General features: G+C 39.1%; 6 protein-coding genes and 2 long non-coding RNA genes across 12 annotated transcripts in view; 2 read left to right on the top strand and 6 right to left on the bottom strand.

Moving 5' to 3' along the window:
- The window catches only part of mtm1 (myotubularin 1), a 14,288-nt gene extending 2,201 nt beyond the window's left edge, over positions 1 to 12,087 (bottom strand). The window contains exons 1-13 of the mRNA XM_037758342.1: positions 11,951 to 12,087; positions 6,595 to 6,677; positions 5,962 to 6,034; positions 4,487 to 4,581; positions 4,197 to 4,307; positions 3,336 to 3,437; positions 1,886 to 1,969; positions 1,601 to 1,750; positions 1,252 to 1,437; positions 892 to 1,074; positions 624 to 779; positions 443 to 490; positions 109 to 201 (exon numbers count right to left, since the gene is read on the bottom strand). Coding sequence (XP_037614270.1) covers positions 109 to 201; positions 443 to 490; positions 624 to 779; positions 892 to 1,074; positions 1,252 to 1,437; positions 1,601 to 1,750; positions 1,886 to 1,969; positions 3,336 to 3,437; positions 4,197 to 4,307; positions 4,487 to 4,581; positions 5,962 to 6,034; positions 6,595 to 6,651 — 1,338 coding nt within the window. The 5' untranslated portion in view covers positions 6,652 to 6,677; positions 11,951 to 12,087. The remainder of the gene's footprint in view (positions 1 to 108; positions 202 to 442; positions 491 to 623; positions 780 to 891; positions 1,075 to 1,251; positions 1,438 to 1,600; positions 1,751 to 1,885; positions 1,970 to 3,335; positions 3,438 to 4,196; positions 4,308 to 4,486; positions 4,582 to 5,961; positions 6,035 to 6,594; positions 6,678 to 11,950) is intronic.
- A 3,874-nt stretch (positions 12,088 to 15,961) lies between these two features.
- On the top strand, positions 15,962 to 41,924 carry nat16 (N-acetyltransferase 16). Of its 2 annotated transcripts, XM_037758015.1 has the most exons (6): positions 16,295 to 16,423; positions 33,121 to 33,306; positions 40,070 to 40,295; positions 40,677 to 40,901; positions 41,021 to 41,361; positions 41,614 to 41,924. In XM_037758015.1, the coding sequence occupies exons 2-6, from the start codon at positions 33,266 to 33,268 to the stop codon at positions 41,840 to 41,842; spliced, it is 1,062 nt and encodes a 353-aa protein (XP_037613943.1). In that variant the 5' UTR covers positions 16,295 to 16,423; positions 33,121 to 33,265; the 3' UTR covers positions 41,843 to 41,924. The 2 variants fall into 2 exon arrangements, with proteins under 2 accessions (XP_037613942.1, XP_037613943.1); XM_037758014.1 differs by lacking the exon at positions 33,121 to 33,306 and having other exon boundaries at positions 15,962 to 16,423.
- Positions 41,453 to 55,335, bottom strand: LOC119481251. Its single transcript, XR_005205148.1, has 2 exons — positions 55,226 to 55,335; positions 41,453 to 41,838 (listed from the first exon to the last, which is right to left on the bottom strand). It is a non-coding gene; the product is annotated as an uncharacterized LOC119481251 (long non-coding RNA).
- Positions 55,336 to 69,990: 14,655 nt separating this feature from the next.
- Positions 69,991 to 86,795, bottom strand: LOC119481250. The gene is made up of 3 exons (XR_005205146.1): positions 86,328 to 86,795; positions 72,073 to 72,184; positions 69,991 to 70,120 (listed from the first exon to the last, which is right to left on the bottom strand). It is a non-coding gene; the product is annotated as an uncharacterized LOC119481250 (long non-coding RNA).
- Positions 72,122 to 85,236, top strand: acox3 (acyl-CoA oxidase 3, pristanoyl). Of its 3 annotated transcripts, none has more exons than XM_037758010.1 (19): positions 72,125 to 72,243; positions 73,521 to 73,655; positions 73,949 to 74,046; positions 74,581 to 74,716; positions 75,784 to 75,858; positions 75,981 to 76,070; positions 76,369 to 76,512; positions 76,881 to 76,969; positions 77,406 to 77,502; positions 78,226 to 78,408; positions 78,527 to 78,649; positions 78,747 to 78,867; positions 78,961 to 79,083; positions 79,791 to 79,904; positions 80,004 to 80,119; positions 80,829 to 81,003; positions 81,097 to 81,164; positions 81,369 to 81,455; positions 84,399 to 85,236. In XM_037758010.1, exons 2-19 carry the CDS (start codon positions 73,536 to 73,538, stop codon positions 84,516 to 84,518), a joined length of 2,079 nt encoding a protein of 692 aa, XP_037613938.1. In that variant the 5' UTR covers positions 72,125 to 72,243; positions 73,521 to 73,535; the 3' UTR covers positions 84,519 to 85,236. The 3 variants fall into 3 exon arrangements, with proteins under 3 accessions (XP_037613940.1, XP_037613938.1, XP_037613939.1); XM_037758011.1 differs by having other exon boundaries at positions 72,128 to 72,243; positions 73,484 to 73,655; XM_037758012.1 differs by lacking the exons at positions 80,829 to 81,003; positions 81,097 to 81,164; positions 81,369 to 81,455; positions 84,399 to 85,236 and adding an exon at positions 80,280 to 80,321 and having other exon boundaries at positions 72,122 to 72,243.
- Positions 86,796 to 91,303: 4,508 nt separating the features above from the next.
- LOC119481247 (serine protease HTRA3-like) lies at positions 91,304 to 108,610 on the bottom strand. Its single transcript, XM_037758013.1, has 10 exons — positions 107,694 to 108,610; positions 100,781 to 100,880; positions 100,506 to 100,638; positions 100,266 to 100,355; positions 95,820 to 96,014; positions 95,665 to 95,697; positions 95,425 to 95,539; positions 95,277 to 95,334; positions 94,061 to 94,156; positions 91,304 to 93,963 (listed from the first exon to the last, which is right to left on the bottom strand). Exons 1-10 carry the CDS (start codon positions 108,091 to 108,093, stop codon positions 93,795 to 93,797), a joined length of 1,389 nt encoding a protein of 462 aa, XP_037613941.1. The 5' UTR covers positions 108,094 to 108,610; the 3' UTR covers positions 91,304 to 93,794.
- Positions 108,611 to 113,010: 4,400 nt separating this feature from the next.
- Positions 113,011 to 120,767, bottom strand: mus81 (MUS81 structure-specific endonuclease subunit). 2 transcript variants are annotated; one of them, XM_037757873.1, is made up of 17 exons: positions 120,652 to 120,767; positions 120,301 to 120,461; positions 118,843 to 118,972; positions 118,493 to 118,578; positions 117,242 to 117,373; positions 117,075 to 117,155; positions 116,837 to 116,925; positions 116,507 to 116,710; positions 116,139 to 116,309; positions 115,926 to 116,053; positions 115,713 to 115,825; positions 115,323 to 115,442; positions 114,921 to 115,016; positions 114,017 to 114,148; positions 113,791 to 113,894; positions 113,560 to 113,643; positions 113,011 to 113,340 (listed from the first exon to the last, which is right to left on the bottom strand). In XM_037757873.1, the coding sequence occupies exons 2-17, from the start codon at positions 120,448 to 120,450 to the stop codon at positions 113,274 to 113,276; spliced, it is 1,887 nt and encodes a 628-aa protein (XP_037613801.1). In that variant the 5' UTR covers positions 120,451 to 120,461; positions 120,652 to 120,767; the 3' UTR covers positions 113,011 to 113,273. The 2 variants fall into 2 exon arrangements, with proteins under 2 accessions (XP_037613801.1, XP_037613802.1); XM_037757874.1 differs by having other exon boundaries at positions 117,242 to 117,370.
- A 3,546-nt stretch (positions 120,768 to 124,313) lies between these two features.
- ovol1a (ovo-like zinc finger 1a) lies at positions 124,314 to 134,022 on the bottom strand. The gene is made up of 5 exons (XM_037757851.1): positions 133,440 to 134,022; positions 126,156 to 126,388; positions 125,426 to 125,629; positions 125,081 to 125,225; positions 124,314 to 124,997 (listed from the first exon to the last, which is right to left on the bottom strand). Exons 1-5 carry the CDS (start codon positions 133,537 to 133,539, stop codon positions 124,678 to 124,680), a joined length of 1,002 nt encoding a protein of 333 aa, XP_037613779.1. The 5' UTR covers positions 133,540 to 134,022; the 3' UTR covers positions 124,314 to 124,677.
- Positions 134,023 to 144,179: the final 10,157 nt, after the last annotated feature.

Below are 144,179 nucleotides of genomic sequence, written 5' to 3'. Positions count from 1 at the left end.
TACCACATTAAGACACCAAGACCTTGAGGAATACCATAGAAAAAGCCATGCTGTGATTTGGTATCAAAAACTTGATGATCATGGATGATTCAGATGAGTTCAACATACCTGTTTAGTCATCTGCCACACGCAGTCGATGAACTGAACAAAGATGGGCGATCTGTCCTGATCTGCGTGGTTCTTGTCACCGTGACCTATCCTCTACACACACACACACACACACACACACACACACACACACACACACACACACACACACACACACACACACACACACACACACACACACACACACACACACACACACACACACACACACACACACACACACACACACAACAGTTTCAATATTGCTTTAAAATATCTGACAGTATTGCATATGGATTCCTATTAAAAACACACACAGCTGAAGTAGATCATCCGAAAGACAGCAGTTACTCACTGAGGCAAACTTGTGCCCAAAGCTGATCCATTCCTTCTCAATCAGCACCTGAAACGACACAAATTTTCACTTTTCTGTCCACTCGTTTCACTAAAGCTGACATTCAATTACAGTTAAAAACCACTGAACGGGTGCATTTAGAGCTCACTGTGCTGCTTTGCTGGTTGTGCGGTTTACTGACCTGGAAGCCTCTGAGAGTGCGGTAGTGGCTGTCCAGCATCAGCATGGCCAGAGAGGTGAGCTGAGCGGTCCGGTCCCAGCCGTCGCTGCAGTGAACCAACACCGAGTTCCCGCTGGACACCTTGTCTGCTACTTGGATGGCTCCTGACAACACCAGCTGCACACACACAAACACGCTATTTAGACTACGAGTGACGACAGCCCATAGAGGCACAATACCTCAAATTAAAATCATAATGTACCCCTAGATGATGGAATGTTTTCCTCACCTTAACATGTTCTAGCCAGTGTGTCGACTCTAGACTGGACAGCCAGTGAGAATCCTCCACATTGGGGTAGACGATGTCCTTGAGTTTCTTCAGGGACTCCCTCATGACGTGGATATTCTGGATGTCCAGGAAGACGAGCTCTGCGTTGAGGTACTCGTCACCCTCGTAGCCTCCTCCTGTGGCCTGAGGAGAGCAAAGACGTTAAGATCAACTAGAATTAAAAAGTAAATTGGATTGGCTGGGGGATTCTCAGCTGATCGGCTGCATGAAACTGCCGTTATATAAGCCCTAGTCAAACCAGCCCTTTAACCCCCTTGAGAGTACTTCCTCTCCCTGAGAGTACTTCCTCTCCCTTCTGACCTTGTTGGCCACGGCGTTGACGCTGGGCCGAGCGTCGTAGATGGTGAGCTTGGTGGTGTCGTTCGCCTCCCTGATCACGTCCAGGTAGCGCTCGTCGTCCTTGTTTCTCTTACCGGACATGCCGACCAGAGGCTGACTGCAGCGGACAATCACCGCCTGGTTCTCCCGGTGGATCCACGATAGAACCTGAAGCACAAAGCCCAGTCAGTACCGGAGGACACAGACTCACCAATTCAAGTACTGTCTGTGTATCTAAACATGAATATCTGATTTCTCCATGCTACAGAAGGTCTTGTAAATGCCAGTAAGTGGACCCCTTTAGTTTTCTATAGAGGAGTTTTGTGCTCACCGGTATGCGTCCTCTTGACCTGAAGGCAGCCACTCTCCTGAGGTCCTCCTCTTTACTTTTAAAGGGTACAGCCAGCACAGTGGGGTAGGTGTCACACAGCTCGTAGTTCTTATTGATGAATGTAATACGCCACTTGGTATTAGGTAAGCCCTTTAAAAAGACAAGGATCATCAGCAGTTACTCACTGGAACAGGATTCTACTGTTTTTAACTTGTAGTTCACACAACAAAATGATGTACAGTAGAAGCAGTACGGTGATAGTAAAGTCCTAAAGCTGTGACTTACCTGCCGTCTGAACTCCTCTATGGGTTTGTAGATGTCCCAGCCGTTCTCTCCGTACTTCTCCTGAGTCACGTACGCAAACAGTGGCTGGATGGAGGGGAGAGAAGAGAAGGACACTTTACACACTACAATAGTACAACAACAGCAGCACAGTGGCCCTGAGAGTGACCAAGAGTGACTTAAAAGGGTAGTTCAAGCAGGGTTGTGTAATTAAGTCTTCAAATGTCTTGTTCCATCCGACCGACAGTCAAAAACTCAAAGATGTTCAGTTTACAATGATAGAAAACAGAAAAATCTGAGACATTAAAAGAAGTTTGATGCATTACGATACGTTTTCTGTTAACTGATTAGTCGCCTAATTGTTTAAAGTACTAATAAATACTACAAAAACATGCTTTGTTGTCACAATCAGACCCTGAATCTGCTGACTGTTTTATTTGGTTCTTACATATCAACATATTCAGCTTCCACTAGCTGATAGCAGAGCATTGCAAACACATTTTTAAGCTCTGTGACTGGACGGCTCCTTTGGGTGTCAAGGTCACGTTGGCTAGGTTATCAGATATCATATGAAACTAGAAAAAAACCTAAGGAATCCATTGGTACCAACCATGTCGGGAAGGAGGTTAAATAACGCTCCAAAGTTGGGCTAAATTTTAGCGAGAAAAAGGGGTCCCTTGACCTCTGACCTCAAGATATGTGAATGAAAATTAGCTCTATGGGTACCCCCACAATCTTAAATTAATCTTCAGGTTCCCAGCTTTCAGATGATGTTCACCACTTCTATGTGACATCTACTGTTGACCTGCTATCTCCACCTAAATACCCCCTACACCCCCCCCTAAAAAAGACAAAAACAGGTCTATTGTGGGTCTCACTGTCTATACAGGGAATGAAGAGTGAACGTCTGAGATATAAACACTCTTAAAAGATAAACCTGATGAATTGTTATCCAGTGCAGCCAGCAGGAGGTTGTTAGCAGTATACGTGTGAGGCCCAAACCAGAGACGGTAGCCCCGTCAGGCTAGCTCTGACACATATTTTAGCATTAGCCGAGCAGCTGTAGCCGTGGTGTGGGCGGTGTAGCTCTGTGTGGCACACGAAGGGGGCTGCATTTCGTGCACACTGAATGAATACTGGGCATTGAAACAAATGGAGGAAGGCTGTCAGCAGGGAAATGTCAGCCAATACTGGGTAGACTTGAATGCTCTGCTGCTTTAAATACACTCAAAGACTGGACTGATAGTCACAACAAAGGCAGCGGAGCCTTCTGTTTAGAGTGACCTCTACATACAGGACATAGTGTCCCACCAATATGAGGCCGTATCATCTTTTAAATGAATTCCCCCGGCTGGCCCAGCAAATAATCAGGTCCCCTTTATTTCCAGATACAAGAAACAACCCTCTGTCTGTTCGTCAGTAGGTGGCAGTAGAAGTTAGAAGGCTGTCTTACCAGACCATGTGAGAGGGGGAAGGCGTATTTGAAGAGGAGCTCGAAGATATCTCTTCTGCTGTGACCTTCCTGCTTCAAGGCGAACCTCAGGTTCCTCATGTCCTGAGGAGGACGGAGGAGAAGATCAGCACACACACAGCAGATAAAAGCATTTCATTAAGAAAGTATGTGTGATTACTGTGAGCATTGCTGCTGACGTTTCATGATTTTAAAAGCTTATTCCACAAATTTAGCACTGCACTGCAATAACAGACTTTAAAAAAAACGGAGCGTTTCAGACAGAGGGTGAAAAGACGAGAAAATAATGTGTTTTTTTTAACATTAAAGCATGTAAACATGTTCTAGTAGACACACAAATTACAAATATGAACCTGAAAATAAGCATAATAATAGGTCCTCTTTAATATCATTTTCTATTTTTGATAAGTTGGATCTTTTAACCAACTTCAGTCCTGATCATAACTACCAAATATTCAGTCATTTTCAGTATTTTAAGCCTTTATTTTGGATACACAGTTTATTACAGACTTATTAGAGGAGCTGAGGTTCAACTTTTTATAAAATAAAATGCCTGTCATATGCAGTAACACAGCCAAAATGATTGAAGAATTAAGAATTAAAATGTCCCTAGTGAAGCACAAGGGTTAAAGGTTCCCTTTGGGCAGGGTTTTGTTTGTTGTAAACAACTAAAGGATAGACACACAACGAGTTTTGGTGAGTAACGCTGAATGTGAGCTGAATTTCTGTCTGTTTAGAAAACTCCACTTTTGAGGTGGTACAAGCACAAATTATAGACATTCCTTATGTTGTACGTACCTCTCTCTCTCTCTCTCTCTCCTACTCACACACACATACGCTTACCTTGCAGGTGATCTCCAGGCCGTAGGAGTTTTCTCCTCTGCTGGACGCCCCGCCCATCTTCTCCACCCGACTGATGGCGCCAAGAGGAACGTCCAGCGTCACCACCACATCCTTCAACAAACAGAGTCAGCATGTCGTTACACATGCCAACAACTACATTAACCAACAAAGTCCTCTCTGCCATCAGTAGAAAATACTATTACAATACTCACAAGAAATATTCTCTTTGAAGGAGACTAAGTATACAACTTTGGGAAACCTTGTGACCATGTGAGTTTAACGGGACTTACAGCATCTGAGCTCTTGAAGTACAGTCTGTAGTTGGTGATCAACACTTTGCCTTTCACGGCGCTGTTGTACGGACAGATGTAGATGATTTCTTTATCTGAAAACACACGAATACAAACATTTAAGCAGTGACAAGCAGCACTGAAAGGGAAGAAATCAGCTCACATACAGAGAAGAGGAAGCAGAAAAAGAGAAGAGAGCCGCGCAGCAAAGGTAGTCTATAAATACCGTCTACTCCGAGTGTTCAATAAGAGACTAATAAGGACAGACCCGCTCAGTAACTGGCATCTACATCACATGTCACTGCCACTGTGGCGGGAAAGCATTTTTATTTATCTGCCACTTTTGAAATCTCCCTGCTAAATGAAGGAATAACATTTTAGATCTGATGTTATTAAATGTTTGATATATTTTACATAAAAAACATTATATACACGGTAAATTAAAGTGTTTGAATTATACCGTAGCTTCTGGGGGAGCCCGGGAGGGTAGTGTACACAGTACTGTACTTTGTTATCATCATCTATAGTGGTTATTTGTGATGTGAAAATATCTCCTTCAAACAACTGGATTTATTCAAGTTTCTCACCATAAAACTTAATTTTACGATATTACATTTGAACACATCATGATGACGTTGTAATTTAACTTCACCCAATGGTCATTTTTCCTGAGCAGACTTTGAACGCCTCATAATAATAACTCAATGGCACCTCCGTTAACGTTAGTAGCTCCGTTATTTAGCCAAGCAGGACTGTGCTGATAAAGCGACACCGTGAACAACAAATCTGTGTTGAAATCAACAGGAGGAGAGCTAGTAACGATGGTTGTTAGCAGCCGGTGGGCAGCACAGTCCTGCTTGGCTAATTGACGGAGCTACAAACGTTAACGGAGGTGCCATTGAGTTATTATTATGAGGCGTTCAAGCTCTGCTCAGCAAAAATGACCATTGGGTGAAGATAAATTACAACGTCATCATGATGTGTTCAAATGTAATCTCGTAAAATTACGTTTTTGGCGAGAAACTTGAATAAATCCAGTTGTTTGATGGAGATGCTTTCACATCAATATAAAATAGATATTAGAGAGAGATTTATGACCTTTTTAACTTCATAACAACTTACCAAGATTTATTTTAAATCAGAGCAAATATTTAAATAATCATAATAATTTGAATTGTTTTATGCAAATAACCACTATAGATGACAAAAGCAAAGTACAGTACAGTACTGTAATAATGTTTTTTATGTGAAATATATCGAACATTGAATGACATCAGATCTAAAATGTTATTTCTTCATTTAGCGAATAGATTTCAAAAGTGGCAGAAAAAAAAAATACTTGTGTAGAAAGTTAATTTCTGACCCTGGTCCTGACGAATTTACCCGCCACTGCCAACGATTTACCCACATTTGGCGGGTGGCGGGTGCTAATTTCAGACCCTGAGTTCACCTGACAGTAAAGTGTGAGTACTCACCTATAATTCTCTCCTCCCCCGGCAGCAGAGACACATCAGATAACAACTCCATCTTCAGAGACTCTCTGGAGGTCTACAAACAAACACACAAAACACAAGTCATGAAAACTAAATAATAGAATGAATCACAGTAACACATTTATTCAAAGGACTGCTGATGAGGCTGTATAAAAGAGTTTCACACATTATTTAGTTGTTTTTTTTGATTTTCAGTGGAAGTACCACGAAAGGGAAAAATGGGTAGAAAGAGCCGGTTTGATGGAGCCAGTTTCCAGTGTGGTCAGATCCAGTAGCCAGTGAGATGAGACACCATAAACACGCCACTTTTCCCTTTTTAAGATGTTGAACTAACGGACTGTGACATGGAAGAATTAGGGGCTTAGCGACTAAATTAGACACCGCTGCTCTTCATCCTTATTTGGAATTTTAGTTTATTAATTTTTTTATTTTTTTATTGTTTTACTTCAGAGTCATATTATAGGTATTTGGATTCTTCTTCTGTACGGTTCCACTCAGTGAGCCCTTTTTTGCTAACGGCTGATTGGACGAACAGACGGACACGTCGTTTAACTAGCTGGGACAGGTACACAGTCCGTTGCGGATACACCACATAAAAGCAAACAAGACACTTACACTGGAGATGTGTGTGTCCAAGGGATTGGAGTTGTAGACTGAGACTGGTGAGGCCATCGCTCAGGGAGGGGGGCTTCCACAGGCTGAGAAAGAGACACATAGACACTGTTAGTGGTGTCAGCAGCAACGTCCTACTCTCGGTCAGTATAATACCAGACTATAAGCACAGATCCATCAGCACAAAACATGAGAGATACTAGAACACTTTCATTACAGCCCCAGGGCCACAATACACCATGTCAGATAAGACATCAGTAATACTGCTGCTGTCAGCACCCAAACAAAGCATATTGAGTCTTAACATAGTCCAAGACAGCAGTGTTTTTTTCATGCAGCCTAAATGTGTTATTTCCTCCTATTTTAAAATGGTGTGTTTGAATATTTCTGCATACTGGGGTCCCTAAACAGTCTTAGAATTACATAAATTGGGTATCACTGTAAAGCTGAGACTCTTGTGGATCCAATGAGCCCAACTGTATTCATGTGTGATGATGTTAGTCCCCATAGGATACATTTTATTGTAGTGAGACCATTTAAAAAAAACTAAAAAACTTGACCTCACTGTATAAAATGACCTGTGGTGACCTCTAGGATAATCACAGCCTCATGAAACTTTACAGCAACAAACTAGAGATCTAGAGCATTCAGAGGATGGATGGCTTTCTTAGCTATAGATTGACAATAACAGGGTTTCTGAGCAGTTCACACAACAGAAGTGCTCACCATTCAATCGCTGAAAAATGCAATTCTTGCGGAAATCTTAAAAAATGTCAAAAAGTTTTTTAAACCAAATCACAGCATGTCTTTTTCTATGGTGTTGCTCAAGGTCTTGGTGTCTTAATGTGGTATTTTGGAGGGATTATTGATCATTTTTGTTAATTCTCGAGTGGTAAAAAATGGGTAAATTTAGCACCAAATCTGTGTAACAAATGGCATCAACCCAAAAAATACTTATGAAACATAATAGAGCATGGGGATGACCATCATATACTTCGATCATAACGTTCTAAACCCCTATACACTTTCTCAATGTATTTTAATTAATTAATGCATGTTTATTTCTGATTTATGACTAGAACAACTAGACACACAGTGCTGATCTGCATCTCAAATTAATCTTCCGGTTCTCAGCTTTCAGATGATGTTCACCACTTCTATGTGACATCTACTGTTGACCTGCTATCTCCCCCTAAAGACCTCCTGTACCCCCCTAAAGAAAAGACAAAAACAGGTCTATTGTGGGTCTCAGAGGGTTAAGAGATGTCCGTCGAGCATCAGACAATATTGTTGAAACATCACTGAAGATGTAGTAGAAGCATTTTCACCAGAGTGATCAATATCACCACGTTGACTCCGGTTGAGCACCAATGAGCCCATTACCACCTTATGTATCATCAATAATTAACCAGCTAGCCTTCTTCTAATATTGAATTACTGCGTCCACGATTACACACAATAGTTGGGTAAAGGTAAGGTGAGTAATAGGTGTTCAGTGTACTGGGGGGGGGGACGGAAACATCTCCACGCTGTGCTGGATCCCAGCTGTCACTCAACTGTAGTCATGGCAACACCTCTAAAAAAACAACAACATGGTAATGCATTGTAGGGCGCTACCAGAGGGATCCAGACAGTATACACTGTAAAAAAAAACATTTTTTTAAACATTTTTTTTCAAGAAATTTTACATTTTTTGTCTGTATTTTCAAAATGACGGAAAAAAAATGTAAAATGTACATGTTTCATTTGTGATTTATATGTAAATGGTCTTAAATTTACGATATTTTTTGTAATCACAATCGGAATTATCTGTATTTAAGCTTTTCTTGATAATTTTTAAAGATAATTATTCAGTTTTTTAGAGGTTTATGACTTTATTTTAACAATTAATTTATGTTAGAAGAAAAGGATTTCAGGGAATTATAAAAATATTTCTTGTAAAAATACAGATTTCTTTTGCAAAACTTCAGAGTTAATCTAAATTTGGGCTTTTGCAATGTGAAATTACATGTTTCATTTGTGATTTATATATAAATGGTTTTAGATTTACGGTGTATGACTATTCTAACAATAAATATGTTAAAAGTAAAATATTTCTTGTAAAATTACAGTAATAAAGGCTAATTATATAAAGATAATTACCGTTTTTTTTATAGTTTATTTATGTTAATTAATTGACAGTTATTTTACTCTTTTTTTTTTTACAGTGTATACTGTTAGACAAATACAAATGTCAGCCATCAGAGAGTTTGCCTTACTGCTTATACTGTGGAAACTATCCCATTATTAAAGAAACAAGTTCATACAAGGAGCTTATTCCTGGTAGAGATACAATCACAATGAACCTGTCTGACTATGAAAACTTCAGGAGAGGAGGGTGGGAAGGAGGAAAGGAAGGAGGAAGTGAGAAAGTGATGCAGAATATTCGTTGGTGAGTCAGAGAGGGTGTGAGTTATGGATGGAGGGAAAGTGTGAAAGAAGTGAAACTGAAAGTTTATTTAGAAATCATGGCATGTGATGAAGAGATTGCATCAAGTTTAACCCACCTAAAAACAATATTAAAGAGAGAAAACCAGACTCATCAGTCAGAGCGTGGAGTGACTGAGGTGTGTTGTGGTATATTTTGTGGCTGACTGTGGTTTAACCACCATCAGAGGTTTGTGGTTGGGAACAGTAGAAGGTTTTCACTAACAGACAGAGAGTGGATGATGAGAGAGAGGTCGATGAACTGAGTGAATGTTTAAACATTGTTAACGTCAAATAATCTGGTCTTGTTGCATCAACACTCACTTTTAAGCACGTGAAACTACAAGCTGTGAATGCTTCCTCATTCTGGGAAATATTGTGGCAGCTAATTATAGTCTGGTTAACCCGCTAACACCCACAATAGACCTGCTTTTGTCCTTTTTTTTTTTAATGGGGTACAGGGGGTCTTTAGGGAGAGATAGCAGGTCAACAGTAGATGTCACATAGAAGTGGTGTACATCATCTGAAAGCTGAGAACCTGAAGATTAATTTGAGATGCAGCTCAGCACTGTGTGTCAAGCTGTTCTAGACATGAATGAACATGAAACATGAATTAATTATCTAAAATGAATTGTGAAAGTGTGTAAGGGTTTAGAACATTATGATAGAAGTGTATGATTTCCATTCTCATGCTCATTTATGTCTCATAAGTTGTTGCAGCAATTTTTAGGTTGATACCATTTGTTACACAGATTTTGGTGCTAAATTTAACTATTTTTTACCACTCGAGAATAAACAAAAATGACCAATAATCCCTCCAAAATACCACATTAAGGCACAAAGACCTTGAGGAACACCATAGAAAAAGCCATGCTGTGATTTGGTATCAAAAACTTTTGACATCTTTTAAGATTTCTGCAAGAATTGCATTTTTCAACGATTGGATGGCGAGCACTTCTGTTGTGTAAACTGCTCAGAAACCCCCTTATCATCAATCTATAGCTAGGAAAGCCATCCATCCTCTGAATGCTCTAGGTCTCTAGTTTGTGGCTGTAAAGTTTCATGAGGCTGTGATTATCCTAGAGGTCACCACAGGTCATAGCCAGTACCCATAGAACCCATTTTCAGTCACATATCTTGAGGTCAGAGGTCAAGGGGACCCCTTTTGAAATTGGCCATGACAAGTTTTTCCTCGCCAAAATGTAGCCCAAATTTTGGAGCGTTATTTAACCTCCTTCCTGACTTGCTTTAGCAGACGAAGATGACGCTTAAATGTATTTAGTTTTAGTTGTATGTAATGTAATGTATATGTAATTAATGTATCCAACATATGCAGTAGATCCATACTGATATATATATGTGGCCAACTAAAAGCCGTCAATAATAATAATAATATATACCATGCTGATGCATCGATTTGGCTCCAGTATACAGAAGCTGGTGCAGAAAAGCTGAGTCTGCACATGCTCACACTGACAGCCTTCTATTATTATAACTATTCATGCATATTACAGGTATATTTCCCCCCTCAATTATATATAACACAAGGCTGTTAATTCCATATTTAATTCACCAACTTCAGCACTGGAGCTGTTTCTGACCTGGTGACCTGAACATACAGTAGCTGATATATGATGATATAAACCACATTACAACAACTTTCACCTCGACAACACACACTATATCAGCACATACTTGACCTTATCTGTGTTCACAAAGAGATAAAATGATAATAACAAGCTAGGAGTTGAAGTATATTGCATGTGCATATATATGCATATTTGAGGTCTGCTTTTTATTTTGCAATTATCTTATAATAAAATAATTGATATTTAAGGTTTGCTTTTTTATTTTGTAATTAACTATTTTTTTATTAATAATAATAATAATAATAATATATATTTATTTAAGGTCTGATTTTTATTTTGCAATTATCTTACAATAAAATAATCCATATATAAGGTTTGCATTTTTATTTCTGATTAACTAATTAATAATAATAATAATAATAAATATTTGAGGTCTGCTTTTTATTTTGCAATTATCTTACAATAAAATAATACATATTTAAGGTTTGCTTTTTTATTTTGTAATTAACTAATGATAGATAATATAAATACTACTACTACTACTAATAGTAATAATAATAATATATTTGAGGTCTGATTTTTATTTTGCAATTTTCTTAAAATAAAATAATTCGAATTTAAGGTTTGCTTTATTATTTTTTTTGCTTTATTTGTAATTAACTAATTAATAATAATAATAATAATAATAATAATAATAATGATGTTAATAATAATAAGCTACAGCTCAGGTCAACATGTGTCATCCATGAAATCATAAACTGAATTATTTCCTGCAATCAAATCTAATTCTCTCTTTATCTTGTTTGTTTGACTATTTAATAATAATAATAATAATAATAATAATAATAATAATAATAACAATAATAATAATAATACATATTTATGGTCTGCTTTTTATTTTGCAAGTATCTAATAAATAATAATAATAATAATAATAATAATACATATTTAAGGTTTGCTTTTATTTTGTAATTAACTATCTAATAATAATAATAATAATAATAATAATATTAATAATAAAAAGAAGAAGCAGAGTGGAGAAGAACAAAGCTAACTATAATAAACCCCTCTATTAAAAGTGAACTTTTCCAACTCTGTCATTCCTGCAGACTCTCAGCAGCTGAGCAGAGTTACACCAGGAAATAGACGGAGGGCCTACTGTAGTGCGAGTACGAAGAGCTTCTTAACGGCCGAAATACAGGCTATTTCTCCTCCACAGTGGGTCGAAACCTTCAGTAAACCTTTCCGAAGAACTCTTATAATGAACCCGGGTGGTCTAGTTGAGGTTAAATGTCTGAACTTACCCAGTAAAGTCGCGTTTCTCCCCGCTGAGAGTCTGAATGTCGGATCTGTTTCTCTCACAGCCTCCAGCAGGAACTTACCACTACGTCACATCACGTGCTGGGCTGTCATGACGACGATTGGCTGGTTGTCAAAATTTGGGGAGCTCGCAAGGGATGCTGGGAAAGGTAGTTTTTCCCTCATGATATTCCTGTTTTTGTCTGTTGAATGTGTATAATATTTTATGAATAAAATCAAACAAACAAAAGAGAGAATTAGATTTGATTGCAGGAAATAATTCAGTTTATGATTTCATGGATGACATATGTTGACCTGAGCTGTAGCCTTTTATTATTATTATTATTAAATAGTTAATTACAAAATAAAAAAGCAAACCTTAATATGAATTATTTTATTATAAGATAATTTCAAAATAAACAGCAGACCTCAAATATGTATTATTATTATTATTAATTAATTAATTATTATTATTATTATTATCATTATTATTATTAATAATAATAATGATAATAATAACAATAATAATTAGTTAATTACAAAATAAAAAATCAAACTTTAAATATGAATAATTTTATTATAAAATAATTACAAAATAAAAATCGGACCTCAATTATGTATTAATATTATTATTATTATTATTATAGAGTTAATCAGAAAATAAAAAAGCAAACCTTATATATGGATTATTTTATTATAAGATAATTGCCACCAGCAGGAATTTACCCCTACGTCACGTGCCGGGCTGTCATGGCGCGGATTGGTTGGTTGTCAAAATTTGGGAGCTCGCAAGGAATGCTGGGAAAGGTAGTTTTTCCCACATGATATTCCTGTTTTTGTCTGTTGAATGAGTGTTCTGTGTATATTATATGAATAAAATATAATAATGATAATAATTTTATGAATAAAATATAATAATACAAATAATACAAATAATAATCAGTTAATTACAAAATAAAAAAGCAAACCTTAATATTAATTATTTTATTATAAGATAATTGCAAAATAAAAAGACCTCAAATATGTATTATTATTATTAATAATTATAATAATAATAATTAGTTAATCACAAAATAAAAATGCGAACCTTATATATGGATTATCTTATTATAAGATAATTGCAACAAAAAAAAATCAGACCTCAAATACATATATATTATTATTATTATTATCGCTATTATTATTATTATTATTATTATTATCATTAGTAGTAGTAGTAGTAGTATTTAGTATTTTTAGTATTTTTCCCTCTTACATTTTAATGTAATTCTACTAATTGGAATCAGCACCAGCATTATTATCCCTCTATTTACTGTGTGTATTTGTGTAATGCCATCATTTTAATTTGTAAAGTATAAATTGATACACATTTGAGTTTCCAAGGTCTTGGCCCTGCTGTCTCTTTAAGGTTAGTTGTATCATCGTAGCCTTGGAGATGCCACAGAGATCACATGCCGGACTTTCACCCCGACCTGGAAATTGCTTATGAAACTGCTTTGACCCACCAATAAAGATAAGTCGGACCTGGACCCGAGCAGCAACCGGAAAAACCTGATCATACTGTAGTATAGCAGCATCAGCAAGTGCAGAGATGTGAAGCCTTTAAACTCCCAAACTGCAGTTCTCACTTCTAACAATAGAGGACAACAGAGCACAGACGGTGTATGAATAGTGGTGCAGGCTTTTTACATTTTAGTAAGTGACTCCAAGTAGAACTCAAACAATAATAAGCAGTGAAAAATAATAAACTAGACCAGGGGTCAGCAACCTTTACTATCAGAAGAGCCATTTCAGGCAAAAAGATGAAAATAAAAATCTGTGTGGAGCAGCAAAACATCTGATCATTGTGATGAAGGTAACACAGTTTATAGTCTAAGTATATAGTATATAAGTCTAATGCAGTGAGGGCCAAAGAGACAATGTACTACAGAGTATTAGGGCCACATTGAGGGAAAAATATCTGAGATTTCGAGAATAAAGTCATAATATTACGAGTAAAAAAGTCGGAATATAACGAGAATAAAGTCGTAATGTTTCGAGAATAAATTCATAACTTTACGAGAAAAAAAGTCGCAACTTTATGAGAAAAAAATCAAAATATTACGAGATAAAGGCATTACTTTACGAGAAAAAAGTTGTAATATTACGAGAAAAAAGTCGTAATGTTACGAGAATAAAGTCGGAACTTTACGAGAAAAAACTCATATTACGAGAATAAAGTCAATAATATTATGACTTTATTCTCGAAATTTCAGATTTATTTTTTTCCTCAATGTGGCCCTAATACCGCATCGTACCGTCGTACCATAGACCTACAACAATGATAAATAAAAATGAAAATGTACACAAAAAAACAATTATTCATTTCCACTCATTTTTTTAAAAATCCACAGGGAGCCACTGGAGAGGAGCTAAAAAGCCGCAGGTTGCGGACCCCTGAACTAGACTAACTAGTAGAAAGGCATCTCTCTTTTGTTCCCTTTGGAGATCTTAAAGCTTTATTAACTGGTGTTTATATAATAATTAAAGAAGAAAATGAGGTCTCCTCCTGTGGCCTACTGGTTATCTCTGTCATACCGAAATGTCCACAACAAATAATATGCATTAAAGCAGCATAAAAAGGAAAGAGCACATAGAGGAATAATGAGGGCATGATGTCAGTATGAGGCACATTACTGTTTATGACCCAGGCGGATGAACTAAATTACTTTTTTAATCAATGTGACAGCGGTCCTATCAGCAGCGTGGACCTGAGCCGAGGCATTGATTACACCGACGGGGACATATCTCCCTGTCAATACATCACCTCACACAAGGTCCCACTGGTGGACGCCCAAGGCTCCGTTATTAAAAGCATTGGAGAGGGAGCTGTAGTGCATTGAAATGATGTTATACATTCACCTGCACATCATGATATAATATAATTACAACACAGAACATATACTGACATATAGGAGGCATTTTTTTGACAGATAACATATAGTAAGCTGCTGTTATTCCTCACTTCCTAATGGGAAACATGACAGATGCAAATCCAAAAACAGTGTTATAAATATGTTATTATATATATGTTATAAAGTTGGAAGGAAGTTAAAATGCTCTACTGTAATATGATTTTTGGGGGATTGTAATATGAAGATGATAGTAGTAGTAGTGACAGGCTGGATGTTATTTATAGTTCACTGTTTTATCCTTTAGTTTATTTCAGTATGTCTGATGGCATTTTTATCCACTTCCAAAAAAAAAGCATGTATATGTATCTTTTCCTAGGCGAAATGTTAAATGAATTAATCTGTATTTATGTTTTGTTTTATTAAGTTTGTGTTTGCTGTTTTTTTTAATTGTATTCATTTTTATTTATTTATTTTGTTATTTACATTTTTTTTTTTTTTAACCATTATTCCCTGTTTAGATATTATTTGTCATCCACAATTTGTTTATATATTAAAGCGTGTATATGTATCTTTTCCTGTATGCGAAATGTTAAATTAATTAATCTGTATTTATGTTTTATTTTATTAAGTTTGTGTTTGCTGGCTTTATTTATTTATTTTATTGTTGTTTACAATTAAAAAAAATAATTTACAACCTAATTTTGAACCATCATACCCCATGTAGATCTGTTATTATACCTTAGTTTGTAATGTGATTTTGGGGGATTGTAATGTGAAGATGATAGTAGTAGTTGGATGTTATTTATAGTTCAGTGTTTTATCCTTAAGTTTATTTTAGTAGGTCTGATGGCATTTTTATCCACTTACAAAAAAAAAACATGTATATATGTATATGCAAAATGTTAAATTGTATGCATGTTTTATTTTATTAATTTTTGTGTTTGCTGCCTTTTTTAAATTTTTTATTTATTTATTCACAATATTTTTTTAAATCTTACTACTCAATTTGGAACCATGGCAGATATTTTATTACACATTATTTTGACTAGCCAGTTGGTAGAAAGTGAAAACTCTTGTTATATGATTTAATATGAAGATGATAGTAGTAGTAGTGACAAGCTGGATGTTATTTATAGTACAAGTTTTATCCTTTAGTTTATTTTAGTAGGTCTGATGGCATTTTTATCCACTTCCCCAAAAAAAAAAAAAAAAAAAGCCAGAGATGCTCCTTGGAAGTCTGTGCACGTCCCTTTGATACTGACACACACATGCACACGCACATACACACATGCACGGATGCATGTGGAGGGGGAGGGCTGCAGTGATGAGCTCCAGTGACTCCAGTACTGGAGGACTTGACGTAGAGGACTGGGAGGAGGAGGAGGAGGAGGAGGAAGAGGAGGAGGTGCTTAGACCGGTTCGTGTCGAGCAGCCAGTGCATCACCGACAGAAGAGAGCCGGTGCTTTCCGTCTGTCTCTCATTCATCACCGGAACTGTGCAGCTTCATCCTCCTCCTGCAGCCTGCTATCCTCCAGCCTGTCTCCTCCGAGCACCAAGGACTCCAGCACCGGCCCTCATCCGCGGTAAGACCCGCAGAGCAGCCTGGCTGGCCGGTTAGATAACACGGATCCTATAGAGAGAGGTTGTGTATCTGTGAAGGAAAATTACCAGCCTGCAGCAGCATCATCCTCTCTGCATGGTGCATGGGGGGCTCTGTGTGCACACTAGGCCCAGCTGGGTACATGGTGACGTATAGAGGTTTATTATGGTATTGTTTGGTGTGTTTTTAATCTGCAACATGTTTGTTATGTAATAATGTTTAAAATGTGTTTTTTTTTCATCTAATGTTTGATGACAGCTGTAGTGACCTTGTGGGATTATTTCACATCTTCCTGTGTGCTCGGGTTTATTATCACGGTGATGACGACACAACACTGCTCAATGTGGAGCTGTAATATCCTCAGAGAGCATCGTTATGTTGCTATAGGAGGCTGAGCATCAGCTGAGCAGCTTCTCCACTACATTTAGTTGCTTTATTTACATGCTGAATGACTTATGTCCAAGCACATCATCTGGTAAACACAACATATTTTGTGGAGAAACTCAGTTTTTACAGATCTGTAGATTAAATCAACTGATCGATTAGTCGACTAATGAGAATTTCTTCCCCAGATTTTACACTATTTTCATATAATGTTTGGGTTTTTGGATTGTTGGCTGCACGATTATGGGCAAATCAATGTTGTGATCATGAATATTCATTGATTTTAGGGACAACATATTTTGTATTGCTTTGACTTCCAGGTTGTGCAACATTCCTGCTAAATTTGTACTAATCTTTTTGTCGTTTTGGTCTCAGTCGACTAAAATCTCTTTTGTCAATTAGTCGACTAATCGGTTGTTTTGGTCCTAGTCGACTAAGATATGTTTAGTCAACTAATCGGTCGTTTTGGTCTTATTATAGATAGTCTATAGTGACCTTGTGGGATTATTTAAACTCTTTCACATCTTCCTGTGTGTGTGCTCGGGTTTCCTCAGAGAGCATCATTATGTTGCTATAGGAGGCCAGCTGAGCAGCTTCTTTACTACATTTAGTCGGGTTTTATTTCAAGCAGAATGACTTATTTCCAAGCACATCATCTCTGGTAAAAACACAAAGATTTTACAGATCTGTAGATTAAATCAACTGATCGATTAGTCGACTATACTGAGAATTTCTTCCCTAGATTTTACTATTTTTATATATAATTGGAAATGTTTGGGTTTTTGGCTTGTTTGGCTGCACAATTATGGGCTAAATGATAATCAGGATTATTTTGATCAATGTTGTGATCACGAATATTCATTGATTTTAGGGACGAAATATTTTTTATTGATTTGACGTCCATGTTGTGCAACATTCCTGCTAAATTTGTACAAATATTTCTGTTGTTTTGGTCTCAGTAAACTAAGATTTCTTTAGTCGACGAAGATTTCTTTAGTCGTATAGTCGACCAGTCGGTCGTTTTGGTCGTAGTCGACTAAGATTTCTTGAGTCAATTAGTCGACTAACAGGTTGTTTTGGTCTTAGTCGACTAAGATTTCTTTAGTCGACTAAGAGTTTCTTTGGTCGAGGACAGTCCTGAAAATAAGACTGGTCCTTCTCATTCACAGTACATCTCATCTTTCTTTTCCCCAAAACTAAATCAACACAGCACTGCTTTCACTTTCACTTTGTTCTACATTCCTGCTAATTAACAAATCTTTGCATCAAAATAGGACATTGGAGCGCATTTTAAACATCACAATCAATCATGTTCATTTAAGCCAGAGGAAGCCAGAATCACGATTAATATTCAATTAAACCTAACTAAGTAGGTTGTTGGCTAATCCTAATCAAGTCCAATTCGTGTCTATGTACACGAATCAAATAGATTAAATTTTGTCATTTATTTCCCACTGTTAAACTGTCAATACAGTCAGACACTAAATAGAACAACAGGATGTCTACAGCAGCAGCATTGGTATTGGCACTTATATTTTAGTGTCATTGATCCTTACGGGCTCTGACCTCCAGGGATTTATTATAATGTACTCTGCTTCTTTGCTGTAATTTGGAATAAAGACAAGTTTAGAAAGCGGTCTATATATATTTTTAGGCACTGCTGACCGTTGAGTGCTGCTGATCAGAGGCAGACCGGGTGGAAAACAAGGTCATCTTTGTGTAGCAGATCTCTATTGATGATAACACCCAATGCCATCCTCGATAAGACAAAATGAAAAGTCTATGGCCCAGTGGGGCTCATTACACATCATAAATGAAATGTAACTGGAAGGATGACAAATGGAAAGACAATTTATCTTTTGTTAGATCTGCAGGCTTCCACTAGCAGAGCCATAAATGCCAGGATGTGTTGCCAAATATAGAGTCAAACTGTCCTTCTTTAGGATATCTAAAACTCTCTAAGGTGTGCATCGTCACCCTGAGCTAAATTTAATTTAGACAACAAGGTGAAGATGAGGATGCATTCTGCAGCCAGCTACAGACACCAGGGTTTCAATTCTGCTAGTTACTACTAGTGCTGGGAAGATACTCCTATCTCCTGATTCGATACTATCACGATACTTGGGTGCCGATTCGATATGTATTGCAGTTTTTGTAAAATGTTTTAACACTAGACCATGAGAAAAAGTTAAATCATACACTTCTAAGGACTTTTACTTTGAAAAATATCTAACTCAATACATTCAAATGTTTGATTTTCAGCATGTATGTAGTCAGAGATGTCCTGAAGTCTAATATATCAGTCATTATCAGGCATTATTTATTAAAAAAAATTACAGTAACCCCAAAATCAAAGACATTTCCTCACAGATTAGTGGTATTTTCTTTTTAATTTATAAGGGACATGTCATGTTTTATACTTCTGGTGAATATAATCCAATCAATCTAATTTCTTTTCTTATTCTGTTCTTACTAAGGATGTCAATCAATTAAAATAGTTAATCGCAATTAATTGCACATTTCTTTATCTGTTCAAAATGTACCTTAAAGGGAGATTTATCAAGTATTTAATACTCTTATCAACATGGGAGTGGATAAATATGCTGCTTTATGTAAATGTATGTATATATTTATTATTGTAAATCAATTAACAACACAAAACAATGACAGATATTGTCCAGAAACCCTCACAGGTACTGCATTTAGCATAAAACAATATGCTCCAATCATAACATGGCAAACTGCAGCCCAACAGACAACAACAGCTGTCAGTGTGTCAGTGTGCTGACTTGACTATGACTTGCCCCAAACTGCATGTGATTATCATAAAGTGGACATGTCTATAAAGTGGAGACTCGTGGGTACCCATAGAACCATTTTCATTCATTGAAATGGCCATGACAGCAACATTTTTGGAGCGTTATTTAACCTCCTTCTTGACAAGCTAGTATGACATGGTTGGTACCAATGGATTCTTTAGGTTTTCTAGTTTCATATGATACCAGTATCTTCACTATAACTTTAAAGCTGAGCCCGCTACAACCTAAAAATCACAAGTTGTATTAATGTGTTAAAGAAATTAATGGTTTTAAAATTAATTTACATCTTCGCGTTGACTTAGACAGCCCTAGTTCTGACAGCATAATTCTTGCATCATAAGCTAGACAGCTTTTTCAAGTCACTAGTGAGGATATTCACAATTATCTCGATAATGGAAATTCACCACATATCAATTTATTGTGTTTTTTATTGCGATCCGCGATAAAATCTTTCGTGTCCTGTCCCAATTTACATCCGTAACTTAAATAACGTAACAAACATAGTAATTTTACATCAAACCATGATGTTTTTTACTAAACCTAACCAAGTTTGCGTTTTTTGTAGGGCTGTCAAAGTTAGCGCGATAATAAAGCGTTAATGCAAATTAATTTTGCTGGACTGCTGGACTCCGATTATCTTGGAGCAGATCTTAACGAAACTATTGAGACTATTCCTGTCTTTCACAGACAACCCATTAAACCAACAAATAAAGGCAAAAGTTAAAAGACTTTTATTAAATAGCTGATAAAAATACTTAAGATAGTGTTACAAAGGAGTGTTTGTCAGTTTCTCTCCACTCAAAGTGATTAGACGCAGGAATGTTTCGCCCGTGCAGCTTTACCACTTGTACTAAGTAGATATTTAAGACTCGTGTTTAAGTGACAGGCATATGGCCTATCCCATTACCTTTACTGCAACACTATCACTCGCGTCAAAGAGCTCTTGCTTGGGTAATGGAGCTACGAGAAGCTAGAGGTCAACAGGTCAACTATTGTAGGTGTCAGAGCTCTGAAGAGGCTGTAGTCCAGCGCATCCATGGTATCTTCTATTGACATAACACGTAGGGATGCACCGATCCAACTTTTTCAGTCCCGATAGTGATACCTGGGCTTCGGATATCGGCCGATATCGAGTATCGATCTGATACCAGTGTTTAATTAATAATCTGTATACCTCACTGTGTGGAAGTGACTGGGATCATTCTTTAATGTGTAAGGCAACACCACTGCTTTACTAATAAATAAATACATAGGTATACATTTCAGGGCTGTCCCGAATACCTTTTTTAGGCTTTGAAGCGTCGGTGAGAAATATTCGAAGGTATTCGAAGCTTTGGAATAATAACAATTATTGTTGAATATATTCCTTATTTCATGGGTTATTTTGGGATTTAGACATTATTATTACATACTTATTTATATTATTAATTATATAATATATATATATAATATAAAAACTGAAATATTTTAATACAAAAACTGAAATATTCAGCTTCAGTCCATATTTGTTGGCATTTAGCCTTTCAAAAACAACATTTTCACTGCGGTCAAAACACAGTTTGCTCTCCCCCGCTTGACGCACACAAAGGGAGGCATGAACTGACGAGTTATCTGCATTAAAGAAAGTTGATTTAATAAAAAGAAATACTTAAAGGTGCGGTGTGTAGGATTTGGCGGCATCTAGTGGTGAAGTTGCAGATTGCAACCAAAGGAAAATTCTCCTGTGCGCCAAGCGTGTAGGAGAACTAAGGTTAATTCTAAGGAAACACAATGATTATTATTTTCAGGTACATTAAACAAAACATACTTATAAATATAATATCCAGAAATTGATCCCGCTAAATGCGACCATTTGGAGGTCGTTTAACACGGCAATGGCCAAAGCTTTGAAGCATTCGGGTCACCCCTAATAAATTCACTAAAATCGTTATTTATTATTAAAATAATAAATCGTGCACCAGCAACTTATTCAAAAAATCTTCAAAATTAAAATTCAAGTGTTAATTTAATGCAGCAACAAATTTCTCAAAACTTAAACAGGAATTAAAATTTCAGTATATAATGTATATATATACATATATGTATATATATCGGTATCGATGTATCCCTAATGACACACAGCAATTGTCAGATACTCATCGGAAGAATAAGTACGCTGCATGTACATACAACATCCCCTCTGATTTAGCATTTCTTAAATAATATTTAGACTATATTTGTGCATATTTTAGCCATTTCTCAGCATCAGTTGCTATGCATTCCGGGAAAAATTCTTCCCTTCTCACTTGATTTGACTATGCATGTGGAAATGCTCCATTTGGCGGGCCATCTGGACTGTAGATAACCACTACCCCATCATCCCGAACAGAAATGGGACACACCACCCACACTACATGAGAGAGCACAAAATGGAGGGATAGAGGGGCCGATCGCTTGTGATGGATCATTCTTAGTGGACATGACATGTTGTGACATTCATGCACAGGTATTATTAGGAGCCCTTTGTTGCACGAATGCTTGGTTTTTGTTTGCATTTAGGTCTTTAGATGCAATGGCAGCAATCATGCACAAGCTCTAGACTTAAAGCTGCATTCACTGATTGTTTGGCCACTTAGAGGCAGCATCTGACATATTATTGCCTTCTAAAGTTGATATGGTAAATGTGTTAGACATTTTTCTATTAATTAGGGCTGTAACAAATGTCATTAGGGTTCGAGAACCGACAACATCGGGCGGCGAAGGTTTGTTATTTTATAATTTTTTTGTTATTTTAAGGGTCTCTGTGGAAAAATGGTTCGCTAGCGCCCCCTACAAAGTTGGAAAAATTGAGCCCCTCGTTCAGGTTTGACCTACATGTATGAAATTTGGTATGCAGATGTAACATGTGGAGACGCACAAAAAAGCCTCTTGGAGGTATACCCAAAACCCAACAGGAAGTCAGCCATTTTGAATTCAATGTGCCATTTTCGTCCAATTTTAGCGTTTCACAGGCCGTGTACTTTAACAAACACCTCCTGGAGAATTCATTTGATTGACTTCAAATTTGGTCAGGACCATCTGAAGACCTTTGTGATCAAAATTTTTCAAGCATTTGCGTTTTAATGCAACAGTGGTGACGTGGCTTAACGGCGAAAAAGCGCCTTTCGCCATAAAACAGGAAGTTGTTGTAACTTCAGCGTACTTTTGTCAAATCTGCTCCAAATTTCCCATCCGTGATGGCGGTCCAGGCCTGAGGGTATTTACATGCCAATATAGACTCATAGCCCTACCCCTAAACTTGAGCCGCGCCCTCTTTCATAACTCATGAACCGTTTGTCGCAGACTCTCGTGGGAGGCGTAATTACACTCAGCAGAATTCCTGTTTTATTGTGCCGGTCGCGTCAGCCTTTAGCTCCTGTTTTATTGTGCCGGTCGCATCGGCCTTAATCCCACCAGTACTCCCGATGTGCGTGGATGTGCGAGGGATCATTGCAGCTTGCAGCTTTAATTTTTTTTTTACATTTGAAGGTTCGGTTGAGGTTTTCGAGTGAAGCTTTGAATGTGTGTTGTCATATTTTATGACGTCATCACCCCAAAAAAACAATCCTCGACCAAAATCCTGAATCTGAATGAAGTGATTCATCTGATTAAATGAGTTAAAGGAACAGTGTGTAGCATTTAGGGGGATCTATTTCCTAATATTATATTTATAAGTATGTTTTGTTTAATGTATAATCACCTGAAAATAATAATCATTGTGTTTTCGTTACTTTAGAATTAACCTTTTATATTTATATACGGAGCGGGTCCTCTTAAATAGTGATGGGATTGAGGTGTTGTTTTCAAAGTCATCATCATCATCATCATACTCGTACTATCTAATCCCTCTGTCCTTTGCACAGTGACTCATGAATGAAATGCTTTCTGTTGTCATGCAATGCATACAGCTGCTGGAGGGATGGAGATGGAGAGAGATGAGAGAGAGAGAGAAAGAGAGAGAGAGAGAGAGAGAGAGAGAGAGAGAGAGAGAAAGAGAGAGGATGTGATCTGATGTCTTCTGACAGTTTGGTATTTGGAATTGAAAGCGTTGAGGCATTATTGTCTTAATCATGGAAGGGAGAGAAAAAATAGGAAAGCACAACATGGCCATCCTATTATTTCCACTTTTGTCAACACATTTACTCACCCGGTCCGGTCCCTCTGTCTCCCCCTCTCCCCGTGCAAACAGGGGCAGGACGGCGAGCAGTGGACGTCCACTCAGACAGGGGACAAGGGGGGATGCGGTTCTGTACATTTCCATGCCGGGGGTTTCGTTTGTTTCGTGTGTTGTCATGCAAGATCTAAAGTCTGGTGTTTTTGAGCTTGTTGAAATTTGACAATCTGATTTCCATGATCCCGTCGTGGTCATGTGACCCCTTGCATGGCAGCTCCTGTGTGTGTTCAGGTTTCCGCTACCTTGGTGTGACTATTGCTTAGCTGTGATGTCTTGCTGCAAACGGTCTCCTGATAAACTCAGGATATATAGTTTAACATTTCGCACTTACAGTAGGTGATGAAAATGATAAATCCCTGCTGATCTACTAAGCATGTCATTTTATCTATTTTTAAATCTATTAATTTTAATGGTACTAGTTTGATTTAAGAATAAATGGCTGTAGATTTTCACCTACAGACCCTACTGTAGTAAATCCTTTGACAAGACCTGGAAGCCCTTTATTGAATATCTCAATAAGGCTGACAACTACATGCCCCCTCCTTTATTTATTTATTTATTAGTATTTTTTTCTGCTCTCCACTAATGTCTAATGATGAATACTTTATTTTGTTTTACTTTATTTTTTTATTTACTTATTTATCTATTTTTATTAGTATTTTTTCTGCTCTCCACTAGTGTCTGATGAATGTACCTATTTTCCTCTCACTTGATTTTTTATTTTTACAAGATACCGCCCCCCCTTCCTAATTTTATTTTATTTACATTATTTTAAAAGATGCCGCCCCCTCCGTATTTTATTTATTTATTTATTTATTTATTTATTTACTTACTTACTTACTTACTTACTTATTTATATTAGTATATTTTCTGTCTGATGAATGTACTTATTTTCCTCTCGCTTGATTTTAATTTTTGTAACCCCTCCTAATTTAATTTTATTTATTAAATTTATTTTTTTAAAAGATTTGGGAAAGAAAGAAATAGTTGACTAGAGAAAGAAGCAGTACAGGAAGTAAACAGAGCTACGTTGTTGCGGTAAATCACAGGAAAGGTGTTTGCTCCCAGTTTTGAACTCATGAAGATGTCGAAAACACACTTTCAATGTCTTAAGGCGCCAGATTTTAACTCGTCAAGACGCAATCACCTTGTTGGTTTGCAAAGACAATCTTGCGTGATAACACACAACAACCCTGTTTTGGCCAGTTGACTATAAGGTTGTGCCTCTCGTTTGTCATGTGACTAACTGTGGACATCCATTTTGAGGTGTTGCATTGTGGGTTGTCTGTAGCCTAATATTGTTGTCAGGGTAGTGAGTTTCTTCAAGTCTGTTTACGGTGCGTCTTTCCGACTTTGTCAGCCCTAAAAGTGTTGACTTAGCCCAGTTTAACGTGCAGGTTTCTGATGGCCCTTTCATCAAACTGCCAAGAACTGTTTAGAAAACCACTGACCGTCATGATGACACAGTCTGACAGATGCTGACAAATGCTAACTGCCAGAGAAAATCACTTTAAGAGCCTGACAGCAGAGTCTGTTAGTACGTGACTGATGGACCAGTTACACAAATGAGTGATTTATGTGCTGCTTTATTGGGAAAGGAAGAGAAGAGGCTCCAAGGATGAGGACCTCTGTGATGGAGGAACCTGCCAAAATCAAAAATAAATTAATACATTAATAAATGACCCAATAAATAAATAAATAAGTCATTAAATGTTGCAAAAATAATATTAAAAATAAATGTAGCCATTAATTAATTGATAAAATGTGACATAAATTGATATTTTTAGTTTTAATTTGCTTCTTTATTTATTTATACATTCCCTTATTTATTTAGTCTTAAATTTAATTTAATTTAATTTTCCCTTTCATTTATTTATGTATTTGTTTATTATTTTTGCAATACATTTTGATTTATTTTTGTATTTATTTTGATTTATTTTATATTTATTTTTAAATGTGTGCATTTATTTATGTATTTTATTTATTTCTGCATGGTTTTCCCTTTGCATTTCACCCCATATTCATTTCCCCAAACTTATTTATTTATGTATTATTTTCTTTATACATTTCTTTATACATTTGTTTTATGTACTTTATTTATTTATCAAGTTATTTTTAAATTTTTTTATTTTGGCAGATTCTATCCTCCATATGTGAGGGATCACATCGCAAAATCATGACAGCGTCATGTCTCACAAATGATGGTGAGATTGCGGATGTACGAGTCTTTCAAGGCTCTCACATGCTCATGCATGGGTTGCTGTAAGAGCGTGGCGTTTGATCAGTGACGCACTGATCAAAGTACCCCCCCCCCTGCAGAGCAACTTAGGAAATAATACAAATCTTCTTTTTTTATTGCACAGAATTTCACCAGCTAACAAAACTGTACGTCACGCGGACCGTTGAAGTATAAATCTGCCTTTTGATAGTACATGTGGCCTTTCAGCGAGTGTGACATTGCGTTGCACATACACACCCGTACGTGCACATAACGCACACATTGTGTGTCGCACTACGGGGACCTTGGAGATTAATGAGCGTATAGGTGCTGCAGTGCAGAGGGGAGGCCAGGGGAAGAGGACAAGAGGAGGGAGGGATAGATTTAGGAGAGGAGGAGGAGGAGGAGGGGGATGGTAGGGAGGCTGGGAAGAAGAGGAAGAGTTAGGGGGGTGGTGAAGAGGAGCTGAAGGGATGGAAGTGTGAATGAAGCGAGGAGGAAGTTAGGGGATGAGGAGGAGGGTTAGGAGTAAAAAAGAAGGAAGCAAAGAAGGGGTGAAAGGCCAAGAGGAGACCAGAAGGAGACCAGGAGGAGGTGGAGAAGAATGTTGTCTGCCTGAGCAGTTTTATTGTTTGCAGATAGGCCCGACTCGTGATGAACTGCTGCAAAGTCAAACAGGGCTTAGTGAGTGTGCAGAGTGATGCGTCGCCTCGTTCGCTCTCCCGCCCTGAAATTGGACGGAGCGGACACAAAAAAACACAAAGCCCTCATCTCTGCTGTCCCCTCATCTGTCCCCTTCTAACTCTTTCATCATATTTATTACACCCGCAGCTGTCTGTGGGTGTAATGACACACACGTAATCCCCACCCATCCCCCCACGCACCCTCCTCCTCCCCATGACCCTCATTTTACAGCAGCAGCAGTTTGGGCCGCCGGCATTCACTGCGTTTACATGCATTTGTCTTAATCCAGATATCTGCAGCGTCATTTTGCCTCGTCAAAACTCTAATTCAAGATATCCGTAATTACATTTTGACTAGTACGACACATAACCTTCAATAAAGAAACAAATGTGTTAATAAGTGAGCTTTAGAGGTCCATTTATGATGCAATGAAGACTGTTTGTGCAGATTGACATGTTTACTAAGATCAACTGGGCTCGGGGAACGCCTCAGACAATGAAATAGTGAGCAAATTTCCACTTTAACTGTATTAAACACTGGATGCCAAAAATCCAATAATGGTCCCAAAACATGCAGTGGAAGCTGCTCACCCAGTGCATATGCCAAAAATATGTGTCTCTACTTTCTACTTTCTGTTTTCTTAGCCCATGACACATCTCTGTCCTGGCTGAGCTGGGCCCACATACCCACCCACCCACAGGAGTGGGACAAAAATAATATATTGAGACATAATATAAAGTTTTAGCTCAGTTGTAATAGATGAGTATAGCAAAAAGACAGTTACACTTAGGAATGCTCTAATGTTCCAGTCCTGACAGATGATTGTGTAGACAGGACAATAACTTTAGATGGATATACGCTGTACGATTTTAGCCCGTTTCTGGCCCGAATTTTGAGTGGGGACGAGAACCGATTATCTGCTCCCGACTGGCCGTCGGACAGTCATATGAATTTCTGACATGCCAGAAATTTTGGTCGGCCACCCACAGGCTCTCCTCTTTTTAGGAGTAGGTAGTACACGACAACATTTCTAAAAATCGTACAGTGTATGCCCAGCTTTAGTTAAAAAGTAAAAATAAAAGAGAGCACAGGTTATGTGATTTACAGAACTGACCTGTAAACTCTAGCAGAACCACCCAGCTATTATCCAGCCACTGGGATTAAACAGTAACAAAACACTTGTTAAATTTTTCTTTCTTTTGTGTGTTTGCATCTGTCTTTAAGGCAACTGAATCGCCAACTGGCTCACCTCTCTACCTCCTATTCAAGAGGTGAAAATGTGTGCACTAAAGCCCCTTTTCCCACTGGACAAAAAAGCCACAAACACCCACTAACATCTGGCTTTTGTCTTCAGTGGGAAAGTTTACAATCTGCATTCATTCCCGGGACAAATGACTGCAGTAGTTGCCGGCAGCGATGGAAACATGCACACGCAAATTTTCGCCCCTTTTCTGGTGCGATGCTGTGTTACATGTGTTGAAAGTGAATGTATAATAAACAAAATCAACAGGGATTTGGACTTATTAACGTACAAAATATACAATTAATATGCTCTCTTCAAAGCCACCGGACTCCAGTCATTTTACCTTGCTGATCGTCAATACACACTTCATTCAAACTCGACAGAAACCAAATAAAACTCACCAAAACCGACTTTGTTAGTCTTTCCACTGTTACAACAACAATCACCAACTCTGGTTTGAGAGTTTGAAAGAGAGACTGAATAAGTAACAGATATATAAAAATAAGTAACAACCTTAATACTTTCACTGTTTACTAAGAAAAGTCTACTGGCACAGGCTTCGATGACTGGTGACGTATCCCAGTCACTTCCACACAGCGAGGCATACAGCTTATTAACTAAACACTGGTATCGGATCGGTACTCTGTATCGTCCGATACACAAAGCCCAGGTATCGGTATCGGGACTGAAAAAGTCGGATCGGTGCATCCCTTGTTTGCATCCCAAACACATTTTCTACTGTTCCCGGGATGATGGGAAACCATTAGTCTCGAGTCCTGACGGTACCTACGGTAGGCATACCGTAGAAAAACGAGTACCGTCACGGTTCACGTGAGACACATTACACCAATTTTGTGACATTTAAATAAAAAACATTGCATGGGCATAATCTAAACTGTATGTTACCTGCCAAGAGAAGCAAGCAGATGTTTGGGAACACACTGTTTGTTTGTCTGCCGTCAAATATGTCACAGTTTAACAAATACAGTAAACAGTAACTGCAATATACTCCTTTGGTTGGGAGAAAGTCCACAAGACTCCCTTAAAAACAAAAGCGCAATTTTGTGTGTTGTTGAGTTCTTTGTGAAACGCCGCCTACGACATTTTAGTCGTGCTTCTCGCCATAAAATGTAATTCATTAAGCTTTAAATTCCTTTCCTTGTGTAAAAAACATTGTGAGAGTTTGTGGGCTACTTGTTAACAGCAGGTAAAGTCGGATGAGCATACTGTTCTTTTCTTACTGTATATCATTCATTTCCCAATCGTATTGCTTTCATTTTTCACAGTTCTTTTGAATAACGCATCTCTTGGCACAGACTAGACGGTATAATCAGTAAACAGAGATGTACCTCTTTTCAGTCTTTCTTGCTCGAGAGAATGAAAGGCTTTACAGAGATGTTATAATTTAAATGTAAACTGAGTGTCCAAGTCACTAGGGATGGGCGGAGCGATACTTTACGATCGATTACTTATATATGCTTTGTAATAAATTTGTTAATAACGGCCCGTATGTGCCATGTGAAAAATCACATACCAATTTAAGAAATGATCGGTATCAGTATCGGTAAAATTGTAACAAAAAGTATAGGTATCGTATCGAATTAAAAAGTTTGGTGTCGCCCATCCCTACAAGTCACATTCATTTTGATGATTTCATGTTTTTTTTATGATACGAAACTTGTAAAAATGGAAATAAATTACAGGTAATATTATTGCTAGCTTCACTGCTGTGGTTTGCTAAAAGTGGTATAACATCTTGTCAAAAGCTCATCAGGGGATTGCAGCTTTCAAGAAAAAGCTACTGCAGCAACCGGTAAGCTTATACTACCCCATTCTGAATTATGCATAGTGCCTCAGATAACGCATTATTAATGACCGATGCTACGTTGTATACAGGTGGGGGTCTTAAACCATTAAGCACATTTGCTGAAGCGGTTCAGTGAATGCTTGGAGAAAGCAATGCTTCAAATAGTGGGGTAATGCTTCCTCTGGTGCTGGTTGACGGACTCTTGAGTTCTTGCCAAGGTAAGGGCAACATGAACAAATTGCGTTTTTTTTTTTTTCTTCTCATTTGGTAGTTAATTACGCACAAAGATCAAAATTTCTATCTTTCTTATCTTTATCTCTAGGGAAAAAAAACCTTCCCCCATCTACTGGGCCCCTGGCCGGTCCGTTACCAGCCAAAGGCACAGATGAATGGACCCATGGATGATGTTGCATTGCGAGAAGAAGAATTGTGACTGAATATTAACACTTTGTACATAAAAGAGCAATGCTATGCTCAAGATAGAACATTAAAAACTGTAAACACTAAATGTTTTTTGACTCTTTTATTTGCTATTTAGTTCAACCAGTTATTTTGGAAAAAAATTCTATCTATCTAGTCGTTATCATTCGGGGTGCGGGGATGTGCATGTACTATACACTGCACAGGCAGTAATGATCTTGTTGCATGTTTTGAATGCTAGGCTACACAACTATCAGTGTAATTCGTTCTCTGTAAATTCATCGGCTTCACAGCTTATAATTGGGCTCCCATGCAGCTGTTGTCCTGGGAATGGTGTAAGAGACCATTGCAATTGGGAATATCCTGGAATAGCCACAATTAATGGATTCACTCGTTGGGATGCAAGTTCATCACCTCAAGTTCAACTTTGGTGAACTTCGGGCTGCGTATTTGCGCCGTTCACCATTAGCAAGCAATACTCGATAACTCTTGTCTTGAATGAAACGAATGAACAAAAATACCAGGAGGGAGTAAAACAGCACTGCAGAGAAAATAGAAATAAGCTCGGCGGGGCAACTCTTGACTGAGGCCGGTTGTGGTTGAATTCAGGTCTTCTAGCTACCACCACATTTGATGTTCTGCATCAAATACCGCTCGTGTTGTTGATATCTTTTGCCGTTTACCGAAGCTTTCTCGCTTGAAGTTGTGATGAGCACGTTTGCCTTCCATAACTCCAACCATCCAAGGGAAACATTTTGTGTAATTTCAGCTTTTCTCCCCCCGATGACTCGAGGGGAATTTGAAATTCTACAAACCGTACTACAATATTTGGAGGGAGAATAATTGTTGCACGCTCACTTCCCCCGTTGCTGCAGTCATCTAATGCTGGGACCGGAACCACGCAACAAACTTTCCCTATGGTCACGACCATGGGCCTTGTGCAAAGGTGATCCTGCAGAGGCCAAAGACCGACTTCTGGGATCTGCAATGTCAACTACCATTGTCAACTACTCAAGAGAAGATACAAATATTTGGACATCTTCCCCCTCGGCTTCTTCGGCGTCCTAAATCCAGAATTGGTTGTCTTTCATTACGACCCGCGCATGTCGGATAGTGTCATTTTTGTAGTCAGATGACTACTAATCAACTTCAACGACAATTGGAGCTCTCGTAAAAGTTACGACATCTTGATTTTTTATGTTTGTGTGTGCATGTGTGTGTGTGTGTGTGTGTGTGTGTGTGTGTGTGTGTGTTTGTGTTTGTGTGTGTGGGGGGGTGTGGGGTTGGGGGTTGGGGGTGGCAGGGATCGGGATGGGAGGGGTTGGCAGGGTTGATGCAGGGGGTAGTGGGTAGCAGCTTGAGACTACCAGATGGCACCAAATTTAAAAAAAAGGGTCAAAAGAAATATGATAAAGAACTTCTTTCATTCTTAAATTTGACAGTAGGAAAACAGATTATTCATTTTATGTTTAAATCAAGCCCCAAAAATGTCCAGTTCCATTAATACAATCTGTGGTTTCCTGTACATGTCAACACAGTTACTGATGAGAGCAGTGCAAGTTATTTCAGTGCCATGGACTCTCCACACTATGACCTATTAAACAAGCCTGCTGCAGAAAGAGACCCAGTATCGGTTGGCATGCCTCTCTCAACAGGAAAGGTATTGATTTTTAGATTGTACATTAAGGTCATCTTCATTGGGATTTCAATGGGATTTAAATTTGTACTGCATATTATTGCATCTACACTAGGTTTCTTAAAAATATTTGAACTAAGACTTGGCTGTCAATCGATTAAAATATTTAATCGCGATTAATCATATGATTGTCCATAGTTGTTTTTTTTATCTGTTCATGTTTATCTGGTTGGTACCAATGGGTTCCTTAGGTTTTCTAGTTTCATATGATAACCAGTATCTTCACTCTAGTTTTAAAACTGAGCCCGCTACAACCTAAAAATCGCAAGTTGCGTTAATGTGTTAAAAGAAATTAGTGGCGTTAAAAAAACGAATTTGCGTTAACGCGGTATTATGGCGTTAACTTTGACAGCCCTAATTTGAACATTTGGATGCAACCCCATGAGGGAAGCCAAATTATTTAAGTAGAGGGCCACTGTTGTCTATTTGTGGTCCCTATGCTAAAAATAATGTGTGTACATAGGTCTTGTAGTGTATTGCCAAAGAATTAAATACAATTTTAGACTTAATTGGTGACCTAAAACTAATCCACATCTTGTAATACAGGTATAATCCCCTTATTGTATTTGAAAACATCGTAGGACTGTCAATTCACAATTTGTGAATCAGTCATTCAATGCGGGCCAAACGTTTTGATAAAATATCTAATTAAGTAATTCATTTAGACTGTGGAGTTTCATGCTATTTTATTAAAATTATATAAGCTTCCCTTTTGTTGAAATCTATTTACAAGGGGGGGGTCACCTCTAGGAGTCTCTTTCAATACCAATGACTCTAAACGATGCCATTAACCATGACCTCTTTCTTTATAATGTCCGGCTATAGAGTCATCCATTTCACCATAATGGATGGCCACCAAGTACATCACTCCACAAGGTCATTTTAGAAGGCAGACCTTGAGTCACATGTTTTTTTTTTTTTTTTTTTTTACAATCACATGCTAACATAACAGCATGTGAGGACCTGTAGGTTAGCGGTCAATGATTTTATGTCAAAATACACACTCTATATACAGTATGATGTATAGAAACAGTTAGATTTGCCATGCATTTTCTTAAAGCATAACTACTCCTACACAATCAACCAGTGTTAGGTGACAATATTGAAGTATATATCGCACAGCTGTCTTATTTTCATGGCAACAGAGTGATGATGACAGATTCACCCAACTAATCATTTTCTGGTGCCTTTGTGTCAATGGTTTGTTTCATGTATAGGCGGGGCAGCATGGGAAAAATGACATGGAGCCTGCTATCGCGCAACAGAGTGGTTTGCTTAGGTGTTTGCGTCAGCATGGAGCCTACTGGCATGAAGCACTGGAGCCAAGGATCTGCCCAGGAGACATGACTGATTTTGGTGTCCATGTTCTCATCACACCAACAGGATAATCTACTGAAGACATGGTGTGTTCCTTTGAGTTTTGTATTATTCAGGTGCTCAAGAGACCTTTTCAGTATCTATTCTGTGGGGGAGGTGTGGGAAGACAAAGAGGAGAGCTGGCAGAATACTCCAAGTAAATAAAAATCTGGTGCCACATTTGACTTTGATCGCCAGTGTGCAGTGGCTGTAATACCACTCGACCTCTCTCTCTCTTTTTTTGATAAACTACCAAATGGACAATCTCTTCGGAGTTCTTTGGATTCCTGTAATGCGACCTCTTTGGATTTGAGCTTTTTTAGCAATCATAGATAGCTATTGGCAGATTCTTAGCTATTCGTTGTAGTCATTGTTGGTACCATTTGGGGTCAATTCACCAACAAAGTCATGTGATGGAATGTGCTTATTTGTGTGCATCCTTTGGATTACGAATTTCTCATTTCCATTGTGTCTTCACAACAAAAATTTACAAAGCTCCCCCCGATCTGGCACAGGCTTCACCAAATGACCGGACCCCAATCTGCAGCGAGCTTACTGGCAATTGCCCTGCGGTATTTGATGGCAGTTCAACAGTCTTTTGCAAATGTGCCAAATTCCATTTTGTTTGGAGTACACTGCCAGCCAAAGAGAGGGAGGAAGTAAGAGCATGAGAGAGTGAATAGGAGAAGAATGAATCAATGTGTGTGTGTGTGTGTGTGTGAGAGAGAGAGAGAGAGAAAGAGAGAGAGAGAGAGAGCGGGAGAGAGAAACACAAAAACAAAACAGCATCGCTCTCATTGGCAGGACTAGACTACCCAGCCAAGCCTGACACCTCATCTCAAAGCATCAAAGCATGATGGAAAAATACCAGTGTTCACAGTGTGTATGTGAGTGTCCGCTGTGACTAGACAGTGTTTTCACTACAAATGCCCTTACAGCTCACATGGCCCATTGATAGATTATTGGAACATGTCTAGCATTTCTGTTTTAGCCTCTACAAACCAACAACTCCCCTAAGGGGAAAGACTGGCCACCCCCCTCTCCAATCCCCTCTCTTAATGGTGTCAAAAGCTAACAGGTAATAAAAAGGTCCCATAATAACCAAGTACAGCCCCAACAACAGACTAAGAAGACAGAATGATGTCCCAGAAGTTGGGCTGAACAAATGTGTCCACATTTTTACAAAGTTTTAAAGAAATGGTCATCCATTGTTTATACAGAGATGACTCCCTGTGTTGGGTAGAGTTTTGGACATGGATACAGCAACTTCTATAGTGCCCCTTTAGATGAGCCTCTTTTCCGTAGACACCATGTTTATCCAGGAATATCAAATACAGATGAAGCACCGAGCATTTCTGTACTAGAAGTCTGACAGTTACACCTCGTCTACACCAGCAACATGCCCTCACTCCCAACTCGTCAAATACAGAAGCTTGGTCATTGGCCTTACGCCTTAAACTATGACGCTCTAGGTAACCCCCCTAGCGTCACTTTTGCATGCCCGCTCGTTACATGCATTCGCAATTACGTTTTGAGGGAAACATATTTTCGCTCAGATTACGGTAGCAGTTTTAAACACGTGGTTAACGTTGTAAATTGAAACTAAACAAAACAAAATGCAACAAAACTACTTGGTTAGGTTTAGTACAAAACATCGTGATTTAGCTTAAAATGACCTTCATTTGTTACGATGTTTTGAAATAAGTGAATGTTGACTTTTGGTTTCACAAGGAACACAAATAGTCCTGTGTTTTTAGTTAACAAAACTACTTGGTTAAGTTTAGGAAATGATCGTGGTTTGGGTTTAAATAAGTATGTTTGTTACGTAGTTAAGTCGGCTACATTACGTACATGATGTTACGCTATGTTAAACTTAAAATAAGCCAACACTGACTTTTTGTTTCACACGGGACACAAACAAAGATGAAAGTCCTCTGTTTTTGGACCTAGCCATCCACCCCGACCTCCTCCCTATGCAGACTTTATCGCTCTTTATACTACGTAACCGGACCTTTACTCCCGCCATAACTACGGCCACGTAGAGCGTCATTGTTTGACGCGTAGGTCCACTGACTAGGGCGCTGTATTTGACGAGTTGGGAGTGAGAACGGGCTGACACCAGACATGTTTCGTTCTAAAGATTTAGTTGTCCTTCTCCTGCAAGTCTTCCATTTTAAAATGTTTCTATCTCAATTGCTAAATAAAGGCATGCACTTTTGTGGCAGTTGTAGGCTAAAATTTAATAAAAGTTTAAGCTTTCCGTTAGATGTGTGTGAGACAGATGACGACTGAAACGTGTCCTGTGTGTTAGACTTGGCTAGCCACAGTGGTATTATTGTCATTATTGTTTTTTTATCTTAGCAGCATGACCTGTAGACGTGTCTCATGTATTCACAAATAGGAGGTAAAAGCTGTGTTTTAAAATGTCATGGATGCTAGATCTTGAAATAAATTATATTTTCAAAACTTTCATCATTTTGTCACTTTTTTGACAAATTGGTATCAATATATAAGCAGGATTTTACTCAAAGCTTGTAACATATCCTCTCTCACGACCCTTCTCCAAATTCCGCTCTTGCCTTTTCAGTGCTCTAGCATTCTCAACATGATTCTTTCTCTACTCTACATGATGATTTCTTGAACTTGGTCATGCCACTGTATGCTGAGTGAAGTATGCAGTTTCCACCTTGAGTCCTACCGAGCTGCTGGACTCTGTGCCTGCTCTTCTGCTTTCATTTTTTAGTGACATGGTACTATCCTGAGTCCAGCCTTCTCCTCTTATCATCATCGAGCTGCTCAATGGAACACATATTTATCTTGTCCCTTCCATAGCTTCTACCTGCTGCACTTTGGGATAATTCATCCCTGGCAGGCACGTTACAGATGTACTCATAGGTGGTTCTCAGGAAACTGGCCTTGATAGCCCTTCTCTTTCCTGGGGTTGAGTCTCTGTGTGCTGGACTTCAGTTGGAATCCTTCTTTTTTGCTCTGTTGGGAGCTTTCAGGACTTGATGTTTGCAGTGGTCTCACCGTTACTACACAGATATGAGGACTGGTATGTCTGGCTTGAATCTTCTGTTGATGTGGTACTTCAGTACAGTCCAACTCTTTCTCTTTGTCTTCCTTGCATCAGGGGCCCATTGTGATTGTGAAAGCCTTAAGTATAAAGCTGCCCTGTGTGGCCATCTGTTAGTTCAAGCCATTCACTCCCAGTAATCCTCTCTCTCTCTTTGCAACCATGCGTCTACAATTGGGCAAATGTGGTCCATGCGGAAGAGGAGGCTAATAGTAGTCCCATTCTTGAAACCTGTATTCATAATTGCTACTCAAAATAACCAACCGGGAAGGTTGAAGCGAATGCAGAAAAGCAGCAGGATAGTGTACTGTCTCAGTATCAGCCACACTTGAAAGTCCCTTTGGAAAATAAGTGTTGTTTTTCACTTTCCTTGATGCTTCGTAGATAGATAGAGAGAGAGGCTTTATTGTCTCCAAGGGGGAAATTTGTTTCCATGGTGTGTGCCTGATGTCCTGTATCTGTGTCTGGTTGGGAGTAGTATAAAATATTGGATGAGGGGTGACCATGGCCGTGTTCTATGGTGAGTGCTATGCGTGTGATGGCTCTGGTATTGAAATCCAGTTAAGATCATGTCTTAAGCCATTAACTCCGGAGAATCATGTATGGACATTGTCCAGAGTTACCCTTTCACACATGTAGCACACAAAAGGAGAATATCCGTGTCAGATGCGATCTCACCTCTTGGAAATAATCCATTTGGTTTCGGCGAGGGGTGGTACCGCGCCTGGGTAGAGCGTGCAGGAGGCAGGACATGACGCAGATTACACCACGGTCACATAATCGGTTCATAATTTGGTCATAAACAACCAAGTGTCTTTCCGTTTCTTGATTTGGTCTGGTGATTTCTGCGTTGGCCCTTACCGACAGAAGTTCTCGAATCTCGTCGTCTCTCCAGTTTGACATTTTTATTGACGTCTTTGTGTAAATGATCCTTCTTCCTCACCCTCAGATGTTTGCATGATAGAAACGTCATCAACATGCCCACTCGCTCGCTGTGAAATATCTGGACAATGACTTGCTCTATTCCCAAATGGGCTCAATCGGACATTACTCAGACTTTGTACTAGGTAGCTGGCAGGGTAAAGTCCGTTTAAAGTCCAGTTCAACTGATTCGGACATTTGTGTTCTTCAATACAGCTCCTCCTGGGAATGTCTAAAAAAGTTCAGGATTGAAGTGCATGTGTGAAAGGGACTCTATTGACCTTCTCGAGAGCCAGGTATTCAGAAATGGAGGTCTGTTGCATTGAAGCTTTCTTGTTATCATTTCAGGCAGTACATCAGACTTCCTGTATTGGCACATACTCAGTGTCCATCAGCTTGGTTGCTATGGCACCAAACAAGTCCATGCTCCGGAGAGGCAGGTTATAGATCAGTAGTTGGGTAGTTTGATGGTGGTCTTTCCTTGCCATCGTCTTTTGTGACTTTGGCTTCTGCTTCTATGGTGTGTTGTTTTAGTCTGGCTAGCAACATTGAAGCCCCTGTTCAGCAGTCTCAGAAGCCTCAGTTATGGACATTCAACTACATGGCTTCAGTAGCCAGGACCTGTCTTTGAGCTAGCATACTAGACTCTATGTTGGACTTCCAGTACAATTTGCAGTCTCCTGCTCATTATACTTGTACTTGACATCTTTCTTAGCTAGGGCTGGGTATCATTTGAAATTGTCATCAGTGCCAATGCAAAACCTCAATTGTTGCAGCCAATATCAAAACATTTCTGTTTATGTGCATGGGTGGCACAGGGGTCAAGTTTTTGTCCAAAGACCTCTGGTTCCATTGGAGGTCACCGTAAGTCCAGCTTGGTTTCGAGTTCCAATGAACACAATTTTCTATTTCACAGATGTCCAAGGCAGTGCACTTCCTCTGGTTGGTTGAGGCACCTTGCACACTGGGGGTCAGAACTGGAGGGGGATAATGTGAATCCATGCGTAACTCCCTTCCATGTGAAACGAAGAAATGCATGTTATCCAATCTCGGAACCCATCGGCTATCGGTCTGACGATTTAGCCACTGCAGGCAACGGCCAATATTTCCGGGGTTCCGGTGTAGTCCGCGGATATCTGGGCCAAGACTTCCTCTTCCATGCGCCGGACATTGTTTACAGTCCAATTAACAACTTGAGACTCGAGAATGGAGTTGGAGTTGAGAGACGACGTCTACGACCGGATTGTTTCAGAAGTAGCTAGTTCACAAGCTAATAAAAAGCTAAATCATCGTGATAGAAGATGGGTTCCAAGATTGCATTTCGGCCAATGCGTTACGTCTCTTTTGCTCTCCACACAGACTGTTTACCTGCAGGCAACCAAACCCCGCTCAAATGTGATTGGTCAATACTACTCGGACTACAAACGGAAACCAGAACGCTTCTGATACCAAAATCTTGTCCCTGTTGCCTACAGCATTCATATGCAGAATCTGTTTATGGAGATTACATGTTATCTTAACACAAACAGATGTTAATCAATGTTATGCCTACATGAACTATGGAATCACATTTACCAAAATTTGTTTTATTCAAAATGTCCGATCAATGACAGCTTTTGAAATTCATGTCAACAAGTTGTGCTCAATATTCAAAATTGAGATATCATACCCAGCCCTACCTATATGTTATTGTATGTTATCATATTTTGTTGTATCTTATCGTATTGTATAACTTCTCTTTTGTATGGCTTCTTATGTTATGTTGCATGTTTCCTTTTTGCACAAGCTTGTTTTATTTGATTTGATCACACTGTACTGCATCATGTTTTAATGCATTGTATCTCAACTTAATTAAATGCAAAAATCTTCGTAAGAGCAAGCATCTTGTTTTTGTTTTCCTCAGTGCAGAGCCCTAACACCTGGCACCTGTACACTCTTGTTCAATACCATTCGATATTAGTTTGATTTGGTTAGCAGCACTTTGCTGCCAGAACAGTTGCAGAATCTTGTGCACCCACTCCAATGACCCTCACCCCATTGGAGTACACACAAAGAGTATTTTACTGTATGTACCCTAATGTAGCTCATCTGGATGAAGTAACAGTATTGTGGTCTTTTAGGGCATATGAAACAAATGTGTTTACAGCTTTCTCCATTTTATCTTGTCTATTTAATTCTGTGAATTCTTTAGCCAAGTTCTGGACAAATACCAGTGTTTGTAATGTGGAGTGGGTATCAGAGGGTATTAGTGTACGGATTAGGGGGTTGAGGGTATGGATTTACAGGATTTATGGGAAAAGACATAGGGATTAAGATAGGTGCCAGTCTTCCACTTCCTGTGTCTGTTGTCATTTATCTGTTTTGGCCCATTTTTCGGTCTGTTTTTGCCTCTTCAGCCTGTTTCAGCTGTGGTTTGTTTCCCTCTGTCTTGCGTTTTTTTTTTTTTTGTCCCTATGGTCCATTCATCCACCTTCCCCTGCATATGTCTCTATACTGCTCTCTTCTTACATATTCCTTTATCTAATTCAGCTACGTGGCACGAATCTCTCCTGGCAGACATCTGTGTTTTGGTCAGTACTTTGGGATTGATTCAAAATGTGGTTTCTTTCTCTTCCTGTTCTGCTAATTTTTGATTCATGTACCAATCTCGTCCCTTTCACTCCTATTTCTTTTTCAGTTCCAAGTTAATGTTGACTATTACAAATCTGTCAGGAACTCCATGGTTAGGACAGCCATTGAGCTCTCCTGAATCCTGGTTTAAGAAAAATAAATACAATCGACAATAATCTCTCCCCCACTTTGTATCTCATCAGTTATTTCAAGATGAAGATTGATACCAGCCTGACTATGCTGCAGCTCCCAGAGGCCCTGTCCCAGGCAGGCTTGCAGTTCTCTGTGGCCACTGAAGAGGACTTTGATGACATCATGGCTATGAGCCAGGACATCTATGGAGGTCTTGACTACCTGCCCACTAGATACACCAGCTGGCTGCAGGAGACCAACCGCACAGTCATATTGGCTCGCAAACAGACGAAAGTGGTAAGTTCAATGAATAGTATGAAAACATTCGGGTTTAAGAAAAGGCAGAATTCTTGTATTCCATAAGTCAGAAACAAGTATAATAACATATAGACTGGATTTTCCCTCAACAAGTAAGGAATTTCATGACTTCCAGCTTGAAAGTCTACGAGGAAGTCAGGAAATTTAGCGTATGAAGCTGAAATTATACTTTCTGTATCCACTTAGCCACGATAGTCCACATGACGTACACATCTTCTCATGTCTGCAGACCAGAGTTACTTTACTGTTGTTACTCAGCCCAGCTCCGTCAAAAGGTGCCTTCAAACAACTCCACACCCACACATCCAACCTTTTGTATTTAACATTTCTTTTGTCTTCTTCCTCTGCAATACTCGACAGATTGCTCTGGAGTCAGTGGTTGTGATTGATGATGGGGAGACTATGCTGGTGGAAGGTCTACGTGTCGCCCCTCAGGAAAGGGGCAAGGGCGTGGCCGGAGTTCTGCTGCGTTTTTGCTGCGAGCTGGTCAAATCCAAGTTCCCTGATGTCAAAGTGACCCGCTTGACCCGCGATGACCAGCTTGGACCCAAGGATTTTCTGAAGTATCGCCTCATAACCAAGCAGGTACCAGCAACAAAAGAGGACTTTCTCTTTCGTGCAAAATGCATTAAGCCTTGCATTCAGTCAGTGTGTTTACTGTTGCTGTTCTTCGTCAGCTCATTCATTGGCTTTCTTCTCTACAGGGTATTCTGCTGGTACGCTTCAGTGCCGAAGACCTCAAGCTTCGTCTGTCTGAGCTTGGTCTGAGTGGAGACATTCAATCCTCTTTGTCCACTTCCTCCAAGCCTCCTCCAGTGCGTCTCGACCATACAACTGTCCATCGGCTGTATCTGACCACTGACGTGATGCGGGGGGTCCTTCCTAATGCCACCATCATTCAAGACTGGCAGCCATTCAAGCCTTTGCCCAGTAACATGGCCATCCTACTGAAGAAGGACATTGACTGGATGGTGGATGACGTGTCCAACCCTAATGTGGCCAGCCTCTGTACCTTCCCTTTCAGGGTGCCCATTGGAGATGACTGGTAACTGTCCTTTCTTTATTGATTCATAATTAATTCATATTAGTGGTTAAGTCAGGGACAAATACTGTCCACAAGAAAGTGTACAATAATGTAGTGGTGTGCTGGTACATCTTTTGATTGTACCAGTGTGGGTACCAGAGATGTACATTTATTAGATACTACACATAGTGACTTTAAGATACTCATAACATTTAAGAGTGTTAACTTTCAAAATAAGATATTCTTTTCACTGGTACACTTTTGTTTAACCAGGTATTACCTGAATATTGACATGTTCGGGAAAGACCTGGACCTGGCTCGGCAGCAGTTCTTGTGCCACCTGCAGCGCCATACCGCCACCCTGAAGGGTCACGTGATGTGCCAGATGTTCCTGGACCCGCCGCTCTGGAAGCCCATGGCCGAATTCTGCCTCAACACCTTGGGCGTGGAGCTGGTGAAGGAGTACACCGAGCAATGCGTGGTGGAGTCAGACGTCATCTAGTTATGAAGAAGGTGGATGGAAAAGGAGAAGAAGATGAAGGAGCCGGAAAGGAATGAAGACAAAGGTCTAGACAACAAAGGAATGGACACAACTCAATTACACTTAACAGAAATACACAACCCTCTGTTACTGAGGAGTTAGAAACCAAGCCAACAAAATGTAGTTTCTACAAAACAAAATAACTTCTAAGAGTGCAGTAAGTTAGATTCAACAATACGCAAACGAATATAGGGAGTGGACATAAAACCATGAACACATCATGTAATCAGCTACAATAGGTCTGTTACAAATACTTTTGTAAAAATTATAATATTCATTTGGCGTCAGAGGTGTCAATACAACTTTACAGTCATTTTTGAGTACCATTTTTAAGGCTGTAGTTTTGAGGTGTACTTAGTATGTTGTGCCCCAATGTACATAAACAGGGGCCACTAAATAACACCCTTTAGTAGAGGTTGTCACGGGTCAAAACTTTGGAAAATATAACCAAACCCAAAGTTTATATTTTGTTTTTCTTTTTAAAGAGACCCAATCTGAAAGTGTTTCCTAAAGCAGTCAGATCCAATTTGAATATACAAAGGATAATTGGGTCAGCACTATCAAAATGGTTTACAATTTGTCAACGAATTTGTGCAAATTTTGGTGCGTTTTTGGTCCAAAACATTGCTGTTATACATGCTGATGTGACTGGACCCTAATGCAATCCAACACTACAAACTATAGCCTCAAAAGTGACTACAGAGTTGAATCATCACTAGCTTATCTTGAGTTCTATTACAATGATTACCATGTGTTTTTCTCATTATGTCCACGTTCTGTATGTCGTATGACATGGAAAGGTGTAATAAGAGTGATGAGCTTGGGGAGGCTTTCTCACACCGGTAGCAGTGATGTAACCTAAAACCTAAAAACAGTCAACATGCAAATGCTATTCTTTGAAGAAAAAGGAAATTAAGTACCCTTAGGGCATCTCAAACCTTTTATCTCTGTTCTTTCTGTAAATATGAACCTTCTAAATATGTACACAAGCTGAGTTGGGTTACTAAATCTGCACAACTCTGAAGGCACTTTATTAAAACTACAGACAGGTTGTGTCTACGTTAGAGTGAAAAGGAATAGTTCAGGATCAAATAGGGATAATTTACAGATCCCATCACTCTAATGTTGATGGATGCATCTATTGACTAGTATTACCTTAGGTACATCAACAACAAATCTCTGCGGAAACAACAAAACCTGTTATTGTAATGAATATGCTCAGCTACAAAATGGCTGACAATTTATCCTTCGTTATGGTCAAGCTTATGTCTTAGCTTTTGTCTTTTTATTGTTTCAAATCTTTTACTGTATATATATGTTACTAATTTAATATTTTCACATAAATGCTGCAATAAGATTTTAACAGAAATTATTAACTTCTGAAGCTGTAAGGGAAATCTAGGCTTAGGCTACTTTTTTAGATTGCTAGCATAATGCCAAACAAAATGCTAATGCTTGAAAATGTTTAACAGACTACTGTGCAGTTTACTACTGACTTCAGCTAACGCAGAGAGAGGAGTAGAATGAAGTGTTAGAATTAACAGAAATATACTGATATGTTTTAACCATCACTAATATTAGGTGGAAACGCCTTTTGAAAAATAGTGTTCCCTGTGACTATACAATACCAGTGTTAAGAGAAGCTGATGATGTCAGACCAAACTACTTTCTAGTTTATTGTCGAAACATGAACAGAATATTGTGGATTATACCATGGACAAATTGGACATGTCCATTAAAATGCTAACTGCAAGGCTATAGCAGCCCTGTCTCCTAAAAATTTAAACTGCATTGTGAATTACGTTTGTTTTTGACGTATCACAAATACGTTTCTAATGATAGTACGCGGAAGTCTGCGTAGGGAGGAGGTCGGGGATTTTCACCCAGGAGGCCGCTGTTAGTGTCCCACGCGAAACCAAAAGTCAACATTCACAAATTTTAATTTACGTCCGTAGCTTAAATATCGCAACAAATGTAGTCATTTTAAGCTAAACCATGATGTTTTGTACTAAACCTAACCAAGTAGTGTTGTTGCGTTTTTTGTTTCAATTTGTTTAAAACTGCTACCGTAATCTGGGAGAAAATATGTTTCCCTCGAAACGTAATTAAGAATGCAGTTTAATTGTATGGAAACATATTTTTGTAGGAGACAGGGTTGGCTATAGGGATGTCGGCTGGTATGTTGATCCAACACTTTTGTCCAGATCGAAATATATTGACAACTACTGGATGGATTACCATGAAATGTGTTACAGACATTAATGGTCCCCAGATGATGAATCATGTATTAACGACTGTTAATCCCCTGATTTTTCATGTTACCGGTAGGTTTACGATTTACTTATCCAGTGAAATACCACAACATCTATGGATCTATGGATTGGCCCACATTTTGTCCAAAATTTAGGACACACATTCCCTCAGGATAAATTGTAATAACTCTGACTTTTAATATATAGCACCATCATCAGGTCTACATTTCCATTTGTCCAATACTTAAGTATTGTACCAAATACATGCAAAACTAATGACATCCCCATCGGCCTCAGCTCTTATTTTTATTTATTAGCAAATCTTAATTTAGCATGCTAACATGTTAAACTAAGATGGCAAACACGGTACACATTATACCTGCTTGGCGTCATCATGTTAACTGCCATTGTGAGCATGTTAGCATGCTGACATTAGCATTTAGTTCAAAGTATTGCTTTGTAGTGCGCAAGTATCCTCACAGAGCTGCTAGCATGGCAGTAGACTTGTTTCTTTGATAAGTGGCCATGTGTCGCCATATGGAAAATAATGAACTTGGTGGTGGAAACGACACTGTACTTCATATTCTTTGGCCTCCACCTACATGTAGTCCATTACCACCTACATATTTAAGTAAGTTAAGTTTTCTCTTGTGATTAATTGCCGCTGCAGCATTAAAATGACATCATATAGAGCATCCATAGCACACACTCATTATACTCTCTAAACCCTTTAAATGCCCATATAGAGGGTGTGACACAGGACCAACATCTCAGTTTGTATCGAACTATTTTACCTCCCCGTTGCCTTGACCAGCTTTTATCTTGACTTTGACCCCCTTCTTCTTCTGGTATGCAATTTTCGTGTGAGAAGTAGGTGTAGGTGTGAGAATGACTGGGCCTATTTTCTGAGGAAAGATAAATTATGAGTCAACTCCTTAAAAGGTTTTTATAAAAGAAACTAAATGATTAAACAGACATCCTTTTTTCAATTATTAATATTTTAGGAAGGACCTAGATTAGAGTGGCCATAATCCTCAACATAATACAGGGAGCATAACAAAATAGGAGGACACCTATCTTTTCACCCTATTGTTTGTAACCAAAGAAAGTCACCACTCATCTAAACTGATGCCCTATCATTTGCTGCCAGGAGTGAAGTGAAGATATGAAAGATTAGAAGCCCATGGTGTGATTATTTTTACAATTAGTTTTTTTTTTCTCCATGATCACAGAATATTTTCTGCAATCTATTTATAAAAATCTCTGTTTTAAGTGAGATCACCGAGTCCTTATTTTGTGATCTTGGCATAACATAACCAAACTGTGTTCTCATGATTCTGATTCGGATGATAATCATGTAAGAACTGCCACAAACTTTTGACACTAGCAGATAACACCATTAGTTATAAGTCCACTCATGGCAGGGTTTACCTCCTAGGAAACCCTGGGTCTAAAATGAGCAGCTGAGCCCCCAAAAAGTTGCAATTACTGAAATTACCCATATAATATATCCCAATAATATCTGTATAATATTAATTTTATAGTATGCCCTTGGTAGTGGATAAGTAGATAGGTAGTTTCATAAAACATTTGCTCCTATAATATTGTTAATAGTATTACTAGTGGTAGAGATAGTTTTCCAGTGGTAGGAAACGTTGGTTTACAGTATAGTGACCTTGTGCGAGCTCGTCATAGATCGTCCCCATCTATCCATCCTGGTCGCAGTGGCAGCAGGCTAAGCAAGGTAGCCCAAACATACTAGCCACATCACCCTAGCTTGTCCTGGGGAATCCCAAGGCATTCCCTGGTCTGATGGCATTTGTATTCCCATCAGCATTTTCTTCTGTCTGCCCTGGAGGTGTCCAGGAGGCATCCTGATCAGTTGCCTGAACCACCTCAACTGGCACCTTCTGATATGAACGAGCAGTGGGTCTACTGCGAGTTTCTTCCAGATGTCTGAGTTCCTCACCCTTTTCGTCAAGGGTGAGAATGGACATCCATCCTGATTGTAGTGGCAGCAGGCTAAGCAAGGTAGCCCAAACATACTTCTCATTAGCCACATCCCCCAGCTAGTCCTGGGGGATCCCTTCGGCATTCCCTGGTCTGATGGCATTTGTATTCCCATCAGCATGTTCTTCTGTCTGCCCTGGAGTTGCCTCCCAGTTGGACATGCCGGATACCCGCTAAAGGAAGGTGTCAATGGGGCATCCTGATCAGATGCCTGAACCACCTTAAATGGCTCCTTCTGATATGGACGAGCAGTGGCTCTACTGCGAGTTTCTTCCAGATGTCTGAGTTCCTCACCCTTTCTTCAAGGGTAAGAATGGACATCCATCCTGATTGCAGTGGTAGTAGGCTAAGCAAGGTAGCCCAAACATACTAACCACATCCCCCAGCTAGTCCTGGGGGATCCCAAGGCATTCCCTGGTCTGATGGCATTTGTATACCCATCAGCATGTTCTTTGTATGTTCTTGGAGTTTCCTCCCAGTTAGACATGCCGGATACCATCAAAAGGAAGGTGTCCATGGGCCATCCTGATCAGATGCCTGAACCACCTTAAATGTCTCCTTCTGATATGGACGAGCAGTGTGTCTACTGCTAGTTTCTTCCAGATGTCTGAGTTCCTCACCCTTTCTTCAAGGGTGAGAATGGACATCCATACTGATTGCAGTAGCAGCAGGTTAAGCAAGGTAGCCCAAACATACTAGCCACATCCCCCAGCTAGTCCTGGGGGATACCAAGGCATTCCCCGGTCTGATGGCATGTATATTCCCATCAGCATGTTCTTTGTCTACCCTGGAGTCTCCTCCCAGTTGGACATGCCCTGTTAGGAAGGTGTCCAGGAGGCATCCTGATCAGATGCCTGAACCATCTTAAATGGCTCCTTCTGATATGGACGAGCAGTGGCTCTACTACGAGTTTCTTCCAGATGTCTGAGTTCCTCACCCTTTCTTTAAGGGTGAGAACGGACCCCCTGTAGAGAACATTTTGGACGCTTGTAACGCGATTTTATCCCTTCGGTCATTGCCGATCATTGAGGGTTGGGAAGTAGATCAACTGGTAAATCAAGAGCTTTGTCTCAACCATGACAGTCCGGTACAGTGTCGATATTACAGTGGATGCAGCACCAATTTTGACTGTCGGTCTTGTGTTCCATCTTATCTTGACATAGCCAAGCCAAGAGAATTCCTTGACTTAGGGCAGTAACTCTCTCTCAACCCAAAGTGGCCAATGACCATTACGACTGTAGGTGAAGGCTGGAATGTAGACCGACCGGTAGATCCGGTGCTTGGCTTTCAGGCTCACGTCCCTCATCACCAAGACAGTTTGGTAAATCCATCTTACCCTCACTTGTAAACAAGCCCCAAGATACTTGATACTCAAAGTTAGCAATCCACCATTTTCTGGTAGAGTACCATGACTCCATTGGAGTTGGAGGTGCTAATCATAGTTGAATTGCCACACATGAATTTCCCCCATTATTGTTTAAATGATCATGAGAAGTCAGTCTGGTAGGTTTTGTTAATTTTGTTATCACGAAAAAAACAAAGCTTGTTCATCTTGTTTCTTGTAATTTCAAGAAAATAACAACAAAAAAATAATCTTAAACCATGTGCTCTATTGCCTTCTGTATGAAGATGGTGTCTCGGAAGATAAAGATTTTTAAAAGCCTTTATCCAGTGATGAAGAAATGTACATATGCAGCCCTTCTCCACCTTCACCAGCTGAGTAATCTTTGAAACTTACTCTGTACAATTAGCTAGATATTCTCCTCACCATCAAATACACCCTCTGTTAAGTTTCACATAACCCTACCCTTAACCCTAACATAGCAAGTAGGAGTATCCTTCGAACAGATTATTATATATATACTCATTAACTTATTTTTTTGTTGTCTTGTCATAATAATATGTAATACATGTAAATACTGTACGATGTGCTGGAAAGCCACTGGAGCTTGTGAGATGTCAGAATGAAGGCTTAATGTTAACACTTGAATGGACAAAAAGCTTATGGTAGCCTCATTCAGAGGAAACAAACAGTGGCCAGATGAGAATTTATCTCTGAGAACCTGTCAACCCATCACTGATCGCCTCACTTTTTGAAAAACAACAACAAATAAAACTTTTTATTTTTGAAAGTTCACTCAATGCACCCTGCTGTCACTTCACTGTCAGCCTACTCTGTTTTCTTGAGTCCAGATATTTGCTTCACAGCAGGCAAAAGATATTAGAGATCTGCCGTTCGTCCACTAACCTGGTAAATGGTTTAGGTCTTAAGATTTCTGTCCCCTTTCTGGGGGGCATTGTTTTCTAGGCTTTCTTTCCAATCTACAAATCAACAATGTCTTGTAAAACCTTCATACATCTAAAGGCCTCAGTATGCTTCAAAGGAAGTAGGTTGTACGAGAAAAGTGTTTATACCTGTTTCGAATGGCCACACATAGAGATAATGTTTCACATCCCCTGTGGTCCCATCATCTCTAGACACTAGAAAAGTACGTTCTTTAAAGCATTCTGAGGCCTTAAAGTTTCAGTTTTGACTTGTAATCCCTGAAGTTTTTTGTATACCAACACACTTCTTTTTACCCCTCAAGTTGTTAGGGGTCATGGCAACCTCAATAAATTGGCCTGGTCAATTTCAGACAATTTGTACTGCCATTTTGAGTTTTGTCATTTTTGGATTTTAATACTCCAAACTGTTTGACTACTACATGCACACAATATACACAAAAAAGGGAACTTTACATAGTTCCGACATAGTTTCCTCTTTTTACAGCACTTCCATAAAGTTGACTCAGTCATCATCACATGTGAAAGAAAGCATCTTTTGGATGCTTTTTTCATGGCATATCAAGAGCATTTTGACATTCCAAACAAAATTGGCATTGGCAATGCAAATGAATCCGGCAGAAGCTGTACGTTTCATTTCTGTGTTTCTTTGCCTTGTTAATCATCCAAATTGTTCATTGCATCTAAAAGTCCTCAATGTACAATGCTTACAGAGCCAAAAGGTGAAGAGACTCCTATAAAACTTCTGAGGTCTTAAACTTGAAGTGCTTCACATATTGAAACAATTTCTGCCACTGAGTTCTGCAGATTGAGATCAATCCAACAAATGTGGTTTGATGAATTTCAGTGATCACACGACACAAAAAAAAGGTGGGATCATTCAATCCGAGGCTTAGGGGTTTCAGTATTGCAGTGACTGAATTATTTGTACTCGGCATGATACACTTCTGCTTTGAAGATTTTGACGTGAAGTTTGGAATTGGACAAATTGCAGTGTGGTTTTGTAGGATTGCACAACACATAGCCTAACAGATTGGACGGATGGATTAACCCTTTTTTGGACCACTTTCATGCAAGGGATGCTTGTTAATAAATCGTTTATTAGTATAGATCAGTATAAGAGGCTTTTATTTTGCATGACGGCTACAACTCATAGGCCAACAGAGGTCATGGATTAACCCTTTTTAATACCATTTCTTTTTTAAAGTCATATTTTGTAAAGGGGTTACAACTAATAGCTTTATTAATGTTAATAAGAATTCAATAGTTTATTCATGCTGAATAGGTCAGTAAGAAGGACAACATTTGAATTGCAAGATTGTGAAAAACCCATTTGGTGTACAGTATATCATCTTCCAGCATAATATATTTTGAAATAGCTCTTCAGCATTCTGACCACGTATCTTCTGGGACTGCAGAGTATTAAAATAAATTTATTAGCAACTTGATTAGGATGGCTTTATTAGAAAGTGAGGGCTGGAACACACTTCTCTGGGCTTTGCCTGTTATTTCTTTTAGACTTGTACAGATTTTGGGTGCGTTAACGTGTCTTCACCTTTCCATTTCGAAGGCGCTCTTCTCTGCTTAGATCTGCAGGGATCTATGACCTTTTGTAATCTGCCACAACTGTGTTTAAAGTATGACTAGTGTTAGTTAGTGTGAAAATATCGTGATTTGGGTTATTACTTCGTCAAGGTTAGGGAAACTTCATCAAGAGACTTTTGGTTAAAGAAAAAAAACATTAAGTATTGGTAGGAAATGGGAAACTAACAGTGGTCACCATGACCTCCACTCATTCAGGTTTTGAATACAGTACAATAACAACATTATAGCTACTGCTGCCATAGACAAGTCACAATTCACATGGTCCTCACGTGGTAAATGTTGTATTTAGGCATTTGAACAAACAATTTCTGCTGTCGTTTCTAATGAGAGGACATTCTCAACGGATTTTTCACAACCCGATAATCCAAAAGTCCTTTGTACAAATGGTTTACTCCTGCTTTATAAACGATTTATTAACAAAGCCGTTAGTAACAACTCATAAAACTGGGCACCACTGTCTGATAAAGTACAATTTATAAAGGGTTTATGCTACCATACAGTTGGCATGGGCACACATCACCAGCATGTACAAGTCAGGGATACTAACACAGAGGATGTATTTGATGATGAGGAAAATAAGGTTAGATAAAAAGGGTTCAAAAACTTTAACGATTGGTTACAGAGCCCAGTAGCGCCCCCAAATCCCATTAATCAGGGAAAGTATCTTCAGCCATGAAGTCTCAGATGTGTTTCCACGTTTCCAGAGTGCTGGATGCCTATGCTTACTTACTATATAATGAAAATATAGTGCACAAATATACAATATGTTCAGTAGATACACTGGATTTTATGCATAATATTTCTTCACTGGATGTGGATGCATTGTGTGCTTGAGGGAAGCTCAAAGAAGTGCCAAATTTCATGACTGCTAAACTTCCATGTTTGTCAATTAGCTTACGAAAATTTACAAAAAAAAGCAGCAAAATTTCTAGAGTTTTTATTTGGAATTCACATGAGCTTTAGTTGAAAAACGTATCTATGGGTTAAATGTTTGTCTTTTTCCGTAGCCCCATAGCACACAAACAAAAGTCAAAGGTGTCAGTGGTTGGATGTGACGCTGAATTGAATTATTTAAAGTTTTTTTTGGTTACTTATAGCACTTTGTTTGAAAAATGTGATGATTGTATACTTTGTATACAAGTGAATAAAATGCGAACACATTGTGCTGCAAACCCTATAAGTATTATAGGGTTAAGTGTTATATTAATGTATGTTTTATGACTTACTGTACAAGCCATTGAGTTAGTGGGTAAAGCAGCATGCACTTTAGTTGTCTTTGGCAATAATAGATAAGCTCCCATCTCCTGTAAAGTAGCATCGACTTCAGTGAAAAACACATGTTCTTGTCGCACATCTTGATGTCCAGAAACAATCATCCAGTGTCATGTGAGATAAGCCTTTCTCTGTCGGTTTGACAATGTTTCTCCAAAGCTGAACCATTTGACAAATGACATGTAGAGCAGTTTGTACATCAGTATACCGTGGCATTGAAAATAAGACTATATTTTAACAACTATAAGATTAACACAATAAGAGGTTGAAATGGCTGTGTTCTGAGGGAGTAATGCGGGTTTGGGTTAGTTAAGCCAAGAGATAAAAAAAGTAACTAAGTACATTTAGTATACTAGTTTTTAAGTACTTTATGTGAGTAATTCCATTTTGTGAGACCTTATACTTTTACATTTCAGAGGGAAATATTGTCCTTTTTACTCCACTACATTAACCTGACAGCTGTAGTAACTAGTTACTTTAAAGACTAACGTTGTTACATGCAAAATATAAATAAGATGCACTGCTAGGGTTTAAACTAGCCAGTGTGATGATAGAAATGTGTAGGCTTCAAAGATTTTATTTTAATATGCACTCAGTGATGCAAATCTTTATCTCTGTACATTAAATCTTTCTCTGTGCTTGATTTGTAGTGATTGCTTTATCATGGCTTGATTGGTAATGCCTTGGACCTCCATAATGGGGGAACATGAACAAACCTTCCTCATTTGTTGTATTTTAAGTAAAGACAAGTGACGAGTCTGTGTTTTCTTTCACGTTATTTTCCTCCTTTTATAGGAATTTTTCAACATTTTTGGAAACAATCTTATTTGCCTTTCTATCCGAGAGTTAGCTGAGAATGTATATTAGTTGTCACGTCACGTGTGCCTTAAAGAAATAGTTCAAACTATTGTTGCTTTCTTCCATCGAGAAGATGGATATCGATCTCATGTCTTTGCTTTGAGTACGGAGCTTGGAGTCAGGACGTTGTTAGCCTAGCTTAGCATAAAGACTGGAGGCAGGGGGAAACAGCTAGCCTGGTTCTGTCTAATGTTCAGAAATACACTACCAACACCTCTAAAGATCAACATGTTGTATTAAGCTTGTTTAACCTGTACAGAAATGGAAATGGAAATCCACCCACTTGGCTACTTCTGTGCAGCGTCTCTGAATCTGTGTGGTTAGCTCTTTGCAGCCACAATGGTACCAAACCTGGCAACCTGCACACAGTCACTGCACCCGGCTGCAGCACTCCCTTAAAACCACAAATTGTCTTTTAACATTTCTGTTTCTGTGTGAATTAAACAAACGAGATACAGTACAACATGTTAATCAGTGAGCTTCAGGTAGTGTTTGTTTGTGAAATTTGCACAGAGCAAGGCTCCGTTTCCTCCTTCTGCCTGTCTTGATGCAAAGCTAGGCTCACCACATCCTGCCTCCAGCTCTTTACTTGACTTACACAATTAAATGTATATATAGCGTCAAATCATAACAGAAGTTATCTCAGGACGCTTTCCATATAGAGCAGGTTTAGACTGTATACTCTGCACACAGACATGAGATTGATATCAATCTGAACATCCCACTCGCTGAAAGAAAGTAAACATTTTCCAAAATGTTGAACTATTCTTTTAAGTTGTTGTTATGTTAAGACTAGCATAAAGACTGGGGGCGGTGACAGCTAGCCTGGCTCTGACCAAAAGTTAAACATGAGGTGAGTTTCTCAAAAATGTTGAAGTATTCCTTGAGGGGTTTGACACCAGCAGTATGTGGAGAAATTAGATATTTACAGTATATAACACATTAGTCCTAATGCAACAGCAATATAACAATGTGAAAACACCCGTGAGAACATCTGATATTTTACTACATTTAAGTACTTTTTAACTTGCATAAACTTCTGAATGCAGTATTATTCCATTGTGGTACTGATAGCTTTACTTAAATAAAGGATCCAATTCCTTTTTTCTACAACTGTTTTAATTCATTCTGTGGCTACTACCTATCAGTTTTCATAATTACAGTTTGATATGAAAGTATTTTTGTAGCGCAACACTTGGATTGTTGTGCAGTTGGAATATGTATACTCATAGAAAATATTCTTCCAAGCATATCAATAAAATTGAAGTCACAGAGAAACCTATCCTGTCCTACAAAGCACAAATCATGCAATTCTCTCACACGCATCTGTTCACACAATTCAGACTTTCTCAGAAGTCTATACATATATATTGTAAGTCTATGCATGTGTACTATATATATATACATTAGGCCTACACATGTATAAAGTAGTGAGACCAGTGACAGGAGGCAGAATGACTCAGACTGGAACAACGGGAGGCTTTTTATATGGAGAGAAATTAGTGTCAATACAAGTGACAAATGTTATTCATGTTAGGAAGACACATTTGTGAACAACACAAATTAGATTCTAACTTACTGATATTTCAGAGCCATGGTGGGGGCCATAGATTCTAACATACTGATATTTCAGAGCCATGGTCGGGGCCATAGATTCTAACATACTGATATCTCAGAGCCGTGGTCGGGACCGTAGATTCTAACTTACTGATATTTCAGAGCCATGGTCGGGGCCATAGATTCTAACTTACTGATATTTCAGAGTCATGGTCGGGGCCATAGATTCTAACTAACTGATATTTCAGAGTCATGGTCGGGGCCATAGATTCTAACTTACTGATATTTCAGAGCCATGGTCGGGGCCATAGATTCTAACTTACTGATATTTCAGAGTCATGGTCGGGGCCATAGATTCTAACTAACTGATATTTCAGAGTCATGGTCGGGGCCATAGATTCTAACTTACTGATATTTCAGAGCCATGGTCGGGGCCATAGATTCTAACTTGATGATATTTCAGAGCCACGGTCAGGGCCGTAGATTCCAACTAACTGATATTTCAGAGTCGTGGTTGGGGCCATAGATTCCAACTTACTGATATTTCAGAGCCATGGTCGAGGCGTGTGACGTGCCGTTGTTTCGTTATTATTTACACAAACTATAGTAAAGTCTTAATATTTTAAGAGAAAACAAATCCTAATACTGTGAATACTTTATGATATAAAGTCATCAATTTAAAAACATAAGTCATATTACAAAATTAAATCAAATATTAACAAGAAAAAGATTCAAGTGAAAAGTTTTTTAAGAAAAAGTCAATAGCCTATTACAAAATACAGTTTTGAATGTAAATTCTTTTAAGAGAAGAATTAATGATATTACAAGAATATAAAGTTGAGAAAAAAGTTATAATCAAACTAGTTAAAGTACATGTTTTTCTTCCTATTAAAGATCATGAAACAAAAAGTAACTGTGTCAATGAAAAGTGGAAGCATACTATACCATCATCGCGTGAGGGCACAATGTGGTGAACAACTGAGAATGCTGTTGTACAGTTCAGGTATCCTGCAGAAGGTCATAACATTTCCTGTTTGCTGTTGTGGCAAACACATTTTCACTCGACTGGCAGAGGACAGAGCATTTTTCTCATGCAGATATTTGATCCTTTTGCACTTTTTTTGAGGGCAAACATCAACAAAGTCTTGGTGAAGCAAAAGAAGATTGCATTGTAACATCATCCTTTTAAACTCAATATTTTTCAGTCCTTTTGGCCAGCATGGTGCACCTCGGAGATGTTCCTCAAAACTTAATCAAAATGCTATCAACTGCTGTGAGTACGGTCCTGCTCATAGCCCTCTTCTTCATTCTGCAGTACTTATTTGATTTGGATTTTTGTTGCTCTTGCAGACCAGGTGTACATCTAAATGATGTAATGTTCTTGATTGCCCCTCCTTTTATCCTCACCTTGATTGTCACCTTTATGGAGCCTTTCTACCAAAAGTGGATATGTTCGTACAACAATTGCTGCAGCTTCTTTGGGATGTTTTTGTTGAAATATCTTTACCTGAGCGCTGTTTGGGTATCCACGGTTCTGTTTGATGGAGATTGGTACATCTGCCTGCAGACAAACCTCAACACCGAGCAGACTGGAATTCCTTGCAAGAAAAATCTGACCTACGAGGAGACGCTCATCAGAAAAGATTATAAGAATACATCACTTGTAAGTTAAATCTAATTATTTCAATTAAAGCAAGACATTTGGTTGAAAAAAAGCACAAAATGCAACACAAATCATTTGAGTTTTTAAAAATACAGTGTTGTTATTATGACTTTTTAAACATAAAATGAAATCTGAGGGGTTAAAACATAATAATAATATACTTTTTGTGCTTTCTTCACCAGTTCAGTACAGTTTGTAATTGTAAAAAATAATTAGTTTAACGTTCAAATAATATTCAAACTGTTTGGTATTCCCCCCAAAAAGACTGGTTCCATCATTAACATTATAAAAAATTGAGCATATCTCAAAGGAACCAATTCTACAGTCTTATTGTGGCTTTAAAAGCGAACGCATGTACCATCACGATGTGAGGGCACAATGCGGCAAACAACTGAGAATGCTGTCAGACAATGAAGGTATGCAGCAGAACGTGTCTGCTCTTGTGGCACATTTTCACTCGACTGGAAGAGGGCAGAGCATTTTCCTACGCAGATATTTGATAATTTTGCACTTTTTTTTATGACAAACATCAACAACAGAGTCTTGGTGAAGCAAATGAAGATTGTGTTGTAACATCATCCCTAATTAATGATATTACAAGAATATAAAGTCAAGAAAATAATCCAACAAGTTAAAGTAGTAAAAAAGTAATCAAAAATAAGTCACAATTACTAAAATAATGTACTTGAGAATCAAGCGTTAAAGCACTGGTACTTTACTCAAGGATTTCCATCTTCTGAGACATTGTTTGGAAGTACTTAAAAGTTTGTATATTAAACATTTAACGCCTTTACAGAGGAAAAAAAGAGAACTAGTTAATCTAATTATTTCAATTAAAGCAAGACATTTGGTTGAAAAAAAAAGCAACAAAATCATTTTAGTTTTTAATAATACAGTGTTGTTATTATGACTTTTAAAACATAAAATGAAATCTGTGGGGTTAAAACATAATAATAAACTTTTTTTTTAAAGTGACTCAGACCTTGAATATAACCGGAAAATGGGTTTCGTTTTGACCACCACCTGATACTTGCTGTAATACTCCACATGTTAAAGATATCCTTAAAGCAATAGTGCATTAAATGAAATGTTTAAGTAAATAAGTTTACCTTTGTCTCTTTTCTAGGACTGGGGTTTTGCTGTAATCTCTGGATCTTTTGTGCTTTGGAGTGCCTCTAGTTTTTGTGGCAGATGTAAGTTGTGGAAAAGATGCTCTGTGTCTGCACAGAAGGTGTTCTGCCCTTCGTATTGCAGACTGGTTTATGAAGACCTTTTGTCAGAGGAGATGAGCAGCCATTTGAAAGAGGAGCTAGGAAAAATAGCAAAAGAAAGAGCAAAAGAACTCTGCAAAGAACATGTTATGACTATTCGAAACCAGGAGCTACCAGAACACGATGACCCCCTTATATTTTATACTTGATGGATGAGGGGTTCCTGTAATGTCAGTAATGATGTCACTGATCCAGTCTCTAGTCACTAGTAGGGCAATGGAGCAATGATTTTTCTCAAGAGTGGATCCCTGGACGCCATTGCACTCACGCATGCACTCAGGTGACACAATACACAGTCCTGTCAATAGTTTTATGCCATCCACTGATCCACAGTTGGTGGCGGTAATGTGCCAAGAATTGCAGTAATGCACAAAGCCAGTGAAGAAGAAAGACTGCTAGCTAGGAAACATGGATGGAAACAATAATAAATAAATAAATAATAGAAGGAAGAAAATTGCAGTCAATGTGTTTACTAGCTGTCAATGACGCACACAATGTGACCTTGTTTACAAAAAACTCCACAGGACATCACTCATTTTGATAATGTTTTGGTTATATGTTACACATTTTACTTATTAGTAACTTAGCACCATTTTCAACATGGGATCCCAATGTTTACGAAGGGAATCCCTGATAAATGTATGTACAATATATGTCTAATGTATGTATGTATATATAAAACAAAAGGGAAAAACAACGTGTGTGTATTTAAGGGACAATAAAATTATAATATTATAATATAATAATACAAAATATAATCAAAACATTTATTATGTATTTTCATAGAGTAAGCTACCCAGCAGTATATAAAATAGAATTAGCCCCACCTTTGCAGCCGCAATATATGCACGGAATATATGCTATATAATAATAATAATCCAATAATATAATATATATTGCTCTGAAATGGGCCATTCTGCCTGGAGTGTTTTTACTTTTAGCACTTTAAGTACATTTTGATGCTAATACTTCGGTTTTAATGCAGGATTTTTACTTGAAAGTATACTTTACTTGAGTATTTTTGCAATGTGGTATTACTACTGTAGGTGTGAATGTTTGTGTCTGTTACATTAGAAACATTTGAGTACAACACATTTTTATATACATATGTGCATTTTGTGCATGCACATTTACTGTCATAATTAAATGAAAAACTTTACGTTTTGCATATATATACTGTATATATGTATATATATATTCTGTGTAGTCCAGCAGATGGCAGCATAGGACTTTTTTCAAATGCTTTCTTTATTGTACACATGTTCATTAACAGCGGTAAAAACAGATACATAGACAATAAAAAATAGACAACCCAAAAATAATTAATTATATTTCATAATGCCAGAATTTGTGTTTTATTATATTCATTTAATAATTTAAAGGTGTTAATGGCTTTTTTTGTTTTTAACATTGGGTAAAATTGAGCTATATTGCTTGAATTCATTAAAAAAAGTGCAGAAAAGTTGGCTTGGTTCTTGTCCATTGTCCATTTTGTCTTATGAATGTGAATCTTTCCAAAAATAATAAGTAATTGTATGATATACAGCATGTTATTTTCAATCGTATCTTGACTAAAATATAGAATAACATCAAATATATTTATTTCAACATTAATGATTGTATGATATCTGCCACAACTGTTGGAAGGATATTGTAGGACGATGTTTTCTCTGAAAGGTACAGAGTAAAAATCAAAGTATGATGAATGAAAAGTGAAAGCATACTGTACCAACACTGTGAAAGCAATGGCACCTTAAAGTAAACAACTGAGAACAATGAAGATGTGCTGCAGGACAAACCCTTACATTTCCTTTTTGCTCTTGTGGCTGACTCATTTGTGAGGGCTGTTGGTTAGGACCCAGAAGCAGACACAGACACAGCTGGATGGTGGTTGAAAGTCAGGTGGATTTATTATAATAAAGGTGGTGAGGGCGCTGGAGAAGGCAGGGGGCAGGCAGGCTGCTGAGCAGGGTGGAGTGGCTGGAGGAATGAGCTGAGGCGGCGTGAGGAAGGCTCGATGGCAGGCTGGCACTGGAATCCAGAACACAGGAGAACACAATGTTAATACTAGAAGCACAAGGAAACACAAGAATTACTCTGGTAACTATAATACAGAGCGGCCGAGAGTATACCAACTGGTAGGCAGAACAATCTGGCGAGGACTGGCAGGAAAGCTTGTGTTCTTGATCTGTGGGTTGATTAGGTGATTGTTGACAGGTGCAGAGTGAAGAGTGGACACTGAGACCAGGTGCCTGATGAGGAAGCCGCGCCCCTGCCACACCCACACACACACAGACAGACAGACAGACAGACAGACAGACAGACAGACAGGGTAGGGTGAGACACAGGGGAAACAGAACACAGGAAAACTACTGGAATCACGGCCAGAGCCGTGACAGGACCCCCCCCTCAATGGGCGCCTCCAGGCGCCCCAGACTTGTCTGGATGCTCCCGATAAAAGTCCCGAATGAGGGAGGCATCCAGAAAGAAGCTGCGCGGGACCCATGAGCGTTCCTCTGGGCCATAACCCTCCCAGTCAACCAAGAACCGGAACCCCCGGCCTCGGCGGCGGACGTCCAGAATCCGCCGAACAGTGAAGGAAGGGTGACTGTCGATTATCCGGGGGGGTGGAGGGGGATCGGCTGGAGGGCACAAGGGGCTGGAAGACACAGGCTTAAGCAGCGAAACATGGAACGTGGGGTGGACTTTCAGAGATGAAGGCAACTTTAACTTGACAGCAGTGGGATTAATGATCTTGTCAACTTCAAAAGGTCCAATGTATCGGGGAGCCAATTTATGGGACTCCACCTGAAGGGGCAAGTCACGGGAGGAAAGCCATACCTTTTGACCGGGTTGGTAAGTGGGTGCAGGGGATCGATGGCGGTGGGCAAAGCGTTGATTCCGGGCAGTTGAACGGAGAAGGGCAGACTTGACCTCTCTCCAAATCCGGCGACACCTTTGGATGTTGGCCTGGACTGATGGCACCGCCACAGCCTCCTCCTGGACTGAGAAGAGGGGAGGTTGATAGCCCAGAGAGGCCATGAAGGGGGACATACCTGTGGCGGCGCTGGTGAGTGAGTTATGGGCATACTCAACCCAGGGTAACTGTCTACTCCAGGAGGACGGGTGGTGAGCAGTGACACAACGCAGGGCTGCCCCGAGATCTTGGTTTGCCCGCTCCGTCTGCCCATTCGTTTGAGGGTGGTACCCAGAGGAGAGACTAGCTGTGGCACCCAGAGCCCGGCAAAAGGCCTTCCAGACCTGGGAGGAGAACTGTGGTCCCCGGTCAGAGACGATGTCCAGGGGGATGCCATGAAGACGAAACACATGGAGGACCAGGAGGTCCGCAGTCTCTGTGGCTGAAGGTAATTTAGGGAGAGGGACAAAATGCACAGCCTTGGAAAAACGGTCTACCACAGTCAATATGATTGTGTTACCTTCTGACGGGGGTAAACCGGTGACAAAGTCCACAGCTATGTTGGACCAGGGTCGGCTGGGGACGGGCAGAAGACGCAGGAGACCAGCTGGGGGTTGATGGGAGGCCTTGCTGCGGGCACAGACGGAGCAGGCGGACACGAAGGCACGGGTGTCGCGGGTCATGGATGGCCACCAGAACCGCCGTTTGATGAAGGAGAGGGTGCGGTGGAAGCCAGGGTGGCAGGTGAGCTTAGATGAATGGCCCCATTGTAGAACTTGAGATCTGGCTGAATCAGGCACAAACAGACAGTTAGGAGGGCCATTACCTGGGTCTGCACTAGGAAACACAAGAATTGCTCTGGTAACTATAATACAGAGCGGCCGAGAGTATACCAACTGGTAGGCAGAACAATCTGGCGAGGACTGGCAGGAAAGCTTGTGTTCTTGATCTGTGGGTTGATTAGGTGATTGTTGACAGATGCAGAGTGAAGCGTGGAGAGTGAGACCAGGTGCCTGATGAGGAAGCCGCACCCCTGCCACGACCACAGACAGACAAACAGACAGGGGAGGGGGAGACACAGGGGAAACAGAACACAGGAAAACTACTGGAGTCACGGCCAGAGCCGTGCCATCATTTTCATTTTCACTGGAGGACAGAGCATTTTCACACGCAGATATATGATCCTTTTGCACTTTTTTGAGGACAAACATCAACAACAGAGTCTTGTGTTGTAACATCATCCTTTTAAACTCAATATTTTTCAGCCCTTTTGGCCAGCATGGTGCACCTCGGAGATGTTCCTCAAAACTTAATGAAAATCCTATCAACTGCTGTGAGTACGGTCCTGCTCATAGCCCTCTTCTTCATTCTGCAGTACTTATTTGATTTGGATTTTTTTTGCTCTTGCAGACCAGGTGTACATCTAAATGATGTACTGTTCTTGATTGCCCCTCCTTTGATCCTCACAGTGATTGGCACCTTAATGGAGCCTTTCTACCAAAAGTGGATATTTTCGCGCTGCCGTAATTATTGTTGCAACAATTTCTGCAGCTTCTTTGGGATGTTTTTGATGAAATATCTTTACCTGAGCGCTGTTTGGGTATCCACGGTTCTGTTTGATGGAGATTGGTACATCTGCCTGCAGACAAACCTCAACACCGAGCAGACTGGAATTCCTTGCAAGAAAAATCTGACCTACGAGGAGACGCTCATCAGAACCGATTATAAGAATGCATCACTTGTAAGTGAAATCTAATTATTTCAATTAAAGCAAGACATTTGGTTGAAAAAAGCACAAAATACAACACAAATCATTTTAGTTTTTAAAAATACAGTGTTGTTATTATGACTTTTAAAACATAAAATGAAATCTGTGGGGTTAAAACTTACTAATAAACTTTTTTTTTAAGTGACTCAGACCTTGAATGTAACCGGAAAATGGGTTTCGTTTTGACCACAACCTGATTATTGCTGTAATACTCCACATGTTAAAGATATCCTTAAAGCAATAGTGCATTAAATGAAATGTTTAAGTAAATAAGTTTACCGTTGTCTCTTTTCTAGGACTGGGGTTTTCTTGTAATCTCTGGATTTTTTTTGCTTTGGAGTGCCTTTAGTTTTTATAGCAGATGGAAGTTGTGGAAAAGAAGCTCTGTGTCTGCACAGGAGGTGTGCTGCCCTTCGTACTACAGACTGGTTTATGAAGACCTTTTGTCAGAGGAGATGAGCTGCCATTTGAAAAAGGAGCTAAGAGAAATAGCAAAAAAGAGAGCAAAAGAACTCTGCAAAGAACATGTTATGACTATTCGAGACGTCGAGATACCAAATGACACACTCATATTTCATGTTTGATGGATGAGGGGTTCCTGTAATGTCAGTAATGATGTCACTGATCCAGTCTCTAGTCTCTAGTAGGGCTATGGAGCAATGATTTTTCTCAAGAGTGGATCCCTGGACGCCATTGCACTCACGCATGCACTCAGGTGACACAATACACAGTCCTGCCAATAGTTTTATGCCATCCACTGATCCACAGTTGGTGGCGGTAATGTGCCAAGAATTGCAGCAATGCACAAAGCCAGTGAAGAAAAAAGATTGCTAGCTAGGAAACATGGATGGAAACAATAATAAATAAATAAATAATAGAAGGAAGAAAATTTCAGTCAAGGTGTTTATTAGACGTCAATGACGCACACAATGTGTTAGAGTGAGAAACATTGAATTTTAAATCAGACCTGGTTTACAAAAACTATCCACAGGACATCATTCATTTTGATAATGTTTTGGTTATACATTACGCTTAATTTTCAACATGGGATCCCAATGTTTACAAAGGGAATCCCTGATATATGTATGTATAATATATGTCTAATGTATCTATGTATATATAAAACAAAAGGGAAAAACAGCATGTGTGTATTTAAGGGACAATAAAATTATAATTATAATATAATAATACAAAATATAATCAAAACATTTATTATGTATTTTCATGTAAGCTACCCAGCAGTATATAAAAGAAAGTTTGGCCCCACCATTGCAGCCGCAATATATGCACCGAATATATAATAATAATAATCCAATAATATAATATATATTACTCTGAAATGGGCCATTCTGCCTTTTACTTTTAGCATTTTAAGTACATTTCGATGCTAATACTTCTGTTTTGCTCAGGTAAAAATTTGAATGCAGGACTTTTACTTGTAACAGAGTATTTTTACAATGTGGTATTACTACTGTAGGTGCGAATGTTTGTCTTACATTAGAAACATTTGAGTATAATACATTTATATATATATATATATATATATATATATATGTGCATTTTGTGTATGCATTTACTGTGTCATAATTAAATGAAAAACTTTACGTTTTGCATATATATACTGTATATATGTATATACATATTCTGTGTAGTCCAGCAGATGGCAGCATAGGACTGTTTTCAAATGCTTTCTTTATTGTGCACATGTTCATTAACAGAGGTAAAAACAGATACATAGACAATAAAAAAAAATAGACAACCCAAAAATAATTAGGGCCCGAGCACGAAAGTGCCAGGACCCAACGGCGTCCTGGCACGAAAGTGCAAGGAAACCTATTGTTTTTCTAAGTATTATTATTCTTTTTCCGCGCGGAGATTGCCTTTTTGGGACCTTTCCCATCCCCAAAAACTCACCATAAGTGGACTATGCGTCAGAAGTGGCGCGAACTCCAATGTTCTGGAGTGACCCGGCTCGGGTGTGTCCAGGGGGCGAGATAGCGCCCCCTAATGTACGCAGTTTTTCAGGGAAAGTTTCTTCGATCTTCACGAAACTCAAGTATGTAATTGCATACGTCTTGAAGTTCGTGCTAAATATTTTTGAGATTTTTTCGGCCAACAGGAAGTCAGCCAACTTGGATTTCCTGCGTGATTTTAAAATTTACGAACATATGTTTGAAGACTTTAGGATGCACAAAAACTCATGAAACTTTACACGAACATCCAAACTCATAATTACTTTGATTTAGTCGTGAAATTTTGCTTGGGCGTGGCATGTTGGCTCTCTAGCGCCCCCTTATGTCTTTTAGATTTTGAACATACCTTGAGGTACTCGAAAACTCATGAAACTTGGCAAAATGATGGACACCTGTGAATTTTATGTAAATGTACAGTTATTGGGTTCGGCATGTTTAGCCAGCTCTGTAGCGCCCCCTAACGCGTGGAAGGCCATAGTTTGGTCAAAGTTGATCCTATATTCATGAAATTTGGTAGGTACATCCTGCTCATTATTTCAGACATATTCCTCATCGGGTTTCATTAGCTCCGCCCACCGGGAAGTCGGCCATATTGGAATATGTGCGTTTTTCATGTATTTTATGCATACTTTTACGAACTCCTCCTAGAGAGTTTATCGGATCCGCATCAAATTTGGGTGGTATAACCCTCAAACTACTGTGATGCTAAATTGCGAAGAAATATTTGGTCGCTCGAACGGTGATGTCATATGTCATGTGCAAAGACGCCATTTTGTCACTTTTTAGGTATGGAACTTTGCGATACTCCTCCTAGAGGATACAAGCGATCCATCTCAAAGTTGGGCAGCAGAATCTCAACACCTTCATGATACTAAATTGCGAAGCTTTTGTGTTTTCGTGAAACGGCGTTCTTGTGGCGGCGCGGCGAATTTTGATGTTTCGCCATGACACAGGATGCTGTTGTAACTTGACTTTACATTGTCCGATCTTCCCCAAATTTGTCATGTTTTATAAGAGTATCGGCCTGCGTTGAGTTTCCGACTTCCACGGGAATGGACGGCAGCAGGTTCCCCGACATGCGCGTTCCCCAGACGTGCCCGCGGAATTTTAACAGCATGTCATTGCTAAAGTATTAGCACTAGAACAGAGTGTTTTATTGTAATTGTCAGTTCTGCAAATAAAAACTACTCTTTGAAGTAATCATCATGTGGTTGGGTGTTTTGTTTATTGTAAACATTTACGTATTTTATAATAATGTATTTGAAAATAAATATATCAATGCTGATTCTAGTGTTGGCTTTTCCTGCCTCAGCCTCCCGCCCGCGGCCGGAGGGAACAGGGGATCTCAGAGTTTTGGTCGGAGACGATAACCTTTCTCTCTGTGGAGCCCCGTCACTTCACAAGACACGGAAAACCTCTGTTGGTCTGGAGGAGCTGCAGCAGTTATTTCTGCACAAACGTCCACTGTACATTCACTAAATATTGTCAGAGCTAAACTAACTCTTCTGCAGTGTGTAGTGTGCGCGCATGCACGTGAGAGTGGAGCGAAAGAGTGAGAACAAGCGCGGTGTGTGAGTGAGGGTAGGCAAAGCAGGCAGAGGAGCAAAGGAGCAGAGACTCCGGTCCTGGAGACCAAAGCTACGGTCTCTGACCGCAGCCAACACTGTTTAACAGACGGGCTTCACTATATAGAACTTTGTGGTTTTGGTGCTTCCGTGTAGTTTCTGTTGGAGTCTTGTCTGAACAGCGTAGCCACACGTGAGCGCGCATGAGACACCGACCCGCAATGATTTACACGTGTAAGAAGTTACAAACAGTCCCTTTAACTTTTATTAATGATACTATTAAAGTCAGAGAGAGACGGAGAGTCTGTCTGTCAACAACAAACACGTTTTACATTATTTATCGTCATTTCCATTCAGTCACATGTGAGGCTGATAATTCCTGAACGTCGGGTTTGATATGAGTTATATCATTTACATTTTCCCTGAAACATTCAGCCTAATAATTTGGTCTCCAGGACCATAGTCTCTGCTGTACTCTGCTCCTCTGAACTGCCTGCCTTCACTCAGCTGTATATTGTACTTATTATTCACATATACTTATAGGCAGGGTCTGAAATTAGCAACCGCCACCCGCCAAATGCAGGTAAATTGTTGGCGGGTAAAATTGGCAGGCCATCCGCCATTTTGGCAGACAGTAAAAAATGTTAGGGGAGGGAATAGAGAACAGACTCCTTATTGTCTGATTCCTTGGTATCTCAAGCCTCCGTGACTACTGATTCCTCTGTATTGATGCCCTTCCACAGTAACGCATGCACAATGACGCATAAGCACATTGTATCATATTGCTGTTTGTTTTGGACCGGAGACACTGCCTGAGGGACGCACCCTGTTTTTTCCTTGATAATGCAACACTGTGAACAACAAACCTGTTGGCCAGGAGGAGAGTTAGTAATGTTACCTGTTAGCAGCCGGTGGGCAGCACAGTCCTGCTTGGTTAAATAACAGATCTACTAATGTTAATGGAGGTGCCATTAGGCACATTAGGCATTAGGCAGTTGTTATTATTATGTGGCGTTCAAACCCAAGCTCAGGAAAAATGACTATTGGTAAATTACGTTATCGTCTTGTTCAAATGTAACCTCGTAAAATTATGTTTTTGGCGAGAAACTTGAATAAATCCAGTTGTTTAAAGGAGATGTTTTCACAGCAATATAAAATAGATAATAGAGAGGGAATTACAGTATGACCTGTTTAACATCCTAACACTAGCTCTCAACAGCTTGCCAAGATTTTTCTAATCAAAGCAAATATTTAAATAATCATAATCATTTGAATTGTGTTTTTATGCAAACAACCCCTATAGATGACAATAACAAAGAACAGTACAGTACTGTGTACAGTACCCTCCCTGCCCCGAAAAATAGGGCTCCCCGGAAGCCACGGTGTAATTCGAATATTGTAATTTACCATGCATATAATGTTTTTTGTGTAAAATATATTGAACATTGAATGACATCAGATCTAAGATGTTATTATACCCCCGTAAGTAGTTGGGGATATATAGCGTTCCACGTGCCCTTCCGTCCGTCCGCCCGTTCACCTGTCACATTTTCGTGTCCGGAGCAAAACTATTTAATTTAGGAACTTCAAATTTGGTATGATGGTTGACAGTGTGGTCTAGTTGTGCCTTTTGGGGGTTAGAAGTCCACGGTGCCCAAACCTTTTTTGAGTTTTTCCAAAATGGCAAAACCTTTGGTGTTACTTTAGTAGGGATCAAGCAGTGAGCGGGGGTATCTGAGCCATGCTCACTTTTGCCTTGTTCCTTCATTTGGCGCAGAGATTTCAAAAGTGGCAGATAACATTTCTGAGTGGCAGACAAAAAAAAAGGTACTTGTTTGCCACAGTGGCAGGCAATGAAAAAAGTTCATTTCAGAACCTGCTCATAGGTCATGGCTGCTGGAGTCGGACTACTTGATGTCTTTTGCACAAATAATTGCACAGTTCACTGTACACAGAAGTACACAGAAGCTATAATCTAAAATATTAACGTGACGCTTAAGAAGAAACAACGTCTCATTTCTCTTAAAACATGTGACTTCCTGTAAATTTAGTGAAGGCTGCTTCAAACTGCAAACCGTAGCTTTTAGTCACCGCCCTGCTGCTGCTGCCACCTGATCTCATCTACAGTTTGATTGTAATCTGAGTTCACATCAGTGAAAAATGTGTCTGGACTGGTCTGACAGCTTGGATCAACTTGACTGAGGTTTATTTTTAACTGTTAAGAATCAAGAGTACGACAGAGTATTAGGGCCACAATGAGGAAACAAATAAATCTTAGATTTTTAGAATAAAGTCATACGTTTACGAGAAAAAAGTCGTAATATTACGAGAAAAAAGTCATAAGTTTAGGTTAAAAAGTCATAATATGAGAAAAAAAGTTGTAATATTATGAGATTAAAGTTAAAAGATTAGAGATATTTGGGTAGCTGGTTTTGCCACACCTGATGTGTTTAGTTTATGCTTCACATAGACAAGGTCTTGCATGCAAACTAACCATCTTTTCTAACCCACTGCATTATCTGACACACATTAAGATCAAATACATGAACTTGAATTAGTTTTAAATATAAACATACACATTCTCAACCCCCACATCACATCCCCCTTTGTCCTTTCTGAGCACATTTGCTCCAAAAAAACAAAGAGGCAAGGAAATAACGTCTAACTTGTGCGTGCAGTGTCCGATGGTCACTGAAATATACGGGTGTGTCGACCGGCGTCTCACCAGTACCCCTGATGTGCGGGAAGGTGCGAGGGCCCGTTCATCGCTGCTTGCAGCTTTAATTAAATATTATATTTCATAATGCCAGAATTTGTGTTGTATTATATTCATTTAATAACTTAAAGGTGTTAATGGCTTTTTTTGTTTTTAACATTGGGTAAAATTGAGCTATATTGCTTGAATTCATTAAAAAAAGTGCAGAAAAGTTGGCTTGGTTCATTTTTTCCTTATGAATATGAAATTTTCCGAAAATAATTAGTAATTGTATGATATCTGCCACAACTATGTTTAGGCACAAAAACTGCTAGTGTTAGTGTGAAAATATTGAGATTTGGGTTATTACTTCGTTAAGGTTAGGTAAACTTCATCAAGAGACTTTTGGTTTAATGAAAAAAACATTAAGTATTGGTAGAAAATGGGAAGGATATTGTAGGACGATGTTTTCTCTGAAAGGTACAGAGTCAAAATCAAAGTATGATGAATGAAAAGTGAAAGCATACTGTACCATCACTATAAAAGCAATGGCACCTTAAAGTAAACAACTGAGAACAATGAAGATGTGCTGCAGGACAAACCCTTCCATTTCCTTTTTGCTCTTGTGGCTGACTCATTTTCATATTCACTGGATGACAGAGCATTTTCACACGCAGATATATGATCCTTTTGCACTTTTTTGAGGACAAACATCAACAACAGAGTCTTGTGTTGTAACGTCATCCTTTTAAACTCAATATTTTTCAGCCCTTTTGGCCAGCATGGTGCACCTCGGAGATGTTCCTCAAAACTTAATGAAAATCCTATCAACTGCTGTGAATACGGTCCTGCTCATAGCCCTCTTCTTCATTCTGCAGTACTTATTTGATTTGGATTTTGTTTGCTCTTGCAGACCACGTGTACATCTACATGATGTACTGTTCTTGATTGCCCCTCCTTTTATCCTCACCTTGATTGTCACCTCAATAGAGCCTTTAAACCAAAAGTGGATAATTTCGCGCTGCTGTAATTATTGTTGCAACAATTTCTGGAGCTTCTTTGGGATGTTTTTGAAGACATATATTTACCTGACCGTTGTTTGGGCATCCACGGTTCTGTTTGATGGAGATTGGTACATCTGCCTGAAGACAAACATCAACACCGAGCAGACTGGAATTCCTTGCAAGAAAAATCTTACCTACGAGGAGACGCTCATCAGAACCGATTATAAGAATGACTCACTTGTAAGTTAAATCTAATTATTTCAATTAAAGCAAGACATTTGGTTGAAAAAAGCACAAAATGCAACACAAATCATTTGAGTTTTTAAAAATGCAGTGTTGTTATTATGACTTTTAAAACATAAAATGAAATCTGAGGGGTTAAAACATAATAATAATATACTTTTTGTGCTTTCTTCACCAGTTCAGTACAGTTTGTAATTGTAAAAAATAATTAGTTTAACGTTCAAATAATATTCAAACTGTTTGGTATTCCCCCCAAAAAGACTGGTTCCATCATTAACATTATAAAAAATTGAGCATATCTCAAAGGAACCAATTCTACAGTCTTATTGTGGCTTTAAAAGCGAACGCATGTACCATCACGATGTGAGGGCACAATGCGGCAAACAACTGAGAATGCTGTCAGACAATGAAGGTATGCAGCAGAACGTGTCTGCTCTTGTGGCACATTTTCACTCGACTGGAAGAGGGCAGAGCATTTTCCCACGCAGATATTTGATAATTTTGCACTTTTTTTTATGACAAACATCAACAACAGAGTCTTGGTGAAGCAAATGAAGATTGCGTTGTAACATCATCCCTAATTAATGATATTACAAGAATATAAAGTCAAGAAAATAATCCAACAAGTTAAAGTAGTAAAAAAGTAATCAAAAATAAGTCACAATTACTAAAATAATGTACTTGAGAATCAAGCGTTAAAGCACTGGTACTTTACTCGAGGATTTCCATTTTCTGAGACATTGTTTGGAAGTACTTCAAAGTTTGTATATTAAACATTTAACGCCTTTACAGAGGAAAAAAAGAACTAGTTAATCTAATTATTTCAATTAAAGCAAGACATTTGGTTGAAAAAAAAAGCAACAAAATCATTTTAGTTTTTAATAATACAGTGTTGTTATTATGACTTTTAAAACATAAAATGAAATCTGTGGGGTTATAACATAATAATAAACTTTTTTTTTAAAGTGACTCAGACCTTGAATATAACCGGAAAATGGGTTTCGTTTTGACCACCACCTGATACTTGCTGTAATACTCCACATGTTAAAGATATCCTTAAAGCAATAGTGCATTAAATGAAATGTTTAAGTAAATAAGTTTACCGTTGTCTCTTTTCTAGGACTGGGGTTTTCTTGTAATCTCTGGATTTTTTTTGCTTTGGAGTGCCTTTAGTTTTTATAGCAGATGGAAGTTGTGGAAAAGAAGCTCTGTGTCTGCACAGGAGGTGTGCTGCCCTTCGTACTACAGACTGGTTTATGAAGACCTTTTGTCAGAGGAGATGAGCTGCCATTTGAAAGAGGAGCTAGGAAAAATAGCAAAAAAGAGAGCAAAAGAACTCTGCAAAGAACATGTTATGACTATTCGAAACCAGGAGCTACCAGAACACGATGACCCCCTTATATTTTATACTTGATGGATGAGGGGTTCCTGTAATGTCAGTAATGATGTCACTGATCCAGTCTCTAGTCACTAGTAGGGCAATGGAGCAATGATTTTTCTCAAGAGTGGATCCCTGGACGCCATTGCACTCACGCATGCACTCAGGTGACACAATACACAGTCCTGTCAATAGTTTTATGCCATCCACTGATCCACAGTTGGTGGCGGTAATGTGCCAAGAATTGCAGTAATGCACAAAGCCAGTGAAGAAAAAAGATTGCTAGCTAGGAAACATGGATGGAAACAATAATAAATAAATAAATAATAGAAGGAAGAAAATTTTAGTCAAGGTGTTTATTAGACGTCAATGACGCACACAATGTGTTAGAGTGAGAAACATTGAATTTGAAATCAGACCTGGTTTACAAAAACTATCCACAGGACATCATTCATTTTGATAATGTTTTGGTTATACATTACGCTTAATTTTCAACATGGGATCCCAATGTTTACAAAGGGAATCCCTGATATATGTATGTATAATATATGTCTAATGTATCTATGTATATATAAAACAAAAGGGAAAAACAGCGTGTGTGTATTTAAGGGACAATAAAATTATAATATTATAATATAATAATACAAAATATAATCAAAAAATAGATTATGTATTTTCATAGATATTGGGCCATTCCGCCCTTTACTTTTAGCATTTTAAGTACATTTTTATGCTAATACGTAAAAATTTGAATGCAGGACTTTTACTTGTAACAGAGTATTTTTACAATGTGGTATTACTAATGTAAGTGTGGACGTTTGTCTGTTACATTAGAAACATTTGAGTATAATACATTTATATATATATATATATATGTGCATTTTGTGTATGCATTTACTGTGTCATAATTAAATGAAAAACTTTACATTTTATAAATATATATATATATTCTGTGTAGTCCAGCAGATGGCAGAATAGGGCTTTTTAAGAATGCTTTCTTATTGTGCACATGTTCATTAACAGAGGTAAAAACAGATACATGGACAATAAAAAAAAAATAAGACAACCCAAAAATAATTAAATATTATATTTCATAATGCCAGAATTTGTGTTATATTGTGTTTGTGTTGTATTATATTCATTTAATAACTTAAAGGTGTTAATGGCTTTTTTGTTTTTAACATTGGGTAAAATGGAGCTATATTGCTTGAATTCATTAAAAAAGTGCAGAAAAGTTGGCTTGTTCCTTGTCCATTTTTTCTTAGGAATATGGAATTTTTCCAAAAATAATAAGTAATTGTATGATATACAGCATGTTGTTTTCAATCTTATCTCAACTAAAATATAGAATAACATCAAATATATTTATTTCAACATTAATTTTAAGTTTCTTTTGCAGAAAATATCCAGCTTGAATCTTTCTATCACAAGTTTTCTATATAATATAAATAATAATAATAAATATTTTGAAAGACACCCCTTTAACCGGAAATGAAATGAGCCGAAGCCACGCCTCTTCCGGTTGACCGCTTGGGACCTTATTTCGAAAAAAAATAATAAAAATAAACTGCGACCTTTTTGAGTTGCAAAATTATCTTTTAAATTGACAAACATCATATATGTGACTAATAGCGCAAATCAAACGGAATTAAAAAAAATATTTATTTATCTCTCTCCGTTGACTACCGGAAAGGGGCTCTCTATTCACCTCAGACCTTCAAAATAAAAGCATACACCTTTAAACGGTTTAAAACTACGGCACAGTAATTCAGTATTTAATCTTCAAGCCTACTTATTGATATCATAAAACTATTATAACGTACATCTGTTACTCTAGAGTCTAGTTTTGCATTCAATTAACATGTGTGGAGACTTACTTTGAAGGGTGCGGGACAGGAAATGGAACCAAACTGCAGGAACCAAGCTGCACGACGTTGCAGCTGGCACACACAACACCCAAACCCAGCTGTGCACAGGTCGTTTTGACAGCTGAAGAAGAAGAGAGAGAGAGACATTAACATTAGTTGGCATAAAGCTAACTTTATAAGGTAAGACTTCACCACATCTACTCAGTGTTAGACAGTGACAGTGGGACAAAGGCATATGGTGTAACAGCAGTCACTTCCTCTGTAGTCATTCATCCAGCCATGACCTTTGCTCCTTTTATTGATACAGTAGGTACAAAGTTTGCCACAGTGTCAGTGTCAGTTCAGTTAGATTAGAAAGAGAACAGTCCATTCTGCTGGAGGGTTTTATAATCTATCTATGTAACTATCTGCATTGCCAGATTTCACTAGGTCACTATGGCTCACTAGGCTTTACTATCATAAAGAGACATTATAGGTAAAAAGAATATATATATATACATATATATATGAGCATTGTGATGAAGGTAATACAGTTTATAGTCTAAGTATATATTATGTAAGTCTAATGCAGTGAGGGCCAAAGTGCAAATGTATTATGGTAGTGTTAGGGTCACATTGAGGGAAAAAACAACTGAGATTTCAAGAATACAGTCATATTATTATGAGAAAAAAGTCGTAATACTATGAGAAAAAAGTCGTAATGTTACGATAAGAAAGTCAAAAATTTATGAGAAAAAAAGTCGTAATATTATGAGAATAAAGTTATAACTTAATGAGAAAAAAGTCAGAAGTTTACAAGAATAAAGTCGTAATATAATAAGAATAAAGTCGTAATATTACGAGTAAAAAGTCGTAATATTATGAGAAAAAAGTCGTAATGTTACGATAAGAAAGTCAGAAGTTTACAAGAAAAAAAGTCGTAATATTATGAGAATAAAGTCATAGCTTTACGAGAAAAAAGTCAGAAGTTTACGAGAAAAAAAGTCGGAATATGAGAATAAAGTCATAATATCACGAGAAAAAATACGTAATATTATAAGTATAAAGTCATAACTTTATGAGAAAAAAAAAGTTGCATGATTCTGAAAACATTTGAGGCGAGAAATCTCTCAAAGAAATACCAAGCACCCAGCTGCTCAGTGGCCAGCAGATCAGACGGTGGTTGTTCTGGGCAGCTTCCAGGTTTGAATGTGTAACTATGTGAATGTGATCAGGGTGTTCCTGAAAAAGAGAGCATTGCACTCAGTGAACCTCTCCCTGAAAAAATAAAGGTTACAAAATAAAGAAATAAATAAAGGGGTGCAGAAGTCTAGTTTTCTCTCAGAACAAAAAATTGTTGCCTCCTGAAGCTTTAACTAAGGGATCTGGATACTTCTTCCACCACTGCTCTCATCTAATTTCCTCCCTCGTTTCTTCCCAGAGAGAGCCTTCTGTCCCTGCATGGTGAACTCCTTCAGTCTGGACACAAGAAGATGGATCATGAAGTGGCCGACGTTCCCAGTGGCCCGCTGGATATCTACAGGAAAAAAGCCTCCTTCAACTGGAAGGACATGCTCCGCTTCATAGACGGAGAGGAAATCATGGCATACAAGGTTAGCGGTCAGCATCAAATGCTCTCTGTCGTTGGGACTATATCTGCATTTTTCTAATAAGTTTAATAGTTATATAAACAACAAGTGCCACTTGTTTTTTCTAAAGATTTGTGGGGGTCATTTTGTCAGATGACAGTGTAGAGGCAGACTGGAAATGAAGGGGTGCATGCATACATTTCGGTTATGTGGCCTATGCGCTAATGTAACCAAGGTGCTCCTGCCATTGGTTTTAAAGCTGTAGTAGCTGTTCCTCTACATGTCCTCTACATTTTCTCTTCTTCTCTGTGCTGCAGCAACATGTGTTCAAGTCACTTGAGGATGACCCTCTGTTTGCCCGTCAGCCCGGTGAAGACATCTCTCTCGAGAAAATGAGAGAGCTGACCTTCCTCAGGTATCAGCAGAGTCTGAAATTAACTTTTTCCCCTGCCTGCCACTCTTGCAAGTATTTTAATTTATCTGCCACTTTTGAAATCTCTGCACTAAATGAAGGAATACAATTTTAGATCTGATGACATTCAATGTTCGATATATTTTACATAAAAAACATTATATATGGGGCAAATTACAGTGTTCAAATTACACCGTAGCTTCTGGGGGGTGGGAGGGTACTGTACACAGTACTGTTCTGTACTTTGTTATTGTCATCTATAGTGGTTATTTGCATAAAAACACACAATTCAAATTATTATGATTATTTTAATATTTGCTTTGATTAAAAAAAAAATCTTGTAAGTTGTTAGAAAGTTAAACAGGTCATAATTCTCTCTCTATTATTTATTTGATATTGATGTGAAAACATCTCGTACAAATAACTGGATTTATTCAAGTTTCTCACCAAAGACTTAATTTGACATCCTGTTATATATCATGTCTTTATCTATATAATGTACATAGAGAAAATAAAGCTTCCTATATAAATCCACAGGGTGAAGCAGCTCTTCCGCTACGACTTCCTGACAGAAGAAGATATGATGGCTAACCCATGGAAGAATATGGTTCTCAGTGATTGTTTCGGCATGTATGACTGGGCCTTGTCGGCTAAGTACACTCTCAACATGTCGGTGAGTGTGCATTGGTGGCGGTGGTGGGAGGTGTGCAAAATGAAACATTGATCATAATGAAAGTAGAGTTGGGTTGATTTCAAGGGGTGGGGAAAAAAATCGATTCACCTACAGTATGTATCGCATTTTGAAATCCATTTTTTAACACCATAATCGATATATTTGCTTCATTTGAGTCTATGCGGAGGTAGAAGGAAGTTACCGCTTTTATTGTTGTAGTCTGAGTAACGTGACGTCATATCCGTTCCGTATCAGTCAACCAAAACAAACCAGCCGGCTGCTAAAAGAAAGTAGAAAACGGCGGAGGTTACGACCTGCACCCTCACATGTTAAATCCAACATGTTAAACACTACACATCCAGTAAAGGATGGAAACACTTTGGGTTTCACACATTGACAGGAAAAGCAAAGCTAGACATCACGGCTAAAGCTGCATGCTAACTCTGTCATGGACAGGAAACGTTATCGTATCGCGGTAACGTGCGGTCAAGCCGGCCGTCGCTCTCATCTCCGTGGTCAAATGTGCCGACGCTACAACTGTAGAGCACCCATATACTAACATTTATGTTAAATGCACTCAAACGGCCCCGATGGAGCTGACTATGGATGGATAAAGAGAACAGAGCTGACGGGAGAGCTAGAGATGGATTTGGTGAAGTTAGAGGAAGTATACACGTGTGACTATGTCTGGTTTTCAAAATAAGGTGTTAACAAAAGGAACTGTATATACAAAATACATCTATGGAAATAAGATTGATTGGATTATATTCACCAGAAGTATAAAACATTACATGTCCCTTAACAATTAAAAGAAAATACCATTAATTTGTGAGGGAAATGACTTTATTCTTTGATTTTTGGGTTGCCGGACATTTTTTTATCAATAAATTATGCCTGACAATGACTGATATATCTGACTTCAGGACATCTCTGACTACATACATGCTGAAAATCAAACATTTTTACTGTATTAATTTATATACTTCCCAGAGTAAAAGTCCCTTGATCCTAGATTTTAGTCAATGTCTCACCCCAGTAAAAGATGCTGAAAACATCTTCTGTTTCAGCTATTTGGAGGGACTATTTTCAAGGCAGGATCAGAGAGACACAGCAAATTTGTTGAAAACACTAAAGACATGACGGTAAGAGTTCAACATTGCCAATAACTCCACCTTTCGGTTGTGTCAGTGCTTCCACATCTAATCTCACTCTAATCTCCGTCACGATGAACTCAGAATTTGCAACGTCCTGTATCTGTTTGTAGACGTATGGCTGCTTTGCACTGACTGAGCTGAGCCACGGCAGCAACACCAGAGCCATGAGGACCACAGCGACATATGACCCCTCCACCCAGGTAAGCACACACGCACAAAATATGTTTGTATAGATGTTAAATTGTAATATGACAGCATAAAATAGCTACAGTAAAGATGTCCTTTTCCTTTATGTCATGTCTTTGCTTTGTTGTTTGTAACACTTTTGGTTGCCGGCAGAGCCATAATCCCATTGGGAACCATTTTGCTGGTTATTTTACTTTGTAAAACTTCACAGGGAAATGTTTGGTAGAATTTGAACTCATGACTTAATTTACCATTTCTAGTTTTCTGGCTACATCCCTGGTTGCAGTAAAACTTTAACTTTCTACTCTGCAGGAGTTTGTGATCAGCTCTCCAGACTTTGAGGCTGCCAAGTTCTGGGTGGGGAACCTGGGTAAGACTGCGACCCATGCAGTGGTCTTCGCTCAGCTCTACACACCTGACCAGGTGTGCCATGGCCTGCACTCCTTCGTAGTGCCGGTAAGACTCTCCGTTACACTCCACATTCGACCGCTGACCAAGTTACAGTTGGTTATTATCAGACGCTGTGATCTGATGTGACGCCATCTCAGAAAACACAGTGTTACCCAGTGCAGTGATAAAGTTATAAAGTATAAAGTCAAACTGATTATTCACAAATCCACTTTTTAACAAGGATGCTTTTACATCCGCCAGCCAGAGGTAAGGTGAATAATTGTAAAATAGAAATAGAGATCATCGTGTTAACTTATTGTGGACCAGAGAAACTAGTTATTGTGTTTAATCATGTACCGTAGTAGTGTTGTTTTTGTACAGAGATGCCACTGAGATTTGTCACATCTAGTAAATCTATAACCATTGTACTGCAGGTGAGAAATCCCAAGACCCTGCTGGCTCTGCCTGGTGTTCTGGTTGGAGACATAGGCAAGAAGCTGGGCCAGAACGGGCTGGATAACGGGTAGGTGACAGCAGAGGGAGGGAGAGAGACGTTTTCTAGTTTTTAGCGGCTTTTTCCTCCAATTTGCTGAGGCTCTATCGCCCCCTGGTGACCCCCAAAGGGGACTGGTCACTTTGAAAACCTACAGTTCTAAAGGCCACAGAGAGCACTCAGCGGAGTATATGGGAACATTTTCTGTTTCACAGCTGACAACTCTACAAAAGAATAAAGCTCAATTGGGTATAAAAAAAGAAAACAAACTGTCTGTGGAGCAGCTCCAGACAAGTTTGAGATTTACTTTTCTGGTTTCTGGCTTTGAGAGAGAGTAGATCATGTTCACTAATATTGATTTTCTAGGCCATGGAGATAATAATGTGTTCCCCTTTAAGTTTCCTTAAGAAATACAGTAACACTAGAATTTTCAGTGTCTGTAACCAAAGGTATTTTTTCTCTTCAGGTTTGCTTTGTTTCATAATGTGAGGATCCCTCGGGAGAATCTACTGAACAAGACTGGAGACGTTACTCCTGATGGCCGCTACGTTACGCCATTCAAGGTGAGTCAAATTCACACAGGTGGCACAAAGAATGCATTCCAATTAAAGTTTTTTTTTCAAACAACTGAATAAACAAAATGCAGCAGGCCTCCTTTAACTGTTCAGCAGTCAAACGCCGTCTTCACATTATGGCTGCTTTCTTTTCACTGCTGCAGTGATTTAATGAGCTCTCAGGGGCCAAATCCATATGGATGTGGTGAGAAGATGGCTGGTAATGACAACCAGGCCTGGAAAAATTCCTCTGGTACCCCATGAGAGGTGTAAATAGCAAGGACAGTCCAGAGGGCTGTACTACGAAGCTAGCTGAGCGGGTCAGCCAGCTAGCTTTGGGCGTAAAGCTTCAGTAGGCAGCAAGTTTTTGGCATCATTGGGCAAAAATTCCATAATAACCTTTCAGCATAATGTAATTAATATATATATACATATATATATGGCATATCTGTAAAGGGGAGACTCGTGGGTACCCATAGAACCCATTTTCATTCACATATCTTGAGGTCAGAGGTCAAGGGACCATGTCATGCCAGTTTTTCCTTTCGCATAAGTTTGGAGCTTTATTTACCCTTCTTCCTGACAAGCTAGTATGACATGGTTGGTACCGATGGATTCTTTAGGTTTTTCTAGTTTCATATGATACCAGGATCTTCACTCTAGCTTTAACCTCTACCTTGAGCCCGCTACAACCACCAAAAGATTGATTGCGTTGTCTTTCCTCTCCTTCAGGATCCCAACAAGCGCTTCGGGGAGTCTCTTGGTGCCCTGTCAGGTGGCAGGGTGGGCGTCACCAGGATGGCTCTTACCAACCTGAAGCTGGCTATGATCATCGCCATCCGCTTCTCAGCCACCAGGAGACAGTTTGGACCCAAAGAAACGGAGGAGATTCCCGTTTTGGAGTACCAGTTACAGGTCAGGATAGAGGGAGTGGATCTGAGAGTACCTTGTCAAAGTTAACAGAGGGTATCTAAAGCCACGTCACAACACTTATTGTTTCGTTATGTTGTACATCTCTCACGTCTTTCTTCAGCAATGGCGTCTGATCCCGTACCTGGCAGCAGCGTATGCTCTTGAACACTTCAGCAAGTCCATCTTCATGAACTTTGTTGAGTTCCAGATGGGACAGATGATGAGGGACAAGAGTGAGAGACAAGTGAGTTAAGACGAGGTGCACGTGTGTGTGTCTATATCCAGAGTATCATACTGTATAAACTACAGTCTTATATGCGTGTTGTGTGTGTGTTTTGCAGGCAGAGATGGGCAGGGAGATCCACGCCATAGGCTGCTCCAGTAAACCACTGGCCTCGTGGATCGCTCAGAGGGCGATCCAGGAGTGTAGGGAGGCGTGCGGTGGACATGGATACCTGGCCAGTGAGTCTCTCACATACAGATACTCACACTCACACACACACGCACACACGCACACACACACTCAGAGACCTAACTACCTTCTCTGTCTTTCAGTGAACCGGCTGGGTGATCTGCGTAATGACAACGACCCAAACTGCACATATGAAGGAGACAACAACGTGTTGCTGCAACAGACCAGCAACTACCTGCTCAGCTGGCTCCAAGCTAAACGCCGCGGTCAGTCCCCGACACACCAGCGTTGGTTTGTTTGTTTGTCTGTCTGTCTGTCTGTCCTTCTGTTAGCAGGATTACTCTAAAAGTTTGTGATGGATTTTAATGAAATTTTTGGAGGGGTGGGATGTGGCACAATGAACAATCCATTAGATTTTGGTGGCGATCCAGATCATGATCCGAGTTTCAGGAATTTTTTTAAGGATTCCGATCAGCCTGAGTGTTAAGACCACAGGGTATAACACATGCACAGTGTAGCTGATGACCCCTCCTTCTTCCTTCTTCTTCGAGCAGAGAGATAAGTGTGTGGATGTGTGTGCGGGAGCTGCTCTCCGTCCGCGGGGAGAAAGAACAAAGCGGTAGATGACGGGATGAGAGACAACGTAGTGTAACGTTATACAGACATAACAAGGCTGCTGAATGAGAGAGGCATCCGCCGATACGTTACACAGAAACACACCATGTTAATAATAAGCCTACCACCTCATGGTACTGCCAGCTGTGAGCTGTGATCTGTTTTTAAAGTCACACACCTTGGCGGAGGTCTGCGCTCTCCGAGTGCCATTCTAGTTACAAGCTTTTATTGTCAGTTATCGGGGTGGTGACGAGAGGTAGAGCTGTAGTTCACTTCAAATGGCATAAATCACTTATTGGTGATTGACATGATATTCTCCAGTTGCTAGTGCTGACACGCCTGTGTTGTCTGGTTTCAGATGGTGTGCGGATTGAGTCTCCTCTTCACACTGTGGACTTCCTGGAGGACTTCCACAAGATCATGGACAGCAAGTTTACAGCAAGAACGATGGAGGAGTGTATGGACTCTACAGGTACAAATATACATTTAACCAGTTTCTACTGACTGCATGTCTTAAAGTGATTTCTCAGTCTAACCTAGTGATAATATCCTCCTTGTTCCATCATATCAGTGCCGCTGGCAGCCTATAAGTGGCTGGTGTGTTTCCTGCTGGAGGAGAGCCAGAACAGGCTGCAGCAGCAGAGGGCCTTGGGGAAGGATGATTTTGAAGCCCGCAACAACAGCCAGGTGAGACGCACACATCTTCCTTCTTCCTTCTTGTTGTCCATCGGGTTCCAATGATGACTTTTGTTTGTTATGAGTCCTTTGATGGCTGTAGAGTCCAATGTGGGATGCACACTAAGGCCCTGTTCAGACCTGGTATTAACATGCAGTGATCTTGTCGCAGAGGACGGTAAACCAAACAAAATTTTGACGAGGAATCCGTCAGTACCAGCTATATCATACTAGCATGTCACGAAGGAGGGTAAATAACGCTCCAAAGGAAAAACTATCATGGTGACTTTCAAAGGGATCCCTTGACCTCTGACCTCAAGATATGTGAATTAACAGACATGCCCACTTTATGACATAGTCATAGTCAAGTCAACACACTGACAGCTGTTGTTGCCTGTTGGGTTGCAGTTTGCCATGTTATGATTTGAGCATATTTTGTCATGCTAAATGCAGTACCTGTGAGGGTTTCTGGATCAATATCTGTCATTGTTTTGTGTTGTTAATTGATTTCCAATAATAAATATATACATACATTTGCATAAAGCAGCATATTTGCCCACTCCCATGTTGATAAGAGCATTAAATACTTGTCAAATCTCCCTTTAAGGTACATTTTGAACAGATACAAAATGTGCGATTAATCACGAGCAGAAATAAAAGCATGCTACAAATGTAACCCCTATATGTGTGTGTGTGTGTGTGTGTGTGTGTGTGTGTTTAGGTGTATTACTGTCGCTCCCTGGCCATCGCCTACATAGAACACAACTGCCTCCAGAGGTTTCATGATCTGACTACCGATGTGGACACACCAGCTGGTCTCAGACCTGTACTAAGCAAGCTGTGTGCCCTGTACGGGCTGTGGAGCCTCAGCAACCACACGGCCACACTTTACCAGGGTGTGTAACTGTACTCTGTACTCTGCTTGCATCAATCTAGATAACACACTCCCATCGTGTTGGTATTTGTAACACAGTTTTGCTCCCGTACAGGTGGTTACCTGAGTGGAAAGAAGCCCACAGAGTTGATCCAGACGGCCATTCTCACTCTCTGCTCCCAGGTACACAAACATTTCCTCCTCTGGATTTCCTAGTTACACTGTTTTATACTATTTTATAGTGTTAATTGTTATTAGCTCCCTTCTTGTGTCCTCCCATACTTCCCATCTTCATGAAACTGAATGAAGTTGTAAACTGAAGTTCTAGCTCTGGTATATGCTTGACTTTAACCTGATGTGCTCTGTCTGTCTGTGTGTTTCCTCCAGCTGAAGGATGACGCAGTAACATTGGTGGATGTTTTTGCTCCTCCTGATTTCTTTGTCAACTCACCTATTGGCTATGCTGACGGACAGGTAAAGACATACAGTACATATGGCGAGCCATTTTAACATTTAATAGCTAGACAGAATATTCATTAGAGATATCTGCAACGTCATTTTGCATTTTTAGAGTCAAAACTCTAATTCTAAATCTAAATCAAACATACTGTGGCGCTGCACTGCAGTCTAATGGCTTTATAAAGTGTGTCTGGAGACAATAAATCTACAATACGCTGTAAATTTCTACCACAACTCTCTAAAGAACAAAGCTCTCGTTGGCCACAGATTCCTTGATGATGAGCTTTTTCTATTTCATGTCATTTTCTAACTATCTGATCGACAGCGGCCCCTGAACCACTCGTCTCACAGTCGGCTGCACATAGAGACCAATGTTACGTGTCCAGCTCGGAGGACGGCTCGTTTTGATTAAAATTAGGTCGTAGCTCATTGGCTACCTTACTACGGTTTATGACTAGAACAACTTGACACACAGTGCTGAGCTGCATCTCAAATTAATCTTCAGGTTCTCAGCTTTCAGATGATGTACACCACTTCTATGTGACATCTACTGTTGACCTGCTATCTCCCCCTAAAGACCCCCCTAAAAAAAAGACAAAAATGGGTCTATTGTGGGTCTCAGTGTTAATAATATATTTTTGTAAGTTGTACAAGTATAGATTTGTATACATTGTAAGTGTTTAATGTTAAAGTGGACTGTGAACTCTGCACACAAACCAACACTCATCACAGTGACTCAATAGCAAGTCAGAGTTGTTTCTCCCTCTCCATTCCCATGCAGTCCCACCCTGGGACATTTAGTCAGTAGGTTAAGTCTCTTTACTGGAAGAAGACTGCAGAGCTTTGGCTGCCGTCTCTCCTTCTTCCAGGAAAACTCATCAAGCGTTGTGTTTGGTCATAAATTGTCTTTGTCAGTTGTTGACAATGACCCTCTCTACGCTGTCTGAGAACTTCCTCCTTCATAAGACCGGCTCAACTCATGTTTGTTTTGCCTGAGAAATGAAGACGTCATGCAGACCCACCGCGTATTCTGTTACTCTGTTAGTCAGCCTCAGGGTTTGTCAAGTTTGTTTTTGCAGCAATATTGGTCCTAGATGTTTTATCTGTAATAATCTGCAAGTTTGAGAAAGTTTATGGTTAAATACCGCCGACTACCATTCTGTCTCGACTTTATTACTTTTGTCCTTCATCCTCCTTACTTGAAAAACATTTTCAAGTCATGTTTCTTTGGAGGGTCTTAACCCTCTGAGACCCACAATAGACCCATTTTTAGGGGGGTACAGGTGGTCTTTAGGGGGGGGATAGCAGGTGAACAGTAGATGTCACATAGAAGTGGTGTACATCAATGTTTTTTTAGTTTCATAAGATATCTGTACCTTCACTCTAGCTCTACAACTGAACCTGCTGCAGCCTCTGAAATACACTAAAGTCGGTCTCAGAGGGCTAATTAAGGATAAAGTCAGATATGAAGCATTAGAAGAAGGGCAGATGACTAATGGACAGAACTTAGAAGAAAAAACTTTACCAGGCAACAAAGTTTGCCTCATGCGACCGTGGTGTAGTTTGTTTATAGCCTAACGTTAGCTTTTTACGACTGCATTCACAATTCAAAAATCATAAAAGTGGTGTTCATTTGTGAAGATTATCTTGCTGAACAAATCTCATAAACGTGTGTTTGCCACAATAATTCAAAACCCAGTGTAAAAATCACATTGGCTTTTTAATCGAGGGAACCAGGGCGATGCTAATTTCCTGGTTGGCCAACAAAAATCATCCCTGGAGCACTCTATAGTTATGAAACAACAACACGGAGGCTCCATAGTCCAACCCAAGACGGCAAATTATATTACTCCTTTCAACCAGCGTAGACCAGATCCACTCCTTCCATTCTTCCCTTTCACAATAAAAGCCTTAGACATATAACATTCACAGGCGAGTATTTCACATTTTTGTTTCATTTATTCATCAACCCCTAGCGTGTAAAGGCTTTAAGACCAGATGCCTAATAATGTAGGATCCTGATCATTTCTGTTGATATTGGCATGTAGTGGTCTATATTACAAAACAAATTAGCTGCGTATCAAATTACCAAAAAACAACTAATACACAATTAATATGGGGCCTTTGGGGCACCTTGAGGCCCAAAGGGAGTTGCCTGCTTGGATAATAGTCATCATCATCATAATGTATGATTAATCTTAATTATATCTGCGGTAGTAAACATGGGTCATGTCTTTGTAATCGTCCTTCCTGTAAACTTTTAACAACAACACCATGACAGTATAATGAAGCAGAAATACCATCAAAATAACACCTAAAGATAAACAGTGTGAAGTCAGAGTTACTCAGCCAAGTTTCTCAGCAAGGCGTCTGTGAACGCTGTGATATCCACAGATTAATTGACATGTAACCACATTAACAAACTTCCTGTTCCCGCTGCGGTCGCATCTAAATACAAAGTGAGGTTTCAGAGCCATAATTCATCAAATTGGTTTGGGTTGTTTGTGTGAAATCAGGAAGCGATGAGACATTTGGAAAGGCCAGTAGTGTGTTTATAGTGTCCTCAAGATGATAGCTTTGTCTCTTCTTGTGGTCGGTGTGGATCCAAAAAGCACTTTGATTGCCGGTTTTAGACAGGAATTGATGATGACAGCTCGGATTATAACAGGGAGGGAACGCTCTCGTATCAAAACATGACGTGAAGATGATGTCCACATGTCCACCACAACCAAAAGGTCACAGGTTCAATCCCCTTTTCTTCAGTGTGATCAACGATATTCATCAGTCCTTCCTGTCCAGTATTCTAGCAGAATGAGGTCTTTTTAAGCTATATATTATATGGAGAGTGGAATAGGTTACAAGAAACAGATGATTGGAAATGGATCATGACTTCTTTGTCAACAGCTATCACATAAAGACCTCTTCTCTGAACCGTCTCTTTGTTTCTCCTTCACGTAGCTTTACAAGAACCTGTGGTCGACAATGATGCAGGGCAGCCAGGTGCTGGAGCGGCCGTCCTGGTGGAAAGAGTTCAGCTCAGACAAGCCAGTGGTCGGATCCCTCCGCCCGAAACTCTAGAGTCCGCTCTCGACTGCAATCCTGGACATGTGTCTGGAGTGTCCGGAGTGTAAAACGTGTGTTTCCAACTGTGCAATTTAAAATGTGATGTCCTTATGTACAACCTTTTGCCAAAACCCCCACAGTGCAACACTGCACCTCAGTTAACGCACAATATTCTAAGTGTCAGAGCCAGTCTGTGCCTATAATAATTCCATTGTACGATACATTTCTGATATACAGTGCCCTCAAATACCCGTTGACATATTTTTTTGTCACTACAAATGCGTTGCAAGAAGTGATGACTTTTAGGATTTCAGTTGGACACCACACTTCATGGATATAAGGATATATTGATCAAAGAATTGCTGGATATCTGCTTTAAAGCTTTGTGTGTCACAGGAATTCAATCACTGACCAACACTATCATCTGTTCTATAAAAGGTAAACTCTGATTAAGTGAATCATACATGTGAATAATAATCTTTTCCGTCCTTAACACAGCAATAATGCTATTTTAAAATAGCAAAGAAGTAAATATCAACCAAGGGCTACGAATTATCTACTGTAAGTGATTTTTTTAGATTTATTGTATTTCATATGGGATGTAATTATATAATAATGAAGCTGAAAATTGTGTTCATCTGTAGATATGACCCTGTAAAGAATGATCACAGTTCTTCTAGTACAGCGTTTTGATATTTAACACAATGCAAATTAAATATATTTACTAATACAACTTTGTTTTGTTTTTGTTTTTTAAACCAAATCTAAGATCTGTACAGTATATGTTGTGCTCCAGTGAATCCTGAAAGACTTTAAAGGGGACATTTAGGATAAGGAAGAAAACATCAGGAAAAACCAGGAACACTAATATTAGAAATGGTTGGGTCGCTTGCCTCAGGGGACAAAGTCGAACTGGCACAGAGACTAAATCCACTGAGGACGTGAGGATGATTAAGTGCAGGTGAAACCAATCAGGGATGGATAGGTAATCACACAGATGGGAAACACACAAGGGCAGGAAGTGAAGGAGAGGAGGTAAGTGACGCAAAATAAAAACATCAAAAAAATCTTCAAAATTAACATAATTTGTATTTATTATTAAAATAATAAATCATACACCAGCATCTTGGTAAAGAACCTTCAAAATTCATAGAATTTATTTATTATTAAGATAATAAATCATACACCAGCAAGTTAGTAAAACATCTTCAAAATGAACAGAATTTCTTTTATTTATTATTAAAATAATAAATCATACACCAGCATCTTGGTAAAAAATCTTCAAAATTAACAGAATTTGTATTTATTATTAAAATAATAGATCATACACCAGCAACTTAGTAAAAAATCTTCAAAATTCACAGAATTTTTTATTTATTAATAAAATAATAAATCATACACCAGTACCTTGGTAAAAAAAATCTTCAAAATTAACAGAATTCAAGTGTAAACCTTTTTAATGCAGCCAAAAGTTGGTCAAAATGTAATTCCAGTACATCCCTAGTTAACATATTAATATTGTGATAAATTATATTCTTATGTAAACCAGTTTCCACAGGTTGAATATATAAAAAATATAGATTTATTTATGTCTTTATTGTATATAATGGTAAGACACTTCTTTATTTTATCCTTTATATATATATATATATACACTAACATTTATGCAATACACATTTATTATATATGTGTATATCAGGAAAAATATATCTGACATATATGCATATATATGTGGTGACTTATATGTGCATCACATATATAGACATATACACTATATAGTTTACATATTTGGTCATATATCAGATGAATGTATGGGTTACTCACAGTCTCTCTGCAGTCAGCCTGGATGTAGGAACCGCTAACCAACTTCACTGTCCTCCTCTCAGTTTGATGAATAAAATAAAACAAGAACAACCGAAACAAGAGGCCGAACTTAAACTATTCATTTAACTTTTCTCTCTAGGAGGTGTTTACCTCTCAGGAGCAAAAACATCACTTCGTCACCATGGTAACAGCGCAGCTTAGCAACGGCTACACAGCTTAGCAACGGCTACATAGCAACCAGCGTTAGCAGCTAGCATCCTCTTGGTAAAGTCCTTCCTCGTCGTCTTTTCCCGGATACAAGATGACCGCACTAACCGGCACTTTGAGGCGCAACTACCGCGGTTGTAACGAACAAGACTTGTGCGATTATAAAGCGGTTTGAAGACGTTTTTCTCTTCCAGCAGCAGAAGCTCCGTTAGCAGCTGCGTCCAACAGCCGCCATTCTCTCTCCTCACACCGTGACCGTGAGCTGGTTCCGGCAGCTGATTGGCTGATTGGCTGATTGGCTCATGGTGCCTTCAAATGAAACTCCTGAACTCGTAATTTACTGGTGCTTTCAATTGATGGTGTTTAATAATCTCATTTATCCAATTTGTTAGCAACCGCCTTTTTTAAAGACACATAAAGGCTTCAAAATTCACGAGTTGGGTATTTATTGACCTATTTTATATTGTAGAACAAAACGTTAAAATCTCTTTAGCTTGTGTTAACCACAGACCTTAAATCAGGCATCTAGGGCCACATTGAGGAAAAAAAAATCGGAGATTTCGACAATAAAATCAGAAGTTTACAAGAAAAAAGTCGTAATATTATAAAGTAGTCATTTTACGTGTTATTTTATTTTTTCTCGTAAAGTTATGACTTTTTTTTCTCTTTTCTCGTAAAGTTATGAAATTTTTTTACTCGTAAAGTTATGACTTTATTCTCGTAATATTACAAATTTTTTTCTCGTGAAGTTATGACTTTTTTTCTCGTAAAGTTATGACTTTATTCTCGTAATATTACAAATTTTTTTCTCGTGAAGTTATGACTTTTTTTCTCGTAAAGTTATGACTTTATTCTCATAATATTACAACTTTTTTTCTCGTAAAGTTATGACATTTTTTTACTCGTAAAGTTATGACTTTATTCTCGTAATATTACAAATTTTTTTCTCGTGAAGTTATTACTTTTTTTTCTCGTAAAGTTATGACTTTATTCTCATAATATTACAACTTTTTTTCTCGTAAAGTTATGACATTTTTTTTCCTCGTAAAGTTATGACTTTATTCTCGTAATATTAAAAAAAAATTCTCGTGAAGTTATGACTTTTTTTCTCGTAAAGTTATGACTTTATTCTCATAATATTACGCCTTTTTTCTCGTAAAGTTATGACTTTATTCTCGTAATATTACGACTTTATTCTCATACTATTACGACTTTTTTTCTCGTAAAGTTGTGACTTTTTTTCTCGTAAAGTAATGACTTTATTCTGAATTTTTTTTCCCTCAATGTGACCTTAATAGTCCGTAGTACATTGTCACTTTGGCCCTCACTGCATTAGACTTATATACTATATACTTAGACTATAAACTGTGTTACCTTCATCACAATGATCAAATGTTTTGCGGCTCCGGACAGATTTTCTTCTTTTTTTTGCCTAAAATGGCTCTTTTGATAGTAAAGGTTGCTGACCCCTGCTTTAGGATAAGGAATCAAGGATGTACGAACTGGGAAATGAGGAAAAACCCTTTTATTTATTTACAGCAGCAGTTGCTCCGATGTTTTGGTCATCTACAGACTGAAGCTCCTTCTAAGGCACTCACTGATAAAGTGCTGCATAAATACATGAAATGTGAATGTAAATAATGTTGATATCTTCTCCTCCACCAGTCAGAAATGGGTTTTCGTGCGTCAAGGCCAGCTTTAGAGACCCAGAACCTTCACCATTTATAGTATCAGCCGTCTGCCCACAAAAACCAAAAGGCTAAATTACAGGTTAGCTTGTGACAGTTGGCAAAATGAAGATGTTGCATGGAAAGGGTGAGGAGGGAATATAATGAAAACGGGAGGGAAGAGGGCAGGAGGAGAAGGGATGAAGCCAGATTTTTAGTAAAGATGTAGTAAAGATTTTTAAAAAGTAAATGAGGTTTATTCAATTTTAAATCCAGGTCTGTCTTTCTGTCAGCTCTCCAATATACGACGGAGTATTAGAGCCACATTGAGGGGAAAGAAATCTGAGATTTCGATAATAAAGTCGTAACATTACGAGAAAAAAAAGTCGTAACTTAATGAGAATAAAGTCATAACTTTACGAGAAAAAGTTGTAATATTACGAGAAAAAAAGTCGGAATATTACGCGACAAAAAGTCGGTATATATATCGACTTTTTTCTCTTAAATTTATGACTTTATTCTCATAATATTAGGACTTTTTTCTCTTAAACTTATGACTTTATTCTCATAATACTATGACTTTTTTTCTCTTAAACTTCCGACTTTATTCTCATAATAATACGACTATTTTGAGATAACTTGAACTACTTTTTGGCCAAACTTTGAGCAATTCCCCCACATGAAAAAGGTTGAAGCGTAAAGTCCAGGGAAAGGACAGCTCTCCACTAACACTGTATGATAAAAGTCAGTCTACCCCGGTATGGGAGTAATAAAAACAAGTTTAAACATACACAGCTGTCCAAAATCTACTTGAATATGAATCACAAAAAGCATTCCACAGATGTTTTTTTTCACACTTGGGTCCATCAACACAATAAATAAAACAAAACACATCTGAGATTTATCACCAGCTAACAATACAATAACATGTCTATATCAACTCCCACTGAGGGAGTGTGGTTAGCTGGTATGCACAGTTACAAAACTCAACTACACTTCCAGCCCTCTAGTTCCTGTTTTAGCTGATCACATATACATGTCATCCCAAGTGTGAGCGACTTTCTTTCAAGCAGACCAGAGCGGACCCATTATCAGTTTACTTATTGGTACCGAGCTGTTTTTAAAATGCTGACGCCTGACGCTGCGCTCACATGAAATCGAGCCAAGAGCAACTGGCAGCCGACGTGAAAGCCTGTTATCATGGTATCATCGGCCGGCACTCATTCATTTCTCTGGCATGTTACATTTATAGCCGCTGCCTGTATCCCCACATAATATGGCTGTTTGAACCCACCACATGCAGGACGAGTCAGCACAACCATGTCTGCCTTCCCCGCGTTGAGGTTATCGTCAGTGTTTGAAAATGTGTTTTTAGACCCAAATGAATAATGCGGTCTCTAATTAGAGGACGTTTGCTCATGGAAACAGGGATGCTCTTTAATGCTATAGGGAGACAACAGAAATAGATTTTTTTTTTCCTGCCAAAAGCTGAGCAAGGTAACCCAAATGTCCCTCTCTCTGCAGCCCATTCCTCCAGCTCCTCATGTGTTCCTGGGCCAGATGGAATATAGTCCAATCTAGTATAGTATATAGGGATGTACCGATATCACTTTTTTGGCGAATCTGGCAAGAAAAAACACTGATAATATACTGTAAACGATATAAATGATATATTATATGGGATGTGAATGATCTGATTCTGAGAAGATGATAAAATATGCATCCCACGAACACCTTTGACTCCACACGGCCCACTTCGAGCACTGGTCAAAACTGCAAAAGTAAGGCACAGGATGAATTAAAAATGGAAAATATTCAGACTATGAGACCAATAAAACTTTGTGTATGGTAAGCTTTATTGTAACTCAGTGTAAAGACGTTGTTGGTGGTGGTGGCTGTGGGCCTTCACTGCCTCGACATGTTGCTGCTTTGTCTCCACGTTCACGCTGTTCTTGCATTCTGGCTTTGAGCCACAAGTCTGTCCAGGATATAGGTCAGTGTTACTCCACTCCAATAAATCATACTGTGAATTTCTCCCACATGTGTGACCTGCAGGACGAGTTCTGTACACATACCGCAGTGGGTTCGTTCAAATGGTCCTCCTTGGTTTATTTTTTTTATAAAATATTATTGATGCACTGTTTATGCCTTTTCTTTTCCCTTGTGTATGTGTCCACTGGATATGGAAATTATTATTAGAAATTAAAAATAATTTCTGTATTGTTAAAGTAACCGCAGAGCCAGAACTATCTTCGAAGACACTGAGGTCATACACTTGGTTCGAGACTTCCCACTGTGTTAACGAGACTCGGTCAAAACGGAGTATATGTCTGGACCGTGTACGGTCAGTCTGCGAATTTGTGGCTAAATTGTTACACTAATAGTCAGCGGTCGTGTCTATAATGTTAAATCCAGCGGTACATGTCCACCAGGTCCGGCGAGGACACTAGAGGACGCCTAGTTTGACAGCTTGGTCCAAGTTTCGTGAGCCGGAAACGTCATGCTGGACGGGCTCATTTGCATAAAGTTGAGAACTTTATGCAAATGAGGAGCACTCGTACCGATGAGTGGAACCGCTGACACACCCCCCTGAAAACGTAAACTAAGGACTGTTCCCGCTTTTCATTTTGAAAGAGCAACGGCCAAAGAGGAAACTCCAACACTCGGCCGACCGATTGTGTAACTTCATCACTCAGTGACAGACTTTTGGCCCTCTGCGGTCCAGCCAAACATAAACTCCTGACCTGTCAAGAGCCGGGGAGGAAAAGAGTGATTATGTCTGAAAACGATCGCCGTCCGTCTGCAGCGACTTTATCGCTGAACCCCAAAAAGAGTTTCCTTTGTGTTGTTTTTCCTCCATACATTCCAGCATGGGAGACTTGTTTCCACTCAGGAATGTTTATGTGCGGCCACGAGGAGAGCTCAGCTTTGTTTCCACACAGTCAGGTATTGTACTACTGTGCTGAATAGCTCCTAAATGTTTCCCACCAAAAAAAAAACGTCCCATGAGTCAATGCCTGTGACCTAGATTTGAAGGCGAGGAAATGTGGAGAAATTTGTAATTCTGCACCAACAAGACATTACAGATGTAATAAAACAGAGTTAGTTTGTGAAAACTTTATTTGGTGGACAAAAGCTACTGCCAACTGCTGATGGGGAGGATCGTCTTGTTGGCAACTTACATGTAAACATTTGATTTCGAAGATGTCATAAAAGTCTCTTCATACTAAAAGCGAGAGACTATATATAAAAAATCTACTCACATTTTGTGCTCTTCAGTCCAACAGAGTACATAATTTAAAGTTAGTCAACACACGTGGTTCACATTTGGTTATGGAAGGACAATTTACAGCAATAAAGAATCACGCCGACCATAAACCGTAGATAACATGACAATGTTTAACATGTGCTTGGACACAGCGATGAACGGGCCCTCGCACCTTACCGCGCTTCGGGGGTACTGGCAGGACGGCGGTGGACGCCTCCCATAAGAGTCTGCGACAAAACTGTTCATGAGTTATGAGCGGGGGCTATGAGTCTAATTTGGTATGTAAATGACCTCAGGCCTGGTTCATCATCATGGCTGAGAAATTTGTAGCAGATTTGGCAAAGCATGCAGAAGTCACAACAACTTCCTGTTTCATGGTGGATGGTGCAAAATGGCCACCCACGGCCACACCGTTCAACGAAAACTCAGGATTTTAATAACATTTCATCGTTAAGGTCTGTAGATGGTCCTGCCCAAATTTTAAGTCGATCTGATTAAATCTGATTAAATCAGGAGTTTGTTAAAGTACACGGCCTGTAAAACGCTAAAAATGGGTGAAAATGGCAGATTGAATTCAAAATGGCTGACTTCCTGTTGGGTTTTGGGTATACCTCCAAGAGGCTTTTTTGTGCGTCTCCACGTTACATCTGCCTACCAAATTTCATACATGTAGGTGAAACCGGGCTCAATTTTTCCGACTTTCTAGGGGGGGCTTTCAAGCCATTTTGCAACACCCAAGCTCGAGACCCTTAAAATAACAAATTTTACAACGCATCTGATGAGTGTGCAAAGTTTAACAACTTTTTGAGCACCTTAAGGCTCTCAAAAATGCGATGAAATGGCTGATGGTTAAAAAGCTCTAACATAAGGGGCCTTTGTTGGCCAACAAACTCACAATCAGATCAATTTCATCTCTGTGTCCATTACAGAGATAAGTCTAATAAGACTCATTGTTGGTTTATAATAGCGAGCCAGCCAGTAGTCTTATTAAGCCAAGCAATGAAAATTAAAACTGTACTAAAGCATATTTATTTATCCCACTTTGTAGTGTGATTGGGCACTTAATGATGTATTCAGTCTTGAAAAGCAGACAGAAATGGGACACAGCTCTTTATGTTAGCCCGTTGACATTGTCTTTATCGCATGTTTCTGTCAGTTTTAAGGGGTTTTACTATTAAGTCCTAGAGCAAGTAACCCAGTTAGAACCAACGTCTTTCAGAGGAGATACAACTTTAGGGCTCAGATCGGATGGACTCCTCTGGAATATCATCCATCCATACTCAAAGCATTACAGCACTTAGTTTGGGGAACCTTTTTCCAGCAAAAGATACGACGTAAGCCATCACCATTTTCAATAAAGGGTTTTCAGCAGTTTTGGAATGAAGCTGCCTGGCCTATATTCATCAACTTTTAATCAAACCATGAGGTTTCATTGCAGGTTTTACAAAACTGTTATAGCAAAAAAGCCTCCCGCAACACTTTGGAATGGTTCCTCTGGTCATACAACTGACATACAGTACAAAAAAAACAAATTATTAACAAGGTCAAAGGTTGAGGTCAAAAAGACTGCCCATCATAGACCACACTGGCCGATGACTGAAGGCCAATATCGACAAAACTAAAACCCTATTTTCGTGAAAAAATGGTGCAAAGTGTCCTCCACTGTGCAAGCAACAAGGCACAAAGAGCACAAAGAGTATGTTGACACTTTGGTATATCATCTATAGTCGACGAGGCGGGTGCCCGTTAAGGATGTGACAGTGAGGAAATTTTCCCACCGGTTAATAAACTTGTGACAACACCGGTTTTACCGACTACACTGGACATTTTACAAGAAAAGATGACGGTCAACTTTCGTTTTTTAAAAATTCAATAGAAATGTATCAATTCAACTGTACATTCATCAACTTTGCTTTTTTCTTTTTGTGATGTGCACCATAAGATGCTGCCTAACAGACATTATTAACGTAATTTTTTTTTTTTACATTTTTGAGGTAAAATGTGTTTACTGGTTGAAAAATGTATAATTAAAAGTGAAACATAACATAAAAACATTAAAGGGGTTTGGATTTATGCGATTCTGTGCACCTGTTCCAACGTTGACCTGGTCTGAGCAGGTGGAGGCTGTAAATCCTTGATACCAAAACTGCATTGCACCATGTCGTCCATCGGCTCCTTTTACTTTGTTAGGTACCAAAATATCAGAAGAAGTGTGCGCTTGACAAAAGTTCAACTGCACTGGTGCAGAGCTTCCACCACCCAACACCATCGTGTTCATTCACAAAAAGAGGGCCTTCCTGTAGATGTTGGTCTAACTCTGCATGTCTACTGCATGATAACGTCAGGTTCGATGTTAAAGAGCAGGTCGTCATTGTCCCTCCTGACCTCCAGCAGCAGGGCCGTCTCCTCCTGCAGCGCCCCCTGCAGGTCGGTCGTGGCCATCAGAGGTTTGCCGTTCAGTTTCACGATAATGTCACCGTCTTTGATACCACCTCTGGAGACACGGAGAGGGACGAAGAGAGACTGTTAAGCATTCATTTTACTACTTTTTGTTTGAGGAAAGAATGAATAAATAAATAAAGTAAACCTACTTCTGTGCAGGTGAGTGAGGAACGACCTCGTGGACATAAATCCCGCTGGTAACATCAGGGAAGTCTGGGTTCTGCTGTTTTAGCTCTTCAATTAACCTGGAACCAACAAAAACATGCAGTTTCTCAAAGAAAGTCCATCATCTAATCAAAAGTCCCCGATATTTGTGGGATTTAACAAACTTAAATCAGGAACTAAGAGGTGTATAAATACAAATTCATACTGTATATTTCTATTTATTTTTGATTTTGACAAAAATAACAATTTCTTATACATTCATATAAAAGTTTTCATCCTAGGAGCAGCCTAAATGGCACCCTAAAACAAACTAAAGGCCCAGACACACCAACCAGACATCAAAGAACTAGCGGCGATGAAGGCCGCCCGTTGAGTCGCCTTCGTCTCGGCCAAAAAGTTGCACTCGAACACACTGCGAAAACTACAGTCGACAGCCAACTACCACGTATGTTCTGCGGTAGTCTATATGAACTAAATTAGTTTTATTTCTGTTAAAAAAGCAAAACGACGGTGGGTACGTAATGTAATCGGTGTGTGCCCGACCACCGTGTAGCCTAATCGCAATGTGTCCTCATTGTGTCCTGAGTGCGTTCACATCTGTACTTAGAGCTGTCAACTTGGGATCGGATCACTCAGGACACATGTTAATACCAGGTCTGAACAGGGCCTTTGAATGTGTAAATAACATAACTTTAGTTTTATCAGCAAGACATGCTTAAATTTTAAGTTCAAGCTGTAGAAGAGCCAGTACAATAAATAACTGTGTCATCAGCATAGAGGTGCATTTTCATCAGACAAATTAGAGAGGGAAGGGGTATTGTGTAGAGTATTTCTAATCAGTACAATGTGAATAGGAGAGGACCCTTGCGGGACACCTTTGCTACTTTCAAGAGCAGCAGTTAATCGAGTGTTTGGACAGAAATTGAATTTTTTTTATTATTAAATTAACAACACAAGCCATCACACTATTCTTATCCCTTACTCTGGCTTTATCTATTTGGCGTGGAGAGGAGGTCAAGTTTTTCCTTATCTGATGAGAGGGTCGCACTGTAAAGGACAGAGGGTGTTGTATCCTGTACAGATTGTAAAGCCCCTTGAGACAAATTTTTGATTTTGGGCTATACAAATACAATTTACTTGACTTGTCTCTATTGGCCATATTTCTGAACAACACAGTGATTATCCTCAGTTCAGACTTACGCTGGCGTGATGGTCAGCATCCTGATTCCAATGAAACGCTTCTTTATTGACCTCACATCTGAAAAAGACTACAGTTAGTTTTCTGTAAATTCAGCAGGATAACCACAAACGTTTAACCCCAGCCTGGTGACGTCGCTGTCGGACTCACCTTTGCTGTGCTTGTCGAGCGATTCGTTTAGGAAGCGAGTGATTCGGTCGGAGGGAATGGCGAATGAGATTCCCGCTGCGACCTTCAGGGTGTTGATGCCGATCACCTCCCCGTCCTCAAATACAGAGTCAAACGTCAAATTACAGGTAGTACAACAGTGGAAAATGTTTCTTACTAAAGTTTACCAGCCAGACCCAAGCAGAGAACGTTTCAAGCTTTGAGGTAAGAAACCAAACTCACCAAATTGACAAGAGGTCCTCCTGAGTTCCCGTACTGTGAAGAAAAACACAAAAAAAACATTTGTACAAACACTTCACAATATGACATTTTTTACAACCTGCTGCACTGCTTAACAACACTTTTGACTCATGTTTTCTGCCTCGCTATATCCTCACGTTGATAATAGCGTCCGTCTGGATGTAGTCCATGTCGGAGTCCTTGAGGCCCAGCTCCTTGCCGTCTCTCTGGGCGGTGCTGACGATGCCGGTGGTGACGGTGTTCTGGAGGGCGAAGGGGCTACCGATCGCAACCACGAACTCCCCGGGCCTCAGGTCCGCACTGTGGCCCAGAAACAATATAGGTAGTTTCATCTGGGAGGAGGCAAAGAACAGACAAAGGGTAAGATAGCGTTGTAGTAGGATATAGGATATTTGGGGAACCCTTTACAACAACAAGTCGTACTCCAACCCATCGTTTGTTTCTATCCTCTAATATGACGCACAGGAGCTAAATTAGAGGTCGTAACATACAGTATGCTTCTGATAGTTGTGTTTTTGTTGGACTGTTTCCATAGGAGCACGTGTCTGCAACAATATTGGTGAATAGTAAAATATGCATGCTAACCTATAGGCATATAGAGCCAAAGTACAAAAATATGATCCTGGTTGTGAAAAGCTCCATTAAATCTGCGCTGCATTCTTCCTAATCCGACCTCATTTACAGCTGTGTAACCGCTGCTCTGCCCATGAGTCGGCCACGCACCCAAAATGACCCGACGCCCGCCCATCCATTTAGCACTTTGCACACTTAGGAAAATGATGACTTCAGTTTGTGACACACAAAAGCTTTAAATGCTATTTTAATAGTTCCAAGAACCCAGCGTGCAAGTACGGCAAATAAATAAAAACCTCAACATGTCTGGAACATGATGAAGACAGCACAACTAGCTATAATAACTATAGAAAAAAGTAAGTTGTAAAGAGACACAAAGAAAAAAGAGTGAGGGCATGTGATGAAAAGACGAGTGGAGGAGGAGGTGAATGGAAAAGGGAGGAATGGAGCTGAGTAGAAACACATGCTCGGCAGACAGATGGTGTGACGGAGGGAGAGGAGGAATGAGCAGAAAGGTGGAGTGATTTTGGATTGTGTTTCTCTCTCTCACTCCTCCCTGTCTTGGTGCTGATCCAGCTCTCTCTCTCTCAGCTCCAACGCAAGAGATGTCAACCCAAGTTCAACTGATATTGGTGTTTCACCCGTCGCTGTCCTCGTCTCTACAAACACATCTTGTGTGGCAAAGTATTGTTCCAACCCACAGCAATAATATACAGAAGATAGATCATTGGTTTACGTACAACAGGAATGTCCAGTAGCTACTGACCTTTTTTCTGCCCAGTAACTTTATCGTCCCGTTCGTATCAGTCAAATTAGTGGCTTTGTACAACGGAGTATTAGGGCCACATTAAGGAAAAAAAATACATCTGAGATTTCGAGAATAAAGTCATATTACAAGAATAAAGTCGTAATATTATAATTTGTAATTCGTAATTTGACGTGTTATTTTAGAGGGGAAATAGAGTAGCTTGCAGCCTGTGTGAAAATGAGGAACGTGGAGCATCTTGTGAAGTTATACTTTAGTTTAGGTTTCACACATAACCAAATACTTCATCTTTTGGCACATCAGCAGCACATTATCATCAGTATCAGAACCTTGAAAAGATTGTGCAAGAAACTGCGTTTATTCCGAAGAAAGAACCACACGAACCTGAGGGAAATTAACTCTTTTGTGGAGGAGGAAATTACTTTTTTTCTGGTAAAGTTATGACTTTATTCTCGTAATATTACGACTTCATTCTGTAAATCTCCGATTCTTTACCCTCAATGTGACCCTAATACTCCGTCGTACATTTGCTCTTTGGCCCTCACTGCATTAGACTTATATGCTATATACTTAGACTATAAACTGTGTTACCTTCATCACAATGCTCAAATGTTTTGCGGCTCCAGACAGATTTTTTTTTTCTTTGCCTAAAATGGCTCTTTTGATAGTAAATGTTGCTGACCCCTGGCTTAGTGTTACATTAATATAGATAATTTTACCAATTCAAATTTGGCATGATGGTTGACAGTGTGGTCTAGTTGTGCCTTTTGGGGGGTTAGAAGTCCAGGGTGCCCAACCTTTTTGAAATTTTAGCCGAGTACAACTCGTTCCATTTGTTCCAAAAGGGCAAAACCTTTGGCCCGTACTTTAGTACGGGTCAAGCGGTGAGCAGGTGTATGTGAGCCATGCTCACTTTTGCCCTGTTTGTCTTTGTCTTGTTTGAGGAATTGGCCAAATTGTGTAAGCTTGTTTTTTTTTGTTTTTTTTAATGGTCCCATGTGCCAGACACAGCAACAATTTAAGCATCTTCTGGACTTCCCCTGCTTCTTTCCTTCTTTGCTCATCCTAATGTGGTACAAGTGCTTCTTTATTTTGTTAGTGTGCCAGCACAAACTGGGCCATGAAATAATGAACTGTGGCACAGTCAGCACAGTCTGCGTTCAAGACTTTCCATACTAGCAAAATATGTCGCGAGTAGATATACAGTAGGAGCACCACTCAATCTCTGTACAAATGTCCCAGGTCATGACTGCACCTCTGGCTTACTGGGATGTGGCTTTACTTTTTCAATATTTAACCAAAACCTTAATCTTTCCAAAATATTTTTTATAGCCTACAGAGATAGATGGATATTGTTCAAATACAGTAATTGATGCTTAGTTTATTAACTCTGGCCGCTGTCAGCCCAGTAAATCAGCAAACTACTACGACTTCAGTTGGGACTTTGACGTAAGAGCAGCAAACTCAGAAAATCCCCCTAAAATTCCTGCGGTGGTATGAGCTGAGGATGTGGATGAAGTATTCGGTGTCACCCCAGGGGAGGTTTCAGACTCTGACTGTGGTCCATTATCCCACCCTACAGTGTGAACACCACTGTGAACCTGGACACATGACTGTAAACACACACGTTTAGTCTGCTGATGAAATGCCAGAAGAGACTCATTACCCTGCTAGGGTTTTACTGGAACAAGGAGCGCTAATGGAGGCCATGAGGCGGATGGATGAAAGCTGCCCTGTGGTGTCGTCATTGTAAACAGTCACTGTTTTGTTTGCATCCGTAGTTTATAGATAAGATTTAACAGACACAAAACATTTGCCTTTGTTTTTAATGGTTTTTGAACTTGCATCAAAGAGTATAGAAGCAAAGAGGCAAAACTCTGGTGCTTTTTTGACAAGAGCCGCTAGATGGCGCGGCCATTTTGGACTGTAAACGCCAGTGAGTCTGTGGTATGGATGTATTAAGAGAACTGGATACAGCGTCGGAGGCGGGGCACCTTTCATTCCTATGAAAGTTGCTCAGTGGCGCATGAAGCCAAAATGGCTCGACTGGAAAGTGGGAAAGTACCCGGATCTTGCGGCGATCTTCAGCATCTATTGGGCCCATGGAGCAGGCTTGGTAGCGTGATGGTAGCGTGATGGACACGGAAGTTGTAGTACCGCCGTTTGGCCACTATGAAAATTGGCATCAATGACCGGTGCTCTTCCTGGGGGCTTGTTTCACACATGGCTGATGACAGGGTGGCTTCTGAAAGAAGTGCAACCCGAGTCCCCGGGAAGAGAGCCGGGCTTTGAAGCAAATTTCCGTATTGGCCAAACGGCGGTACTACAACATCCGTGTCCGTCACGTAATGCCATTGGACCCACAAAGACTTTTTCCCATAGACGTACATCGGGAAAGAGACGTCTGTAACTCAGCGGATAACGTTTTTTAGGTATATCAACTTCCCCGGCCCAATGGATCTGGAAGATCACTGGATGATCCGGGTTTTTTTTATCACTCGGCAGTCAAGCCATTTTGGCTTCATGCGCCACTGAGCAACTCTCATAGGAATGAACGGGACTCCGCCTCTAATGCTGTATCCAGTTCTCTAACTACATCCATGGTGCAACCGCTGTGTCATAGGAATATATATAGTATGCTGCGGTTATGTTTATGACTGCGATGTGGTGTCTGCCTGTGTCTCAATCTGCTGCCATCGACAGTGTTAACAACACTCCAGCCTGACAATGTCTTTTTATTGTATGGTTTTCCTATCTTCACTTCATTTGTACACCAGATGTTGACCTCATGCACATCTGGTTGTGAGCTTGTAGCTGTATCTGCCACACGGAAAGACGAAACAGACATTTGGGCAATCTGGTCCTCCAGTACTGTTTGTTTACTTTCTGTTGCTAATTTCACATTTTCTTTGAATGGAGGGATGGAAACGTATTAAACCCATCTCTGGAATGTACATCAAGATGTGCGAGACATCGAGGATATAATGTGACGGAATGACGTGGCCATAAAAACGTGGCATTTTGGGTTTAGGTTATTCAAAGAGAGGAAGTTTAACCCCCTGAGACCTACAATAGACTTGTCTTTTTTAGGGGTCTTTAGGGGGAGATAGTAGGTCAACTGTAGATGTCACATAGAAGTGGTGTACATCATCTGAAAGCTGGGAACCTGAAGATATATGATGATCATTCCCATGCTCTATTATTTATTGCTTGTCGAGAAAATCCCATAAAGCGGTGCACTCACCTGTGAATTGACTTTGATGGTAGCGATGTCTGACTTTTTGTCGATGTCTTTGATGTTGGCTTCGTATACGTCACCGTTATGCATCTGGACCTGCAGGAAAGAAGGAAAGAAATTCAACATCTCAAATAAAAGCTAATTCATAGCATCGAATCTGGTTTGATCCATTTCTGTGAAGTTAGCTTTGTATCAGGTACAGTATATATATATATATAAATAATAAATAAAACAGTATTTCAGTACCTTGAGGTGCTGTTGACCAGACACTGGTGTGGTGCTGGAGACCACGTGGGCGTTGGTAACGATCAGTCCGTTATCTGACATCACAAACCCAGATCCACTGGACAGAGGGATGTTCCGACCGAAGAGAGGATGCCTGCAGTGTGAATAAAACATTTTTTTAGTCCCATCATCTCAGATTTTGTGTGGAAGTCTCAATATGTAAACACCAGGCATCATTTTAATAAGGATATTTAACATTTAAACCTTACGAAAACGCTTTGAAACACAGTCCGTACCTTAGGAAGAGTTCGATGTGGACCACGGCAGGAGCGATTTTCTCCACCACGTCAGCGATGAAGTTGAACTTGTAACGAGGACTGGCAGCATTTGAAGTACCTATACTGGCAAGAAGAATTATGTATTTTAATAATCAGTCAACACTTTGATTTCGGAATTATTCAATTAACTTACATATATGCCAGAAGAAAGCGTGTTATAGTAATCTAACCGGGAAGTTAATAAGGCATGGGTGACTTTCTGTGATGCAACTCAAAACATACATGAGTCAAAATGAAATCCTAAATTCTTGCACATCAGCATTACATGGATAGATAAGAGAATGTTTTGACAATATGAGTCATCCGCATCATTATTAGATAGTCAGAGCAACTGACTTAGTATAAATATTGAGAGGAGGTTGGGGTGAATGTTTGGGTCAAACAAACAGACTTCCACCCAGGAGACAGCTGCACGTGTCCCGTGTGAAACCAAGTCGACTTATTTTACCTTAGTTTTGTTACGTTTTTGTTACTAACTTAGTTTAGTTTGGCGTACTTAACGCCAGTTACTTTAGTTATGTAACAAACGTACACATTTTAGCCAAACAAAGATCTTTTCCTAAACCTAACCAAGTAGTTTTGTTGCCTAAACCTAACCAAGTAGACCTAAAAACTACTTATTTTACCTTACTTTTGTTACACAACTTACGTACTTTACAAATAGGTAAGTATACGTAACAAAAATTCTCATTTTAACCCAAACAACTATCTTTTCCTAATCCTAACCAAGTACTTTTATTTCCTAAACCTAACCAAGTAGACCTAAAAAAATACTTATTTTACCATATGTTTGTTACGCAACTTACGGACTTAACAAATATGTAAGTATACGTAACAAACATTCTCATTTTAACCCAAACAACGATCTTTTCCTAAACCTCACCAAGTAGTTTTGTTTCCTAAACCTAACCAAGTAGTTTTGTTTCCTGACACGCTGTCTCTGACACGTCAAAAACTGATGCTAGAGGTGTACCTAGAGCGCCATAGTTTGAAGCTCAGGGCCACAAACCAAGCACCAGTATTTGACCTAAACTCTGCTCTGCTGCTTAGAAACTATTTTTTTGTTAAGAGCTGTTTGAGCAGATTTGGACCAATAGTAATAACTTCTGTTTACAATGTGGAAACAATCTAGGCAGCTAGCTCAGTTTTGTCACTTTAAGGCCTCCATACTTCATACATACAGCCTCTGATGGTGGCACCTGAATCCTTTTTCTGAGTTTAATCCTGAAATATGCAGTGAACACAGTTAAAGATGGTAAATCTGTGTCAGGACATTGCAAACCACCGGTCCCCTCTGTTCCATTACCCAAATATTAACACCCCCACCTGATGGCACAAACCTGGCAGCACTGGTGGAAAACCAAGTTTACTTTTAGCCAGGATCATGTCATAACCTCCTTTTACAGTTCCACCAGTAATAATGAGTTACACGTCGTCTCTACAGCTGCACCGTACGCTGCTGAGCCAAGTCGGCCTTTGAGGAAATTGTGGTTTGTGATTTTAGACTGAAAAGAGATTCTCAGTCAAATGACAGGCAGGATCCAACCCAAGGCTGCAGCCAGTCTTCACATTACTCGTCTTCACATTTCTTATTAAACAGCCTTTAAATGTCATTCAGTCAACATTTAAATACTTCTAAAAAACCTAATTCATTAATAACTCATGTGTGTTTGCTAAATGCTAAAGTTATGACTTTATTCTCGTAATATTACAACTTTTTTTCTCGTAAAGTTATGACTTTATTCTCGTTATAAATTATTATTACTTTTTTACGTCTCTTTAGCTGCTGAATGCTCCACTATGTTCACCAACTGGTCTCTTAGTGTGTCTGTCTGCTGTTTGCAGGTAGAGTACAGCGGCTTTATCAGAGCTTTTTTAACCAAAATGAACTGAAAGACGCTTAAAAAAGCTCCATAAAGCTGAACGGCGAAGTTTGTGTTAATTCTCTACAATAATATCTAACATAATTCACTACTAGAACCTTTACATTTTTGATCCACTGGTAATGAAAACCTTTTTATTAGTGCAGCTTTAATTTCCAAATAGATCATAGATCACCATGGCAGGAGAAAGGCCCTGCCAAAAGCCAAAAGGTTTTTCCGTTAATAATTTGCTGCTGGGTTGAAAGCTCAGATAAATGACTTTCTCTGACACACTGACCAGATGGGAAGGTGTTTAAAACAGCACATGTGAAAGCTTTCATGACCTGAGTTTGAATCACTTACACATGGTCATCTGTGAAAGAGTAAAACTAAACTGTATATGATCTTATTTTAGTCGATCAATCAAGGTTCTAAATCTCGATTACGACTGATAAGGGGGGAAAAAAAGACTTTCTTGGTATCAACTAATTCTTTTTTGGTAATTTAGTGCAATTTTCTTCAAACTCTCTACTGCTAATCTAAATGATGAATGATTTACCACAAGTGATTTGGGACTTGCAGGTCAGTCACCCATATATTATTAGTTGACCACGCCCGTAAGCATGTAATGCTCCAGTGACTGTGTGTGTTCTTGTACAGCTATCTTTGTGAGGACCAATTTGAGTTTTAAACCTTCAGAGTGAGGACATTTTCGGCCAGTCCTCACCTTCGGACAGACCTTCAAAGGCCTGTTTGAGGGTTCAGACTTGGTTTTAAGGTCCAGGTTAGACCCTAATTGTGATGGTTAAGGTTAGGGTAAGGGGAAAGCATTATGTCAATGAGTGTCCTCACAAAGCTAGAAGTGCACGGCTGTGTGTGTGTGTGTGTCTGTGTGTATGTGTGTGTGTGTCAGCCACATACCCTTTTAAACCCAGACAAAATAAAGGGTTTGTGATCAAAGGGAAATGTAAATAGAGTCTGCCACAACTCTGGGCTGCAGGGACTTCCTGTTTCCTCAGTTGATATCTCCCAATGGTATACTGTACAGTGTGTGTGTGTGTGTGTGTGTGTGTGTGTGTGTGTGTTTCGGATGATTGTAACCTCCTGAGTGTGGATTGTGGTGATGATTGTAGCAGTCAGTAGAACAGCAATCTGTTTCATCCATCAGCACCGAACAGTCCGTCTGTCTGCCTTTCCAACACATGTCGTTTTAACGCCACTAATTTCTTTAACGTATTAACGCAACTTGCGATTTTTAGGTTGTAGTGGGCTCAGTTTTAAAGCTAGAGTGAAGATACTAGTATCATATGAAACTAGAAAACCTAAGGAATCCATTAATACCAACCATGTCATACTAGCTTGTCACGAAGGAGGTTAAATAACGCTCCAAACTTACGCTAAATTTTTTCAATGTAAGAAAACGTATACAGACCAAATAACTGAAGAATGTGAGCGTGATGGGCGATGTCTGTGTTTAGTCTGTTAGCTTAAAGGCCCGCCGACGGTCAGCTGTCAGACAGTTTGGGGCCGTCGGTGAGCGTCTGTTGGCCTAGTGTTTTTCGGTGTGTCCCGCACCGTCGGCTCTAGTCTGCCTGTGTTGGAGGTTTTTCGGCCGATTCAGCATGTTGAAGCGGCTGTAGTCGGCTGCAGTCTTTGCGGTGTGTTCAAGTGCGCCTTTCTGGCCAAGACAAAGGTGACGTGAGGCGACGCAGCGGGTGGCCTTCGTCGCTGCTAGTTCTTCTTGTTGGCTTGGTGTGTCCCCAGTTTTAACATACTAGTGTAGAGAAATGACGAATGAACTCGATGACTGGAGAGGAGATCAAGCTAAAAACTGATGGTCTACCTTTGGTTTGGAACGGTGTATGTTTGGCTGCAGCCTGCGTGAAACACTTCCTCCAAGCAGCCAAGCAGCAGTCGTGCTCTACTTTTGCAGTGCAGGTTTAGTACGCGGCAGGAAAATTCAGCCTGCACGACGGGTGTGTGTGAGAGAGAGAGAGAGAATGTGGGACATATGAAGAGAGTAAAACAGCATGTGGGGAAGAAGGATGATTATTTAGTGGCCAGTAACTTTTCTCCCCGTTCGGTTGTGAATGAAGACAGTAGTCTAATAAAGTGTTGGGAACGGCAGGCAGCAGTGTGTATATCAGTGTGACAGAGGAAATGAGAAACATGTGCACAAGTGTGGACGGGAGAATGACTGTAAAACAGCAGATGCTGGCATTGTTCCACAAGTGGACTTGTGTGTGTGCCATCATGGTCACCGTATTTATTATCTACGCCAGGCGTAAGCATGGATGTATTAAGAGAACTGGATACAGCGTTGGAGGCCGGGCCCCGTTCATCACTATGAGAGTTGCTCGGTGGAGCGTGAAGCCAAAATGGCTCGACTTCCGACTGGAAAAGTACCCGGATCTTCCGGTGATCTTCTGCATCCATTGGGCCCACGGAGCAGGAGCAGAATGGCACTTTCATGAAAGTTCATTATAACCTTTTGAGATTTTTTTTTATCATTTTTATAAATGTTTTATTCAGCATTCGGTTGTCGTTAGCTCCACCCTCTCGTGTCACTTCTGGTTGCAAAAGACCAAGATGGCGACGGCCAAAATGCCGAACTCGAGGCTTCAAAACAGACTTGATGACTTGATGAAGGCGCTAGAGGAAAATTTTGAGGATCATTTAAGTCACTGGGAGTCATCGTCTGGGAACCTTGATTGCAAAATGTTGCCCATCAGTGGCTCCATAGATGAGATAATTGACAGGAGTGACTAATTTGACTTCCTCTGATGAAAACTCAAGGAATCATCGAAGTCTTTACGATCCATCCTCTGGGGACAATGAATGTTTATAAGGAAGTGGCATTACTTAAGTACGTAAGATACGTGACGACTAAGTCAACGTTTGCGTTAAAGTAACTACGGACGTGGAGTTGGTAGAGCGGGCGTCCATGTATTAAGGCTTGGTCCTGACCGCGGCTGCCCGGGTTCGAATCCGGCCTGTGGCCCTTTCCGCATCCACTCTCTCTCTCCCCCCTTTCAAGACTCTATCCACTGTCCTGTCATAAAAATGGAAAATGCCCCCAAAAAAATAACTTTAAAAAAAAAAAAAAAAAAAAAAAAAAAAATATCTACGGATGTGGTGTTACTTAGGTACGAAAGTTACGTGACAACTAAGTCAACGTTTGCGTTAAAGTAACTACGGACGTGGCGTTACTTAAGTACGGAAGTTACGTGAAGAATAAAAGTTCTTGATAATCCAATAGTTGCCAAGATATTTCACTCTGAACCAAAGTGGTTTGATGAACCAACTTACTAACATTGCCACAGGTTCTACCTCTAGCGTGTTCTCACGTTCTACCTCTGATAAACCAACAGTAATACATCAAGTCATCCTCTACCAGCACCATTCACATTGGCACTGGTCTCATATCAGTCTGAAAGCAGTCTGCTGAGAACTGCTGTGAAGCCCTCCTCCCTTTATTTACTAAAGAGAAACTGTCTGACCACACACCAGATACAATCTCCTCACATCCTTTCAGGACTCTCTTGTTTACAGAGCGAAGCCTGCTCATGAACTCTGTGTTTGGGTTGAGGAATTATCCGGGCCAGGCTTCAGGATAGAAGAACAACGTTTAACAGGAGGTGTGGTTAATTCCCACTGTCTGCTCTGTGTCTAAATAACTGGTTCTGGTCTGCTTTAACAGGCTGTTAAAGCAGCACCTGCCCTCTAACCAGTGTTTATTGGTGCTGTGAAGCATTACTCTGGTGACTGAGCCTTATTAATCTGGCTCTTATTAATGTTTATTGAAGTGTGGGTGGAGGGCCAGACCGCACTCTCCTGATGAGTCAACAAGATATTGTGGGAGACACATTTCTGCTAGAGTAACAACACATCATTCTTGGCCTTAGAAATAGCAGTACGTAAAAACAACTGTTATTGTTGTAAACCAATTGCTAAAGTGCAGAAGTTATTCTTCTTCTGGTGTTTATTTGTTACCAAACAGTTTCAGGAGCATTACCACCTCTTTCTGGACTAGAGGATGATTTACATGTAACCGGGAAAAGACGGATTGAAATCAGATTTGGGATCTGACTAACAGAGACGTATATGCGTTGCTAAGTGTAAATGACAGTGTCCTAATCTAGTCTCTTCTCAATTTTATTTATGGTTACGTGACAAATAAGTCAACGTTACGTTAAAATAACTACAGAAGTGGTGCTTCTTAAGTACGGAAGTTATGTGACAAATAAGTCAACGTTTGGATTAAAGTAAATACGAAAGTGGTGTTACTTAAGTACGGACGTTACGTGAAAAATAAATCAACGTTTGGATTATCATAAGTTCGGAAGTAGCGTTACTTCAGTACAGAAATTACGTGACAAATAAGTGATTTGTTTGAGTTGTCGTAACTACGGAAGTGGCGCCACTTAAGTACAGAGGTTACGTGACAAATAAGTCAACATTTGGGTTAAAATAACTTCGGAAGTGCCGTTATTTAACTACGGAAGTTACGTGACAAATAAGTCAACGTTTGGGTTAAAGTAATAAATAAAATAATAAAAATAAAATAAAAAACATTATTATTATTATTATTATTATTATTATTATTAATAAAATAATCAAACAACTTTTACTACAATTAAAAAATTATAATTTAATTTAAAATCATCTTACCTCAGATTTTATTGCTGAACACACAGTAAGTGTCACGGGGTAAATACTTAATATGTTCTGAATGTATCATATTTTTCAATGAACTTTTGTTTATGATCTATATATATATATACATACACACAGTATTTTTTATTTATAAACCATTTAGTTTGGAGGAATTCTGTATTCATCCAGTTCAAATGCAACATAGTGTCACTAACTTGAACTTCCAGCATTACTTAAAGTAATGAGGCTCCTATAAATACTTGGTCCAGCCCTGTCCAGTCCAGTGCTTCCCATACAGACTGTAGTAGTCTGCTTTACCAAATGAAGCCACCAATGCAATGTGTAAATCGTACCTGTGCTGCTCTCACAGGGTCCCTTGTGGCTCTGGCTGATGCCGGTGAGTCCCTGATGCAGAGCCTTCCTGCTGGTGGCCTTCAGCTGGCACACGTTTCCGTACGTCTTCCCGTCGCTGCCGCACAGAGGATGGTTGAACTTGCACCTGCAGAAGCCCTTGGAGAGTCTCTTGCTCGGGTGTTTGCAGTCCAGCCCGTCTCCGCATGGCAGGTCTTCTTTACGGCCGCACGGCTCTCCCTCCGCCTGGGCGCACACCAGGCAGCAGTTGCAGCGGTCCGGCACGTATCCGCTGGGGCAGCTGGGACTCGGACAGGTGCTCACATCACACCGGGTAGGACACTCTGCAGACTCAGACTCTCTGAGGTACAGGAACACAGCTGCATACAGGAGGATCTGCATCTTTTTAAAGGAGGATTTTGTTGCAGGATAGAAACTTGGAGAGGTTTTACGCGCAGATCACATTCCCTGGTTGCACTCTGTGCATAACTTTCTGCAGACTTTACAGATGCAAATCCACACACACACACGAATAAGACTCCTAAATATTGCAAAATGCATCAAAATAAAGCGATCCTGATATTGGAAATCGGACGTTGCAGCTTGTTATTTATCTTGCAGCCGCGCGTAATTGTGCGTAATTGTGCGTCCAGATGGCGACAACGACCCAGCTGTGCAAATCCACACACGAAAAAAGACAAATGTCTCCTAAATATTGCAAAATGCATCAAAATAAAGCGATCCTGATATTGGAAATCGGACGTTGCAGCTTGTTATTTATCTTGCAGCCGCGCGTAATTGTGCGTAATTGTGCGTCCAGATGGAGACAATGTCCCAGCTGTGCGTTGAGAGCATCCAGAGGAGTGAGACTTGTCTTTTCCTCTTCCCAGGCAGAGTGCACATCCACTCGGTGGTGCAGGGTGAGCGTCTCAAGCAGAGAAGGAGAGAGAGAGAGAGAGGGAGGAGTTGTTGGGCAGCAGCTGAAGCTCCTGGAGGCGTGGCGATGGAGCTGCATGTGCAGATGTTGGAGACATCACTGTTACCGTGTGTGACCTCAGAAATCAGACTTTAAAGTTACATTCTCGCTTATTTCTGGCAGGTCTGGTGGGGACAAGTGAGGGAGGCTGTTACCATGGAGAAAGTTTTAGAAATACTGGGGTCATGAGTACAAGTCCTCCCCAATGCACCAACTCCTTTATTTGAATTTTAAAGGGGACATATCATGAAAAACTATTTTTTCCAGTGCTTGTGCTCCTCTTCCTATATGTCACATGCCGGCTCATTAGAATGAAATAGTATAGAAGCAAAGAGGTGAAACTCTGTTGCTTCTTTGACAACAGTCGTTAGATGGCGCTGCGGTAGTGCCGCCATGATCTGTGGTCTATTGGACATCCATTCTGGAGGTCATTGACATGAAAAAGTTTGGGATTGCTCTCAAAATCTGTGTGCTGGATTTTTCTAACTTCCATTTACGTCCAACACTCACTTTAAACTCCTCTGGGAAGCAGCCGGGCAAAAACGTTATCTTATCACGTAAATCTTATCAATATCCACGGTCCCATTCAAATGACTCTCAGGCAACTGACTCAACATAGCTACATTGTTATCTTGGAATAACAAATTCAATTATAATTCAATTAAACTATTAAAATGATTTATTTCTTGAGAGGATAACACACGTTGGTCTTGACTGTGAGAAAACAGATAAAGTCTTCAGATAACGAGGTAATAAAATTGTAATCTTGAGAAAGAAAAACAGAAACTACAGCTGTTCTACGTTTCCTTTTCTTACAGGAAATAAAAAATAAAAGTCCTCTATGGAGTGAATGGTATCTGTCCTCCAGTGTTGATTTAGTGTGCACATGCAGCTGTATGAAAAGCTACACCACCAACAACACTTCATATATGTCTGGGGCTTTCCAGCTAAACTAACCATCAGGTCAACGGACCAAACACTTGATAAGACTAGTTTGTGTTCGGGCGAGCAGTGAAGAAATACATGTGGTGGTCCAGCGTGTGTGTGTGTGTGTGTGTGTGTGTGTGTGTGTGCAGGACTGCATGGTCTGGTCGTCTTAAATTGCCCTTACAAGGGGACAGTAATGAAAGCATGTCCTCATATCCCCAGTCTGCACCGAAGAATGACTTCATGTTTTGGAAAGAAAGAAAAAGGAAAAAAAAAAAGCGGCAAGCACATGGAGCGGCCTGCAGCCTGAACACACCACGGAGACACTGGCCACTGCAACACGTACAGTTTACTTTCCATTAAAGGGACTCTATTTAAGAATCAGAAATTGCTTGTTAACAGCAACACCTGTGGCTGTTTAGTCAACGAAAGTCAGCGTCCTGTTGCTCGCGCTCACTCTACATAGACATGAACGAGCATCGCTCAAAACAGTGAGGAGACACACGTCAGCTAAAAGCACAATATCACTCTATATTTCAGCTGCTTGGCAGTAATGTTAGCTGACCAGACGAAGGTCTCTCCATGAATCACTGCTGATCCTAGTGTTGGCTTTTCCTGCCTCATTCTCCCGACCGCGGCCGGAGGGAACAGGGGAGACACCGGAGTTTTGGTCGGAGACGATAACGTTTCTCTCTGCGGAGCCCCGTCACTTCACAAGACACGGGAAACCTCTGTTGGTCTGGAGGAGCTGCAGCAGTTATTTCTGCACAAACGTCCACTGAACATTCACTAGATATTCTCAGAGCTACTAACTCTTCTGCAGTGTGGAGTGAGCAGCATGCACGTGAGAGGTGGAGCGAGAGAGCGACTGAGAACGAGCGCGGTGTGTGAGTGAAGGCAGGCAGAGGAGCAGAGTACAGCAGAGACTCCGGCCCTGTAGACCAAAGCTACGGTCTCCCCCGCGTCCTCCGACCGCGGCCAACACTGTTTAACAGACGGGCTTCACTAGATACAACCAAGAGGTTTTGGTGCTTCCGTGTAGTTTGTGTTGGAGTCGAGTCTGAACAGCATAGCAACACGCGAGTGTGCATGGGACACCGACCCGCAATGATTTATACGTGTAAGAAGTTACAAACAGTCCCTTTAAATATTTTTGCCCGGCCGCTTCCCAGAGGAGCGTTAAGTAAAGTAAGCAAAAACTAGCTAGCCTGGCTCTGTTTGAAGGTAAAATAATCAACTTATCATCTCCTATAAAGCTCACTAATTAATATGCATAATTAATATAAACCAATTTGTGTTTTTGTGGTGCCGAGAGTTTTCTGGAGTCTCTGTGTGTTGCGTAGTGTTGTGTTTTGTTATCTTTGGACAGAGTCGTATTGATCTTCTCACCTAACTCTCCACTAGAAAACTAATAAGCGTATAATTTTCCAACATGTGGAGCTAATTCTTTAAAAAAGGAAAGTGTTCTCAGCGGAGTGGAGAGTATGACCTGACTGTTGTTGTGCTGATGGAGTTAGTGTTGTGGAAATGTACCAATAGCACTGAATGTTAGCAAGGGTGTGTTTTATTACTTATACTTGAGTTATTTCTTCTTTCAAACGTTGCAATGTCTCTCTTTAAGATGGTTTAGATGATGGTCAAACTGTGGTTTTTAATCACTTGTGTTGCTGCCACGTGCTCTCGGCCTTACAGACTCACGGCGTCCCCTGATAAATGAAGCTGGTGTCATCATACCTGCCAGGAACGACGGCCAAAACTACAAAAACAAGACTCAGGTTGTAAAAAGTGGAATTTCCCCTTGGTCCAAAATGACCTCACTCTGCAAAAATGTTGTTTCTCTCGGTGTCTTTAAGCTCGCATGGATCTGAGTATACTGTAAGAACCGTCACACCAACACACGCTACAGATGTGAGGCTGTTTTTAATTCTTGCTTTCGGTCGCAGAGGGAGAGAGACGGCTCATATCTACGGAAAGACGACCGCTCCAAGTTTGTTTGGACAGACAAGAGGGGTGTCGACCGAGACATGTGTTTCTCACCCAGCCGTGGGTGTGTTTATTTGAAATAGTCTGTCACTTGAGGAAACACAAAGGCGCGTTGTTCACCAGGTTCCTGAAGGTTAATGGAGGATTACAGACAGCTACTTGGTAATATTTATCTGACTGTTTGACCGTACTGTTTCTGAGTCCTCTTCAATTAGCGTGCATGAAGTGAGGACAGAATCTGTTCTACTTTTGCTCTTGTGGTTTTGTCATACGGGAGTTGAGATACAGCTGTTTTTAGACATGAAAATACTGTATCATACATTTTCGTATAGGTCTTTTCTTCACCACGCCCCACCCAGAACATAGCAAAATGAGCCCAACTTGGGCCTACTGTACCTCCGGCTTCAGATGAGCTTTAAAAATTGGGGTCACAAACATAGCCTTTAGTTTATTTTCAGTGTCTGGAACACCTTTACCTCCTTCTCTAATGGCCTGTACATTATTTAACGTTTTAGTTAAAGTCTTAGTGTCATGATGAACCTGTGTGGGATTGGAAATGTTGTTGCCAAGTATGTCAATAGATTCCAACAATAGAAGTGTTCAAGGCTATATCAACGCTGATAATAGCTACTCCAACATCTCTGGATCTTTTTCTAGTCTCTGTATTCATTGCACGGCATGTAGGAGCATTTGCACATTGCACTCCTACAGCATCCTCATCCTTACATGTAAAAATACAAGTCCAAGTCTCCATCTAATGGATGAATCGTGATACTACACCCCCAGACATCGGCCTTTCATACAGGCAGAACTGTCCACACAGACCAACGGGTTATGATTTTCTTTTAATGGGAACATGAATCGAGGTCTGGTTGATTGATTGGTTTTTCAAAATAAAGTCCAAAAACAGTTGTATTTAGAAGGAATTAATACCTATAGTGATATGTAGATGAAATTAAATGAGTTTTAGAGTCACCTGAGAACATGTCAAATGGTACAGATGTTACCCAAATGGCCAATTTGAAGACTCCGGGTTAACTCCTCTACTAAAAACCTCTCCAACTTTACTCTGCTTCACTTTATTAGCATCAGTCTGTGCAGTGTGATGTTCAGATGTTATTTGCTGGATGTTTTGGGTTGCAGCTGCATCATCTGCCAACACTGTTTACCATTGGCAGAGCATTTTGGCAAATTTTTCTTGGGCGCTACCCACATAATCAGCTGTGCTGCTCATCCCACAAATGCATGATCTCTACAAGTTGGACATCATTGCGAAGGTAAATTAACAGGCTTTCCAACCATGTAAAATACAATGACCATTAGCATTGTAACAACAGAGAAATAATCCATCAAACACAAGTTTACTAACTTTGTTTTTCCAGTATATATACGGATGCTTACACGTCTGCAGAAATCTCACCAAGAAAGTGTCACCTTTCTTACAATAATCTTTATTGATGCAGTACGAGGATACATTTGTGAAATTCTTCATACAAGTAGCATTATGTTACATTAATGAAAAAATATAGCATCTTTATATTTACATAAACATGTGTTCAAGTTAATTACATTCAAGTTAAGCAGGAAGTGAAAATGAATGACTAAATGTTTTCACATTACGAGGTAAGTTTGAGTTTCGTCTTTGAGACGGTAAATGTGTGAATGACTGAAGTAGTGTTGACCGGTGAGTGTGTCTCTATGACAGAGCTCCTTGAGTACAGTACAGCTGATAAACCGTTCTGCTCAGAGCTGGACCCAGGTTCCTGAAAAACAAACACAGAAAATAAAGCATTAACTAACCGGAACTACTCCTGGTGCTGTCATTAAGGAGCTCTTGTGAATTGTTTTATCTTTTTTTTTAGCACATTTGGTTTTTCACTTTTCATTTACAAGTGCACAAAATATTTTAACATATTTAAGTTAACATATCACGCTGACATGTGACAATGTTCTTTTTTGTAATAAATACATACAATACAAACCTTTTGAGCTTCCCATAGCGGATGGAAGAGAGGAGTTTCTCTTTCTGTGCTTCACCTGCACACCGATCATAGGCTGTCAGGAGACTGAGAGAGAGAGAGAGAGAGACAGAGAGATAAAACTTTATAAAACTTTGTTGCTGCTGCGTGAAATGGTGAGTGCATCACAGGTGGAAAAAAGGGAGCTAAAGGGTAAGAATACTTGGTGAGTGAGTGAACTGTCTGTTGAGTTACCTGTGAGGAGTGCTGTATTGCTCCAGTATAGCAGCTGCCTTGTCTCCAGACAAACCGCTGACCTGCATCAACTGTCTGGCAAACACCTCCTTCACTGTCTGACACTAGAAGGGAAAACAGGGATTGATGTATTCACAAACACACAATGTAACACCGCATTTAAAGAAAAATAAATAAACTAAGGAGAAAAAAAGTTTAATTCTTTATTTAAAACCAGGACACACACCTTGTTTTTGATGGCACCATAGTTGAACTCTGCAAAAGAAATGAGAGAGCAGGAGGGGGTCCCGCTCTCCTCCTCTTCATCACTCCCTCCATCACCCTCCAGCTCTCTGGAGCGACAGATCAGCGTACAGTTCTGAAATAAAGATTAAAGTGTGAAGTAGAGCTGCAACTAATGATTGTTTTCATTGTTGATGAATCTGTCGATTGTGAAGAAGAAGAAGAAGAATAATCGACGCATGCATAGCCCCCCATAGGCCTTGACGTTTTACCGGTAGTAACGTTACTACCAGGCAGCGCCTGCGACAGTTTATTCAAGGGAAATATATATTTTTTAAGACGGGACAAATAGTCACGTAAACCATTTGATTTTTTAATAACTTAATAACTATTTGAAAAATCAAAAATCAAGACTCATTCCTACCAAAAACTATTAAAAGCACATCATGAATTGATTTTAAAATTGTACTATTTGCTTTTAAAGCCTTAAATGGATTAGCTCCACATACATTACTGACCTGCTGACCCCATATTCAGCTCCCAGGTCACTCTGATCATCCTCACAACAACTCCTCTCAGTCCCTGACTCTTGCCTCACTCTGTTGCTGCTCCAATGCTCTGGAATCGCTTCTCATCTGAGATTTAAAAGCTGTTTCTCACCACCAAAAATGTGGCGCAGGAATGCGGAAAATCTGCATGCAAATTCTATGCACAATGGGTCCGGTGCGAATTTTCCGCTTTGCCGTGTTCCATTTTCGCAACGAGTTTCCTCCTAAATAGTGCTGTGTCCACGCACCAAATGTGGATTAATCTGTCCCCAACAAACGCACTACTTAACCTATTTAGGAACCAGTGGGCTCTGGTCTGAGAGCCACAGACAGGGTGGAGGAGCTGTGTGTGTTTTTTACCTGATACAGTTTAATCAGGTATCGTGTCATGACGGTGAGGTAGGCCGCTGACTCCCTCACATCCTGGACTCTCTTCACAAAGAAGCCATCAACTACCTAACACACAAACGCACATAAATGACAAAAACATATATACAGTACACACACCAAATCACATCGGCAAACCATCACCAATAAATAAATATATCTAAAAATAAATATAAAATAAGTGCAAAAAAATAAAAAAATGTAACAATACAAATGACATTCAATTTTGAACTATAAACTGCAATATAACAAATACTAATTATACATAAAAACATATGTACAAAAAAAAGGAAATATTATGTTGAAATATACTTATTTGCCAACATGTATGTTAGTAAAACGGACATGCAAGTGTAGGAGTGTGTGTCGTCCCACCTGTGTGTTGACGATGGCCTGCTGCAGGGTAGTTTCAGGTAAACTCAGGTGGGAGGCCGCCGACCCACACTCCTCTACGAGATAGCACGGCCTACGAAGACCACACCTCTTCAGGCGAAACTGATTCAGGGAAGGAAGGGAGGAAGAGAAAAAATGAAATCGTGGCTGTACCCAATAAGACAAGACATAACAGGACCAATCTTTGACCTTCCATGCGCCAATGCCAAACAATTTCTGGTTAAAACTTCTCAAATATGATGATTTTGGCTACAAAATAAATCAATTTGGAGCCGTCATGAGGGGCTCTGGTATTGTGGTGATAATTTGATAAAGTAAATAACTGATAAATGAATTGCCAGAAGAAGAATTTGCAGCACATCACCAACCGACCTTCTGTTCCCTGAAGCGTCCATCGATGATGCTGCCACACAGGTCGTCCATCCTCTTCCTCTCGATGATGTAATCGAGGACGAGCTCCCTGCCTTCAGGGGCACGCAGCTGACCTGGAGAGAGAGAGAGAGAGAGTAACAGGAATAAGATTAGGTGATGCATACTGGCCGATCACACGGGTGATTGTGATTGTCTTGTGTGTGCGTGTGTTACCTGGAACAGGTGCGACCTTTTCTCGAGCGACCCACAGGAAGTCTCCGACGTTTAGCTTCCTGATGTCGAAGTTGACTCCGTTTCTCTGAAGCTCTTTGACCAGCTCCTGCTTGCGGTGGCTGCTGCCGCTGCTCAGACAGATCAACACGTCATGAAATACACAAGTATACCTTTGATTCAAACAGATACTGTATATAGAGACAGCTCTCTTACCCGGTTGTCTCAATGAAGTCAACACAGAGTATAATCTCGTAAGCTCCAGGTAGAAGACATCCTGCGTTCGGCTTTCTGCTCGTTGGCTGTGCATTCTGGGGTTTTCCTGGAAAACTCATCACATCAACTTCACTCCTTGGCTCGGCAACGCAGGTCGGCCTCTCTGTAGTGCTGTGAAGAGAAGATGATTCCTTTTGTCCCAAGCAGACTTCAATTATTTCCACTCCTTGATGGCGCCCTCGGCTGACTTTACTTTTTTCAGAGGCTGTAGCAGGTTCAGTTTTAAAGCTAGAGTACTCCCCGAAAAAAAGACAAAAACGGGTCTATGAAAAAGACGGGTGGAGTGGAAAAGATTAAAGCACACTCACTGTATTCTGTTTTCTTCCTTCTCTTCTTCGTCATCATCACTAGCAGTAAGGTCCACAAGCTCGGGACCACCGTCCTCTCCCTCCTCGTCCACCTCTGTCTCACTTCGAGCCTCCTCTCTGTCCCCCTCCAGGCTGTCTTTAGTCCCTGGTTCTACCGACTCCAGTCGCTCCGCCAAAGCCAGACCATCTTCTGTCAGAGAATACCTGAGCGAGGAAGGAGAGTGAACACAGTTTTAAGTAGGTGGAGTATAGAGTTAACTGTAGAATAAATATAGAACGACTGTTTTCAGCCTTCGTCTCCCAATAGTTGTGTGTGTGCTTCCTGTGTACCTTGCAGGGTTGTGGGTCTTTATCACGAAGTTCTTCTGAATCAGAGTGCTCACCGACGACCAGGCCGTGTACTTACTGCCTAGATCCGGCTACAGACACACACACAAAATGAAGGAGAGAAATATGACTCAATTTTGAAATAAACCTACTGCACGAGAAGATCAATACCAGGGGTTAACATGACAAAAGGAGGAGGGTGGCTTGGGATATGTTGTGTTATAAATTATATTTCACTTACAACAGTGAAAGATTTATCGCAGAGTTGCTGAGCTTCTGTTTGTAGCTCCATCTTAAACATGTAACCTTTGCTGCCCGGGATCTACAGAGAGAGAGATGATGATGATGATGATGATGATTACTGAGGCCACAATGCAACACTTGGAAGTTTGCTGGAGAAAGGTGTACCTGCGACTGTCTGTAAAGTGTGAGCAGTACAGCGTGACCCCCAGACCTCTTCTGGGGTACGTACTCCCTCTTCTTCTTCTTCCCTCCTCCTCTTCCTCCTTTGTCTTTCCCTTGATCCCCTGCTGCATTCTTCTACAAGGAAAGGACAACAAATGAAAAAAAAGATGAACACTTATCCTTTTACTTTCCTCTTATTGCTGAATGAAATAAAACGGAGTGATGCAGAATTTACTGTTCATAAAATATTTTATATTTAGCATATTTACTGTTTGATTAGTAGCAGCAGTCGTAGGGGATTCTTTTAATAATACCATCACCATCAACAGTAAATAAATAAACAAAGTATTGTAAGAAAGTGCCCTCTTTCGTTCACATTTTTCATGAGCTACCCCAGGGTTAGAAGAAGACACAATCACATCGCGGGTACAGATTTAGAGCTGCAGAATGAGACAATATTTGACAAGATGTTGTTTTGCTACAACAATATTGTGTGATAAAGCTTAAAATGTGTGTTTTTCTTAAAGGGTGCATCGTGTTAGCTGAATAAAATGAACAGCAAACGCTTCTGCCTGCTTGATTATACCTTGCACTCTACACATCTTATGTGTGCGTGCTGTTCTTGTATATAGTGTTATCTATGTTGCACCTTGATCCCAGAAAAACACTCACTCATTCTGCCTTGCACAGAGAAGTGTGGTAAAAATATAAATAAATAAATATACTTTATTTGTATAGCAGTTTTCCAAACATAGTTACAAAGTGCTTTACATAAGTTAAAAAAGTGCAAACATCAAGATAAAAACAATACAGAATAAAAACATAAAACTTAATAAAACAGTGTGTACAAAAAGTCAGCAATAATGAAATTAAAATGACAATAAACTTGATTTGATCATCGTATCATTTCTGTGTGTGTATATGCAGTAGTCGGGACAGATTTTGTCTCTTCATTTGATGAAGTCCTGTCATGGTCGAAACCGGTTGTTCTTTTTAATTGTCATGAACAAGCCCTGCAGCTAATAAAGGCTTCTTATCTAAACTCAGAATACTCCTGCTCCTCTACGAGTTTGCTTTATTGCACGTTTGAGTAATTCTCAGGTATTTGGTCAACTAATATTGTTTGATTTGACTCTGTCAATATTGCACAGCCGTGGGCAGAGTCTACTTCCTCACAGGTTTCATGGACATTTACTTCATTGTGTCTTTACAGGGTGACACAAACACAAACACTCCCTATTTAACCCTGTTTACCTTTCTGGAGGGAGCCAGGCTGTTGTTGTCCGGTCTGCCAGGAGGCGGCGCTCCTTCAGGGAGAGAGTGAATAGGAGCGTCTGAACCTACAGAGGAGGTAAAGAGGGAAAAGACAAAGAAAGAGGAGTTGGTGTTATTAGCTATGAAAACTGATAACTTTGAGATTATATATATTAATGATATCGTTGTCTTGTATTTATATTCAGGCTTTCTGTAATGTCCTTTTACTTTTCTGTCTAGTGTTTTACAGAAACACAACTTCTGTTAAAGTCCTGTGAAAAAGAGTTCAACCACAATACAATCGAAATGGTCAATTAATGCAAACGTTAATCCATCCATCTGTTTCTCACCGTTGTCTCTACGGTATCGTTGCAGTTTGTCATCCAGTATTTTACAGATGCCGTCTCCAAAGTTCTGCAGGATCTTTGCCTCTTTGGCGTTTTCAAGCGGTAATGGATACTTATTCAAGGAGCTGATGGCCTGCAGGAAAACAAAAACACACATAAATAAAGATCTGTTTCGGCTTTCCACTGATTTCCATCTTATATTCAGGATACGATACGCTGGTGAACAGTTAAATATTATGACTACTAACTGGACTGTAACAACACATTGGTGATATCTGATGTCTGTAAAAACAAATTCAACAAAATGTGAAATTAGTGTGTGCATACAACATAAAATCTGTCATCTTTTATCTGTCTATATGTCTTTATTCTGGAAAATATTCAACGTTTCAAAATGTTACGTAACCAGTCATGTAAAAATCTTCAAAAACTATTTATTTAATAATTAATTACTAATTATTATTTTGTATGTGCTGTTTTTTGTTTTTTTTTACAATTAAGTAATTAATTATTTTTTTTTTATGGTTTCTATCTTACTACCATGAATTATATTATTGTAGTACTTATGACCTTTAATTTTAAATAATTAATTAAATTATTTTAAAAAATATTTTCATTTTTATTTTTTATTTTTCTGTAATTGAACTTATTCTGTAACTCTAACTCTCGGGTGGGAGGAAGGCTGGACATGTTTCTGTGTGGGAGTGAGAAGCGATGTGTATGTGTGTCTATATGTATGTACAGATTAAATGTTAAATGTAAGATATAATTTTTTGTATTATGGCACCGGTGTTATGATCTGTTATGTTTGTTATGCTATGTTTGAAAAAATGAATAAAAATATTTTTTTATATATATATATATATATATATGTATATATATATATATATATATACACACACATGTATATATATACATAAATCATAATATTTTATTATGAAAATGAACCATTCTGCATAAATGTGTACTTTTATTTGTAATACATTAAGTATGTCTTGATGCTAATACTGTGGTATTACTACTTTTACTTAAGTAAAATATAGGAATACTGCTTCCAACACTGCATAACAGTTACCTGCACAAAACACACACCTGTAAACTGCACTGTGATGAACACACCTGTAAACAGGTGAACAAGTGCTGATGTTTACCTTCTGGTAGGTGTACTGTGATGAACACACCTGTAAACAGGTGAACAGGTGCTGATGTTTACCTTCTGGTAGGTGTACTGTGATGAACACACCTGTAAACAGGTGAACAGGTGCTGATGTTTACCTTCTGGTAGGTGTACTGTGATGAACACACCTGTAAACAGGTGAACAGGTGCTGATGTTTACCTTCTGGTAGGTGTACTGTGATGAACACACCTGTAAACAGGTGAACAGGTGCTGATGTTTACCTTCTGGTAGGTGTACTGTGATGAACACACCTGTAAACAGGTGAACAGGTGCTGATGTTTACCTTCTGGTAGGTGTACTGGATCTTCAGTTTCTTCTCTTTGGCCTCGTCTCGGAGCTCAGTGAGCCACTGGAGGAACAGCGGGTTCGGGCAGGAGGGCAGGGCTCGTTTCCGACCCAACCGGACCCGTGGAACCGGTTCCGAAGCTGGCATCCCTTCTGGACCTGACAGGAGAGGAATGACACAGTTAACACTTAGCTAGTTAACATAAGCTAATGTTAGCGAACCCTGATTATCTATCAATTTTAAGGTTTTCATCAACAAGTTACCATATTTAGAAGTAGTAAGCAACACTTATAGAGAGATTGAGCAGATAATTAGTGAGGTAAATCGTGTCTGTGCGTCTTAAATCACCTTTAACTTGAGAGTTTTAGCAGCAGCAGCTAACTGGCGCCACCTGTGTTCAAAGAACCAGCGCACTTCCGTGTTTACATCGTGACGTCACCGGAAGTAGGCGGGGCGAGATGCAGTAATACAAACAGTGACATCTAGAGGTTCATATTATAATAAAAAGACAAATGTATGTATTAATAAAAGTAAATTAATCAGTGGTGGAAGAATTTTTTTAATTTCTTTATTTCATTATTTATTTTTCATTGTATTCTGCTGTATTTGATGTGAATTTAGTTTGTGCTTTGGGCTTGAAAAGTGCTCTACTAATATTGTTGTTATTATTATTATTATTATTATTATTAAGTATTAAGACTTTTTACTAGAGTAAAAGAAGCAAAACTACAGTGTAAAAAATATTTAAGAATAGTATGGAAATAGATGTATTTAGATATTTTACTTACTTATATTACTAATATTATAAAACATTACATAATATATCATATTTTATATTTTATAGTATTATATATAATATATTATATTACTAATATTATAAAATATTACATAATATATCATATTTTATATTTTATAGTATTATATATAATATATTATATTACTCATATTATAAAACATTACATAATATATCATATTTTATATTTTATAGTATTATATAATATATATTATCTTACTATTATATATATTTTATTATTATATAATACATATTACTTATATTTTACTAGAGTAAAAGTAGCAAAACTAAAGTTTAAAAAATAGTATAGAAAAATAAATCGATAAATTAAATAAACTATAAATAAAATATATAAATAAATATAAACAAGTATAGAAATAGTATAGTAATAGTAATAGTATAGAAATATAAGTATTCAGATATTTTACTTACTAATATTACTAATATTATATAACATTACATAATATACAATATTTTATATTTTATAGTATTATATATAATATATTATATTACTAATATTATATAACATTATATAATATAACATATTAAATATTTATTTTATATTATATTTTTATATTAACGTTTGAGTTTTTACGCTACCTTAAGGCCACCGTAGTTCTAAACTTGACACAGTGCTCAAATTAATCTTCAGGCTCCCAGCTTTCAGATGATGTACACCACTTCTATGTGACATATACTGTTGACCTGCTATCTCCCCCTAAAGACCCCATGTACCCCTTAAAAAAAGACAAAAACAGGTCTATTGTGGGTCTCAGAGGGTTAACTAATAATAATAATAATAATACATTTTATTTATATAGCGCTTTTCTAAAACCTCAAAGACACTTTAAGTGTTGAAATATAGCTTTAACAATATTCTGATGATTCAGAAGATGCATGTTGTGACTGACAAAGTGAGTTTCGGTGCCTCTTTAACACAATCAGTGTCAGTTAACTTCCAAGACCGTTATGTGGTTGTTAACTGACTCCGTCTCAGTGTATCCTCAGGCTGAAGGGCGTCTGCAGGATTCCTCCAACAAGACCCGACAGAGACCAAGAATCCAACCTCACCCTCCCAACCACACAACCGCTCTCTGTCTTAAGACACACAGTCAAGAAGCTCGGAGGGGGAAAATGAAGCATAATTAGTGCATAACAGACATCTCTTTATGCACACAAAGTTTGACGAGGCGGTTGTAAAGACTAAGTTAAAGTGGTTAATGTTGTAAAACGAGGTGAACTTGTTGGACTGAAAAGTTAAATAAGAGGAAACATTAAATATTACAGCTTAACAGGATTCAAAGACTCATTTATTTTGGTTTGAGGATGGAATGACATGCGTCTAATTGTTCAGTACTGAACACATTGCCATATGTGACCACACATTCCTTCTGTGCCTGTAGCAGCATTTTCTGTCATCACTGCGACATAAACATTTGATCATTTATTTTTGCTTATGTCCTTTATTACCTTTCAACCACCCACTAAGTCTGAGAAGTGCTTGTTGTTGTAAAAGTGTCACCATTATAGCACTAACTAATATAACAAGTCCATTCTTGACTATCTATATACATGTATGCATGAATATACTGTAGATGTGCTTTTGCATGCACCTGTTAATGTAAAGATATACATGCAAATGCAGTGCCTGTTTTTAAAGGAACAGTGTGTAACATTTCAGAGCATCTATTAGCAGAAATTGAATGTAATATTGATTAGTGTATAATCATTTATTTACCTTTACATACACAGACTACATACTGTTTTAAAAAACTGTTACACCTCTGTGTACATATATTACTTCTCATCATGCTACTATATACTACATCCTGTTTTCATTCAGTGTTCCCATCTGAAATAATGTCTTCAACAAAATTACAAATTTACATTACTATTTTTTATTTACTTTTATTGCACGGCGTTGTTGAATAGTCGATTCTGATTGGTCAATCATGGCGTTCTGCGGTCTGTTATTTCCTTATAACAGACCGTTGCTATGCATAACAGACCGTTGCTATGTATAACAGACCGTTGCTATGTATAGCAGACCGTTGCTATGTATAACAGTCCGTTGCTATGTATAATAGACCATTGCTATGGCCGCAGTTCTGATGTCGGACTCTGGCGGACTGTTTTTGTGTGAAATTATTGATTTCTTAAGTAAGTAGCCGTGTAATAAGTGGGATAATGTACAGCTAGCGGGTCATTGTTGTCGGGCTTTCTTTCACAACAATGACCGGCTCGCTATACATTATCACTTACATGTTTATGTTTAAATCCTCTATTTTAACTGCGATATGTTATGCCTTTAATTATCATTTTGCTTTTGCATTTACTTGTGTGATTTCCCCTTTTATATATATATATATATATATATATATATATACATATTTTATGAGCTTTTGTTTGAAGGAACCTGAGAACCAAAGATTTTCATTTTCTGGAATTAACATATGCCAAATAAAGGACCTTGACACGTTTGTGAAACTGCGGTAACGTGAGCCGCAGAGTGCAAAACCGTGGTGCCGCCAGCCTCCGTCTGACTTCCGTTGCTCCTAAAGTAGTGTTATTATGGTAAGGATGGCGTCAGAGTGAGGCGAACGGCGTTACCACGGTTTTGCACTTGGCGGATCACGTTACCGCAGTCTTGGAAAGGGAGGAATGATCTGCAACCACACCATTAGATGCCTACATACTGCTCCTAAACTGCCTGAAACGCCTTGCTTGAAGTCCTGCCTTTTCCTCCGTAACGTGGTGATGTCACCAAGTAACACATTTGCATAATACCTGCCTAGCTAGTTGGCACGACCTCTAACAACAGCTAGTTAGAGCGGAGCTGGAGCAGAGTCCGATGAGTTTGGTTCGGTTGACCAATCACACCAGAGAGAGGCCAGCTGACCAATCAGAGCAGACTGGGTTTTTTTTCGGGAGGGGGTCTTAAAGAGGCGCTAAAACAGAGCGTTTCAGACAGAGGTGCTGCAGCACAGCCGGTTCTGAGAAAAATAAAGTGTTTTTTGAACATTAAAGCGTGTAAACATGTTCCAGTAGAAACCTAAAATACAACTATGCACCGGAAAATAAGCATAATAGGTCCTCTTTAATCAATTTAATTTCTAAAAGCACCACCTATCAACCAAGTTATTGGTCACACAGTTAACTTGTTGAATCAGAATGCATCCATAACATAGCTTAAAATTAAAAGCACAACTCATTCTCGTGTAATATATTACTCCCTTTAATGAACAAAGTACTTTTTTCATAGAAAAACATTTTTTTGCTGTACAGAGACGCCCACAGGAAAATATTCACACGCTATACAGACGAAGAAGAAAATGATGGTAGCTTGGTACTGTCGAACATGTTAATTAGCTTCTCCACGTCACAATCCCATGTAAAAATATATATATTAGTCAGACACTGCATTGTTTGGTGCATTATTTCATTTAAGTCTGTGATATATACAGATACCCAAATCCATACACGCGTACATTCACACATATACATACATTTACTTCCCCCCAACCTGACTCGTATCACTTCACTTATATGTCCGTATGAGCTTCCAGGCTGCCGTCTCTAACCTACTGGCCTGCTGATCCAGTAGTGTCGTCACTATCAGCGCCCTGAGGAGAGCCTGGGGACGACCCTTCTCCTCCTCCGGCTCTCCTCCCAGCCTTCCCCTTCAGCAGGGCGCTGTCGGGGTGAAGCGAGTGGAGGTGGATCAGCAGCTCGTCCTGCGTTCCCGCCGTGAGGCCGCACTCCTCGCAGACGTACAGCTTGTTGCGTCGCTCTTTGTAGGCGTACTTCTGGGTGACGCTGTGGATCTTCTTCATGTGGGACTCCAGCGAGCAGCGCTGGGTGAAGGCCTTTTCGCAGAGGTTGCACTTGTAAGGACGGACTCCTGTTTGAAAGAATAAAATAAAACGTCATGATCTTGCTTCTATTACCTTTGTGTGTTCATGTGTGAAAGCACGAGCAGCTTACCTGTATGCGTGCGAACGTGTCTCTTGAGGTCAAAGGTGTCGTTGAAGCCTTTGCCGCAGAAGGTGCACAGGTGTCTCTTGGTGTCGAGGTGACACTTGAGATGTCTGTTCAACATTCGCTGGTACTGGAAGGTCTTCTGGCAAATCTGCATGCAGCAACAATGCAAAAAAAATATGTTTACATTCAGTGTTTCTCACCAAAAGGCACTATTGTGTGTATCCTCAAAGTCTAACAAACACGATTAATGCATTTTCTTTCCCCCTAAACATGTACAATGTCAATCGTTTGTTTACATCCCTGTTTGCTTATAAATTATATTACTTTCTATATTCTGGATTTCCGTACCTGGCACGCATACGCCGGCGTCGACAAACTCTGACTTTGACCTGTCGATCTGGTCACCATGGAGATCGCTTCCATGGGGTCGGGGTCTGTCGTCAAGGCGACTGGCATCACGGTGGCGTTTGGAGTGAGGGACGGCGGTGTGGGAAGAGGAGGGAGAGGAAGAGGAAGAGCAGTGGGATCGGGCGGCAACTCGCCTGTAGTTACCTGGTGGAGAGAGTTACATTCAACTTCATTGATTTGCAATTATAAACATCCGTCTTCACAGGAAACAACTTGATTAGGTTTAGGCAAAAAAACTACTTAGTTAGGTTTAGGAAAAGATTGTGTTTTGTGTTAAAATAACTATGGAAGTTACGTGACAAATAAATCCACGTTGACTTCCTCCCTACGCGGCGCTTGTTGCTCTTTATACTTCTTGGTTCATAATTACGTGGAACCTGAACTAAGATATTAGTGCATTAATCCATTCAATAAGAAAAAACACCCGTTTAAGGGGTGTAGTTGTGAAATTTAGACCAACATATGTCAGTTGTGTACCTCCAAACCCTCCCTCCTTATTGCACGTATGCAGCAAAACAAAGATTAGCATTATTAGATCTGACAATGTGAGGAACATTCACACCTCAAACATGGATAATGTGTTATTAATGTTCAATTTTGGGAAGAAGAAACAAACAAAAGAGTTCTTAAAATGCTCTCCACTCCTGTCGGTCACTGCCGGTTTCCTCACCTTGATTTTGGACCGGATGAAGGTGGAGTGTCTCAGCGCCCTTCGTCTGATATCGGTTCTTCCCGCCGGTGAGGGCGGCGAGCTCCGCGGTCGGCCCAGCATCGTGCTGGACGGAAGCTCGGCGTGCGTTTGCGTGTCGGGGGAGGGGGTGTGTTTGGTGAGGCAGAGCGGCGTCATCTCGGCGGGGCTGGCCTCGGCCACCATCATCAGGACGGCCGAAGGGTAGATGGATGCTGGAAGGAGAGAGAGAGGAAGTGTCACCTTAAGTCTCTTCTTAAACTTGAAACTATTTATTTTTTAGTATAAATTAATCGTTTTGGTCTCAGTCAACTCAGATTTCTTTAGTCGATTGTCGTTTTTCATGCTGAATAACTTCTTTCTAAGAAACCTATGAGCACATCTCTGGTAAATACCAGGTGTTTTACAGATCTGTCGATTAAATCAACTAATCAAATAGTCGAGGGGTAGTCAGCTAAGACTTTTATTGGCCGAGGACAGTCCTAAAAATTATTATTATTTAGCAGTATTTTTTTAACTTGATTATTTGGATCACAAAATGAGCTTCTGTGGCAGCACATCACATCGATAAATCATGAAAATTAACAAAAAAAAAGCGTTTTTTGACATCTAACACACCTTCTCTTACTTCATCCTGATGACACAGTTGCCACTGCACAACATTGAGTTTATAAATGTAACTACAGCCTTAAAAAAGACAATAAATCTCTTTAAAAGCTAGACAGAAAAGGAGGACCGAGGGTGGGAGAGTGTAAGGGAGCCAAGTCTTCTATTATAGTGTTTCACAACGAGCAGCCGGCCTGCACCGCCTCATATTTGCACAATCTCTCAATTAGCAAACATGCAGAGTTAAATATGTATTTGTGTGTATGTGTGTGTGGGGGGGGTGTGTATGTGGGTGTGCACATGTTTGGTCTATTGTTTTGTGGTACTTGCCCCACACACACACGCACACACACGACACACACATTACAGTTAGACTTGTCCGACCAGACAGGCTTGCAGCACCAGCTCTGTAACCTTCCTCAAACAATCCACCTCCGCAGGGTTGGATGCCTGTCTGTGTGTGTGTGTGTGAGTACAATATAACAAAACACTCAGAGAGAGGGAGATGTAGGCTCATAGAAACCTTTGAGACAGGTGTGTGTGCGTGTCTTTGTGTGGTGTGTGCAGATAGCCCGAGGGCAGGTGCGCCTCCGCTCGCTGAAGACAACGAATCTGTTGACTCTGCGGGGCCTCAATCAGATAAAACTCAAATGTGGATGCAAATGAAGCTCCACGGTAAAAGATGAAAAGACGGAAACAGCAGCCGATGTGTTAACCAGCAGGTAACGGTTCGCTGAGACACATCAACAGCTGGTCATGTTTGGTGAAGAGATGTCACTCACAGAGCCTCTACGGAGCTCAATAATAATAATTCACACTGATCTTCTATCCCGATACAGGTCATTTAATATCTCGATAACGATATATATCATCATATCGCATGTTTTCTGGCAATTAATGATGATAAAGCCCGTTTTGGATACTCCTGTGTGAATTAAATACGTCACAAATGAAAAGTATTTTCTCATTTAATTAAGAACTTTAGTGCAAAATGAACACAACAGTTTCAAGTGAAATTATAAAGAATAAAATAAATAAATACTTACATAAATACACTGTTTGTTAATCACATTGAACATGTGGTAATGTAATGTGAGATGTAAAAACAAAACAGCTATCTTCAAATAATATGCCCTCAAAATAGTGCAGATTTTCTGAGATATTTAAGCTAGTACGTTATTATTAATTTAGAGGTAATGTGTATCTCGATATATGATTTCATCACGATACGATTCCATTGAAAGACGATAAATTATCATATTGAATTATCGCCCTCCTTTACTTTACCTAAATAAAATACAGCTCAAAATCTGTCGAAATTACAATTTATATAAGGAACCTGACCAAAGAGTACAGGAAGACACTTGCAATTTACATTTACAATTAAGAAGCTGGAATCAGAGAATTTTAACTTTTTGTTTCTTAAGAAATGACTCAAACCTGTTAATCAATTATCATAATAGTTGCAGATTACTTTAATAGTCAACAACTAATGGATTAATCGTTGCAGCTCTAGTAGAGGTTTTCTTCAGAAAACAACATATTTTCTCCTCCTACAACACACAAACAACCAATCAACAAAGTGATGAACCACTTAAAAGGACTGTTTGTAAGATTTGGCTGCATGTAGTCGTGTGGTTGCAGATTGCAACCAGCTGAGTACCCCTCCGCTCACTCCTCCCTTTCCAAGACTGCGGTAACGTGAGGTGCCGAGTGCAAAAACACTGTTGCGTGTCGGAGAACTGCGGTGGCCTTCAGGTAGCGTAAAAACGTGAAAGTCTCTCTCTAGAGCCAGAGTTTGGTTTGTCCGTGAAGAGGACTCCCTATGTAGATATGAAGGACTCCTTCTAAGCTAACGAAAACACAACAACTCTTAGTTTCAGATGATTATACACTAATGAAAACATAGTTATGAATGTTCAATTGCTGCTAATAGATCCCCCGAGTGCTACACACTGTTCCTTTAATGTACATAATATCTGAAAATAGTGAAAAATCTCCACGGTGACGTTTTCAAATACATGTTTTTGTCTGGCCAACAGTCCAAAACACAAAGATATTCAACTCCAATTATATACATCAAATGGTGTAAAATCGTCACATCTGAGAAGCTGGAAACAACAAACTTCCTGTTATGTCATTTCATTATAATTCCCATCACATAAAGGATGTCTTGTCAGGGAAACAGCATCTGGGAAATGTTATTTAATGGTTTCTTTACGTTGAACGTTTAGCTGTTCAAGTGACCAGCTCATATAATTTTTCTTAATTATTCCCCGTGTGTGTGGTGATAGTTTCTGTGGCGACTGCTGCTGGCTGGACATTTAATCTCATCTTGTATTGTTTGTTCACTTCTCCTCCCCCCTCACCAATGAATGAAGTGTGTGTATGTGTGTGTGTGTGTGTGTGTGTGTTTTGGGAGGTAGGGCGACCGTGTTCACGACGAAACAGAGAGTTGTGTTGTTCTGAATGCACCTCTTGAATATATCCATTTAACGTCGCTCAGCTGGGAGAAAGAAAAAGAGTCAACAATCGGTAGATAACAAACACGAGGTGAGAGTCTGAGCCTGAGTGTGTGTGTGTGTGTGTGTGTGTGTGTGTGTTTGCTGAAGGCGTACTGTCTGCCGCAGTAGGCTGTCTTTAGAGTCCGTTACATTTCCTTCCATCCAATAAACATTAACCTCAGAGCAGCAGCCTCAGGACAGACTGAGAGAGGAAACCCTCGGTGTCATACGATGAGGCCAAAATGTTGAACTATTCCTTTAATAACCACATTAAAGGGACTGTTTGTAAGAATCAGAAATTGCTTGTTAACAGCGACACCTGTGGCCTTTAAGTCAACGAAAGTCATCGTCCTGTTGCTCGCGCTTGTGCTCGCTCTACATAGACATGAAGGAGCATCGCTCAACACAGTGAGGAGACACACGTCAGCTAAAAGTACAATATCACTCTATATTTCAGCTGCTTGGCAGTAATGTTAGCTGACCAGACGAAGGTCTCTCCATGAATCACTGCTGATGAAAAAGATGTTTTTTTGAGTCTGTAGAATATGATGTGTAGGCCAGGACGACAATATTTCATTTAAAATGGTACTTTGACCACAAATTTTGCCATTAACAAATATTCAGCCTCCTGTGAGTTGTAAATTGCAGGACGCCACATTGCGATTTCGATAAAATTTAGATTAATTGTGCAGCTCTAATCTGACGATTATTCTCTCGATTAATCGTTTGGTTTATTAAATGTCAGAAAAAAGTGATAAATGTCCGTCCCAGTTCCTCAAAGTCCAAGGTGATGTCTTTAAATGTTAAATGTTTTTCAGTTCAAAACACAAAGATATTCACTTTAATATAATATTAAATAGAAAAACAGCATTTTCTGACATTTTGTTATCGATTATCAAAATAGTTGGCGATAATTTCAGTATTTTATCGACTAATCGTTGCCACTCTAGTGGGTATTGGCCTGAAAAACACAGTACTGGTCAAGCTTTGAACATAATATTAATATACTAATATATCAAATTATCATGTTGTCTTATGCTTCCTTCCTGGAGTTGTACTTAAATATAAAAAGATAATTTTATTTAACTTTTAGATTTAAAAAATGGAAGAGTAGAACAGTTTTAATCTTGGACTTTTAGTTTTTTTTTATAAATCATATTATTATTATTATTATTATTATTATTATTATAATAATAATAATAATAATAATAATGTATTTATTTTGTACCCTTATTTAATCAGATAAGTCAATTGAGAAATAATTCTCATTTATAATTATTATTATTATTATTATTTTTATTATTATTATTATTATTATTAATAATAACTAGGGCCTTTTGTTAACTGAATATCTACATATTACAAAAGCAAATTTTTCCATAATGTTTTTAATAATTATTTTATGTCAAATTTCTTTATTTCTTTTAGCTCTTTCCACTACCGAAGCACCGTGGTTTTCCCATACAGATAATATTTTAATATTATCTTTAAAAACCTCTTAATAAGAGCTAAAATGTCACTTCTCATCCATCTCACACCACAACGTTTATTGACCTTCTTATCAATATAGATACATACAATAATAACAGTGATTCAGTTTATAATAAGGTTTATATGTTTGAACTTATTTCCTTTTCCCCTACTTTGTATTTATAATCAGTGTCATGTCTGATCTCTGATAAACCAGCTGAACTGAGGCTGATCATCCAGGAGAAAACAGGCCGTGACACATTGTGGATTAGGAGTTAAAAATAAACGCCTACACAGAAAACTGTCCAAACTGATGGCACCTGGCGCCTCATAAAAGTATTCAACAAGCCTGTTTCTGACTGTAATTATCATACCTCTCTCTCTGTGTGTGTGTAGGTGTGTGTGTTTCCTTCAGCCACTGCACACTTAAACACACGTCAGGCAGGTACGTCAAGTAACGGCACATACCAGAAACCTCAGCTGGGACAGTTGCTGGGTTTGGTGAGGAGTGTTAACTGTGACGCTTAGAGGTTTCTGTTCTATTTTAGGGATCGGTTCTCGTGGCAAATCGGATATTTTTTTAATGAAAAAGACGTTTTCTACGACTGATTCTCATTTAGGGGTGCTACTTTAACTCCACAAGAGCTTTAAAGTCAGAGTAAACAGACAGGTAACAGAATCGCACCGAGATAAATAAGCACATTTGGTGTTTTTCTGTGCAAAACTGTCTTCCAAAAGCTTCTCATGTGCTGTTGATGAATCCAGAAGCTTCTATTAAGATTATTAACTGTTATTTAACATGATTATTAGTTGTTTTAAACGACCTGAAAATCAGCTGCTGTTCAGCTCATCTAAATGTTCCGGTTTCAAACACAAAAGAGGATGTAAAAGTCAATGATTAAAAGTTAACGGTGCTGAGAAGTGGAGGATAAGAGACAGAAAGAGAGGGAGAGAAAGAGGTTTAGGGTGTAGTCCGTTACTTGTTATCTGATACCGACGAGGTCTTACAATAAAAAACTCCGCCGATGGCGACAATGGAGATTGTTCTAAAGAGCAGTTGGTTGGTTAAAGAGGTGGACTCCCTTCACTTTGTCATTTAAATGCAAAGTAAGGGGGGGGGGCGTCAAGCTACGTTTTGACAGTTAACATGTCAGCTCTTGCACAGAAAACGTTATTTCCTGTAGCAATAATGTCAGAACATGAGTGGACAAACTGGAAAAACGCCAGCATCAAGGGCCCCAAAATCACAACCCAGTAACTCAATGTTGTTAACAAAAGGAACGGAAGTGAATGAGCAGTCATGAGGCTACATAACAGGTCTGTATCTGAGCTGCAGGACTGAATGAGCAGTCATGAGGCTACATAACAGGTCTGTATCTGAGCTGCAGGAGTGAATGCAGAACTACGAGGAAGAAACGCTGCAATCAGGGGTTAAAGGTCGATGTGTGAAAAGCAACGGGCCCTTCTTGTGATAGATAGCTCGTTATAGGCCGCAGTGACAGATATGGATAATAGGAGTGCAAACACACTGACAAGGTGTGTTTTAGCTTTAAATTGTATTTTTATAATTAAATATGTGGATTTAAAAAGGTTGTTTAGACGCAAATAAACCATTAAAATGATGAATAACTTGCCTATTTGACTTATTATCTGTACCTAAGGTCCACACAGAACTAGGTAAGATGGCCTTTTCCTGGAATACACTGCAAACTAAGTTGAAACTGGGAAATCTGATTACTTTTGATGAATTTAAAACATTAATGGATTTTACCAGAATGATAACATGGGAGACACAAACTGGAACCATCCTAATATATATTATCAAGAACACCAAAGAACATCAGCAATATCAAAAACAAGGACAAGTGGTACCTTGCTACCTCTGCAAAAGAGATTGTTAATCTCAGTGAGTACTACCTGGTTAAATAACATAAATTAAAAAAATAAATAAGCCAAAAGACAAACAAACTTATCAACTCTCTCTCTCTCTCTCCATGGTCCGCTGTGTTTCCCGTTATTCGGTTATTCCCCGTTACAATCCCCCCTCCACCCCTCCCCCTTCCTCTTCCTCTTCCACCTTCTCCAACAGCCACACTGGCATTCCTGTTGGAGCCATGAAATCCGTGCGTAATAGGTACCCAAAGACGAATAAAAGACTGAAAAATGTCAGAAACAAGGCTGAAAAACGGCTTACAAATGTCAGAATAAATGTCTAGAATAAAAGACTGAAAAATGTCTGAAAAAAGGCTGAACAATTTGCAGAAAAAATGACTGAAAATGTCTGGAAAATGTCCGAAATAAAGTCTGAAAAATGTCAGAAAACAGGCTGAAAAATGTCCTAAAAAAGTCTGGAAAATGTCTGGAAAAAAAGTCTATAAAATATCCAAACAAGGCTGAAAAATGTCAGACAAAAAGGCTAAAAAATGTCCAAAAAAGACTGAAAAATGTCGGAATAAAGGACAGAAAAAAGGCTGAAAAAAAGTCTAAAAAAAGTCTAAAGAATTTCAGATAAAAGGCTAAAAACATTCCGAAAAAAGTTTGAAAAATGTCTGAAAAAAGGCTGAACAATTTCCAGAAAAAAGGCTGAAAAAAGACCAATAAATGTCAGAACTAAATTTGCGCCCAGAGACGCGTCCTGACCCGCTACAGGTAAATAACAGACTCTGCTCTCCTATGTAAGACTCACCTGGGATGTAGACATCTCCTCTCTCATGATCCTGGACTTCGCTCCAGTTCCTCTTTCCAGGAGAAACACTCGCCTTTTTCACCAGAAAGGCTCTCGGCATGTTGAATTAACACTCTGTCCTTTATTTATCCGGTTATTTGCGGGGAAGTCGCGACGTAAAAAAAAGTTACAAAAGCAGGAAACAAAAATGTCGGTGTCGTTCCTCTCAGGTGAGTCCTCTCTGCACCCTTTCTCCTCGTTTGGCAATCTTTATACCGCTTTAATCTCCTTTTTTAGTCCTCGCACACCTTTTCTCTCAGTCTATCCAGTGAAAAAGGAAGGAGAAGTGTTACAGGTGAGTCCAGGTGAGTCCAGGTGAGTCCGCTCAGGTGTGCTACCTGGACAGGTAAAGACAGATATCACCTCCAGCGCTCTGAAATAACGGTGAGTGTGTGTGAGGGAGAGAAAACGGTCGTATTGTATCCTGATCACACACACACAGCAGATAGAAGGTGAGTCAGAAAGCTGCAGGTAACTCATTTGAAAAAAGCAGGAAACAAGCTGCAGTGCGCATGCGCATCAGAAATAACGGTGACAACAAGCCTTGCAGAGAGAGAGAGGGAGTTGGGTTGTGGTTGTGGGTGTTGTTATGCCTCCAGGAGACCTGAGACCTGCGGAACCGGTTTACCCCTCCCTGATGCCTCTCTGCTGCTCCATTCCGCTTTAAGGTGTGGGGAACCGGTGCACATGACGACTACAAGAAGAAGATTTAGGGGAGTAGTGAGAGAAAGGAGGTTCAACAGAGCCGTAGTGGAACACAAGCAAGCTTATAATAAGAATAATACTATAATACTACTGATGAATCCTTAGAACCATCAACCTGTTGTGCTTTATTGGTGCACAAAATCTGACTTTAAACGACACTGATGGCCGGACGACACATTTGGATTAGATGGAAAGACTGTATTCCTCCAACATTTGCACAATGGTGTAGAGATATGTTGTATTTTATTAAGTTGGAGAAGATCAGGTTTACTATCAGGGGGTCAGCGGACGCGTTAGCGTTGATATGGCAACCTTTCCCATAGTCAAGTTAAAGGTCCCATATCATGCTCATTTTCAGGTTCATGTTTGTATTTTTAAAAAGTATAGTATATGAGTGTAGGCCCAGAAAGCAGCATATTCCTTATTATACAGTTTAACAGTCTAATCTTACCCCAAGGTCCACTTGCTAGCTTTTTCTAGAGCTTTCAGCCACAAGTCTGTGCCTTCATCAGGGGATGCATTCGCTCAGTTGCCATCATGTGACTTAAGTTTCTGCGCAGTCGCAAAATAGTTTGTGAAATAGTCACGAAATTGAATGTATTGATTCGTATACGTAGATGCATCATGGTCAGTATAGAGAGCGGCGAACGCCACTTAGGGAGCAGGTCGGGGTAGATGGCTGGGTCAAAAACACAGGACTTTAACCAAGGAGACCGGGGTGTTCGTGTCTCGTGTGAAACAACAAGTCAAAGTTGATTTATTCGTCACTTAACTTCCGTACTTAAGTAACGCCACTTCCGTAGTTATTTTTCTTTTTCTAAACTTAAAGGTCCCATATCATGCTCATTTTCAGGTTCATATTTGTATTTTGTGTTTATACTAGAACATGTTTACATGCTGTAATGTTCAAAAAACACATTATTTTCCTCATACTGTCTGCTTGAATATACCTGTATTTACCGTCTGTCTGAAACGCTCCGTTTTAGTGCGTTTCAACAGAATAGCAACGGAATTGCGTTGCTATGAAACAGCTTGGGTCCATGTTTACTTCCTGTCAGCTGATTTCATTCACATACACTGCAACAGGAAATAAACTGGGACACATTTAGTATGTTTACGTTTAAAACCGTGTAACGGTCTAAATATTGTATATTTGTGACATCACAAATGGACTGAAATCCTAACGGCTTGTTTCGAACGCACAATTTCTAAATACGGGTTGTGTGTATTTCTCCGTGGATTCAACGTTCTTATACTTTCACAGTATTTATATATCACTTAAACCTGCATTATAATATAAAAGACATCAGTGACATCAGTGAAGGCTATATTTAGAATATTTTCACCACTTTATCTCGCCATCAGACGGCCCTTTCCTTCTCCTTTCCGACGGGGAACTGAACTAAAAGAGATACATATCTACCGGTATGCTCTCTCTCTAAAGCCAGCTGGCTCAGATTACCTAAACAGTCGAGATACGTTTCACTTTCAGTTCAGTTCGCCATCGGAAAATCAAGATCTATCGGTACCAACCAAGGACACAAAATAACACTCCAAACTTATGCTAAATGTTGACGAGGAACATCTGTCATGGCCTGACACATCCAGTGGCTCTCTGTGGATTAATTCACTTTAAATGAACTAGAACATTTAAAAGAATAAAACCCCATTTCACTAAAGGGTTAAGCAGACTGTGCTCTCAGAGAGGAAACTCCATCACATCAGTGTATCTGATAATTAGAGGCTGTTTTTTGTTCTCATGTGGTTTTCTACTGTAAATGATCAGTCATGGCTGATGGGGATGTATTTTCATCTGTCTGCTTGTTTTTAACGTTTTAAAAGGAGCGGCGCCAACTTATCTGGCAGAACTCTTTCACCTTCATAGTTCAGACCACAGAATCATTTAAGACTCACCTCTTCTCACTGGCATTTAATTATCTTCTGATGTGCTGCAACTCTTATGTCACACACTTTGTATTTATTTGTATTATGTTCAGCACGTTGGTGAACTGTGGATGCTTTTTCTAATGTGCTATACAAATTAAGTTTGGCTGTTTGCTCATATAGTCTGTTATTTTACATTCTTTAGCTTTTGCACTGAAGCTCGTCTGCACAGCGGACACTCAGGAGCTGCATGTTAAATATGTAAATGTAGTATTATATAGAAAGGAGTTTCTGGGGAGACTTGCACAGGTCATTCACATAATGTTAAGCCGGGTTTCAACCAAAGGTTCCCGGGACTTTTAGTCCCTGGAATAAATCATTTTTTACCACTTATTTTTTTGATAACTTTTCAATTTTTTTACCTCTTATTTTTATCACTTTAAAAAACAAAAAAAGAGTTATCACTTATTTTATTTTTTCTAATTACTTTTATTTTTTTTATCACTTATTTTGATCGTGTATTTTTCATTATTTTTTATCACCATTAATTTTTTTTACAACTTATTTTTTTAAATTATTTATATCACTTATTTCTTTATTTTTTACCACTTTTAATTTTTTTACCAGTTATTTTTTTATTATTATTTTTTATCGCTTATTTATTCTTTGACCACTTATTTTTTAAAATAATTTTTACCAATTTCTTATAATTTTTTGTATCACTTATTTTTTTATTGCAACAACAACAAATCACAGACAATACAACAGGTTGCTGATTACATTACACTAATAACTTTAAATAAAGTTATCATTAAAGTTATCATTATTAAACAGAATATTATGGGTGTTGCTCAGACAAAACAAGCAATTTGAGTACGTCACGTTGGGCTTTGGGAAGTTTTAATGTGCATTTTATAGAAAAAATTGATCAATACAGGAAAATAATCAGCAGATAAATCAATAATGAATATAATTGTTGGTTGCAGTCCTAACGTATATACTTACCTGTACTTCCTTACAGCTCATAGCTGGTTTATCTGCTGTGGATTTAGTAGTACCATAGCACTAGTGTTTCAGCGATGCTGCCGTTCAACAGCAGTATCATAGTACTTTGATAGTACTTCATTTAGTATTCACCAGTAAGAAGACAAATAAGGGCCTGTAGGTATGTAAATGACTCATTCAGAGATCAGTGTTTGTCTTTTTCCCTCCCTGCTGAGTGTGTTTACAACCCCCTCCCGCTCCACTGTTCCCATGTCTTTATAATTATCAACCCCTAACCGGCCTCCTGAAACACCTGAAACCTAAACATAATAACACACAGGAGGAGACAGAAGCACGGATCTAAAGGACAAATCTAGAAGCAATTATGTAACAGGACTGCAGACCAGGACTTTCTTTCTTTCACTGTTTCTCTCTCTCTCTCTCTCTCTCTCTCTCTCTCTCTCTATCTCTCTCACACACATCTCTAATGTCCATCTTTTCTCTGCTTTAACAACGAGGACTTTAACTCAGCCTTCACCTCAACCCTCCATCTCCATCATTTACTAAAATAAAACAGTTTCACAGCTGAGAAAGAATTATTTTATTCCTTTTTTCTGACCTTATTAAAAACCAATATGTAGAATAGGACATGTGATGAAGGTGACAAATTCCGGAAACGAGCATAAAGCATTGTTTTTACACCAAATAAGGAAATATTTCACATTTTATATGTTATATGGGCTACAAAACGAAGAAAGGTCCAGTATGTTATTGTCCTACATTGTGAGCGGACTTCTGAAACATGCATCACTTCAAAAGCCAAGTTTGTAAACAATTCTCATAACATTATTAAGTGATGAAACAATGTTAGATAAAGAAGAAAAGAATAAAAAATTAAAAAAAATAAATCCAAATAAATTTAAATAAAAAATGAAATAAAAAAACATGAATACAAATTAAAATGAAGATTAATCCAAGTAATTAATTAAAATTGAATATAATAAGAATAAATGAATGAATAAATAAATAAATACAAATTAAAATGAAGATTAATTCAAGTCATTAATTAAAATTAAATAGAATAAAAATAAATGAATGAATCTTCTTCTTTCTTTTTTCTTCCCCCCCCTCTCATAAAAATACTGCTTTTAGATTTATATATGATGGTTATGTTATGGCATGTTGGCATGTTCTTTGTCTTATTCATTTATATTATATGATAAAATGAGGATTAATTGAGTCAGTAAATAAATAAAGAGTTTTAAAAAAAATATAAAACAATGTTTAATATGTTTTTTTAGCTGTTAAGGAGCACCCCAAACAGAACAGTTGAATTAAATTCAGAGTTTTTCAGGTGACAGGGCCTAAATGTGCATTATCACTTCTAGTTAACAAAGAAATAGAAGCTCCAAACATGTAGAGAGGGAGAAAGAGAGAGAAGTAACAGTAATGAGAGAGAGAAGAGAAGAGATGAGGTTGTGGATCAGGTTGAACTGGTCATCCTGTTGTCTCTCTCTCTCTCTCTGCATCTTTATCTCTCTTTTAACTGACTTCTGATTAACAGAGATTCAGACACACTGATGTTTGAGGCTTATTGATCTTTTTAGACTAAACACACATCCAGAGACGGTTTAGATACGGGTTAAAGGAGATGAGACAAAAAAAGGATAATGACTTCGATGACAGTTAGGAAGGGGCTGTAAAAAAGAAAGACGACAAAGAAAAGGAGGAGGAGGAGGAGGAGGAGGATGATGGCTCATCTGCCCGAACTCCTCCGACAGCCCCGGCGGCATACCGTTCATTCATTCAGTCTGCACCACTCCTCTCATCAGACACCTCTCCTTCATAACCGCTCTGACCTCTCTTCAACCACAGGCGTTGACGGCTGACGCATCTCTGCATGCATGCTTGTATTCTATCTATTTTAGATGTTGTTTATCTGCACATGCAAATGTGAAACAGGTGATGCTCGCCACGAGAGAGGAGGGAGGAGATCAAATCTAAATGACTTTGAATACTAAAAGACACAAAACCAACAATCTCTGCCAACCCTCACAGAGAAGTAATATACTTCAAGTTATTATTGCAAAGTTCAAGTATATTTCCCATGTAGTAAGTATACTAATATCAATTTACTAGTAGTATACTTGTAAGTGTACGACTTCAATACTTCTTGGGACTAAACTGGCACACTTTTTAGTTTATAAAAGTATACATTTAAGTGTACTTTAAGTGTAAGAATTGTAATCTTTGAGTACACAACTAGTTTACATCTCAGTCTTATTTTGTTCTGCAACTATACTATAAGTATACTGATAAGATAATATCAATTTACCAGTAGTATACTTGTAAGTGTACTACTTCAATACTTCTTGGGACTAAATTGGCCAACGTTTTAGTTTATAAAAGTATACTTTTAAGTGTACTTTAAGCGTAAGAATAGTAAACTTTGAGTACACAACTAGCTTACATCTAAGTTTTATTTTGTACTGCAACTATACTATAAGTATATATATAGTTTTACACTTTATTTCAATACTTCTTGGGACTAAACTGGCCCACTTTTTAGTTTATAAAAGTACACTTTAAGTGTAAGTATTGTCATGATAGGTTACTAGTTTTATACTTGTAGCCCACTCTTTAGTTCATGAAAGTGCACTTTAAAGTATACTCAGTAGACTACTAGTTTAATAGTTTTTATACTGCAAGTATACTTGTATATACTTGTAGCCCACTGTATAGTTTATGGATGTTCACTTTAAAGTATACTCAGTAAACTACTGGTTAGTTTTTATACAACAAGTATACAAAGCTTATACTTTTCTTAATTATATCTTGATCAAAAGTAAAGTACAAGTATGAGCCAAGTATACTTAGACTTTTCTGTATACTTGTCAGTATCAGCTAAGTATACTTTTGTTAATATATCGTTGATAGGTACATAAAAAGTAAACTTAAAGTATACTCTCTTATTTTAAGTTTACTAATAGCACACTTGAATAAACTTCTTTATGGTAAGGGTAGGTAAAGTTCAAGTATATTTCCCAAGTATACTTTATGTAGTAAGTATACTTGTAAGTGTACGACTTCAATACTTCTTGGGACCACATTGGTCCACTTTTTAGTTTATAAAAGTAAACTTTTAAGTGTACTTTTAGTGTAAGAACAGTAAACTTTGAGTACACAACTAGTTTACATCTAAGTTGTATTTTGTACTGCAACTATACTATAAGTATACAGATAGTTTTATACTTGTAAGTCTACTTCAAAGAGATTAAAAATCTCCATCTGTAGTGGAGTATTTTCACAGTGTGGTATTAGTACTTTTACTTACAGCATATGATCTGAATACTTCTTCCAGCGCTGTTTAACAGTATAGCGTGACAGTTGTTGATATACCTGATGTATTAACATGAGAGACGGAGGTTGAGCTGAAGAATGTCACAACAAAGCGAAGCATGGTGTCGCTTCTGCAGCGCAGTTATTTCTCTGGGCTATATCAGGACACTGATGAGTGTGTTTTTATGGTATGTAGCACAAAGCACTGTTGCTATGGTTACCTGCAGTTTGGTGACCTGAACCTGTATGTTTAAAACACCTATGGATTTTGTAAATGTACGACTTTGGCGGCTCCTAGTGTCGGTATTAAAAAAAGAAACTATGACTCACAGCAATGCACTATGTTCCCTTTAATCAAACAATATTATATGTCTAGGGCTTTTATTTTGAAAGGTAAGATCGAAAGGCAAGGTAAGTTTATTTACATTTCATACACAAAGGCAATTCAAAGTGCTTTACATACTGTATATAAAAGCAAGATAAAAGAGCACAAAGTGCATAAGATAAAAACAAATAAAAGAATATAAAAGTATAAGTTAAAAGAAAAAAAGAAAAGCAGTGGATCTGATCTGTGCTGCCTTTGTCAAGGTTGAAAGGAGAAATAAAGTTTGCTGTCTTGGTTTGGACTACGGAGCCGCAGTGACTCATAAATATAAACAATTTATCCCGTTCTGCACAACGGGATTGGCTGATGCATTTATTCGCAGCACAAAAGCTCAGGAAATCAACCTGTAATATGCTGTGATGCTAACATGCTGGAGTTTAGCAGGATATGTTTACCCTGGGTTCATGCCATTACCTCATTTCACATCTTCGTTTCCTTCACTTGCGTCTCTTTGTTTGTGTTTTAGCTTCGCCCTCATGAGATACGAGGGAGAGATACGAGGACAGAGGAATCCTCATTTGGGAAATGGTCATTCGAGGTCAACGCCTAACCTGAACTATACCTTCTAGACATTACACATCCTCAACTCTGCCAAGTGTTTAAATTCCTGAAAGTTTACGTGTTTGCATGCTAACATTTGCTCATAAGCACCAAACACAAAGTACAGCTGAGGCTGAATGTCATTGCAGTTCTTTGGTCTCAAACAACCTGGAAATGTTGACCTGATGATGGCACTAGATGAAAAGTTAACACCATAAATCAGTGTCTAAAAGGTGCAGTAGGGTTGGCAACGCTCTTCATTTGTTGAAATTCTCATTAAATCCTGACAGCAACCAATAAATCAAATGCTCCGACAAAAAAAATCTGTGGCTGCAACAGGATTGTAATAAGCTACTTGCCTGTCTACCTGTGCACACTCTGATATGTTTTCATTCATAATGATAATTTTGGGCGCGTGCCGACTTGGCAACTTTCTCTCTAGATTTATGGACTTTTTGAGCTAGCGCTGCAGCTACTTTCATTGGAAAACAGTTGGCAACACCGGGCTGGCTTTTTAGGTTGGATAATTCACTCAATTCACAGGGAAATAAACACAGCCCGTATTCAGAAACTCTGCATTTGAAACAAGCTGTCAGGATTTCTGTCCATTTGTGATGTCACAAATATACAATATCTAGACCTTTGACACAATTTTAAATGTAAACATTCTAAATGTGTCCCAGTTTATTTCCTGGTTGCTGTGGATGTGAAGAAATCAGTTAACAGGAAGTAAACATGGACCCAAGCTGTTGCCTAGCAACGCAATCCTGTTTCAATTCCGTCAAAATACGCTAAAACGGAGCATTTCAGACATAGCATGAATACAGGCATATTCAGGCCGACAGTACAAGAAAAATAGTTTTATAATAAGTTTTTTTTTTAACATTACAGCATGTAAACATGTTCTAGTAGAAACACAAAATACAAGTATGAACCTGAAAATGAGCACGATATGGGACCTTTAAAGTTAATATTTGACTGTAAAAAGTCATTATGGAGCTTTGAAATTTAGATAGATGAACTCTACACCATCACACAGCACTTTACTTACCTTCATAGTATATGTATTTGTATTCACTGTATGTGTAATGTGTGCATAGAGTGCTCCAGGGATGATTTGTAGGCCAATCAGGAAGTTAGCATCACCCTGGTTCTCTCCACTAAAAGCCAACGGGGTTGTTCCATTGGGTTTTGGATTACTGCAGAAAATATAAACTCTGTGGCAAACAAACGTTTATGATACTGACACGTTTTGTTCAGCAAGATAATCTCCACAAATGAACACCACCTTTATGATTTTTGAAGTGTAAATGCAATCACCAGGAGTAGAAAAGAGAGGACAATTGTGTTTGGAATCGGGAAGATTTGAGGTTCTCCTTCTTGATCTTTTAATCTGGTGCAAAGAAAGTAATAAAGTGTGATGATAGGAGTCTGGTTTGAGACACTTCTTTACTGACCTTTCTGTGTTTTTGACTTTCGATTATCATCATCAGTATGTGTCTCTCCGTCCTTCTGTCAATGTCATGTTATAAGGTCAGCTTGCGTATAGTTTTCTCAGCAGTGTCTGGAAGCACAGGTCAGGTAGCATACCTGTGTATGAGTGTGTGCATGTGTTTTTGTTTACACAAAGAAAAGCTGACAATGAAGTATGTGTCCTAACTGTGAGCTGATGTGTTCGGGTGAAACGTTTCATTCGATTGATGTGTATAAAAGCTTTTATTCTTCTCAGAAATGAAAGCAAAAGGAAGCAGAAACGTCTCAACGAGCTACAGAAGATGAGGGAGAACTCATTAAGACAGAGGAATACAAACATGAGATGGGCGGTGTAAGGAAGAACACGCTGTGTTAGCTATTAAAGTGTTTAAAGACTTAAATGTCAACCGGCCTTTGACAGCTCCGAGGTGGAGCACGTCTGTCAGGTCCTGCAGTCGAGATGTCAGCTGTCAAACTCAGTTATGTAATAATTACTGTAGTCGACGCCTTTCCAGACCGCACACACAATTACAGGTGTGTCCTTTAGAGCTGCATTAATTAAATGTTTAGCTTCACGGAAACAAGTCGTAAACAAAGACTTATTTCCTCCTTATTATTAGATAACAGTTGCCATTCATTTATTTTAATTTACGCCGAACCATCATGTTTTCTTTTTTTATTAAACCTAACCAAGTTTTGTTGTGGTTTTTGTTTCAATGTATTACCACAAGTTTTAAACAGTTTAAAGGACCAGTGTGCAGCATTTCTATTGGCAGAAATGGACGTGCAGAGTCCAATAATAATTCTCACTATGAGCTACATATTTATTATTTGACATTTGATATATATATATCTAAAAAAATATATATGTGAATAAGAATGAAATAAAATACAAAATATATTAAAAAAAAAATACAGAGAAGTACAATGTAATGTTCCTTACTGGTTAAGAAGAAAAGACAGACAAAATATATAGTATATTTTGATTTCTATGTTACTATTAATTTTACATAAAGCCTTATTGTTGTTATGTTTAAATTAATTATAAAAAGATAAATATTGAGCTTGGATTTTTACAGTTTTTGTAGTAAAATGAAGTACTGGATTTTATTTATTTATTTATTTATTTATTAATTAATTAATTAATTAATTAACTTATTTATTTTTTTACTTACTTACTTATTTATTTACTTATTTATCTATTTCCTTTCATATTGTGTTCAAAATAAAACAAAATCCCAATTATCCCATTTATTTATTTTCTCATTCATTCATTTATTTTTATTCTATTTTATTTTAATTAATTACTTGAATTAATCTTCAATTTCATTTGTATTCATTTTTAATTTAATTTTTTAATTTAAAATTATTTGTATTGATTATTCTTTTAA

Source organism: Sebastes umbrosus, chromosome 22 (genome assembly GCF_015220745.1).
Source record: "Sebastes umbrosus isolate fSebUmb1 chromosome 22, fSebUmb1.pri, whole genome shotgun sequence".
Taxonomy (NCBI): domain Eukaryota; kingdom Metazoa; phylum Chordata; class Actinopteri; order Perciformes; family Sebastidae; genus Sebastes; species Sebastes umbrosus.
Note: the sequence above shows the minus strand (reverse complement) of the source record. Positions and strands in the feature narration are given on the sequence as shown.

What these genes read in the sequence shown, in the direction of transcription:
- LOC119481247 (XM_037758013.1), bottom strand. Translation starts at nt 108,093, where the DNA reads ATGCAGATCCTCCTGTATGCAGCTGTGTTCCTGTACCTCAGAGAGTCT. An exon ending in ACCCTGTGAGAGCAGCACAG is followed by an intron (nt 100,881 to 107,693) that starts GTACGATTTACA and finishes TTGCCAGTATAG; the next exon opens with GTACTTCAAATGCTGCCAGT. An exon ending in GAGGACCTCTTGTCAATTTG is followed by an intron (nt 95,540 to 95,664) that starts GTGAGTTTGGTT and finishes TCTGTATTTGAG; the next exon opens with GACGGGGAGGTGATCGGCAT.
- ovol1a (XM_037757851.1), bottom strand. Translation starts at nt 133,539, where the DNA reads ATGCCGAGAGCCTTTCTGGTGAAAAAGGCGAGTGTTTCTCCTGGAAAG. An exon ending in AGGAGATGTCTACATCCCAG is followed by an intron (nt 126,389 to 133,439) that starts GTGAGTCTTACA and finishes CTCTCCTTCCAG; the next exon opens with CATCCATCTACCCTTCGGCC. An exon ending in TCATCCGGTCCAAAATCAAG is followed by an intron (nt 125,630 to 126,155) that starts GTGAGGAAACCG and finishes TCTCTCCACCAG; the next exon opens with GTAACTACAGGCGAGTTGCC.
- mus81 (XM_037757873.1), bottom strand. Translation starts at nt 120,450, where the DNA reads ATGCCAGCTTCGGAACCGGTTCCACGGGTCCGGTTGGGTCGGAAACGA. An exon ending in GCCTGGCTCCCTCCAGAAAG is followed by an intron (nt 117,374 to 118,492) that starts GTAAACAGGGTT and finishes CTTTCCTTGTAG; the next exon opens with AAGAATGCAGCAGGGGATCA. An exon ending in CGCTATGGGAAGCTCAAAAG is followed by an intron (nt 113,341 to 113,559) that starts GTTTGTATTGTA and finishes TTTGTTTTTCAG; the next exon opens with GAACCTGGGTCCAGCTCTGA.
- nat16 (XM_037758014.1), top strand. Translation starts at nt 16,128, where the DNA reads ATGCACGGATGCATGTGGAGGGGGAGGGCTGCAGTGATGAGCTCCAGT. An exon ending in AGCACCGGCCCTCATCCGCG is followed by an intron (nt 16,424 to 40,069) that starts GTAAGACCCGCA and finishes GTATCTCATCAG; the next exon opens with TTATTTCAAGATGAAGATTG. An exon ending in CTCGCAAACAGACGAAAGTG is followed by an intron (nt 40,296 to 40,676) that starts GTAAGTTCAATG and finishes AATACTCGACAG; the next exon opens with ATTGCTCTGGAGTCAGTGGT.
- acox3 (XM_037758010.1), top strand. Translation starts at nt 73,536, where the DNA reads ATGGATCATGAAGTGGCCGACGTTCCCAGTGGCCCGCTGGATATCTAC. An exon ending in AGTACACTCTCAACATGTCG is followed by an intron (nt 74,717 to 75,783) that starts GTGAGTGTGCAT and finishes CTTCTGTTTCAG; the next exon opens with CTATTTGGAGGGACTATTTT. An exon ending in CATATGACCCCTCCACCCAG is followed by an intron (nt 76,071 to 76,368) that starts GTAAGCACACAC and finishes TCTACTCTGCAG; the next exon opens with GAGTTTGTGATCAGCTCTCC.